Source organism: Callorhinchus milii, unplaced genomic scaffold, assembly GCF_018977255.1.
Source record: "Callorhinchus milii isolate IMCB2004 unplaced genomic scaffold, IMCB_Cmil_1.0 Scaffold26, whole genome shotgun sequence".
Classification (NCBI taxonomy): domain Eukaryota; kingdom Metazoa; phylum Chordata; class Chondrichthyes; order Chimaeriformes; family Callorhinchidae; genus Callorhinchus; species Callorhinchus milii.
This window is the reverse complement of record NW_024704767.1, coordinates 6,591,273-6,734,510: the sequence shown is the minus strand read 5'-3', so window position 1 is coordinate 6,734,510 and position 143,238 is coordinate 6,591,273. Positions and strand designations below refer to the sequence as shown.

The 143,238-nt window shown below is 39.3% G+C and overlaps 5 protein-coding genes across 19 annotated transcripts; 1 reads left to right on the top strand and 4 right to left on the bottom strand.

The window, feature by feature from the left end:
- Positions 1 to 1,222: 1,222 nt before the first annotated feature.
- On the top strand, positions 1,223 to 6,786 carry LOC103187967 (40S ribosomal protein S27-like). Its single transcript, XM_042344117.1, has 4 exons — positions 1,223 to 1,397; positions 3,707 to 3,815; positions 4,798 to 4,908; positions 6,114 to 6,786. The coding sequence occupies exons 1-4, from the start codon at positions 1,392 to 1,394 to the stop codon at positions 6,140 to 6,142; spliced, it is 255 nt and encodes an 84-aa protein (XP_042200051.1). The 5' UTR covers positions 1,223 to 1,391; the 3' UTR covers positions 6,143 to 6,786.
- A 182-nt stretch (positions 6,787 to 6,968) lies between these two features.
- Positions 6,969 to 25,802, bottom strand: lactb (lactamase, beta). The gene is made up of 6 exons (XM_042344028.1): positions 25,371 to 25,802; positions 19,948 to 20,014; positions 17,938 to 18,128; positions 16,992 to 17,343; positions 16,115 to 16,280; positions 6,969 to 9,649 (listed from the first exon to the last, which is right to left on the bottom strand). The coding sequence occupies exons 1-6, from the start codon at positions 25,800 to 25,802 to the stop codon at positions 9,103 to 9,105; spliced, it is 1,755 nt and encodes a 584-aa protein (XP_042199962.1). The 3' UTR covers positions 6,969 to 9,102.
- Positions 21,945 to 23,774, bottom strand: LOC121850871 (vimentin-like). Its single transcript, XM_042344096.1, has one exon. It carries the CDS (start codon positions 23,642 to 23,644, stop codon positions 22,622 to 22,624), a length of 1,023 nt encoding a protein of 340 aa, XP_042200030.1. The 5' UTR covers positions 23,645 to 23,774; the 3' UTR covers positions 21,945 to 22,621.
- Positions 25,803 to 28,651: 2,849 nt separating the features above from the next.
- On the bottom strand, positions 28,652 to 50,837 carry tpm1 (tropomyosin 1 (alpha)). Of its 15 annotated transcripts, none has more exons than XM_042344095.1 (10): positions 50,456 to 50,823; positions 49,714 to 49,839; positions 49,283 to 49,408; positions 41,115 to 41,248; positions 38,998 to 39,115; positions 38,547 to 38,617; positions 37,474 to 37,549; positions 36,777 to 36,839; positions 36,591 to 36,660; positions 28,652 to 30,000 (listed from the first exon to the last, which is right to left on the bottom strand). In XM_042344095.1, the coding sequence occupies exons 1-10, from the start codon at positions 50,567 to 50,569 to the stop codon at positions 29,918 to 29,920; spliced, it is 981 nt and encodes a 326-aa protein (XP_042200029.1). In that variant the 5' UTR covers positions 50,570 to 50,823; the 3' UTR covers positions 28,652 to 29,917. The 15 variants fall into 15 exon arrangements, with proteins under 15 accessions (XP_042200029.1, XP_007905882.1, XP_007905869.1 ...); XM_007907661.2 differs by lacking the exons at positions 28,652 to 30,000; positions 49,714 to 49,839 and adding exons at positions 33,157 to 33,372; positions 35,721 to 35,799 and having other exon boundaries at positions 50,456 to 50,654; XM_007907653.2 differs by lacking the exons at positions 28,652 to 30,000; positions 37,474 to 37,549; positions 49,714 to 49,839 and adding exons at positions 34,816 to 34,883; positions 35,721 to 35,799; positions 38,053 to 38,128 and having other exon boundaries at positions 50,456 to 50,654.
- Positions 50,838 to 74,612: 23,775 nt separating this feature from the next.
- tln2b (talin 2b) lies at positions 74,613 to 143,007 on the bottom strand. The gene is made up of 59 exons (XM_007907624.2): positions 142,493 to 143,007; positions 140,427 to 140,473; positions 121,778 to 121,949; positions 121,361 to 121,458; positions 120,308 to 120,437; positions 119,715 to 119,867; positions 118,701 to 118,843; positions 118,206 to 118,333; positions 118,055 to 118,118; positions 117,865 to 117,969; positions 116,987 to 117,142; positions 116,204 to 116,305; positions 114,877 to 114,953; positions 113,972 to 114,152; positions 113,519 to 113,632; positions 113,145 to 113,253; positions 111,570 to 111,778; positions 110,845 to 110,943; positions 110,175 to 110,342; positions 109,380 to 109,674; positions 108,610 to 108,776; positions 107,453 to 107,581; positions 105,889 to 106,002; positions 105,360 to 105,473; positions 105,082 to 105,216; positions 104,746 to 104,874; positions 104,102 to 104,204; positions 103,528 to 103,736; positions 101,732 to 101,851; positions 100,951 to 101,148; positions 99,758 to 99,897; positions 99,211 to 99,304; positions 98,311 to 98,400; positions 98,101 to 98,223; positions 96,839 to 96,982; positions 96,568 to 96,729; positions 96,056 to 96,196; positions 95,739 to 95,920; positions 95,347 to 95,479; positions 94,744 to 94,845; positions 94,447 to 94,617; positions 92,984 to 93,037; positions 88,613 to 88,759; positions 87,927 to 88,028; positions 86,580 to 86,699; positions 85,674 to 85,820; positions 85,276 to 85,442; positions 83,625 to 83,808; positions 82,953 to 83,078; positions 82,634 to 82,750; positions 82,239 to 82,424; positions 81,884 to 81,991; positions 81,474 to 81,579; positions 80,261 to 80,385; positions 79,212 to 79,337; positions 79,042 to 79,104; positions 78,200 to 78,382; positions 77,060 to 77,185; positions 74,613 to 76,342 (listed from the first exon to the last, which is right to left on the bottom strand). Exons 3-59 carry the CDS (start codon positions 121,911 to 121,913, stop codon positions 76,214 to 76,216), a joined length of 7,683 nt encoding a protein of 2,560 aa, XP_007905815.2. The 5' UTR covers positions 121,914 to 121,949; positions 140,427 to 140,473; positions 142,493 to 143,007; the 3' UTR covers positions 74,613 to 76,213.
- Positions 143,008 to 143,238: the final 231 nt, after the last annotated feature.

Genomic DNA, 143,238 nt, shown 5'->3' with positions numbered 1-143,238 from the left:
TATTATTAATTGACAGCGAATGAGTGCACGCATTCAATTCATTTGATGCTTGTATAAGTACGAGGGCAATGCAATAAAGACATGCATCTCGATTCCACAATTTTACATAACTAGATAAACCATCTATGTATAATTGAGTTAGGTTAACACTTGCATGTTTAACCATTGGACTTTTTGATATTAAAAACGTGTATTTTGGTTAACTATTGTCTAGATTTAAAGTAGAGTGGACTGTTTAATTGGACATCAATACAATATAAATATTATATAAACACATAAGTTCAAAGTATTAAATGTGTTGCAAAATGTGTTATTAAGTGTGTTGCAAAACAGTTACAAAGGATTAAGAAATTAGCAAAATGAGGCTTTGCCAAATATGAAAGGAAATCGTCACTGGCCCACAAAGATTGATGCAGGAATTCGCTCAAGTTGACAATAAAATTGAAAACGTACCTTATAGAAATTGTGAACTCATAGAAGCAAAAGGAGTCCGAATTCATAATGAAAAGAGCCTTATTTTAATCATGTAACAATCAACTATTTGAAGTCCTGATGTTCATCTACTGTGCCAAACAACCACCACGATCATATTATTATATTATTATTATAGATTGAATCTTAAATTGCTGATAGTATTTCAAAGCCTAACCGTTCGATGAATTGCTATTCATAAGGCACATTTTTCTCAACAATATTTTATCCGATTCTTGCTCCGCTTCCCCTTTTTTAAAGCAGATTACTGAATAATTGGGATATTCCGATTTTAAAACACTTCCTGCAACTGGGAGCACTGTGGTTTTAAGATCCTCCAAGTGGGGTGTGTGTGTGTGGGTGTGTGTGTGTGTGGAGAACCATCGTGTGTTTTCGTAGCGCTCTATCGACGAAAAAAAATACCCGAGCGGTGAAGATTTAGGTTTTGGAATCAACGTGTATTATTATTCAATTGAAATAAAAACGAAACAACCGAGTGGCAAATCACGCGAAGTGTCTCGGATCCGATTTGCCTGAACATTAATAACCACTGATACTCCAAACAAACAAACAAACAAAAAAATGCAATTTTTTTTCTGGGGATGGGGTGGAGGGAGGTGGTGGTGGGGGGGGGTGGGGGGGTTCATACCTTTCTACACCTAAAAGTAGAACCGAGCCCACAAAACAACACGAGCAAAAGAACATCCACGTCGCTTTCGTACCCCCTCCCTTCCCCCCCCACCCCCTAAATTTCCCCTGTAAACGTGGTGAGAGGAAGCGGAAATCCCACGTGTTTTTGCTTATCGAAAGAGGTGTAAAGTCCCTCGTGTCAAATAACCAGAAGAAGGAGAGAGGAGGAGGAGAAGAAGAAAAAGAAAAAAAAAGGGGCCACAAGTGAGCGATCAGAGGTGGAGCCGACGATGCCTGTAAGTCGCTGCCCGGGCGCTGAGTGCTCCCCCCGCGACACTGTAGCCAGTCATGTGGATACATTGTATCGCTGCACCGAAGTTAGTTTGCGGGGGGTACGGGGGGGTACAGAGGGGGGGGGGGTACAGGGGGGGGTACAGAGGGGGGGGAAAAGAAAAGAAAAAAAAACATGTGTCACGTTCGCACAGCGAAGCCCCCCCTTACCTCCCCCCCCCCACACTTTGAGGGCTGTACTGTATTTCGGGCCCCGGGATTTCGAGATATTAGTTTCCATTTGGCTTTGGGACGAGGAAACCAACAGCACTCAGTCAGTGAGAGAGAGAGAGAGCCCCCCAACCCTCCACCTCGCCCCCCCCTCCACCTCCCCCTCGCCCCCCCTCCACCCCTCCACCTCCCCCTGGCCCCCCCCCACCTCCCCCTGGCCCCCCCCCACCCACCCCTCCACCTCCCCCCCCACCCCTCCACCTCCCCCCCACCTCCCCCCCACCCCTCCCCCTCGTCCCCCCCCCCCAGCCCACCTCCCCCTCGTCGTCCCCCCACCCCACATCCCCCTCGCCCCCCCCCACACCCCACCTCCCCCCACACCCCCCACACCCCCAGCTATTAGCAAAACCCACCCCACCACACCCCATTCTGTAGATGCTGATACTTCCCGTTTTTAGTGTGTTGTTTTGCATAACCAGGAAAAAAGCCCCTGAAAATGACGTGCATAGTGTTTTTTTTAATTCATGCAGTAACAGAGCCAGATTGAGCTGCTGATCTCTCTCTCTCTCTCTCTCTTTCTGTTCGTTGCTTTATCAATGTGACCTGACTGATCAAATTGATTTCCTTGCCCCAGTTTTGACAAGGCGAAGGCAGGGGTCCAACCCAACATTGCGACACAAAACAAGGAAAATAACAGTAATACTCGCATTGGATTTAATTTCGCCCACACGTATACGGTCAATTCACGTCACAGTCAATAGACTACTGTGAAGCGCTTTGAGACGTCGAGCAGATGTGAATAAGCGCTCTACCAAGTGCAAGGATTATTATTATATTGCTGTTATCATCGCCTTTATCGCGTCTGCGAGACGTCCCAAAGCTCTTCAGGGAATATTACTGTAAAATGAATTGGATTATATTTCGCGGGCGAAACAAATATTTTGAAAGTGCACGTTTCTCCCCACAATAGTGGAGAGACTATGTAATGGGGAAGAGAACAGTACCTAATCCCACCGGTGCATGTTTTTTTCAAATTTTAAAGAATGGAAAATTAAGGGGAAAGTGGTGGATTTTGATGCCACACTTTTGAACCTCGGCATATGCTTTTGAGGGGGTTTTCGCATCAAAAGATTCACACCTTCAACCCCCTGGTTCTCTCCTTCTCCCTGCTTCTGAGTTCCTCAACTCAGTTGTGCCATTGTTGCATAGAAAAGTCGTCAAAAGTTGTTGTGGCAACTGACTGAGTGGCTGACGGACAGACCTAGGAACAAAATGATGGGACTGTTCTCCTAGTCGCATTGATGCATTGTACAAGGAGACACAGGAAGGAACACTTAAAACTGATGCTTAGCCTTCCTTCCTCCTATCCCAACCCTTATAAGGAAGCCACATTTAAAGGAAATGTGTACATGAAATCGGAATGATTCAAAATCAGTTCCATCAGTTAGGTAATTAGGTTTACATTAATTCATTGCTTTGTGATTAGGTGATGACTTTTTACATTTTTTTTAATCTATTGCATTTGATGGCTGATTACTTACTTACTCTTTGTTTGCCACATCAGGAGGCTTGTGAATAAGTACAGCTCAAAAGACAAAATATATCAGTTTTTAAATGGTTTCTGTTAGCAAAGATGGAAACTTTGCCAAACTAAGTTAGTTGTGCAATTCTCTCAATTCACAGATAATAATAATCCTTGCATTTGATATAGCGCTTTTCACGTCTTCTAGATGTCTCAAAGCACTTCACAGAGTATACTGTAGAGTGAATTGACTGTATATTTGTGGGAGATGTTCAAAAACTCCAGAAGTAGTTGATACCCTGGATTTATCCTCAAACCTTTTGATGGCAAAATAGAAACTCCTGTAGACCCAATACAACTATAACTTTATTTTAAATAATCTGGCAGTACTGACTTCACTCGAATAGAGTTGTCAGGTCTCTAAGAACAGTTTTGTAATGGAATGGAAATTTTTATTCTTTGTCTCATTGATCATTTCCTTCCATTCTCCCTTTCTGTTGAGTTAATAGCGCCTGCCTTGCTTTGTTACCTTGCGAGTAATCTTTGTAAAATATATATTTTTCACATTACTATATCTTATAGTTAGCGAAGGATTTGCTGCACCCAACCCTTGAAGAGGAGAGGAGGCAGCATAAGAAGAAGCGGTTGGTGCAGAGCCCTAATTCCTACTTTATGGATGTCAAATGTCCAGGTATTGTTCTGAGACAACAGTCGTTGGGATCCGAACAGTATTATGCAATACAATTTACATTTTGTACAGTGCTTTTCACTTTGGGAGGATGACTCACAGTTAACTGGCCAGGAAGTTTTCATACTCTCCTCTCCGCCCACCTCCCCTCCCTCAAATACCATGGTCTCTTTCCTGTCTTGTTTTCAAGAGGGTGAAAAGAACTCTAAAACATTGTTTGGGTTTTGCAAATAATTGCTCTATTCTCTCTAAGAAAATATCCACCCAAAATATATTATTGTAATTTTCATGTTTTAAAATCTTACTAATACCACATACCCAATAGGATCATCTACATGTACCTTTAGTATAGAATATTTACTTCAAAATAATACTCACAGTCCTGTACAATGTAGATTTGTATCATGATTGAATACTGTCATTACAGAGCAGGCTGAACAAATTTGTACTGTTTGATTTGCAGCGTAGATTAAGATAAATACACACAGTGGTCTCACATAGGTCAGATTATCTGAGCGAACTTTATTTAAACAGATATTGCAGTACACCAATTGAGCTTATTTGAAGTCACATGTTATGTATGGATTCCAGAACCTGTCTGATCACAGTACTTCCACAAATTCATTTCCCCCCGCCCCCCAACTAATTAGAGACAGGATATTTATTACTTCCAAGCAAAGCAACGGTTCTTCACTTCTGAGCTCAGACAATGAGTGTACCAATTCTCAGTCTGTCCTAACTTCCATGCAGCCTAATGTGGGTCCTTACTCATAGTAAAGGAGATACAAAAATTCTTTAAGCTTTTATATTTAAAAAAAATTGGGTCACAGAGTACACATACATTTTGTTTTTCAAACAATCGCAGGATACAAATGTGCAGACTATTTACATCTGACGACATCACTGCCTGATGTCGCTTGGGGAGGGTTTGTTACTGTGTTAAACTTTGTCATCTAACATATGTTAATTCTAAACTATCTTCCAGGCTGCTACAAAATCACAACCGTTTTCAGCCACGCTCAGACTGTGGTGCCATGCGTAGGCTGCGCGACTGTACTCTGTCAGCCCACAGGGGGTAAAGCCAGGCTTACAGAAGGTAGGTGGGGAAGTTTGTGACATCTGCTTTTTTAATATAAGTGAAACTGTTTTTTATCGCTTTTCGTCTGCAGTTTTAAGTTCATTTTTTAAAAATCAACCACTGTGCTCTGGACAGAAGCCAAAAATCTGTCATCAGTTTTGTAACTCATAATACCCAACCAACAACAACAGCTTTATTTATATATAGCGCCCCTCTTGCAGGATAGGGTCCCGGAGCACTTGACAGTGGCAGAGCACAACTCCAAGCCGGGGGGAGGGGGAGGTGACTGTAGGCACGGTCGAATAGGAAGGTCTTCAGGTGCGACCTGAAAATGGGGAAGTAAGGAGCAAGGCGTAGGGGCTGAAAGCACAGCCACCAATGGTGGAATGGAGGGGACATGCAGAAGCCCGGAGCTAGTCGAGCGGAAGCAACGGATTGTGGGTTGGGGAGGAAGCAGGTTAGAGGGGTAGGGAGATGCCAGGGCATGTAGGGATTTGAAAACGAATGTGAGGATCTTGAAATTGACACGTTCGGTGACGCAGAGCCAGTGGAGCTTGACTAGAACTGGTGTGATGGGTGTTCGGAATTTAATACGGGTGAGTATGCAGGCGGTGGAGTTTTGGATTATTTGGATGGTGGATTTGGGGAGACTGGCAAAGAGGCAGTTGAGAAGTCCAGTCAGGAGGTGACGAACGCATGGATGAGGGTTTCGGATGTGTACAGGGTAAGGGCCGAGGTAGGCAATGTGGCGAAGGTGTAGGAAGGCGGTTCTGGTCATGGACAGGATGTGGGGAAAGAAGGACAGCTGTGGGTTGAACCTGACGCATAGGTTGTGCACTGATTCTGTAACTCTGAGGGATAGGCCGAGGAAGTTGAGGAGGTCAGAGCCAGAGGATAGCAGATGTTGACGGGGGCCAATGAGGATGGCTTTTGTCTTATCAACATTGAGTATAGGAAGTTTTAACTCTTCCAAGCCCTGATGTTCGCTAGACAAGCTACAAGAACATCGGCAGACTTGGGATCGCAGCTGGAAGAGAAATAGATTTGTGTGTCATCCACATACATGTGGAAGTTTACCCCATGTCTGCAGATGACATCGCCAAGAGGAAGCATATAAATGAGGGAAGGAAGGGGCAAGGCGGAAGGTTAGAGGAAGAGTGTTCCAGAGTTTCGGGGGGTAGTGGCTGAACAACAAACAATGTGTATTTTTTTGTTTCTTTTAGGTTGCTCATTTCGGAGAAAACAACACTAAACGTCATCAGGAGGGTTGTTTGGGCTACATTCCTACATTAGTTGAAAATGTGTAGCACCACTGGGATGTAAATGTTATTTCATTGATTCCAATAAATGTTTAAACAGAAATCTACACTGAAGACAGAGGGCATCCAGCTCACAGAGCAAGGATATCACTTCAATCCCATTGCCCCTTCCAGCCTCTAACTTTCAAATAACTGTTGACTTTCCTCTTGAAAGCTACTATGGAGTCCAGCTCCACCATCCTACCCGGTAGGGCGTTCCACATTCCGATGGAAATTACTACTATTTATGCTAATAAAATCCCTCATGATTTTACACACCTCAACCAGGATCCCCAACCTTCTCTGCTCCGATGAAAACAAGCCCAGCTTCTCCAATCTCCTCTCATAACTATAGCCCTGCATCCCTAGCAACAATCTTGTAATCCTCCTCTCCACCCCTTCAAGGCCCTAACATATTTCCTGAAGTGGAGGTGCCCAGAAGTAAAGTGAGGTGTGCAATACTCCAGTGGCAGACAAACCAATGATTTATACAAGCAAATAAGTACATTCAGCTTTGTTGGATAAGTGTATTTCCAGTGTTTCAATGCTGTGCAGATACAACATCTAACCATCAATAAAAATCAGAATAGCATCCAAACAAATGTCTACTGTATTTTTATTTGTTTTAGTTATGTTGGTTAATTTCAAACAATGCCTACCTTCATTTGATGTAGTACCAATAATATCAAGACACTTAAAATAACTTCACATAAAACTGCTGTAAAGCTAAGTAGTGTATTTTAGATAGACAGAATGTACTACTGATAACCAATATTAGGATTTTTAATAATTTTATTTGAAATGTGATTGACCATATTTAAAGTATATACAGCATATATAAACGCAAATTTTGCAAGCAGTTGGATAGCAGTGAATCAAATACTTCAGTGTTAGCAACAGAATAAGCTACTAGTAATTGTTACAGAATAGAGTTAAATAATCACCAAATTTGGGACCTGGCAAGAACCTGCAATACAGTATTGGTGGTAGAATTCAGGTAGCGGTGGAACAGCATTTGTGACACAAATAAAACTAGATAAATGATTTGAAAAAAAATCGTGGAAAAGAGAAACATACATCATTAGAAGAAACATTCTGGCGAAAATTTAGTCCACGTCTGAACATCATCTGTTAACAACAACAAAATTACATTTGTATAGCGCCTTTCATGTCGGGAGGATGTCCCAAGGCACTGCACGGAGCTACCGACCCGAGCTGGGGGTCGGGGTGGGTGAGGGTGGAGGGCAGGGGTGGAATCAGGGAGATCGAAAGCACGGTCGAAGAGGAGGGTCTTGAGGTTGGTCTTGAAGTTGGGGAGGGAGGGGGCGAGATGGAGGGACTGCGAGATGCAGGGACTGCGGGATGGAGTTCCAGAGTTAAGATTATAGAGTTAAGCTTCAGAGGTTTGTATTACGACAAGAACAAACTTGTATTTCTGGGACATACGACGGTTTATTCACATTACACACTTATGGTGAGATAACAGAATATGGAAAAGGTTCAGCACACATCTTTCAATAACCCTTTCCAGTTTCTTTTAATATAATAGATATTTGCATGAAAGCTAATATCTCTGCAAGTAACTGAAAACAGGTGCAGCAAATGACTGAATACTGTACGTGTTGAACTGGAAGTGGTTAGTTATCTAACAATTTCCTCACCAGTCGAGTGCAGACTGCCATTCCATATTGATGGTCTAAATTCTACAGTGTATTCTACACATTTCACCTTGATTATCATTCATTTTGGACTGATACTGGACCACAGACAGGTTATAGATTACCTTGCCCAGATAGAGACAGTGAGAGCTAGACTAAATTCAATTATCGTCTCTTTCAAAACTTCAGTTGCAGGTCAGGTAATATTTTCTGCAGTACAGTTCATGTGAGATAGCACCAACCAGCTTCACCTGTTCCTTGTATGATTTGCAAGGCACACTAAAGGTGAACAACGGCAACTGCAGTACATCAACTTCTTATCAGTGGTGGTTCAAAGCACTATGCCATGAAACACAATATCAATGGTCAAAATTCCCCTGACCTTTCGCTGACTTTTATTAGCGAGTTTCCACTGTACAAAGGATTAAAATTTACAAAACTCACCCAATGGAATCTACAATGCAAAGCAAAAGCTAAATAACCTATGTACGCTAAGTTTGCGAGGGAAAACCTGGTGAAGGTCTCCATTCTGGATCACAATTCTGAATCCGCTGCAAGAATTGTGGACATCAGCCACATTGGACAGACTGGGCTGAGCTGTGACCAACCCACAGATCAATAATCTAAAAATTACTCTACAATCTGCATCACTGAAGTGAAATTACTTAAGAGTTCATTTCATATGGTTTCTCACATTTCATGTATGATATTCTGAGTCCTTTTGACCATTCATGTGTTGCATCTATTCTTAGAGTCTATTTCCTGCTCTTTATCGCAAACAACAAAGAAAAAAAACTATAATGAATTAGATCATCAGATGAATAAGAATCAAACATTCTCTCAGTATTACGTGAAAGGAACTATACAAAAGTAATTTGCTGTTTATTGTTATTATTTTGAACTTCTTGTAAACATTATTCTAGCTTTTAGTTTTTGTTAGCCCTTCATCACTCCATTGTCTATGCAAAATCTTGTAATATTCAAGACTAAGTTCTTGTTAATGTAAAACACTGAAGACCACATTTGCATATAACTTACGCAAAATCAGAAAAATATTCTGTTAAATCATGATTCAACTGGGTCTGGTTTAAGATGTATATAGAAAAAAGCAATTGCAACAAGTAGTGCAAATCACATTATAGATTCATGATATCCTGGAGATATTTAGTTGAAAATGATATTAGTTTCATCAGAAAGTTTTCCAATTCCTTTCATAGATCAATCTATAAAAGCCTTGGAATCACACAGAATTATGCTTAAATATTATGATTTTTGTTCGTCTTGACTTTATAAAATTCCAGTGCAATTTGCAAAGCTGTACTATTGAGTGAGGCAGACTGCATGTTGCAGAGAATGGTAACCACAATGCCTCGTGGTGGAACTTCCGCCTCCTCCGGCAAAGCTGCTGTGTAGATGTCTTCAGGAAGTACAAGTAAGACGCTGCTTGCACCAACTGCTCCACCTGTGTGTGTGAGATAATGGTGCTGCTGGCGACATTGACCGTACTTTTGCTTTTGTTCTATCACACCCCAACCCATGGCATATGTGCCATCTTTGTCCCAAGCCAATTCCGTTTTTTCCACTGGGGTCCACAACATCTTTATGGTCTCTGGCTTGAGGTAGCCTGGCAGATGGCGATGATCTCCTTTCTGAAAGTGCTTGGACTGGTAGCTGTAAAGCATGGCATTTCCAAATTTAAGCAGGTCCTGGACTGTTGAGAGAAAACCACCACCGGCCCATTTGTATGAATTATCCACATAAGGGCAGTTAATAAGATATCCTTTTTTGTTGTAAAAGTAATACCTGTTACAAAACAAAATTGAAAGGATTCAGATTTATAATTACATTAAAAACAGTTAGATAATTGAGCACTCCAGCTAGCTGACAGGAAGTGTGGGTTGGCAGACAAAAGAACTGTGTGTGTTTGTGTCCAGAGACTTGCTTATCTTCATCTTCCAGGCAACGTACAATCTTGAGGAGTCAATAATGTGGGGAAAACAAACATTTTTTTTATAAAGCAGACAACATACTCCTTCAGAGATCCCAAAACTATCTTGAAGAAAATGACAGCAAAAACTGAGCTCCAATTAACCATAGATAACAACAACTAATATGGTAAAAATTAAACATACCTGCTCTACTCTAAAGTAACTCAGAAATCAAAATGACCATCACCAAGCACAACTTTGCTCTGAAACTGCTCTTTGAAATGAATCCATTTAATTCTGCCCAGAACATGAAAAATATTATTTGTCTCTCATTCTGTTATTACCAACTTCAAAGTACCATTTTGTTTTAATAAAACTGATGTAAGGATTCTCTTCATTGGACACAGGATCTGCTTCAGATATGCTGAGAATGGTATGTGCGGCTATATCCATTGCTTTACCACTGCTTGGAATGATTTAATTAATATTAGAATTATTTAACATCATCAGAAATTCTAGCTCTTTTGGAAATAATTAATCGAAAATGACTACATGTTTGATATCCAAAACTCAGATTGGGACTTTGATCGAAAGTGCAATCAGTGGAAAACGTAATGAGGTTAATAGCTCATAAAACAGGTGAAGCATTAATAGTTGATTTGCAGAATACAGTACTTGCAATAGTCAAGGTGCACAGCAAAGAGGTTCTAAACCAATCAAGAGAGAACTATGAGCAGTTCACTCAGAGTTTATTGTGACAAATACTGTGTTAAATAATTTACGCAATTTTTTATACAATTTGTATGACCTATGCCACTTTCATCACCACATACAGTGGTTTAGAACCTTTACGTTTGCTGAGGTTGTAGCATTGACCATTAGGTCTTTTTCTAAAAGGAGAAGCAATGTTTAGGTCACATAACAGGAAGGGCCACACCACAGCAGACTATAGGTTAAGCGTTCTCTGCAATAACACACCACCTGAAAAGGAACATATTTTTTACCCAAAGTTGCTTTGCACTTTCTTCCCTTTGTGGGTCTCGGCAAGACCTCTAATCAATACTGCAGTAGCCAGCTGGGAGGAACTATCTAAATAACAATAATCCAAGCACCTTTCACGTCAGGAATCACTGTGTACTTTGTAAGCATAGGTCAGAAAAAACAAAGTGGAAATGTTACCAAAACATGACTAAAATCAGAAACCCACCATGAGAAAGTAGACAGGAAACATCAGCTTGCTACATGTATACATTTATGTATACTAATAGTGTACATTGGATTTATGTATAATTTACTGCAAACTTTTGTTTTAACCTGCAGTAATTACAAAGGAGAAGAATGACCTGTATAGCTAACTCCGCACTGCACCGATACCTGGTTTCCCAAGAGGAGCGAAAACATGCAATTGTAAATGATACATGATAACCAGTAGCAAGAAAGGGTAAAACATTGCAATCTGGCAATGCAGTGAAACAGAATGGTGGATGCTTCAATTCATGACAGGGTGATGTGGGGAGGGTTTGGTCAATAATCAGATGAGAGGTAATGCATGATCTTGTCTCAAGCACCTCCTAGTGACATGTTCAAAGGCCTGCAAGATGGGGGTCTAGGACGCAGAAAGCCTTCACACCTTTTGCCAATGCAGTTTGGATTTTTACAAAACAATGCGCGGCTTGTGTCTTCATAAAGGTTGAAGCTTCATCCCTCCCGGGGTGTGTAACAGCTGCCGAAAAAAGGAAGGCTGGAATTGAACAATTAGGATGGATAAATGTTTTGTAGCTTGTTCTATTACCTGTGGAGTTCAGAGAGTAAATACTTTCCCCAGTCCACGATAGTGTGGGCAAATAACATTTTATTATTCCATGCTTTCTCGTGAGATGTCAAAATGGCTTTTATCTGGATTTTCCAGAGATTCCACCAGATGGAGCCCTGACAACACAACTAGAACTCTGAATGCATATTTCAACAGGTTTCGAACAAATGTCTACTCACTCAATCCATTTCATTCAGTGTACAGTACATTTAGAAAACAATAAGAGGAACCCGTCAATTGGATTTAATTACTAAAGGGGACATTTACAATTTTGAATTTAAATCCCTTTGCGAGTTGAGCTGGTTTTGTTGGCAGTATTTTTTCACGATAACAGGAATCACATCTGTACATTTTACAAGTTTACAATCAGCAGCATCGTCACATCTACTGCCAAGAGATGGGATATTAAGATCAGAAGAATTTTCTGATGTAACAGAATTTTCTTTACGTAACAGTTCACAAGTTCATGAGATTTCTAAAGTCAGGGGATTCATATTGTTTGGACCACACAGTTAACCAGAGTCACGCAACAATGTTCCATCCCTGGAGAACCAAAAGGCTCACTGCTGCTGACTTTCGATAGGTATTGATGAGGATTGTACTAGCAAACCTTCAGAAGACGGACACAGATACTAAACATCTGGGAGCACTGCTCTGAATTCACTATCGAAATGACAATCCCCCAGTAATTAGAAATATCCTCTACATAAACTGGATTAAATAGTACCGCTTATTATGCTCTGTTCATATCATTGGCAAAATAGTTATGTTTGCGAATGAACATCTGAAATGCATCTTTTTTCAAAAGTTGGGCTCCCAGTTTAAAAATTTAGGTAGATTTAACACACATTGGTAAAAAACTGACAGTACTCATCAACCCCATTAATTCAATACCCTTTTAACCTCAAGTGTTCATAGTTAACTTCCTGTGCTGGTTGCTGTCAAATTAGTGTGACTGAGACTCTTTCACATAGACAATATTCACATGCACATCTTTTGTATAGACAGTTGCAGTTTTAGTTTCAGCCAAACAAAGATTTAACACAAAGTTACTTGCATGGCGAGTTCTTTTTTTCCTCTTTTGCTCAGCAGATTTACAACCAAACAGAGAATATGGAAGTAAAATGTACAAATGGAGAAATGTCTCTAAAATACACTTGCAATTTCGAGTACAAGTGACTTAGTTTTATGTAACCAATAATTTCAACAGATAAGTCTTGCTCCAACTATTTGTGTTGCTTTGAATAATTCAACATTATTAGAAACACAAAGAGAATTATCAATGTGAAACTTAAGTTTGTTAAATGTCTTGGGAAAAACATGGAAACTTTTTTTAAAAAATAAAGAAATACAACATATAATGTAATTAAAAAAACAAATAACTATCAAACTCAGGATCAGACCACCGTGCTAACTTGCCAGAACATGTTGCTTAATCCATATCAACTCTACAAGGAGCAGATGTAGGCCTATTCCATGTGTTTTAAATTTAAAATAAATATTTTCCAGACATCTGTCATTGGCTTTTTTCAATGATGATTTTCTTTCCCTAAGCAGAATGTTATAATTCCATTAAATATTCTAAGCAAAACAGAACACAATCCAAAGTACAATATCATTCTTAATGGTCAGATAAACTCAAAATTTGCATTGCAAGAATGCTTTAAGGAGTTAGATTATTACCTTATCTTTGTTTATATATTAACAATAGTGATGCAGATGTAGACAAATTCTCAAAACAAAGTTTAGGATTTGGTTCTTATCAATTGCTATATGCGTAGATATAAGTTATTGGCAATAGCTACTTCTTATCCTCAAAGACACACATCTATGAGCAGTTTTCAGAACCTGAAATAACTCAGGTAAATGCAACAGAATAAATAATCACAACAGTAAATTACCTTTCATTTCCCTCGCAGTGACAAAATATCCACAGACACAATTCCTGCAAACAAATTAACTTCTAATTTAGCTGATACTGCCAACATTACAAAAATGAGTCATCTTAAAAAAGTCTAAAGTGAATGAATGGATACAGATGGAATTTATTAACCTTAATCCAATTTATATCCAGGAATGTTGGTGCAAGAGGATTTGTCTTCTGCAGCTGTTTTTAACGAAAGAACTCTGAGATACCTCTGACATATCGGCGATATGTCAGAATGACTTTATTCTATCACACTGTTGTTCCACTCTTGACCTCATGTTATTTATTATGCTGGGAATTGTTATAAATTTCCTGTGTTTAGTTATGCATACGTATTGCTTCTGCTAAGGGCAAGATTGCTTGGCCCCAAAGACGCCAAGCTATCCATAAGACATTCCATTAAACATAAACATAAAACAGAGTGAATATTTCTAATTGGCGTATGAAAAGAAAATAGATTTTCATCTCACTCTAAGTTCTCTCTACTTGCTGTAAACATATTGCCTTGAACAGAGAAGCATAAAACTTTCCTTTTCAAGTTGGATGAAGTTCTGTGGCATATACTGATCCATAACTGGAATCTGGCCAGTGCGATAAACTGTGGGCTATGTTCCTACATTTTGGTTAACTCATAGCTCCACGGTGATTAAGAAATGTTTGTGATTTGATTTCCCATCTTTTTTTAATCCACATTCTTACTGGGTTTGTCAGCCTGGCTGAGTTAGTAGCACTCTCATTTTCAAGTCAAAAGATGATGGGTTCAAGCCTCACGTCGGGAGGTAATTCAGAAACAGATGCATTCCATTGATTCCAATTTTAGGAAACACGCTCTACAAGGGGAACCCTGTGACCCTCATTTCTGGACTATATCTGCGTCACTGACATTGACGAAGACTCCAAATCTGGGATTAATCCCTCCAAAACCAAAAACAATAATAAATTGGTCATTTTCAATCTACAACTGTTTGTGGGACATTGCTGTGTACAATTGGCTGCCGCGTTCGCCAACAAATATACGGTCAATTCACTTTACAGTGTGTTCTGTGAAGCACTTTGGGACATCCTCCCGACGTGAAAAGTGCTATATCAAATGCAAGGATTATTATTATTATTATTTAATTAAAAATATATGAAACCAAAAAATGAATGCATACAATTTACACAATGTTTAAAACATAGCTGCATTATCATTAAAGGTTCTCTTTAGTATAAACCCTTACTTGTCCAAGTGCATATTATGTACTAATGTTATATAAATGTTCCATAGATTTCAACTCAAATCCCAACACAATTACCAGTAATTCAGTGATAGTTTGCTCCTGCCAAGTATCTTTTGAAGTTAATACTGACCGACTTTCAGAATAAAGCACACGTCAGATCACTTTTACACTTACGACTTATCAAATCTCAAGTAAACTTGGGTCGATTAACTAACTAATACACCACTTAAAGAGGAATTTAGAAAGAAAGAGAAGCCCATTGTATTGAAAAGTTTGACTTGAGTGTTTCATTATCCCTAAACCAAAGTAAAATGAGGTCTCCTGAACTTCTTTAATCTTCTGCCTCAATCCAACTGAACGAATCCTCTCCCAAATCAAAGCTGACAGCTGAGGCCACGCACACCAGTCTCATTCTGGAAACTTCAGATGGAATCTTGTGGTTGAATAATAATAATTACTGTTGAGGACGACAGCAAAATCTGCAGATTCCTACAGACCACACCAGACAAGATGAATCAAAGGCCCCGATGACCCTCTCTTTTCACTTGTAAATTTTCTTTACACAGCTGAAAGTTCACATGCATTCTAAATCTGCAATTGATACTTGGACAGCTCACAAACAAGATCAGAATTATTCACTCCAATCCCAACCCTGCCTCTTGACTTTGGACTTCACCACAAAGCAACAGAATGGAATGAAACTAGTGTAAAGGCAAGTGAATCTGATCCAATTCCTACCGCATTTTCTAATGAAAAATTATCAAGTAATGAAACTCAGCACTCAAATCAAACTATTGCACAAATGATAAATGTTGGGAAATTGAATTAACAAGCGACACCAACACATCAAAAATGTCAAGATCAGAATAATGTTGAGAGTTCAAGCTTTTTGGTTGGCCAACAAAATAATCAAAGAGGTCGGCCACCACTTACGTAGACTTTTAAAAAGAAATTCCAAGGTTTTGTGGTGTATCTGCTTTCTTTAAGCATTCCTCCTTATATTAGCAAAACATGGTCAGGAATGAAAACGTTCCAACAGTGAAATTAAAGACGATATTGTGCAAGTTTGGTTCAGACAAAAGCAGTTGTTGAGACATGTCAATGGTACTACACCAGGTTCTCAACAAAAATAATCTTTTTGAGATAATACTGACAATTATCACATTTTGCATTAATAAAGCAGCAATCTAGGCACCGAAGACATGGACTGCAAAAAAAAAAGTTTGCAAAAAAGTTAGGTCGGAAAGGTTCTTTGAAGTTGAAATATTCCCCCCACTATAAACAAATATAAATTCCAATTAAACATTTGTCATGAAATTACATGTGTATTGCTTCAAATACTGAGGATGTCATGATTCTCACTCTTGCAGAGCGATTTACCTTGATCGGTTGTATATAATTGGTTCATGTTCTTCAGGCACAGTTCTGAGCATGCCGATATCTCGAAACAGTTTCTTCATGAATTCCAAGAAATTCTGTCCAGCGACTCTTTCCACCACCGCACTGAGAAGTGTCCAGCCATGCGTTGAGTACAGGAACTGAGTGCCTATAAAGCATAAATAAAAATCGCCCACAAAATATACAATCAATTCACGGTATATTCTCTGAAGCGCTTTGAGACGTCTCGAAGACGTGGTAAGGCGCTATATCAAATTCAAGGATTATATTATTATAAATAAAAATTTGTTTTTAGGCATTTCAGTAAAACGATTTGGATGGAAAAAATCATCACTAAGTTCCAGGGACACCACCCAAACTCACAATTCAAGCAGGTTCTGAGCTCAACAAGCATTAGGGTTTTGTTTTACCCGAATGAATGTATTTACATTATTTTCACACTTTCAGATCTATTCATTAGTCTAGTAAGAAAACGAAGGCACCTTTGTGTGTTTTACGACTACATTTTTCAATGACCCATTTTGAACAGATTCAATGACACCAGCGTCTGATATTAAATCAGAATATAGCTGGACAGCGATCAGCTAATGATGATTTCTTTATCAATTTGCACTGACATTATAATAGTTAAAGGTCAGAAGACAAGTGTAAATCAGAGCTTCAAAATTCATGCCATGATGCTACATGGGTTGGTATCCATCATTTCATCTAGAATACGATTCGGATCTCAGCCACATCTCCATAAGGTTGAGAAACATTTTCCCACAGGGTGAGAGTGAAAACAAACATCAGAGAAACAGTCATTCTGAGAAAATGTCTTGTCGTAAAACAAACTCACAAAATTGGATTTTATTTTTACCTGGGCTGAAAACCAAGGGATCATCTTGAAAGAGTTTCAGTGATTTTGTTACATTCTCAAATCTTTCCTTCATGTAGTACTCTTCGTGTTCAAACTCCTTTTTTTGAAGAGATTTTCCTTCATTTTCCTTAATTTCCGATTTTGTACCTCCTTCACTTTGACCTTTTTCTGTGCCCTCTGGTTTCTCCCTTGTACCTTCTACAGATTTCCTATCTTTACTATCTTGAATGGAAGATCCAACTTTAATGAGCTTGTTTCTTTTTTCCTTTTGTTCTTTGATTTTGTTAACATCCTTTTCGTAGTGACGTATACCACTTAGGTGAGATACTAACAGTCTTGTTGTTATCGTTACCTGTTGCAAGATGGGCATAAGGCATAGAAATAGGTTACATTTGGAACCTTTCCTTTTCATAGAAAATTAAATAGTAATTACAATAAACTGTGTGTGTGTCCTGGCAAATTATATGTGATAAATATCTCAGGTAGCTCCTATAAATCTACAGTAATGCTTCAGGCTTGCGTCAGGTCAATACCAAAATCAATGCAAAATCTGAAGTACAACTGGCTTACAGGATCTTCAAAGGCAAAATCCTTTAATTGGAAAAGATCTACAACATCTTACATGTAAATCTTAACTATAACCACATTTTCAAATTATTATTGCTTTTTTAAAAAAATGCGGACTAAAAACATGTAAGATTTCCTAACACTGTAAACAAAGCTTGGGGCTCCTACCTTATCTTGAAATTCCTTTCTCAATATTACTTTCTCATTTAATACAGCTGCTGTGAAATTATCATAAAGTCTGCATAACATTCAGTTAAACAGTCACAAACAATGACACAAGCTGTGTCAGTTTATGAATACTATAAATCTACATATTGTCAAACATAAAGCAATAAATGGCAGGTTTTAATAGCAATCTTGCATTGTAAAACGTTCTTACTTTCTCTCCTTCGTATTCCTTTTCTGGAAATTCTGGGACGTATTTTTGCACAGGAGCATCTAGATCCAGTTTTCCTTCTTCCCACAGCTTGGCAATGGCAGCCATAGAAAGAGACTTACTGATGCTGGCAATTCTCATGACTGTCTCTGGCTTACATAGGACACGGTTTTCCACATCTGCATATCCCAAACCTTAAAATAATAGTCAGAATAATAACTGTAGCTGTGAAAAGCTGGTTCTGAAACACTGCAAAACAAATACTTAAATCATACTAATCTTAAGCCAAACAAAGCACAATTATCTTGATTATCAAAGCAATACCACAATATTTCCATTGATTTAAACAGCAACATTCTTGGCTCAATAATGGAGTTCTTTGTCTCCGTTTTTTTTTAAAAATCAACTCTCGGGAAAAATCAAAGCAATTGCAGTCATTGTTAAAACTCCTACTCATTAGTTATGGTTTAGTATTATGTTTGATTACTAACTACTGTATTTACACGTTATATGAATTTATTCAGTCCAGAGAGAGGAAGAATTCCCCGCTAACTGCAAAAAATATAGCCTGGCATGCTACTTAAGTTTTTTTTCTATATCTGTGTTATTTGTATTCATATTTTCTTGTGAAGTTGGTTAAAGTTTCAGGTATTTCATATGCTTAAAAATAAAACCAAAGAGCCCATATAAATTTAGTACTTGAAATACATTCTAGTAAATACAGCACTTTTATCTTTTTTCATACATTTATCTTGTAGACATTTATCGACTATGCAAACACCCTGCTTCTCGGCCTTCCCAACTCCTCCCTCCACAGGTTGCAGATAATCCAGAACTCTGCAGCCTGTCCTCTCCCGCACTAAACTCCGTGACCCCATCTCCCCCACTCTCGCCGGACTCCACTGGCTCCCTGTCCTTCAGAGGATCCAGTTCAAGATCCTGGTCCTCACATACAAAGCCCTCCATGGCCTCACCCCACCCTACCTCTGCGACCTCCTAAACCCCTACCAACCCGCACGTTCCCTCCTCTCAGCCGGCTCTGGCCTGCTCCACGTCCCCCGACCCACCCGCCCTACCATTGGAGGGAGAGCCTTCAGCCACTCTGCCCCCAACCTCTGGAATTCCATCCCCCAGTCACTCCGCCTCGCCCCCTCCTTAGCCTCCTTCAAGTCCCACCTCAGGACCCTCCTCTTCGACCATGCCATCGGCCACCCCCCTTCCGCTCCCTTCACTTACCCCCCCAACCCCAGCTCGGGTCTGAAATGCTGTACTCTGTCCAGCGCCTTGGGACGTCCTCCCGACGTGAAAGGCGCTATGCAAATGTAATCTTGTTGTTGTAGTAAATAGATTTCTCTTGGCTTTTTTTAATATATTATCACTCTTGGTTTCCAAACTATTAATGTATTATCACACTCAATTTTCCACCAGTGTTTCTCCTTGCCTTTCTCCTCTCCTACAGCTACTTCAATGGTTTTTCCTTCTACTGTCAGCATGTTTTCAATAGGCGCTGCTCAGATTCCAGTACCTTGTACAAGTGGCCATTCTTCTTGTGTGAATTCTTTCCTTGACATTATTTGCATTTTGTTTTAAAAATATGTGGTGCAGTGAGCACTGAATAAAGCAAAGGCAGCATGGTGTAGGTAAAAGAGTGATATGTAATGATGAATAACTGATGGTAAATGACATCTACTCAATGATCTCAGCACCTAGACCATGATATAAATACAAATGTTGTCAGCTTTTTCAGAAGATTGTAAAGAAATGTCAAGGTAAATTCATGCAGATAAAATAGCATTGTACTTTATTTATAATAAGGTATCTATGTGCAGCTTTTGTTAGTTTGGACAGGAATGGCAACAAACTGAAACATCTACACTATCCTTGCAACTTAAACAAAAATATTTATTTCCTCTAATGGATCACTTTTAGAAGATCCACTCCTTTATTAAAAAATGTTGCTTTCTGTCACTGTTCATATAACTTTCAAACAGTAAGCCACCAGGCAATACAAACCTTCAGCCCAAACTTCCTTTCCATCGACTGAAACCCCAACAATTATCCCAGGGGCAGCCATTTCATCCTACACAAGGGGAAAAAATAACTATTATTGGGATAAAATGAATGTCTCTGTTCAAGTGATTTTAAATAACTATAAATCTATCCTGCATAGTAGTTAATTATACCATAAGCTATTAGAAAAGATAAATGTTAATTTCATAAATACAATTAAACTCATCTGAAAAGGTCACTTCACTCTCATCAGCAATAATTTAATGATTTGAATGCAGAACAGGATTAGATCACAAGTCCAAAATACTATAAAATAGAATCCATCCAGTTTCCTTTTCCCCTGGTCTTTCGCTGTACTATTTTGTATATATTTCAGCATTTATCCAAATCCCATTTAAATATTATCATTCAGTTTCAACAGCCATTTATAGTATGACATTCTACATAGTTATTAACTGTAAGAAAATTTCTTCTGACACTCGCAGCTTTTATCTTGCCAATATGTGCCTCTATGCCATCTTACTCATTCATAATTTAAAAACGTGTATTATATTCCCTCCTCCCTTCTTTTTCCAGCAAACCTTCCCAACTTTTCAAATCACTTCACCTAACTATAGTCTCTTTTTACTTGCATCCTGCTTGTCAAGTTTCCATTTTGCCTCTCCAAGCCTGTGATGTCCGTTCTGAGACGGCAAAAACTGGATCCAACACTTCAACTCCAACCTAATAAAGCCCTTTTGATGAATAAACTTTTTTTTAAATAAACAAAATTACTAAGTGCTCTTTCCAAAAAGCTGGACTCTAGATGGCTTGTAGAACATTGCAGTTTAATGCTGGATTCAGTTTATATCCCTTATTTTTATTTTTAAAACTGCCGATGGAATTTCTCAAAGCCATTTGCAGGATTCACTGTACAGTAATGGCTATGTACTTGCAGGCGAGTGTGGCAGGCAACTTGGCCATAGCAATGTCTCACAGACATTTACTAAAAAATACAGCCTGGCATACTACTTTCTTTTTCATTTCTGTTATTTGTATTCATAGCTAAGTTACTTTTATCTGAAGAACTGTGAACCAGGTGACCAGTAGTAAATTCTCTTTTCAAATAGTGTCATGGGATCTTTAACATCCGCGTGAACAGGTAGATGAGACCTTGATTCAAAGTCTCATCCAAGGGACAATGCAGCAGTGTGGGGCCTGAACCCACAACCTTGTTTCAGAGGCAAGAGTGCTATCAATTGAACCAGGCTGACAGCTTGAGTAATCAAAAATACTTTTTTAGCTTATAAATGGAAAGCAGTTCTCAGTTCAACTAGGAGCCAAACTAATGGACTCATAATAGCTTCATTTAGACTTGATTATATGTAAATTACTCATTCAATTCAAATGGTTATCTTCGGTGTGGTTATTTTGGTTGAGGGTTGAGACCAAAATAGCATTTTAAAGGAAACTAGATAAACAAAGAAGAATTACAAAAGGGTATGTATGAGACGGGGGCAACTAATTGAGATTAGAGTTGCTAGCTCCAGCATAGGTGTGTGTATAACCTCAAGTATGAAAGGTGAAAACACCTAATTTGATATTTTTGTTCCTGAAATGAGGTGCTGCCAGGCAATAAACCAGTTTTACCAATACACCCAAAAAGAATGAGGAGAAAAAAAATCATATACAGTGAACTGTAAAGTTTATTTTAAGTGACAGCAATGCTAAATTCAATTTATAATAATTCTTGGATGTGATATAGTGCTTTGTCATGTTGGAGATGTCTCAAAGCACTTCAAAGGATTTACTGTGAAATAGAGTGACTGTATTTGTGGTCAACGTTCCCTAAGATTAGAAAGAATTCCTATTACTGATTTCATAAAACTAACTTATTTGGGGCATAAGCTCCCATGGGCTCAGGGAATATGAGCAGAATTTTTTTAAAAAACAACTCCAGGTGATAACAGTTCTTGAACATATAGCAATTTTTTTTAATAAAAGATATAAAAGCCTGAAAATATTTTCAGATTTGTTTTAATCAGAAAAAATAGAAAGCATAGTTAATGTTTGTTACGTACATTTAATAATAGTTAAGTTATTAAAGTTAACACTAGTTTGAATGAAAAGGATACATGGAAACCTAAAATAGTAATATTGCTCATTTGTCTTAACTGCAAACCACATTATGGACCTCTGATTTTCAAAAAAAGTGTGATCAAGTTAAATATTCAAGGAAAATGAAAGAGTCACTGACACCAACCAATTTGATGCAGTTATAGTCACAAAAGCTACTTTTATCTCATTAATACCAGTACTGCACCAACCATATATGTGACCAAAGTATATGGCTTTTACAACACCCAAAACGATTAATTCTATTCATCTGTAGCATGACTACAGTTGGGCTGTTTTGAACAAACACATTTTGGGTTTTAGCCGATGCTCCACATTACAAAACGGCACACAAGGAATTGCTGGAAATGAGGAAAACACCTCTCTGAATGTATATCTAATGAGCACAAATAATTGAAACAAACATCGAAGACTAAAACCAATTTCCTGTAGCTGATAACAGATTCAGCAGTTATCAATATATTAATCAAACTCAAGTTTTGTTTGTTACGCTTTACAATGGTCAGAAAATAATATGAAAAAGCAAGTTCCATGTGTTCTAACAGTGAGTATGCTAAATGCGCTAAGCCCACATCTTGTTGATATCTTCTGCAGGTTTTGGAGCTGCGGTTATGCAAGGTGGCGAGGAATAGTCCCTCGACTTCTTTTCCACTTGATTCAAGAGACTCTTGTAACCAGAAAGCTCGTGCTCAAGCCCATTCTTAACGTTGAGCAGAGTCTGATACTCGGTGGCGTGAACCTCAACATTCTTCTCCAGCGTTTTATTGTATTCCTTGATCCTATTGATCTCTCGCTCCTTCTCTTGCAGTTGGCTCTTGTGCAATTCATCCCGGATTCTCAAATCGGTCAGGGCAATGCGGTACGCCTCGGTCTCCTTCTTGATCCTCTGCAGCGGGTTGCTACTCTCCTCAAACTTCTGCTTGTATCGCTCCAGTTCTTCCTTGTTCCTCTTGGCCAACTGCTCGTATTCGCTGCGCATGTTCCTCAGCGCCTGCTCCAGGTCCAGCGTGTTGGTGTCCACCTGATCCAGGTTCTGCAGGTTGTCGATCTTCTGCTGCCAGTAGATGCGCTCCTGATCCCGGACGATCTTCAGCTGCGCCAACTGGGCTTCCAGGAGCTTGCACTGGCACTGGAGCCTCTCCAGGAGAACCAGGGCGTCGTCGTACTTCTTCTTGAGGTCCTGGAAGTCCTTCTCGTACTCCCTCTTTTGCTGGATCTCTTTATCCAGCCGGGCTTTGATCTTGTCCAAGTCCAGCCTGAACAGCACCAGCTCGTTCTGGAGCTCGTCCATCCTGCACTGGAAGTCCTGGTTGTCCTTCTGGAAGACCTTCTCCACGGCGCCGAACTCCTCGCGCTCCACCCGCTTCAGCTCGCCCAGCAGCTCCTTGTTCTTGCGCTGGAGGCTCATCACCGTGTTGTTGATGTACTTGGCGAAGCGGTCGTTCAGGTCCTTGATCTGCTCCTTGCCCTCCTGGATGCCCTCGTGGAAGTCGCGCTCGACGTTTTCGCCCGTCATGTCGGCGCCGCCGCCGCACCGGTCCTGGCCGCTGGTCCCCGAGCCCGGCGACGAAGTCCTGGAAAACATCGCTGCGGACACGCCGGCTTCGTGAAGCGTGAGGGGGGGGGGGGGGGAGGTGGGGGGACTGCCTCGGTCAGAGAGGGTCCGCCGGTCCGGTTGGCTTGGGCTTTCTCTTGAGCGGAGTGTACGTGTGTGGTGTGTGTGTGTGTGGTGGGGGGAGGGGGGGGGGGGAGGGGGGGGGGGGGGGGGGGAGGGTTTGGGTGAAAGAGTTGGGAGGTAAATGGAACCGTTGGTCCCGGAGCCGTTATCGAACGCGGCCGCGAGGCGGATTCAAACCGACGTTTGAGTGTCAACAAGGGCGGGAGTCAGGCGCGTGACGTCACAGAGACCGCCGCTCCCGCTGTCACCGCTTTGGCTCCATCCGCCCAACTGCACACTGTGCGGCTTCAATAGGACAACGTGGGGGAGGGGGGTTGAGGGGTTGGGGTGGGGGGGTTGAGGGGGTTGAGGGTGGGGGGGGAAGTTGATGGGGGATATTCCGGGTGATAACAACAACAACAACAACAAGGATTGGTTTGCAATAAAGGTAAGTTGCCGCTGTTCGAAACCAACACATCTCCCAACTGGCGGAACCACCCAACCCGCCCACCCACCCACCGCAACGTGGGGCTGGCGGGCAGCCGGCCAGAGGCAGCGCCGCCGCCTCAACCCTTCGGCTTAACGACGACCACGGCGACTCGCGATGTGCACGGGCAGCGGACGGCCCCGCAGCGTCAAGGCGAAACGTCGGCATCCCTCCGGGGGAGAAGGCGCGCATACTCCGTCACCGGAATCCGGCACACGGAAATCTCTGTACACGAGGACGTTCCCTGCATTCCATATCGCGTCTTATCACATCGCTGAGGTGGCTCAAAGCACCAAATTAGTGCACTGTACATAGTGTAAATAGTGTACTTTACTGTACTGTAACGCGGAGTGACTGTATTTCACCTATGGACGGACAGACAGTTGTGAAAATTAACTACTTTGCTACAATAATACAATAAACCGGCTGCCACATACATTTCACCCACAAATACACAGTCAATTCACTTTACAATATATTCTGTGCAGTGCTTGAAGACGTGTTAAGGCACGGTATCTTGCAGGAGTCCTTAGCTCAGTGGTTAGACCACTCGCCTTGCAAGCGAGTGACCCCGGGTTCGATTCCCCCGTCAGGGTGAAACCTTTGCCCGATAATAATCCCTCAAAAAAAAACAATAATAATTTGGTCACTTCAACGCACGACTGTTTGTGGGACGCCGCTGTGCGCAATTGGCTTCCTCGTTTCGCCCCCCCCCCCCCCAAAAAAAATACGGTCAATTCACTTTACAGTATATTCTGTGAAGCGCTTTGAGACGTCTTTTGAGACGTTTCCGCGCCTCGGGACGTCCTCCCGACGTGAAAGGGCGCTACACAAATGTCATCTTGTGGCTGTTGTTGTCTGGAAGAAAGTGCTTTTATCAAATGCAAGGACTATTATTATTATTATTATTAATTATTATTATATCAGTGAAGCTCTTTCGAGGCATCTTGATGAGGCACTCCAGCGAGCATTATTATATCAGCAGTATCGTACATTATCACAGCATTGGTGCGGGGTGTTGCGGGGATATTGTCCTGTAGCGTAAAATGCAACTGTGCTGCATTTAATGCTGCGGGAAAAAGCAGGTCCTTTGGCATTAATGATGGGCCACCGGAGATCAGCAAACCCTCAGCAGTTTTCCTTTCAGGGGTTCGCTTACTCGCTCACCTTTATCCGCCGGAGCAAATCCCGACTGTTCTTTATGGCCGATGAAAATGCCACAGCTGCAGGTTGCGGCACTGGTATGTGTTGTTGTCGTTGTTGTTGTTGTTGTTGTCGTTCCTCCTCCTCCTCCTCGTCCCCGGTCTCCTCCCGGCACTCGGAGCGCAGGCACGAGGAGAAGTGCTGGCGAAGGCCGAGGGCTAAGCCTAAAGCCATTCCCACTCCGACCCCGAGCCCCCCCGGCCCCAGCTCCCCCCAGCTCCCGGGCCGCGCAGCCGGGGGGGGCCGGAGGGCGAAGGAGCGGCGGCTTCCCAACCCGAGGCCTCCGGAGGGCGGCCTCCCGACGCTCCGCCACACCCGGGGCAGACTCGCAGGCGGCGGCGGCGGCGGCGATCGGGCAATCAGGGGTTCCAGCAACCGGCACAGGGAGCCGGCCATGGCGATTGGGAGAGGGTGGGTGGGGGAGGAGGGGAGTAGGGGAGGGTGGGGGTGAGGTGAGGGGGGGCGTGAGGAGAGGAAGAGCGGGAGGGCCTTCCAACAGAGCAGCGATGAGCACCGCAGCCCCGGACAACCCAACAGCGATTGCTCTCTCAAGTGCAAGTTCAGTGTCAGGCCAACACTTGTCCCCACACCCCCCCCCCCACTCACCCCCCCCCTCCCCCCTCTCCCCCACTCACCCCCCCACCTCCCCCCCCCACTCACCCCCCACTGCCCCCCTCCCCCCCACTCACCCCCCACCTGCCCCTCCCCCACTCACCCCCCACCTGCCCTCTCCCCCACTCACCCCCCCCCCCCCCCCCCCCCCCCCCTGCCCCTCTCCCCACTCACCCCCCACCTGCCCCCTCCCCCACTCACCCCCCACCTGCCCCTCTCCCCCACTCACCCCCCCCTCTCCCCACTCACCCCCCCACCTGCCCCTCTCCCCCACTCACCCCCCCACCTGCCCCTCTCCCCCACTCACCCCCCACCTGCCCCTCTCCCCCACTCACCCCCCCACCTGCCCCTCTCCCCCACTCACCCCCCCCCTCTCCCCCACTCACCCCCCACCTGCCCCTCTCCCCCACTCACCCCCCCACCTGCCCCTCTCCCCCACTCACCCCCCCACCTGCCCCTCCCCCACTCACCCCCCCACCTGCCCCTCTCCCCCACTCACCCCCCCACCTGCCCCTCTCCCCCACTCACCCCCCCACCTGCCCCTCTCCCCCACTCACCCCCCACCTGCCCCTCTCCCCCACTCACCCCCCCACCTGCCCCTCTCCCCCACTCACCTGCCCCTCCCCCACTCACCCCCCACCTGCCCCTCTCCCCCACTCACCCCCCACCTGCCCCTCCCCCACTCACCCCCCACCTGCCCCTGTTCCCCCCCCACCTGCCCCTCTCCCCCCCCCACCTGCCCCTCTCCCCCCCACCCAGGATTACACCATTCTCCCAGCAGTTTTAAGATAATTGGGCAAATTGCTGTTTCGGTCTCCGCGTGCGTGTGTTGTTGTTGCTGTTTTTTTTCCTCTTGCAGATTTTTTTTAAAATTCTGCCTTCGTTTCTGAAGCTGCTCCGAATCGCAGTGCTTCCTCGCCCGCCGCACGACACCATCAATCCGCTTCACAGTCTGTTCCCCCCCACCCCCCACCCCCGAAGCGCTTTGATACGTCACGACCGCTGGATAAGGCGCTGTATCAAACCCAAGGATTATTGATGATGACTGCTTGTGGGACTGCCGCGTTTCGCCCACAAAGTGTACGGTCACTACGCTTCACGGTATATTCTGTGATGCGCTTTGAGACGTCTCAGCGACATGATAGGGCGCCATATGAAATGCAAGGATTATTATTATTCACTTGCATTCTAAATAGGCATGGGACTGATTTAACCAATTTCAGTTCAACATTGAAGGTGAAAGCTAATGGTTGATCAGTTAGTGATATTAGATAAAGAATGTTAATCATTTACATGATTTTTATTTTTTATTACATTACATTCATGTGCTTTATTCAATGAGCTAATGGTGCCAAATTGCCACTTTATTGTAGTACAGGAAGTTTAAATATATAATATGAGTAGTAAATTATCTACAAAATAAACTACAGCGTTTTAATGATCATGATAACATTTGGTGTAGCACCTTATCATGTTGAGATGCCTCAAAATGCTTCACAGTATTTACTATCAATATTGACTATATTTCTAGGCAAACGTGGCAGCTGATTTGCTCATGGTAATGTTCCACAAACGTCCAGGAAATGAAATGACCAATTTTATTCGGAGGATTGTCAGTCAGGTCTCCCTTTTCTTAATCATAATTCTAAACAACTCCTTCACTCTTCGATCACTTGGAACAAAGAGTATCAAGTCATGCTTGTTCCACCGTAAAAGTGGCCAGAAGCACATTATGTACATAGAGCACTGCACTAAGGCAATTTAAGTAGCTTCACAGGGTTCAGAGGTCTTCTGTGAGCATGTGATTGGCATATTAATTGGCAGACTAATCCTATTACCATCTCATGTCCATGCATGCACACTTTAAAGCAATATCAATGGACAGTGATCAGGAAAAATATCAGTATAAGCAATGAAGTTGACTGTAGTTTAAGTTCTTTATTGAGAAAATATAGCCAATAACATTGCTATTGCGTGATAAACCGTATTTATTTAGTGTTGACTACAGTGGTTTCTTAACTGACCGATGTACCCTTTGCATCTTTTTGTTCATAGGATAGTGGCCCTACCCTGCATGGGATTAGGATAAAGAAAACTGAGTACTGTAACCAAGTGTTGAAATACCACAGAGAATAATTAGCACATGTGTGGGTGTTTTTTTTCCTTCTCCATAGCCTCAATGAGGCTCCAATATATCAACATCAACATGAGAGCTTGATACGGATTCCCAAACTATGTTTACAATTATCAGTATTGTTTAGAATCACTGAAACTTACTAATCAAAATAAAATTCCTCTTAATACATGCTTTGGCTGTACCACTTGGGCTTTTTATCAGCTTCAAAATCAACAACCTGACATTCTAGCTGGTCTTTTTATCCATTCTGAGACTGCAATTCCTGTGTATATGTGGTGATTGATTGAACTGGAATCTCAATTTTTTTGCAGAAAATAAATGAATTGTGTCGGTATAGGACTATCAAAGTTTCAGAGGAGAGAAGTATAACTGGGACACATTCTTGAGCTATACTTTACCTGTTATGATTGTAGAATTAACCTACTATAAACATAAATACAGATCAGAGTTCCCAATCGCAGGGTTGCAGAATTCCACACAAAATTAGAAACATTTGTTTACAAAATCTCATAAATGTGTTTTTATTACCTTGGCACAAAGTTTACAGGCAGGCATACATTAAAACCTTTCACAATTGAAGCGTGCAAAAGTAGGCGAGGCATTACCAGAATGTTTCATTGTTACCATTTACAACAAAATATTGGTCTAAACAGTCTTCCAAAGTTTAGTCATCAACACATTTGTACGATCTCCAGCAAAGCATTTAATGGAATGGGAATTAATCTGAGTTGTGTCGTTTAGGCTTCACATCAACAAACTCACTGATAAGATTAATTCCCACTGGTGTATCCCATCGTAGTTAATGTCCACAAATTGGCAAAAAAANTCTAGAGAACCCCTCGATTAACAATGGAATCCAGAATCTGAAGTTTTATCAGACACATTCTATGTGGTGCCTTCATCATTCTATGCTGTGAATTTTTTTCGTGCAACATTATCATTGTATATCTGCATAATTTTTAAAATTTGATGCTTTATATACGTCAGTTTAACAGTGATGTACTTTGTCGAAAACAGCTGTGGATTATTGTATTTGATGGCAAGTTACAGTACTTTCAAATTACGTTAAAATACCCATTACATTTCAAACCATTGCAAGGGAATGTTGAATTAAAATGCAGCACTTTTTAAATTAGTCAAAATTTTAAACCAATTATTTAATCACAAAGGTACAACAAAAATGTGCATATTCATTACAAAAAAATGTACAAAATGGAGGCAACATAGTCAGCTGCAGTTTCTAAGTGTTTATATTAATAATTATGTTTTTACCCCTGTTTAGACACCAAATGTTTAAAAACAGTGTTTTACATGTGAGGGGCTGAAATAGTGCCCCACCCTCCTTTATCCAGTTGCCAGTGCTTTGCCCACAGAAAAATGGGCAAGTGACTTAAAATGCAGGAACATAGTGGGTCATTTCTGGCAAATATCAAAAAATTAAAATAGGGGAAAAAAACTTAACAGATAAAAAGTAAACGGTGCTAAATTATCAAAAAATGGTCTGTACCCACTGGCACTTTAGAAAATATTTGGAATTTTTAAAAAATGTAGCAATTGTGGAATTTGGAAGTAATGTATTCAACCTACATTTGGGATACCATCATATCATCATCATATGGCTTACCACTTATTACCAAATTGTCCCAACCACTGGCTGCCTGCTTCTTTGTTAGATGTCCGTGTAAAACCAAAGGTGCAATTGTTTTCTAACAAGGTGGGTTATAGCAAGCTGAGGCAACCAGTTTGCGACAATCAAGGCAGTTCACAAATTATTAAGTTCCTGTAGTGTTTGATCGAGCATCTGATGCATGCCTAGGTTCTCTTCTTTGGCTTGCGCCAATTTCTCTGTTAGGAAATTAAAATATACATTATAAATAATGTGGGTTGTTCACTCAGGATGCTATATTCTCTTCAGATTCAAGTCACACAAACTATATATCACACACAATATGCACAAAAGGTAGCAAGATTAACTCACTGCTAGTGTGCACCTTTTTAATACAATTTAAAAGTTCTCTTTTGAAAATGGACAAAAGTATGACCTAACACTCTTAACAATTGAATAGATTTTATTATTCTGTTAGGAATAAAGATGACTTAGAAAAGTAGATGAAAATAATGCTAAGATTTAAGAACATTATACTTTATCAGAAAGGCAGACTGAACACTAAATTCGTTGACTCATATATTTGCACACCCAAATGCAGACTTCATAACTTTCGATTGCAAGCATATTAATAAACTACACAGGTAATTTGTCTACGATACACAAGATACTTGCATTTGCATATTCATTACTAAGCAGGAGTTCTCCAAAATACTTTTGTTATTTGGGTTCTAAAGTTAGATTTTTGGATTAATGACAAGTTAGGTTTTCTAAATTCCATTCAATTAGTGGAAGAAAGAAAGTTTGTAAATGAAATCCATTCGACAGTTAAGTTTTTGTAATAGTGCAGGATGAAGACTAATCGCAAGAGAACTGGCAATACAGAAGAAATTATGAAATGTTAAAAGTTAGAAACCAGCCTAGGTACACTCTTCAGTCACTCAGATCATTCAAGGCCAGCTTAAGCTCATTAGCAAGGAGACGATTTTGCTCAAGTTGGCTGTAGTGACGTTCTGTAGCATCAGCAATCAGGTTAAAGGGAAACAAAAGCAGAATAGTACAGATTAGGCAAGAAAATAGAAAAATCTAATGCAAGTAGCTATATTAGTACACACTTCAATACCCAGGCACAGGGTTGAAATACTGTACCTTTTGCTGTTTTCCCCCTATTTGTCCTATCCATACAACATATTTGTGCTCATCCAGAAACTCAAGGCAGCTACTCTGAGCTTTGTAGCAAAGTGAATTCAACCAAGACTTCATTGCAAGACAATGATTTTTCAACAAGGAACAATTGAAATGCTTTACTGCCCACCCCCCCCCCCCCCCGCCACCTCCACCCCCCCCCCCCAACACACACACACACATTTTTAACTATTTAGCTCAGTGAATAAAGCACATAAATGCAGTGAGATAAAAAAATAGAAATAATGTAAATGATTAACATTATTTAAAATTGCTAATTGATCAACCATTAGCTTTCGCCTTCAATGTTGAACTGAAATTGGTTAAATCAGTCCCATACCTATTTAGAATGCAAATGAATAATAATAATAATCCTTGCATTTGATATATATTGCCTTATCACATCTTTGAGACGTCTCAAAGTGCTTCTCACAATATACTGTGAATTGATTGTATATTTTATGTACGAATAATCCCAAAAGGGAGGAATGAAGCACCAAATATCTGATGCAAACCTCAAATAATAATTCTAAATAATAATTTTATACAATGTCTGAAAGCGCTTCACAAGATACAGTATAATGTAAAGCGTAGCGACTGTATTTTATAAACAAACATGGCAACCAATTCTTACATAGCAAAGTCCCACAAACAATTATGAAATGAATGACTAGTTTTATTTGGGGGGGCGGGGGGGGGGGGGAGGGATCGTCGGCCATGACCCTGTGAGAAACTCCTCTTTTCAAATAGTGCTGTGGGATCTTCAACTTGCACCTGAACAGTCAGATGGCACCATGGTTTCACATTTCATCCAAAGGACATCACCTCCTATAATGCAACACATTCACACATTCCGAGCCCTACATTGGGATGTCAGCCTAAAGTAGGTTTTGTGGGTTCAAAGTCCTGACATCGGGCTTGAACCCGCAAATCTCTGACTGGGAGGCGAAAGTGCGACCAACAATAAAAGAGATTATAAACAGAATACAATTGCGGTAGCTGAGTCAATAGGTATGAAGGTGAAAATATGAAATGTGGATCTTCAAAAATAAAAAAGGAAAACAGTTGGACTATAATGTGGCTGTGGCATTAATCTTGCAATTCCCTTATACACTGTTTCACTTCAATGCAACAGAACAGAGATTCACAGGATCTGACAAATACTTAGGAACTGAGTGCAAGTCATTATTTCCTTCAAAGCTGTTTCAACCATCTTGAGAAATTAAGTTTTAATGTAATGCGTGAATGGTTTATGTTTTGGTGCTTAAATGACCAATTTTATTGGGAGGACTGTTGGCTTGCACAACAGGAGAAACTTACTTCTCTTTTTCAAATCCCAAGTTTAATATATTCTTAACAAGTGGGTACCCAATAGCTTGGCATATTGAATTTCAAATACAGAAGAAATTCTGTGACAGATGTTACAGTGGGCACATGAATACTAAGTAAAAAATACTTGAGAATGCATTCTCTGGGTTATTCCGGGGGGAGGGGTTACATTCATAAACGATTCAAGGGCTAAAACCATTTACGTCAACTGAATAAGAGCTTACTCTTCACTTGTGCCCAGTTTAAAAAAACCTTGCCAAACCAACAAGTATTTAATTTATTTCTCCTTCTCCATTCTGTTTTTTTATCTGTACACAATTTTTTGCGGTGTGGTTTGGCTCTTCCTACTCGAGTGACGAACTGCTGGTTTGTAACCAAAATGTAATTGTTTCATGGTATGTGGGGGATGGTGGTGGGGGGAGGTGGGGGGGGGGGAAGAGAGGGGAATCGTGAGAAGAAAAGAAACAAAGCAGTCAATGATACAGTACATTGTAGCCCCAACATTCTGCACCATGGAGTGGCAGGTGAGAGAACATTGCTCTCCACCTCAGATGTGCTGTGGGGATAGGGACGAGCTCCGATACTTCGCCCACAGTCAGGAAACAGCCTTTAAAGGATATAAAACACTTCTCAATTGCAGGCATTTTGAGTAATTCCATGTAAATGTTGTGAAGTGCACTTATTCAAGATGACAACAATGCTGCCTGCACGTGTTTTGCCTCGGTTTCCATAAAAGGTTACTGGTGATATTTGGATATGCAGAGGCAGTAGAAAAGCAGCAGCCAGAAAAACATTTGTTTCCAGTATAAAGCATATCCTCCCTTTTTATTTCTGAAGTTTGCCAATCAATAATAAATTAAATTAAAGAAATTGCAAAGAGATACAGTTTATAAAGATGAGGGTATTTATTTTACATTTAGGCCACGGATAAAGATAGATACTGTACAATACGAGAAATGAGTGAAGTTTTGGAAGCCATCTACTAGACAGGTAGAACAAGGGGTATTGCACATTAAAAACTTGAGCGATGGAGATTTCAGAAAGAACAAAAGCCAGCCGATTGAAGAAGTCTTTGCCATTGCAGTGAAGCAGTTTATCTACACAAGAAAAGGGTATAGGAAAGAAAATGAATGACAAAGCATAAATAAATGAAAGCAGAATAAGCAAAATGTAAATAAAATAAAATGAAAAAAAAATCTACTGCAATTCTGTTGGCTTTCTATACCTAGTGCGAGGTCACGCCAATTTGAAATCTTACAGGTATATGGAAAAGGAAACCCCCCCCCCCTCCCGGCTTATTACAAACATTTTTTGTACCTGTATTTGCAGTAATGATGCATTATTGTTATTTATTTTTATATTGCTTTACAAGAGTGTGAAATAACTCAAATAATAATAATATAATAATAATATATCAAGTGAGTTCATTTAGGAACCACTATCCTGTCATTTTGGGGTTATCTTATCTAACCAAACTTTTCCACACCCCAATTTTTCAACTTGGCATGATCTCTGAAAAATAAAATCTTGGTAAGTTTAAAGCTACTATATAATAATGGGTCATTCCACAATTAAATCAAGGGAACCTAAGTCTCCACATTTCTATTTCCCATTAGTTGCATCCTTTTACAGCCACAGACTTGCTAATGTCGGAAAATATAGGAAAAAAGAGAGGGTGAATCGCCTATAGGTTGATCGGATGAGTACTTCTTGAGGAACACAACAAATTCAACATCGATTTAAACGGTAGAGATTCTGAAAACTTAGAAAAGTGCTGAAAAAGCTCACTGGTACCTATTCAGAATGGGTAGGTAATACCAACTTATCAAATGCTGATCCTAGCCTTCCAAATCATGAAGCATTTGAGTTGCTACATCATTATTTAAGGATCATCACTGATCCATCTACAGAAATGAAACATGCATCTTTCCAATTGCAATTGTTAATTTATGTAGATCAATGTATGTTTATGTATGTTTACTTATGTAGACCAGAAGGAATAAAAACACTGAAACAGATATATTCAATATAGCATGGAGGTGAACTGTGGGAACTCATTTTCTAACCAACCAAAACATCCAATTAAAACTTTTAAACATTAGGCATAATGTGACACAACTACAGTTGCCGATGCAAGTTCCAATTCAAGTCCAAGTATTCTAAAGTGACCTGAATGATATGTATTTATCTCCTCTTCCTAGGTAATCAATTGCAAAAGAGAAATTTAAGGATCAATTCAAAAAATTACAGACTGCTCCTCAAAATCAGCCACAATAAATCTCCAAATCAGTCAGACAGCACTTACTGTATTACCACGATTTCATTTGGAATGACCAATATATATATATACTCACACACAGGCATGTTCTGTATATATTATATACAAATTATATAATATACACACTATATATATATATACACACACAATATATACTAATTAAATATTAAGTTGCCTTCTACAAAACACAAAGCCCAATTGTTTAGTAAGCAAGCAAGCAAGCAAACCAACACAAACTACATCTTGCCTGGACTTCATTTTTCCACTTCCATAGAAAAAACATGAAGTCTCAGTTCAATATTGTTATTGTGAGAAAGATGTGTTTACATCCTGCAAGGAAACATTAAATACAAGAAATTGTGAACATTTCTAAGTCGAGTGAAACTAACCAAGTGTATTATGGTTGATTAGAAAAAAACAGGAAATTTTTTTTGCGGGGATGTTGATGTTATGAGTTGTGATCAGACAGACACACACAGACGCACAAAAAGTGACCCTAACCAAGGTCTCAGGGTTACAAAAGATGTTCAGATTCAACATCTTTTTAATTATGTACAGTGTACTCATTTGCTTTTGATAAGGCCACATAACTTTAACAAAGCAAATGAACTTCAACTTTGAACACTTTGACTGAATTAATTAATGAATTAATTCTAATGTGTACACACAGGAGTGGACTGATCATGGAAGGCGTCCACATCCAACATTTGGTTAACTCTGCACACTACATTCATTTGCTCTGGACAACATGCAATTGTTGCAAAGCAAATGAACCTCAGAATCAAACATAGTGTTAGAAAAAGTTGAAGGTTTAATTATATTGCACTTATGTTTATTACATTAGAAATTAAAGTCTTCATTTAAACAAGCATTCTTATGTAATAGATCAAAGGTAGAAATTGTACTGCACTTAATCAAAAGTGCAAACAAGTGTACATTTTATAGCTATTACTATCCGAAAGAATGCCATGTAAAATGATAGTCCTTTAAGGAGTACATAAACATAGTGCACCGCAGGATAATAGGTACAACAATTAATAGCAACTGATAGAATAAAGTGATGTTAATTAAGAATCAGGTTAAGGATAGAAAAAGGAGTAACGAAAGTTTATTCGGAGATCGAATTGTTGAGTACAGATGCAAACAAGCACAGAGGAAGAGATTTACATTGATGTCATGTCGTTCAGAGCGTGGTCCAGCTCTTCGCTGATAGCCTTGTACTTCAGTTTCTGAGCATACAACTCATCTAGTGGAATGACAGGGAAGACAGAGGTGGGTAATGTGAGAAGAGGAAACAAGGTCAAGATATGCAAGATGGAGAAGATGATTGACCACATTATCCAGCAGTGACAGCAATGAGAGGAGACGAGTAAGCACCCAGCCATAAGTAAAGAGGAAAAGACAAAGTCAGAGATGGGAAAATTAAGTCTACCACATCATGCAATTTACTAACCCCAGAAAGCAAAACCCTGCTTTCTGCAAACTCTTACATTTGAAAAAAACATTGCATTTAATCCCAGCAAAGTCAAGGTTCCACTATTCAACTGACATGAATGATGGCACAGAGCACCTTGACTATCAAATTCTGGTAAGATGACAAGTCACAAATACCGCCCTCCACCCGAGTCTCATGAATACCATTTATTTAGGTTATGCAGACCTAACAGCATATCTACCATTTGTTTCAAACAAATTTAAACACTAACTGAACTTCACTAAATCAACCAGTAACAATCCCGTGCCACAAAGCTTCCTTTCTTTCCACCCATTGCTATCCAATGGTCTTTCTAAGGTGTTGTTTTGTACCAGAAATAATCTTAAAACACCCGCACAAGTAAAAGCACAAGTCCATAATAACAATAATCCTACATTTCAGCCATTTTGGATATACAACTCTGTCCCAAATAAGACGAGCAAGATTGTAAAGCACTAACTGTTGATTTGGCAGTTTCACTAAATGTAAAAGCATATATACATACATAAAAGTACATAGCCCGTGATCATTTGAAGGGTAAAAAAATAAATTCAAGATCATACCCTCTAAGTCATCAATGGATTTTTCCAACTTGGCTACTGTCCTCTCAGCAAACTCAGCGCGAGTTTCAGCCTGCAAACAAACATAGCACTCGATGCTTAGAAAAAGTCAGCAGTAAGAAGATCCTAAACTGAACGAAAATTATTCAATGACATTACAAGTCCAACTGAATTCATATTTTCAGTTACCTCCTTCAATTTGTCACTCAGCACTTTAATCTCTTCCTCATACTTGTCTTCCTTTTGCGAGTACTGTTGGGGGGAGGGAGAGAGGGAGGGAGGGAGGAAGGGGGAAGAAGAACAAAGTTAATCAAAAGGTTACAAGACAGAAGGAATTGTTTACCAAATTTTTTTTTTGCCCAGTCAAGCATTTTAATTTACAAAAATGTCAAATAGAAATATTAGATTTACCCTCAATTCAAAGTTCTCATTGTGTAAGCAATTTGCTGTCGTACAGTTAAAAAGAATAAAATAGGTCATAGCTTAATGTGATCAGCTATCTTAGCGATTTCTGCAATTGAAATGTACTTTGAAAAAACATTTACTGTACAGCTGCTAATAGGGTTGAGCTTCTTTAGTAACCACGTTTAAAAGTAAATAATGTTGCTCTTCCTATTTCTTAAATATTGCAGTTTACCTTTGAAATCACTTCAAAACAAAACACAGTAACAAAAACATGTAATCTGAAACAATCCAGAACATGGAAAATAACCTGGGATGATTTTTGAAATCCTTTAAAACCGAATTAGATTGTAAAATCTGTTTTTAATATGAATCAGGGAAAACCATTGTAAAATAGCTTAAAAAGACGTCTCTGAAAGCAAGAAGTCGAGTGATCCAACGATGGGTTGATAGCAACCCTGGTAGCATCTATACCCTCTCCTACCTTCTCAGCCTGAGCCTCCAATGACTTCAGGTTGTTGGTCACAGTTTTCAACTCTTCTTCAAGCTCAGCAGATTTACTGTTTTACGTCAGGAAAAGAGGAGGAAGAGGAGCAAGAGTGGAGAGAAAGAAAACGATAGCCAAGGAATAAAAACAAAGAGGGAAGAGAAACAGAAAATTAAAACAAAACTCAATATAGAGTTTTTTTTAAAAAAAAGGAGCATTAAAGCAGCTGACTCATTGAGAAATGTTTTATTTTTAAAATAAAGTGTCCAATCCTGCCATTAACTTCACATTTAGAAAGAGAGGACATGCATGTGAATTGTTACTCAAGGAAAAACTAAATTAGTTTGAAATGTTTTTTTTTTAAAAAAAAGGTCAACTGCTTTTAGGCCACTGCTAAAGGAAGTAATATGTCAAGACTGATAATCTGACACGAAAAGAACACAGAGCATGAGAGTAGGAAGCAGATAAGAAAGTCAACATTTTTCCTTCGTTATGCTGTGTCATTCCACACAAAATTAATCCAGCAGTGTTCAGGCAGTGAGCAGAATTGGCCGTGGAGCACATTAGTTTCAGTACCTTTCCTTCTGCTGCTGTTAATGATTTGAAGGTTTGGTCCATTATGCAAATCTCTTCATCCAATTGACGAACTCGGCTGTTAGTGATCACGAGAAATGCACAAGGCCATTCACAAAATCATAGTGTGCAATGAAAGCATGCAGTGAAGAAAAGAAACAGCACATTAAAACTCAAAACAGGACACAGCCAACATGTTTAACATCAGACAAGGAAGTCCATTAGTATTTTAAAGTTTCGAGCACTAGGCTGTCCATATGCATTGTCCAAAACAATGTTTGAAGTTACATAACTTATACACGGATGATATTCAATTCAGACACAATATGAAAAATGTATGTTCTAATCAAATATTTTATAAAATGGCAAACACTTGCAACAACAATTTGTTTTGGTGTGTAAGCATGTTGCACGCGGGTTTGTTAAGGGATTGGGGTGACTGAAAAGTTGCTTTAAGAGTGTTTTAGTAAATGCACTGGAATGAAAACAATACATACGACTCTGAAAGTTCAGCACGCTCTTCAGTGCGTTCCAAGTCACTCTCAATGATCACCAGTTTACGTGCAACCTTAAGGAATGAAATTAAGAACATTTTGAATGATTTTCAACAGACATCCTACATGTACCAGAAAGTCAAGTTACAATATTATTGCAAACATATGAAAGCTATATAAAAATAATAAAAACCTAAAACCTGGCATGAATAGCATTGGAAACAGCTTCCATCTATGCTTTGTTTAAAAAATTATTAGACATGAATGCTGATTCCTAATATTATATAATGAAATTAATATTCGTACTATTTTAAATTGTTGCCTCTAAAGATGGAAAATGTCTTAATTTGTTCTGAATCAGGATTACTTAAGTTTGTCTTTCAGTCATTGCTATTGTTTGGATTTAACTAGTTCTGTGTAAACCGTAAACAATTGTGTTCAATTAAGAACTGACCTCTTCATATTTGCGGTCAGCCTCCTCAGCAATGTGCTTAGCCTCTTTAAGCTGGATCTCCTGCAATTCCATCTTCTCTTCATCCTTCAGGGCTCTGTTCTCAATAACCTTCATACCTCTGTGGGAAAGGGAAACAAAGAACACAGGAATAAATCACAAAATCTGGAAAAAAATACAGCTGTTTCCACTTTTAGAACTATAACATAAATAGCATTAAGCTTCAATCTGCCTCCATAATGCCAAAACGTGACAATGTAATGCCAAATATTTAAGATGACTAAACTTCACATATAGGTGAAAAATAGCATTTTATAATGGTGTAAAGATACATTTTCAAAAGCATTTTAGTTTTCCAAGGTCTGCCATACGCCACATTAACTGGCAGCTTCACAGGAATGAATGATGCGTTTAAGTCTCAATTTTGCCACTGGAAACCCTGTGTTTGGTACCAGTTCTGCAATGTCATACAAAATTTGAGATGACTCAAGCAAAACAGTGAATTATGTGCCGCTATATATTTAAACTTGCATGGGGAAGTGCCTTTGGATTCCAAGTCAAATATCTAAACTATTTGACCACCACAGCAAGCAGTTCTACAAGATAAACTAAGTGTGTGTGTGTCTGTGAGGGGGTTTGGGGGGTTCTGAAGGCACTAATTGCTGCATTCAAAGTGGTGTTTATCATGCTTCCATTCCTTCCAATGCTTCTGCCAGCACTACCTGGCATGTTTTTCCTGGCTGTCAGAAACCAGAGAACTCAACCCATACAGGTCAACACGTGTTTCTTAAAGTGCTGGCACATACAGACCTGGAAAACATCCATGGCAAGAGAATGAACATTGCAGTTTGCAACTTGAAAATAATTGAGCATGTAAAGTCACTTCCTTATTGCTGCCAATTGTGTGGATTATGTCCCTTAAGTAAATTGGTTGGAATCCAGAATATCAGTAGGCTTATTGTACTTCAGACCAACATCTATTTAAATCAGCTCTGCAGTGTGCCTGAATATACATATGAATAACTGTTCTTTTATAGTTGATTGCCAATTCACATGGTAAAGTAGAATTACGGGGTTATGCAAGATAAAACTCGGAATAAGATGCATTTAAAACATGGTTAAAGAGAAATATGGATGTGAATAAGTTTCCTTTTTACAATTTCCTTGTTTTTTGGGTGGGACAAATGTAGAAGAAAATGTAAAACACAATGTAAAATTAGGGTCAAATGTAATTACTGATAATGCAGGATTTTCTGATTTGAGAAAGGGTTTAACAAGTTCATTGCAAGGATTTTTGTTGAATTATATTGTTTGGTTTCACTTTGTAAGTCAAATTTCATTTCTAAGCTGTTAACCTTCTGATGAACATCAACAGATACAGATCTTTTCTAATTTTCTCTATAAAAATATTGGCCAAAATAATGCGCTCACATTTCAGAGTGAACAGGCGCCAAGTGACTTCAGGTGCTATAGGATCACAGAGCCATACATCAATATATTTGTTTCCAGAAGTATTGAGACCATCTATAGCACTCAGGATATTGTTCCACCTGAGATCATTTATCTTTTATTAATTGGTGTCTAATAGACACAGAAGCCCATTGCTGTTCAAGAGAATTGAAACCAAGAAGGAGATCCACATATACAAGGGAATTTCCCTTGGTTTGGAATAGAGTGCACACTTTTCCCTTCAGGAATGATGGAGACTGATTGTATCAACAAATAGAAAAGGAAATTAGATAGTTGTTTTGTGAAGAGTTGAATTGAGGGATACGAGAGCTAGATTATTTAATTTTTTTTAAATCAAAAAACTTTGGTCTGATACACAGTCTTTTCTGGTTGAGTATTTTTCCTGTGTAGCCTATACCTGCTGACCAGTACTCTAGTAGTTAATAAAGAATCAGCAGAACATTTTAGGAAACTGTAACAAAAGAATATGGTTTGATACAAAACTTGTAGTCAATTCACTTTACACTATATTCTGTGAACCGCTTTGAGACTTGAAGACGTGATAAGGCGCTATATCAAATGCAAGGATTATTATTTTTATTACTATTGTAGAGAGAGTGTGTCTCTTCTAACTTCTGCACTGCTCGAAACCATGCCTTGTGCAAACTCACCTCTCACTCTCATCTGCAGCCTTCTCGGCCTCCTCCAGCTTCTGCAGAGCAGTAGCCAGGCGCTCCTGGGCACGATCCAACTCTTCCTCAACCAGCTGGATACGTCTGTTCAGGGAGGCGACATCAGCTTCAGCCTAGCCAATGATGCAAATAAGCCATAAACAACTGGACAAACACAAAATGGCACAAAACACTCCAGAACAGAAGCACCAAGTGTACAAGCTGTGCACTGGTGCGATACAGGGTCATAATGTCACTTTCTCTCCCCTTATCTTCGGTGCTCAAGCACATTTTATTTTGGTTTAGAAAGCATACGCACAGTGTTATCGTAACCAGCGTAAACTGTAATTTTAACCTACTGTGAGAAAGGTTGATATTTAGTATTTCACAGTATTAGAATGGGGTAACCATTCTTTAGACAATGATTGTTGTCCTACTAATTCTATGTCTTGTTTTGAACTGACAAGTGAGACTATCTAGGAAGTGTATTACATAGAAAGGTTTTCCTGAATGTTAAATGTTGTTGAGAAATGTTGGGAAAATGATTAAAATCATTTTTTGGGGAACATTCAATTCTTGCTACAGATGGAAAGATAGTCTAGACTAGTGGGTATATCACATGTTTGGACTCACAACGTTCCAGTAGCATTATTTCTGCAGTTAGATGAAAGAAGTTAAGCCATAAAAGGCAATAATAACAGTGCTTCTCTGGGGAGAAAAATGTCTAAATTTTACTTACTCACTCATTTGTGGGAACTGGCCAAACCATTATTAGCACATTACCCATTTTTTGCATCTCATGTGTTTGCCCACAGCAAACTTTAAGCTTTTGTTAAAAAAAATCAAGCACTAAAACGGTTTAAATCCAAGCGTATACCTTTTAAAAATAAGCAAGGTGTCATTTTACAAACGAAAATGTATTCAGATCAGTTTGGAGTAACAGTCTACAGTTAACGTGTCTATAATAACTGGTTTCAAACTAAGAACTACACCACATTTTCTATGAAGCAAGCTGCAGAATTCAACAGAAAAAAATCCAAGTTGATACCAACTGGAGTGTTATTTCAAAAAGGAAGTCTCTAAAAACTTCTCTATTCCTGTTGAGAACATGTTTGCATTGCAAATCACAATGCGAGCAAAACACTGCAGCTCTATATTGCTGATGCTGAATTTGAGAATTACAACAACTTACATGGGGCAGTGTAATTTAAATCAACTGAAATTTTTCATGAAACTAACGTTCTGGTGTGACTTCACAGAAACATTTGTGGCATTTTTTTCTCTTTTCTCTCCCTCTCCCCCACCCCCAAAATAAGGCACCAACTCTTTTAAGAATACAGTACTACTGGCACAATCAACCACTGAATCTAATCAGTGGAGGATTACCCAACATTCTCATTCCTTCTTCCTCCCCATGTACATCACCCAGTGACTATTTTTCCTGCATGAGCCCAAACAGTAAGTGTTAAAACTATTCACCTGTGAGGGGATCAGGGCCAAGTCTGATCTGGTCCTCAGTTGCCGTTCAGACATTTACACTTTACAGTAGTGGTTATTGGATATTGATCAGAAGCCACAAGATTGAAACTGGGTACACCTAAGCCCTTTTGCAAAACCCCAACTGCTGCCATGGAGTACGAATTAAACATAGACCTAACACAGGGTAGAAATTAAACTTCCAACCCTGTGATTTACATGACTAATGTTACATGTATGGCGTCTGTCGATTCACCAGAACTGGTTTGATAATGAGCCACACCTAAAAAGAAAATTTTGAGGGGAATTATTTTTGGGAATCCTACATTATTATTATTATTATTATTATAATAAAACTCGATCTGATATTGCTTTCTCGCATATCCTGATGACACTCTACTTTAACTTTGATTCAAGTCCACAACTCCCAAAGTTGTGAAAGGTCATCGGAGCTTCCTGCAACTTTTATGACTGAATCAAATCAGTGGAGGATTGCCCAACACCCTCATTCCTTCTTCCTCCCCATGTTACAAAGTTTCAGTGCAAGATTCATTGCCCTTATACAGCAATAAAGCAAAATCAAGATTGGTAACATCAGCAAAAGTGCTGGACTGGATTACTGCACTCAGAAAAGCCAGGGGAAGTGGGGTGTGAACAAAATCATTCAATGCCCAACTTTCTCTCCAAAGCTTCTCTTTAGGCTGAGATTATTCCGGGAAGGACACATGCCTAGAATTCAAAAAGAGAAGCAAAAGAGAAATCCAGTCAAACATGGTTCTGTTAAAATGGGACAAGATTGAAAAAAAGGGGGTGAGGGGTGGGGGCAGTGATGTATATTTAAAGGGAAGCCTTTTCCCCTAATTTTCCAGAGATAGCCTTTGTTCCACTGGGGTTGAAATCCTACAAAACATTCTGAGCTGAGCCCAGTTAAGTTATGCAGCTGCCATTCCTTTGTACTTCACACGAGCTGATCTGAGCAAACTCCTCCAGTGGATTTAAAGGATTAAACCAAACCCTTTGCCCTGATCACGGGCCAGTGCAAATTCACAGCAACGAGGAAAGGCACAGCATTTCTCTGCCCTTCAGGGCCAACTCAAACAACAACAAAAAGAATTGGGATTTACCTACAGAAAAGGTTTCTCAGGGCTTAAGGACATAAAGCGCTACCCATTTCGATTGCTGCTCTAATGCAAATATATTGCACTTGTTCCAATGTGTCTGTGTGGGTAAAAAAAAATCCCCCTGAAAACTCTATAGACTATGTCTCCCAAGTGATATCGAGAGCAATAATATTCATTTCACTGTGCACTTGTCAACAGCAGAAAATACGTTTCTCACTCTATAGTTTTTACTGCTCAAAACCAGGAAAAAAAGATATAAATATTCTACGGGGAATCCAGGCAACCAGTTAAAAGCCTCATTCGCAAGGGCAACGAATAGAGGATACAATTTGAATCGAGAGGGATTTGCCTGGTGATCTCTCAGGAAAAAAACAATTTGAAGTGTGAACTGCATTGTAACGTTTCAAGGCAGAGATGGTCGACTTCCAGTTGGAGATGCAGAGCATCTGTGGAAACCGACAACATCACTTGGCATCCCACCGCCCCTCATCACCCCCCCCCCCCCCACCCACCCTCAAACAAGGGGGTTCTCAAAACTAAAAGCAAAGCTGCAAATACGATTTGCAAACTGATAACTGACAGTCGGAAGGTTGGCCACATTGGCTGTGACCTGTTGTGAGAGCCACAACACTGGCCCTTGGTATCCCACCTTGTGAAAAGAACAGCACAGAACCCAGAGGCTGGGAGAGAGCTGCCTGGGTGCTGTGTGTGATGTGCTGCATGTGTTGCTTCTGCTGTGTGTGCTGTGCGTCTTGTGTGTGCTGTATGTGCTGTGCGTGTTGTATGTGCTGTGATGTGCATGCTGTGCATGTTGTATGTGCTGTGATGTGCATGCTGTGCGTGTTGTGTGTGCTGTATGTGTGTGTGTGCTGTGTGTATGTGCTGTGTGCTGTATGTGCAGTGTATGTGTGTGTGCTGTATGTGCTGTGTGTGTGCTGTATGTGCTGTGTGTGTGCTGTATGTGCTGTGTAAGTGCAGTGTGTGTGTGTGCTGTATGTGCTGTGTATGTGCAGTGTATGTGTGTGTGCTGTATGTGCTGTGTGTGCAGTGTGTGCTGTGTGTGCTGTATGTGCTGTGTATGTGCAGTGTGCTGTGTGTGTATGTGCTGTGTATGTGCAGTGTGTGTGCTGTGTGTGTGTATGTGCAGTGTGTGTGTGTGCTGTGTATGTGCAGTGTGTGTGTGTGTGCATGTGCAGTGTGCTGTGTGTGTATGTGCAGTGTGTGTGTGTGTGTGCTGTGTGTGTATGTGCAGTGTGTGTGCTGTGTGTGTGCATGTGCAGTGTGCTGTGTGTGTGCAGTGTGTGTGTGTATGTGCTGTGTGTGTGCAGTGTGTGTGTGTATGTGCTGTGTGTGTGCATGTGCAGTGTGTGTGCAGTGTGTGTGTGTATGTGCTGTGTGTGTGTGCATGTGCAGTGTGCAGTGTGTGTGTGTGTGTGCATGTGCAGTGTGCTGTGTGTGTGCAGTGTGTGTGTGTATGTGCTGTGTGTGTGCAGTGTGTGTGTGTATGTGCAGTGTGCTGTGTATGTGCAGTGTGTGTGTGTGCAGTGTGTGTGTGTGTGTGTATGTGCTGTGTGTGTGTGTGTGTGTGCAGTGTGTGCTGTGTGTGTGCAGTGTGTGTGTGTGCTGTGTGTGTGCAGTGTGTGTGTGTATGTGCTGTGTGTGTGTATGTGCTGTGTGTGTGCAGTGTGCTGTGTGTGTGCAGTGTGTGCTGTGTGTGTGCAGTGTGTGTGTGTGCAGTGTGTGTGTGTGTGTATGTGCAGTGTGTGTGTGTATGTGCTGTGTGTGTGTATGTGCAGTGTGTGCTGTGTGTGTGCAGTGTGTGTGTGTGTGTATGTGCAGTGTGTGTGTGTATGTGCTGTGTGTGTGCAGTGTGTGTGTGTGTGCAGTATGCTGTGTATGTGCAGTGTGTGCTGTGTGTGTGCAGTGTGTGTGTGTGCAGTGTGTGTGTGCTGATGGGTGCCGAGGCCCTGCTGGGAGCTGTGAAGGTGACTCGCTCTCACTTGCTCTCTGCTTTGCCGTTCCGTGTCTACGTCGTTCTGCAGCTTTTCTGCCTTTTCCTCAGCGATGTCTGCCTGATCCTGCAAGTTTCTAATCCTCCTCTTCACTGCTTCAATGGATGTGAGACCGGCCATAATTTCACTTCTTTTTCTCTCTCTCTCTCTCTCTCTATATATATCTAAATGCACTTTGTTTTTTTGCAAAAACCCCCCTTTAAATTTACACCCCAACTCCCAAAGCGGAAAGTACAGCCTAAAAAAATACACTCCCAGTTACGTCTGCACTCACAACCGGAAATACCTCTGATTTTAAACCCACCCCCATCCTTTGCCAAAGCAAAAAAAAAAATTTTTTTTTGAATTATAATAAAATATTACCAAATCAGACCAGCCTTGCACTTGGGACGATATTATACAATTTAAAACACTTAAAACCGAGTTTGCATTTTTTTTTCTCTTTCTCTCTCTTTCTCTTTCTCTTTCTCCCTTTGGGTGTCACGCCCAGATATTATAATTCTTGAAGGTTGCACATTCCAAGGTGTTTGAAATGGGTTTGTGTTCAATCGCCACCTACAGGTTAATTCCAAACCACACACACACACACACACACTGACTCACTCACTCACTCACTCACTGCCATGAGATCACCTTCAAAGACATAGAATGATAAACATCACTGATCAATTGCAAAATGCAAAATACTGCAGATGCTGGAAATCCGAAACAAAACAAAAAACTCGAGTTCGCTGGGAACGCTCAGCGGCATCTATGGAGAAAGGAAAGTGAGTCAACGTTTCGGGTCCACGACCCTTCGTCAGAACTCCCATCAGAACTGTTCCGACGAAGCGTCACGGATCCGAAATGTTGACTCATTTGCCTTTCTCCATAGATGCTGCCCGACCTGCTGAGTGTTCCCAGCGACTTGTGTTTTTGTTACTGATCAATTTCATCTTGTTATTCCAAAAATATAATTTCCCCCCCCCAATTTTGATGTTGTTAACTGAGAATGACTCTGGGGTATGGCAAACAAGCTCTGGTCCTGACATGAGGTTTTAGTTAGGTTTTGGGGTTCTTATAAGTCTTACTGCAGTAAAAAAATGTAATATGCATGTGGCATTTATTCCACAAATGTTTGAAGGGTTGACTCATGTGGTGACCTAGCAACCTCCTCTTTCAGCTCTGGGATTTGAGGATTTGAATTTTGTCTAAACTGGGGAAATGGTCATGTTCTTTTATGGGCTGCGGTTCTGGATCCAGGAGAACCTCCTGCACTGACCCAGACGGGTGGGGGAACGGGCGAGTTCTGAAGCTGAGATACCACTTTGTTGAAGGACAGAAAGGCTGCTTCTGTGGCTGGCAAAAATTAACTTGGGAATTCAAATTGGGGTCTCAATGGTGAGCAAGGAATGGGGTGGTGGGGAAGGGTCTATTCCCAACACTTGATCAGCAAAAGAAAACACAAAAATATAAATACAGGTTTGAATGCCGCGGTTGTGAGCATCCAAATAACTATCATAACTGTTGCTAAGCTAGGGATGGGAGATCAGTCATGGTTCCCACACCTGAACTCTGGATGGGAGGGGAACATAGGGAGGGGAGGACTGAGCTATGGCACCAAATTCCATAAGCCAAATGATCTGCTGACCCTCATTATTCAGGCTCGCACATTGAAGAATGGTTACTTGGGAGAGGTCAGGCAAGAATTAGGAGCATCCATGGAATTGTACCTCAGAGATGAGTCCCTACCCACAGAGGAGCAGGAAAGTAGAATGAAAAAAAGCAAGTTGTTTCTTTAGGGTAGCTGTTGCCTAACCTGAATACTCAGCCAATTTTCTACCTTGAAAACCCAAGAGTGCCGACTAATATTTTATATGAAATATGTTTCATTTTTATCCCTGTAAATTCTGATTCTCTCAAACGATCTTTAATATTTCACGATCCAAGTGAGAGAAGTCTGTTGAGTAGGCTGGCAGAAAAGATTTCAGAGAAGCCTGGATGCTTTGAAAAGCCCTGCAGCTTACAGACCAGGAGCTCACTGGTTCAAAGTTTGCTGGTCTCAGCTCGTGCTGCAATGGGGAGACTAAATTGTTTCAGGCCTTCCAGGGGTTGAGGGGGAAAAAACTAGCCAGGGTCACTGCTCCTGGTCCTTCGACTGGTTGTGTGGGTGTGTGGCAGGGGGGTAGGAAGAGGTCAGACTCTACCATGGTGCTCTTTACAATTGAGTGGCCTTCTCACACTCACTTCCAAGGCCCACATATGAACTTGGTTGGGTTCTTCTGGAGGTTAACCAGTGCCTGTGCAATTGCACTCTAGCAAGAGGATATTAGACAAGGAGCAGAGATCCATATGCCAACGGAGAGAAAATTTAGAAAAAAAGAACTTAACAAAATAAAAATAAAATTAAAAGAAAACTTACAGAAGAGATATGTTTGTTTCTGGTTCTATCCCAAAGTCAAATAGAAATACCCACAAAAATTAAACTTAGGAGTGTCACAGTCATTCCCTGGAATAAGTATATATATTCAAATTTGAAACTAAAATAAGAACCGAACGTTAAATGTTAAAATACAAGAATCATGTTAATTATCAGAAATATTGTTGTTTCCTTTCAGTTTAACCACTAGTCCATTGGGGTAAGTGATGATCTTTTGTTCTTAGATGCCAGACATGCAACTGCTACTTGGAATAGTCAGCATACTTTTCCTTTTAAGGAATATCTCACACTAACCTAACTTCAACTCATATTACAAATAGATGGCTTCCATGTGGTTAAATGGTTTATTGCAAGACGTCCGTTGTGCTTGTATTTTCTAACGTTAAGTCATTGGATCAGGAGTAAAGTACATTTTTAAAACCGTACATTTAAAAATAAATACTTATGGAACATTTAGTTCAATTATTTGCAATGTTGGGGTTCTTTTTCTTTTGTTTGTGTTTGGAGAAAAAAAAACTGTTGGAGCTTAAAATAATTTAAAGATATCTCAACGAGCAAATGAGTCAGTCTCCGCTTGTATGTCAAACGTGTTAGACACTCCTGTTCAACAAGCGAAGAAGAATTTAATACTGGTTAGGAGGCAAGTCCTGGGAGATCGCTTGTAGCTCAATACCATATAAAGCACTGAGCTAAATATAACCACCCCGTTAGCTCGCAGAACACCCTGCAAATATCCCTCTGAAATAAGCCAGCCTTAAACCTCGAAAAAAATAAGGTTTATTTTTGTACCTCAGATGAAATCTTGGTGTTAAGTGACAGGGCCGTTTACAATGGAATGGTAGACGAGGGAATTATTTATTATAGGGGAGAGATACCACGATCAGTCACAATACGCCCCGTGATTGAAGAAGGAGATTTAAGATGAAGATTTAAGATGAAGATTTAAGATGAAGATTTAAGATGAAGATTTAAGATGAAGATTTAAGATGAAGGTTTAAGATGAAGATTTAAGCATGCAAGGCAGGAACTGAAGAGTCTTGTAGAGACTGAAAGGGGGGTGGGGGGGGTGGGGGGAATAGTGCTGGTGGTGGGCTTGGTGTTTTTTTTTTAAGCTGTGATGGGAAAGCGTGGGCTACTCACATCAGTGGCTTTCTTCTCAGCCAGCTCCAACTTCTCCTGAGCATCTTTCAGGGCTTCAGAATATTTGTCCAGCTCATCTTCAGTGCCCTTCAGCTTCTTCTGCAAAGCTACTAACTCATCCTCCAGCTGAGCTCAGTCAAGTCATTTTCCCCCCAGCAGAGCGTGTGGACAGACAGGCAAGGGCATGGCAAGCCAAGCCCAGCCAAGCCAAGCCCAAGCCCAGCCCAGCCCAGCCCAGCCCGGCCCGGCCAGGCAGAGAGACAGAGACCCGACCGGGGGTGATCGCGTAGAGTGGTCCGCACGGGCAAGTGGTGGGGAGGGAGAAGAAAGACAGACAGAGACAGGGAGAGGGAGAGAGGAAAAAAGAGAGAGAGAAAAAAAAAGCAAGACGGATGAGTTAGCTTATGTTTTAACTGACTCAAAAGAAGTACCTTAGTTGCGTTCTCCTCCGCCACCAGTTGGCGCTCCTCAGCTTTGTGGAAATCTTCCAAAATTTTATCTCTCTCGTCCTCCACCGCACGCAACTTCTTTTCCAATTGCACATTGTCATCCTCAAGCTATATATGCGTATGTATATATATATATATGTATATATACACACACACACACACAGTACATATAAACACACACGCAATTAATACACAGACGGTTTGAGACAAATCTGCTCCAAAAACACAAAAAAGGCTACTTCGGCTTTTGAAATTCTCTGCGCTCTTTGCATCGGGGGACGTCTCATTATTTGGGCTCCGAAGCAAACGAGAATGTTTAAAAGTCCCAACTTTTGTCCTCTTCCCATCCCCTCCCATCCCATCCCTTCCCATCCCATCCCCCCATCCCCCCCCCCCATCCCATCCCCTCCCATCCCATCCCATTCCCCATCCCATCATCCCTCCCCATCCCTCCCATCCCATCCCCATCCCTCCATCCCTTCCCATCCCATCCCTCCCATCCCTTCCCATCCCCCCTTCCCGCAACCCATAACACGTCGGTTAACACGTTTCTTTTTTTTTAAAAAAAAGAAAAAGAAAACACGGGATCGAAAGCGTCTGAGCCTCAACAGCTGCGATTTTTGTTTTTGTTTAGGTTTAAAGTGTTAGTTTTTTTGTTGTTGTTGTTAGCTTTGCAAGTCCCAGCTCTGTTTCCACAGACACGACAAGACGGGACGGGACAGACCTGTTTGCTCCTGTCCTCGGCTGCCTTCTTGTCGGCTTCTGCTTGCTCGGCTCTGTCAAGGGCATTCTCCTTGTCCAGCTTCAGCATCTGCATCTTCTTCTTGATGGCGTCCATGGCTGCTTTCTGGGGTGGGCGGGTGGCTGAGCCTCCAAAAAAAAAATTAAAAAAAATAAATGCAAACTTCGGGGGGGAAAAAAAACCAACCAAAAAAAAAAGGAGGAGAGGAGGAGAGGAGAGGAGAGGAGAGGAGAGGAGGGGAGAGGTGGAGGTGGAGATGGAGATGGAGAGAGGAGAGAGAGAGGAGGCTGGTGTGGCTGATTCGGGCGCTGGGCTCAAATGCACCGCATACGGTTCTGGCCTCACAAATATGTCCTTCGTAGGAGAGGGCAGATTAAATTCCTTTGGACATTTAATACTTTTTTGGAAAGGGATTGGATGTGTCTCTGCCCTGTGGCCGGTGCACAGCCAATCGCCTTCGCTGGTGTACCAGACGATTCGCTGCTCTGAGATATTTGACCACCGTATATGGGATCCTGGTGTGTGTGTGTGTGAGTGTGTGTGTGTTTGGGCACATTTCTCGTCAGCACATTTTCCTATTTCTAAACACAGCCACTCACACACTCACACACCAAAAAAACTACATCCACAGACCAGAGGGCTGGGGTGGGGGTGGGTGGGTGTGTGTGTGTGTTCTCAAAAGGCTCGTAAGATTTCCTTCAATTTATCACACAGATCAGATCACTTTCCCCACTCCCCCCCACCCCCCCACCCCCCTTCCACCCCCTCCCACCCCATCGAAGATTTCATCTCCTCCCTTTACCTCTTCATCTCCAAATCTGATACTTCAAACATCAGACGCTATAGTTATTCCCTGGTCACAGCAAACCGAGCTGTTAACAGGAAGCTACAGATACTAATCCCTACATGAAAGTGATCAGCCCAGGACTTAATCCCATCCTCCCGGCTCCTGATAAAACATTGTTTAAACAGTTAGATCGGTTGTGAAGTCTCTTGAACAACCCCCCACCCCACACACCCACACACACCCACCCACACACACACACACCCCTCCTCTCTCTCTCACTCTCTCTGCATTCGTTCAGTCACCACATAGAAAAATGGATCCATCTAAAAAGTGGGAGCGGGGAATATAAAGTTAGACCACACAAGTGACGTTCTCCCCTCTACATTCCCAAACCTGTTTTTTGGGGGTGTTGTTGTTGTTGTTGTTGTTGGTGCTGGTGGTTAAGGTGGTTTTAACGGGTAAGTACTGCTCTCAGTGGGATACTCTGGAGAGGGAGGTGATTAACCTCTCTGTCGGTGCTGTGGTGGTTTATCAGCTGAAAAGGCACCTTCTCCCGAATGATAGATTTCTGGAGTTCTTTTACGAGGTGTTCAAACTTCCCAGTGAGGTCGTACTGACAGAAACCCGGATCCACATCGCCAGTGATATTAATTGCAAACCGTTCCCCGTGGGGTACACGCAGATTCCATGTTCAGGGCTCAGAGCGGATACTGGATACGACCGGGAGTGAGTGCACTTGGTATCTCAAGGGGTGCAATAATTTGAGCAAAGTTTCAACGCGGGGCCAGAGTCCATTCTGTGGACAGACTGTGCCAAGTTACGCGGAAACCTCCCTCCCTTCCCGTTACCTTTGCACCGAGGGATCAGCAGCTCTTTAACCAAAAAGCTACCGCAGAACCCGGCAATTCAGTGAAAGTCTTGAGCCCTTTGAAACCATCATTGTCAGCATTAATCCGCGAGATTCGAGTCTGTACCGAGTTAGTGGTGCACACTGTTTAATAATAATAATGATGATAATCAATAATAACCCTTGCATTGGATTATAGGGCTTTCATTGCGTTGTTGGGAAGTCTTAAAGCGCTTCGCAGGATGTATGTTTATTTCGTGGGAGAAACATGAATGTATTTCGTACGCATTGAACACCAGCAGCAACACATAATGAAATTTACAATCTTTCCAACAGTCCAGAGTTTTATTGCCAAAGGCCCAGGGGTAAGATAAGAGTGTTGAATGACAATATTTAATTAAAGCTGCCGCTCGAACCGGGCTCATTGCAAACAAACATTCCAGATAAACTGAGTCACTCTGTTAAACATCTTACCAAAATAAACCTGACCCCAAAAATATTTCTTCCCCAGCTTGCCCATGCCTGGTTATTATTTGCTGGTTATTGTGCTGGACCGGTGTGCTCAATGCTTCCCCTAACTTTGACTTTTAATTCGTTAGAAATCGAAACGTTCACTTGGAGAGATTCTGCGATTCAACCTTTTAACACGTCTCCAGTGTTAATTAATGATATATTTCAAACCGTCTCAATGATTCTGTGTCTGTTTCACAGCAGATAGTCCCCTACAAACTTTATTTAATTTGTTACTTGTCACTGTTTAATCCAGTTTCTTCCTGTAATACAGGAGAGGCTGCAGAATCCAGCACAAAACCAAAGGCTTGGTACAGCAAATTAGACACATTTATTTTAGGAAATAATATGGTGGGATACAGTATATGGTTCGGGACGTGACATGGGCATGCGTCTGCCGGGATGGCGGAAGGTGAACTGGATGGATATTGGTCGAGCAATTCTTATGTTCTTATGCTGTGTTCACCCACCCTGTCCATTTTCTGCAATGGGATTGATCTCAGCTTCCCAGCCCCAAGTGTGCGTCGGAAACGCACAAAATCTCCCCAAAAAACATTTATAATAAAAAAGTGAATAAGCCTCAATCTAGATCCAGTTCCCTATAAATCTGGTTGTCACTTCTTTCAAAAGCATGTTGTTGTTGTGGTTAATTCTCACTGCAAAACAACATTATCTTTCAAACGTTGAATATTCAATGGCAAGCTAAGCGGTTAGACTCCAGCGGCATGAAAACTCATGCTCTGGGGTTCCCCAAGCCTCGACTCTTGCCAACCTGCGCCTAATACTTTCCGGAATTAAGTAAGCAGGATGCGTCTCTCCAGGGAGTGAGTACGCATTCCATTCCACAAGAAATATATCGTGGAAAATACACATTGAAAAATGCAAATAGGTTAGCAAAGGTGGAGAATGAATACATCCATTGTTTTTTAAATCCATAATAGCACAAGGAGATTTAACCAGTGAGAGTGAACACATAAAATAATATAGCTATACTAATTCACAAAGGAGAGCTTTTGAATTTGCAACCTCCATTTATAGCAACTTTTATTATAAGCCCTCGAAAACTCCCCCCCACCCCCCACTCTTTCCCCCCAAAAATCTTCACCAACTTTCCTCTGAAAAAACCCTAGTCTGATTTTTTTTTCTGAATACAATTGCATTATTTTCATTATTTTATGGACAATGTGGGTTTCTGGGCAGTGATTCATTTCGCTTGAAGTTAAGACTGAAAAGTGTTTCACTTCTGATTTTTGCCCTGCCGATGCTAAATTCTGCACCATTGCCAGTTCTTCAGAAAAGGACACAGTGTACATTGCTCAGAGGTTTCTGATCCCCAATAATGTCATTTGTTTGGATTATTTATGAATATGAATAGTAATGAATAGTAACTAACACAAGGGCGCACAATGATGGTTTTCAGGTTTCTCAATAATATAGAGGATGTATCCAATATATACAATCCACAAAATACAGTCAATTCACTTTACAGTATATTCTTTGAGGTGCTTTGAGACATCTCGAAGACATGATAATGCGCTATATCAAATGCAAGGCTTGTATCATTCTACACTGACAATATTCAAGGGATTTTAACTGTTTCATTGAGCACTATCACGACTTTCGCAACTGTCTATATGTTTGATGGGGACACATTGTTTCACATGGAATCCAGAAAATAAATGGTAATGATTGGATAAGATGATATCATGCACACACTTATTTGAGTTATTATTGGTAATAATTTGCTGCAATCTAACATTAGCTATTCGCCTTCAAATGAGTCAACTGTTTACATTTAATAACATACATTATTGTATTGGAGCCAATTAAATTTCAATGCATTAAAATTCTTCTGAAAGCAAAGTGATTGGTATAATATCAGAAGATCACAAGATAAGTTCAGATGAAGAAGGTCATTTCATCCCTCTGATCTCCTCCCTCTAGACTAACTGCCCTCACATCACAGCATCAAGCTACACCCGTGATTCAGGACTTGTTGTTTAATACAAGAGCAAACAAAGGAAAGTTGGATTCCAAGTGTGATTATGTTAGGGTTTTGCAGTATGACAAGCACATTATGGGGAGGTCATTGAATTACAAATGTACTCGTAGGCCATGCGTTGAATAAATGCAGCAATTATGATTTATTTTAATCAGACTTGGAGGAGGTGGTGTTGCTTTGTTAGAAAAAGGAGCTATTGTCAAGAAGAGATGAGAAAAGTTGCAGCAGAATAAACAAGTGCAAATAGAACAGGAAACAAAGAGGAACAAAACGATATAATCAATAGCTGAAAGATTAAAGAAAAAAATCAAATTACAGGACCAGGAAACTAGACAGGGAGGTTAAGGGAGTAAAGACCATAATTACATTTATAAACATAAATGCCAGAAGCATTCAAAATAAAATGGTTGAACCAGAGGCACCAGTAACAGCCACTAACTATTACAGTTAGGAATCCTTGAGACATGAATGAATCAGGAAGATGGAAGTCAAAATATGTTACAAGACATTCCCAAAAACAGAGCCAGCATTGTGGAGAAAGTCATTGTACAGAGCTCTCTGGTTAGAGAAAGGGGCCAAAATAACATTTTAACAAAAGGGATTTGCTACCGACTGATGGGCCAAAGTAAAGAGAACGACTTGTCACTTTATTAGAACATTAGATAAAACATTAGTGAGGAAAAGAAGGTTGCTCTGATGGGGAACTTCAATCAGAAACTGGGAATCCCTAAACAGGAAGACCGCTATGCTTTTCCATGTTGTGCAAAATTACTTCCCCGCTCAATAATGTTGACCAAGATGTATTCTTCTATACGTCCAATTGAAAATATTTTTGTTACTGTACAATAAAGTTAAAGAAGTAAAACATTTTCTTATTTTTATTCAGAAAATAATGCTAAATAAGAAATATTCTGAGGCACTACCGATTTTCCCAGTTCTATCCAATTTTTGGGAATGTTGCATGGGAACCACACAGCATACTTTTAACTCAAGCAATTAAAAAAGAATGGACAAAATGAAGGGAAGTGGGTATTCACAACATATATAATCAAAGAATGAGTACGACAAGTCAAAATGGTTATATATCCCTATTTGTTTTGGAGAATTCTGGTCTTCTGATCGGGTTACCTTTGCTTCAGTCAGGCACAGCTGTAACTTCCTGTGTTTATGAACTGTCTGGAGAAACATGCCAGAGCCCTACATCGGGAAACCATTCACTCTTCATCACTGTTGTTACACGTACAAAGACTGCCTTGAAGAAAAACAAAATGTTAAAGTAGCCACATAAGAGACCAAGTAATAGAGCAGCAACATATATACTGCACTCGGTTTGGCTGAAGTGAGGATAGGTTGACATTCCTAACATTTTCTTTCTGCTAACAAGCCATTGTGATCTACTATTGCATGCCCACTGCTCCCTGATAATTACTATCAATGAGAAAAATGATTAGTGTCTATCAATCATAATTTCTGTACTCGGATCAAACTTCAGTAAGACAAGTGGGGCAACACATAGGAACACCAATGTTGCTGAACTTTGCCTGTGGAGGGGACAGTTCAGTCTCCAATAGTACTATGTTTTCAATCAGGGTATCCTGCTTCTGGGAGGTAAAATTGGAAATAAAGTCACCCCAGGGTATTGTGTACCTCTTAAGGATTGAGTCTGAGTCATGTTACTGAAGGTCTGAGAACAGATTTTTTTCCTCATAGGCAAAGGCCATGCCTTACCGAGGGGGAAAGTAAAGGGATATACTGTACAGTAATATCCTTGCAAAAAGAAATAAATATCAGTGGGAGAATCTCAAGGGGATCCATATATTTTTTCAAGATGAATGGCCTAGAAGTGGATTTTCTTTATTCAATTTATGGAATTCAGTATAAAAAGCCAATAACTGTGTTGAATCATTCTTTATATGACGAAGTGTGATTTTCCATCTGTTTCAAATTAATCTACAATAGGCGTGTTTAATATATGCAGATAATGAACAAAAGGATATATATGACAGTATTTTGACATCGCTGGGTGACAATGCAGTAGTTTTGGGCTGATGGGTTTGGTTAGGACAAGTGCACCCAGGGTGTGAAATTCCTCAATGTGACTAGCAGTTTTTGGCAAGTTCAGAGTTATGCACTTGTAGTGCAGCTGGGGGGAAGAATAATCATCAACAAGCATTTGAACAAGCCCAGTGAGGTGAACGTTGGGAGCTGTGTGCATCTAGAGAACAGGAACACTGATTTTAACAGAAAATAGCTCTGTGGTCATGGCTGAAGGAGGAACAAGAGGGAGTCTCAAAGAGAAAGATCAAATTCAGCCATGTCTCCCCAGGTGATGTTGGCAGAAGGCATTGTAAAATGCCACAAATCTCTTCAGGGGCACTGGCCACCATTGCAGGCTGAAACCTGCAAGAAGCCTGGCAGGTAATAAGAACAAAAGTAAATGAAGTTTGTGCCAACCAGAAGACTATGAAAAGCATTGCCGAAGTAAGGTACGGTTCATAACTATTGGAGTTAAAGATTTGTGAGAATTGAGGCCACTGGATTAGAGGGGGCTTGGTATTGGTATCTGTGGTATTGACCAAGTGGTATTACCACTTGGTATCTGTGGTATTGAAAGGAATCTCTGTGAGGGGCAATAGTGGTCAGGGTATAATGCTGCAGTAAGGAGCATGCTGGAGTAAGCAACACCACTCACTGCTTAATTACTTAATAGTTTTCCTTTAGTCAGAAGAATAATGAGAATGGTGTAAGGAGAAAGGAAATCGGTGGATTAAAAACTTTGTGAAATTATTTGTGTGATATCTTGCAAAAACTACTGTCAATGTAAAACCCGCTGAACCAGATCTCATGACTCATCTCTGGTTACCTCAGGTGGTAAATTTACATAATTTCAAATTAATTAATTGCCCGATGACTTAAATTGCCGCAGGCAGTAAATTGCAGTGTAGGAATGTGGAAGATATAATGAGTCTGTGATGCACTTGTGCTGCTCAAACATATTTAAAATCTCTATCTAAAACCGTGTCCTAAGTAATGTTTTATAGGATGGACTATAAGACAAGGCTGGGGATATTAGAAGTGAGGAAATATAGAGTATGTTCTTCAAGTAGAACATTTTAGAGCACTTTCTCCACAAACTTACTACAGGTTTCAGAAATGGATGCAAAAATGACCAACAATTCTGTGAATATAAAAATGCAGAGAAACCCAGTAGACGTGTTATTTTCTATTTCAAACCTCACCCTCAAGTGGGAGAAGAAGTTTGAGGGAATTGCGTGTTGCTCAACTTGTGTTTACGGATATCTAGCTAAGTGTGTGGAGACAAACTATGTAAACAGAAAGGAAATATGATGTAGGCTAATAGATCAGAAGGCTGATTGAGAAGTGGGGTAGAACATTTAAGATTGTGTTAACAACTATGTGGAAATAATCCTGAAATGGGTACTTAGCCCAAACTTTACATTCCTTAAATGTCAGTAGACCGTGAAACCAACATGGTGCAGAGTGTGCCAATAGGAGCTTAGTTGCACAATCTGGACTCGTGTTCATGTCTTGTCTCGTATTTAAGATAACATAGATTGCTTGTTAATCCCGGATAGCGGAGTTTCAAGGCAGGCATTCAAACATATTCTGACATTAGAAGAGGGTATATTTTGCTCAGCATCTCATCAGGCAATAACTGTTCTGAGAGTGTATGATCATTGCACTCAGCCACCAAGGTGAAAATCTGGTCCAATATTTGTTCCATTCACCTTTACAATTACAATAAGAATTAGGATCAGCTACGAGTGCTCCTTAGCTTTGAAAAGAGATGTCTTACGGGAAACCTTATAGCATTATACCAGATCTAAGTTGAGAAAGTAAGTAACATTTTCAGATCCACCAAGGCAGCAGAACAAGAGGGAACAGGTTGAGTTGCAAAAAGAAATTTATGATCAGACGGAGGTGTCTGACACATACAGAAATCCATCAGATATTTAAATGTATTCTAATTAGACCGAGAGATCTACCTACACAAGGCAAATGTCACTGTGTCTGGAATGGAATGTGTTCTGTCTCCCAGGAGGGACACACCCTACTGCAAATGCTCTTCTAATTTGGGGGAATGTTAGGCACAGGTTTTCCAGAGGCAAATCTGGGGGCCTCAGTGTCCTCAGATAAGGGGAGGGGGAATATGTGTGGAAAATAATCTCAATTCTCTGGACAGATTATATAACCATGTACATAAACACTAGGGTTATTTGAACTGCTATGATTAATGTGAAACCTCCCCTTGAAACTGATGTCAGCTCTGAATAGCTAATAACTATGCAGTGTTAGATGCTTTGATAACTATTACTCTCCAAAGGAGGAATTTCACAGATGTGTGTGAGTAGACTTCATGTTGGCTAATATCTAACACTCATTTCTACAACTCTGAACGGGCAAACGAGAGGTCATGCTAAAAATAACAGGTTTGGCTTCCTTCCTAAACCACTAATATTTATCTCAACACGACAATTTTGAACTCCTCTTTATGTCACGATTCCCCTTGTGATGACATCCTACACATATATTCCCATGTGTGGGCAAAAAGCTTTATATTTCTTTACCCGACCATCAAACTTGCCAGATAATGATAAGATGAATGAGGAATAAAGACCAGCGGCAAAGTAGCTTAATATTCGGGAACTGTTTCTGAATCATAACAGATCATAATCCCAGTATTCTGTACAGAGTCTCTGCTGGTGGTTTTATGGCTAGCAGTTACTTGGGTAAATACTGTCGTGCTTGTGCTAAAATATCACATGAACCTGTCACAAAATGCATGGAAACAAAACACTGACATTTTCCATTATAGGGACTGGAGTTGCTCTGTTTATGGGGAACATTGGATTGCAATGGTTTGTGCTGTGGAATTGGGGCCCGCAAGCAGTCAATATGTGGGCAAGGAAAGTCCCTGTTGTTAAAATCACAGCAAGAGGCAGTTTGAGTTAAAAGTTTTGTTATATTATTGTGGCGTGACAATATTTGCAGATGAGTCATAGGGTAGGACCCAATCATCGAATGCCATTGCTTCATAAATGAGCCATTGACAACAATGGAAGAAAATTGCAGGTTTATTTGCTTACAAGTCACCAGACTTATTGAGAACGTGTTGAGTAACTTAGAAACGGGAAAAACAAGACCAGGGGGAAAATTAATATAATGTCTGATATTTACAAGCATAGCAGCTAGGTTCAAGGTGGAATCGATTCTATATCAATAGTGAAACCAAGATATGAATGGTAAAGATATGTGTTTCTTAACTCTAAAAGTGAATCTAAGACAAAATAGTTTTCATTTGCTTTTACTTGAATCTTATGGTTCTGTGATACACAGTGACTACGTACAACCATTGCTAATGTATGAAAAAATACTGCAAATTTTAAGCGTCTCACTGAGGAATGTGCGAAGAATGCAGAAAGCAGGATCAGCTGATGGAAGTAGATAGATTACAGTACAAGGTTTTCCCCTGTGACAAAGAACAATTCATTTAGAACCATAAAAGCACTAAAATGCTCCTCATAGGTTAAAGTACTTTTCTCATGTTATATTTTTAAAGTTATTGATATCCATTATTGGGGTTGATATTTCTTCTGAAGAAATTTACCTTTAGATGAAGATGTCGCTAACTTGAAAATAATGTGCTCAGTTAGCTCATGTCAGCAACGCTGGAAGTTGGGGAACCATAATTGCCAAAGGTGAACCTATGATTCAGAATAACATCTCGAGCAACTATGATGCTCACAGTCAAAAAGCCACGTGGAGTAGATACTCTATTGAATTTGGGACTACGGCAGTTTGTCAGAGAGTTAAAGGGTATTCACTTGGGAGTGCTTGATGTTGATACAGAGTTGTATTAAATGGACACTTCCATTTCCTCACATTAAGACATGTTGTCCTCAGACGCAAACATATGTATTTTAAAAACTAATGAGAATGAGATGTCAAGGGTCTTGAAAACTCCATGCTGATTGTCTGTGACAGTCCTTGATGTGGGTTGAGGACACTTGCAGTGCTCAGCTCTTCAGCGAGCTAACTTACTTAAATGAAGTCCCCAGCACATGTCATCTGCCTTTTTCAGCAGGCACTAACTAGTCAGTTATATATAACCACAGGTTTAATGCTGGCTATTTGAGGATGAGACAGGACCATGCATGGTAATATTAATTTACAGTAGTGAAGGGAGACACATACTGACACCTTAGCCCTGTGAAATATGATACTTATCCTTTGGCTACGTCAGTAGAAAGGGTGTAAGGACTGCTGAGTGTCAGACGGTCAGGAAAATATATTGTGCATGGAAAATTAAAAAATAAACAAACGTTTAAAAATTTACGGACTGTTTTATATAAGTTACACACACATGCATTTTATCTCCCTAAAAAAATCATAATAATCATAAACTTTAAGTACATTATAGCTCTACCTTAAGTTCTGATGCAATGGATGATTTAAATAGAAATCTTGGGTTTAAAAGTATCAGACCATGCCACTCAAACGATGAGTGATTTGTAATTTTCTAAAAGTCTTTAGAAAAAGCTAAATTATGAGTATTTGACATTGCTGAAGTATCTCAATAATCTAATTCTGGATTGAACAATTTCAAAGAAAAAAAAGTATGTGTATCCAGCTGTGCGGGGCATTATTTCCAGGGAATTTTTTTTCAAATGCCAACAATGCAGGAGAGAATTGTCAGATGAGGCCCCACAAATATTCCAGAGACCCCCATGGAGAACATCTGCCCAGGTTTAGTGGGGGGAGGGCAGGCAACTCCTCAGCACAAGTTGGAAAGGGCATCGATACTGCAGCACTGTGTCAACAAGGACCTGGCAGGAGAGTTGGAGGTCGCAGCACCATTTGAGGAATGAACCCATGTAATGGAATGAATCCTGTTGTACTGTTGGATCACAGGACACATTTACACATGAGAGAAAGACATTCTAATCTGAATGTTAAAAAAAATGTACATTTTTTAAAAAAAAAGTACCTAGAATTTTGCACTCCAATAAATCTCGCCATCCCGGTCACCCTCAGTGGTACAAAAGGGACAAAATAGAACCAAGACAAAGGGATGGAATTTGTTACAGTGAGAAGGTGACTGAAATGTACTGGACCACACTCTTGAGCAGTGTTACAATCAATCCCTGGGGATCAATCCTTCTGGCTTTAAATTTATACAATGCTGGTCCGTCAGCTGATCAGAATTCTCACAGTGACTGATTGAACCACCTGCACTTTCAGAGAAAGATGAGGACTCCACAGAAATAACACACCAACCGTTTGACGTCAGCCCGAAGGCATCTCCAATTGTCCTTCTTGCTGCACCATCATTTACATAAGAGTGTTTGACTGACTGCAGCTAGGTGCTGGTTCAGGCTTAAACTTTCCTGTTTTCCTGCATGTGTAATTGATCAGATCAGAAATAATTCAGAAAAAGCATCAAAATGATCATATTCCATTTGTTCAAGATGACAGCATAATAATTGCAGGTCATTTAGTTAGTTTGGGTTAGTGATGGAGGGAGACCGCTCATGTTTGAAAATATTTGGCCAGCAAATGTAAAGACGTTTTTTACATTTTGTACCCAAGTGATCACGGTTAATTCACACCATTTGCATGAACACCGAGTGCTTTCAGTAAACTTAGCTATGAACGGAAGATTAAATGTGAGCAAGCAAGTCAAGCAGCTTTGACATCCAAAGATGAAGTGGTTAACCTTTGTTATTTACTAGGATACATGTAACTCTGGAAATAACTGACCCCAAACGGCATGCGGAATCTCACTGTGGGGGGTGGGTGGTGGGGAGGACAATGAGCTCCACTGGTTTAGTGGAAGAATGTATTGAAAAGAAATTAGCACAAAAAGACATGTTTGAATTGGAAAATTCTTTAATTCAATCTTGATTTGGAAACTGAGCTTGTTTTACAATCTGTGGGGGTGGGGGGTGGGGGTGGCTAAATGCAGCGATGCTGTGATAGGCACCCAGATATCCATTCGTCTCTCACCAAACCTCACGTTTAGTTGGGCTTGAAAGGAATTGAGGAAAAGTCTTGGACCTGCACTTTGACTATGGAGATAATAATAATAATAATCCTTGCATTTGATATAGCGCTTTTCACGTCAGGAGGACGTCCCAAAGCGCTTCACAGAACACACTGTAAAGTGAATTGACTGTATATTTGTGGGCAAAGGCGGCAGCCAATTGCGCACAGCAATGTCCCACAAACAGTCGTAGATTGAAAATGACCAATTTTTATTATTGTTTTTGGTTTTGGAGAGATTATTATTAGGCGTGTGGAGTAAGGAAACTTGCCCAAGGTTTCGCCTTGACCTGCCTGGAATTGAACTCAGGTCTCTCGCTTGCAAAGCGAGTGCTCTAACCACTGAGCTATAGGACTCCACATCATGAGCTCATGACCCGTCATTAGCTCATTTGCCATTGTAGCTGTGACCTCCATTTTGTCAGTGACAATCTGTAGCACCACATTCCCTCTGCCAAGGGATACAGCAAGTGGCAAGGGTTAGTAAACCTAGCGACTAAATTATGAGGTTGGGAAAACCTCCACCCAAGGGTACTTTGAAATCTGTACAACCCACTTTGGAATCAATCCGCAGAGGGGATCCTCAAACTTCCTACTTCTCTAACCTGCTTACACAACAACAACAACAACAAGATTCCATTTATAGAGCGCCTTTCACGTCGGGAGGACGTCCCAAGGCGTCCCAACACCCCACTCCCACCACCGCACTTAACTCAACTGACTTTGGCCTTCTGCACATTCCTCGACCCCTTTGGTCCACCATCGGAGGCTGTGCTTCCAGCCACTACCCACCAAACCTCTGAAACTTACTGCCCCAATTCCTACATTGGTGGAGTCCTGTAGCTCAGTGGTTAGAGCATTCGCTTTGCAAGTGAGAGACCTGAGTTCAATTCCAGGCAGAGGGCGAAACCTTGGGCAAGTTTCCTTACTCCACACGCCTAATAATAATCCCTCCAAAAAACCAAAAACAATAGTAAATTGGTCATTTTCAATCTACAACTGTTTGTGGGACATTGCTGTGCACAATTGGCTGCCGCGTTCGCCCACAAATATACAGTCAATTCACTTTACAGTGTGTTCTGTGAAGCGCTTTGGGACGTCCTCCTGACGTGAAAAGCGCTATATCACATGCAAGGATTATTATTATTATTTTTATTACATTCTTCCCCCTCTTTGCCTGTCTTCAGATCACACCTGAAAACTTCCCTCTTTGACAGTAGCTTGCTGTCAAACTACACCACCATTAATATAATAATAATAATCCTTGCATTTGATATAGAGCTTTTCACATCTTCTAGACGACTCCCAGCGCTTCACAGAATAGACTGTAAAGTGAACCGACTATATTTATGGGCGAAAATCCGGCAGCTAATTGCCCACAGCAGTGTCCCACAAACAGTCGTGGATCGAAGTCACCAATTTTATTATTGTTTTTTTTTCTTGAAGGATTATTATAGAGTAAGGAAACTTGCCTAAGGTTTTGCCCTGCCGGGAATTGAACCCAGGTCTCTTGCTTGCGAGGCGAGTGCTCTAACCACTGAGCTACAGGACTCCTAAGTGTTCCACCCTGCGTGAAGGGCTTTGTATAAATGTAACTTGTTCTTATACTTTTATACATACAACAGATTTCAGTCGTCTGAACCACCTTAAACTTGATGAACCATTGGGGGATAATGGAAAAGTGACTTCAACTTGAACACATTTCACAAAGCACATAAATATATGTCCACATTTACAGCAGCGAATGGATGTGACACAATTATTTTGTACAGAATTAATAGGCTAAAGGAGGCTGATATTGATCTACTCGGGTAAATGAGGTGCAGTTATCCTGTAACACGACATACTAGTGTACTCCACACATTGCCTTTTATGTCCTTAGCAAGCATATGTTTCCCATTGTTATTTCAAAGCCCTATCAAGATAATTGTCACCCATAAAAACATCATTTTTAACCATGGCTGATGTAGATAAGCACAAATTATAAATCTTTTCCATATTTTGGACTGTTTCAAAAGCACTGTAAGTAAATGATTAAGTTGAGAGCTAATGCTATGCGAGGAAATCTGTCGAGCAGTGATTAGAAAGCTGAGCTCTGTTGCTCTTTAGTATGGCACTTCCTTTACTGTGAAGGTGTCCCACCCATGGTTTAGACTGGATTTTGAATGCATGCACTGGTGAAAAAGGTAGATCCATAGAGACAGAGAGCAGAAGAAAGATCAGAAACTCATTCAATTCACTATCAGGATAATTAATCTTTTCCACTCTCTCCCACCTCAAACCATTTCACTGAAGAGGAGGCATCGGGTTAAGCATTTTGAGAATCTTATGAAGCGATAAGGCACTGTATTAAACGTGAGTACTTTACTCATTAATTCCTCTTTCCTGCACAATGAGTGGAGGGCAAGTCATTCAAGATGTTCTCACACTTCTCTCAGGCCTATAAGTTGCTCTCTTTTACACAGATCAAGAGTAAACCTCATGTGATTGAACAGGAAGTAATAAAAGGCTCATTTGAAATGGCTTAGAAAGGCAAATCCATGTGATCTTCATATCTGATTCAACCCAAACAATTCCAATCGAATGCGGCAAACTCAACAATAAGAATGCCTTTCCAGATCCGAGGATGCTAACATTTTAAATTAGAATGGAATTCATTTTTTTTATATATGGGCAGTAATGTGACTCAATTGAAAAAAAGCATGCGAAGCAATTAAAACATCACTTTCAAACACAAACAAAAGTTTTAAAATCAGTTTTAAAATATGGTCCTGTATGCTTTTTTTAAACTGCATTTCAGCCACCTTACCCCACCCTCTCTCTCTCCCTACCTCCCAGCTGGGTTTCCGTTCAGTCTCTGAAAGTGCTTTGAGATGTTCTCAAAGGTGTGCTCAAGGGTAAATTATTTCTCTTTTCTTTCTGGAAACACTGATTCTCTCTTCAAACTTCAGTATTGAAAACCTACCTTCACACAGGAAACATGGACTGGTCAGTCAATCTGATACTCCCTAAACTGCTTCACACCACTTTCCACTCCATTATGATGCAGATTGTGTTATAGTATAATGACCGAGAAACATTTCTACAAAGAACAAATTCAAGATCAGACCACTAAAAGGTAATTGACAACTTATCCACCATTTTCCCCACTGATGCCATGTATCTAGATGGTATCTTTGGTCCTTATATAAATATCAACGCTTATTGTTTGATAGTCTCTTCACTTCGAAAACAGTATCATTACTTAAAAAGATGTTTGGATAGACATAAAATGAGGGATTCGATAATATGATTTTCAACCAGACCAAAAAAAAGCTTTTACAGAGCCATGGTTCAAATCAAAGCCTTATGGTGACCTCATAAAGTAGAGACGTGTTTATGAAACGAACGAGCTCTGTTTATATGATATCATCACAATCATTCCTGCAGCTTTCTAGGCTATGTAAGGAAATGTAAAGCAGTACTTATTGGGACTAGAGCTTCAGAGTAAACATTTTGATAAACTTTTCTAGAATCACGCCAATAATGAAGATGGAAATGCTGCAAGAACATATGGCGTTTGCAATACTTATAACTTGAGACACAGTGGAATTAAACTCCAGTGATATAAATTCCAGAGCTATATCAGTGGCACATGATACAACACAGACCATTCCCTGAAGAGGAACGTATGACGTTGATGCATCTTTCTTGTAACAACCAGCTACTCTTGAGAAAACGTACAACTCAGATTTTCTTCGAGGAAGGTTTCATTCTAAATTTCTAAATTGGGAAAGGAATTAAATTCTATTTACAATTCAACACCTGGTCAATTCTTCTTGTGTCCGATTAAGTAAAATGCCTAATGTTGAAATAACCTTAGTTTGAGATTTTGGGAAGTGACAGTGTTTTTCCAGAACTGGGGCCAAGAATTTTGTTTGATTTATTCGAGAGGGTGTTTTGAAGATGATAAACTGTAATGTGGACTAAAGCATAACATTAGGAATTACTGTACCACTTACTAAACTATTAAATTACCATGATATCTGTAACTCATCTCTACATTGTGTACTCACAAGATTCACTAAGTACAGAGGATGCCTTGTTGTTTTAATTCATAGTATTTGTTAAAAACAGTTTAATTTAGACCCCGTCGAGTTGTCGAACCACATCCCTTTCACCCCTCCGTATATGGTATGGGTCTGGAATATGTGAATATATGGAGCAGTTTTTCCCCAGAAGGGCACACTCCACTTAATTAATCCTCGAGGGTTTAGGCCCAGGTTAAACCATGCAGTTCACCATTATGGTTACTGGTCAGATTCCTGCTGATTGTCCAGATAGGACCACCTTACCCAATAAAAGTGTGTTTTGCAGAGATATCAGGAGATGAGCGTGAAAAATACCACCCCATTATTAGTCTGCTCTTCCAAGTTCTGCAAATGACTGGCTGGTCCATCTTTATTAGTGCCTTTTTTTGACCAGTTCCAAGTCTATGCTCTTCTTGCGAACTCAGCAGCAAAGAGATTCTGCTCACCTCCCCATCCAAGGAGATCAGTTACTAGTCAGTCATTAGACATCTAAAAAGTACAGGTTTGAGTTGTCACTATAATAATAATAACCCTTGCATTTGATATAGCGCTTTACACATCGGGAGGACGTCCCAAACCGCTTCACAGAACACACTGTAAAGTGAATTGTGGGCGAACGCGGCAGCCAATTGCGCACAGCAATGTCCCACTAACAGTCGTAGATTGAAAATGACCAATTTATTATTGTCTTGTTTTGGAGGGATTATTATTAGGCCCTGTGTGGAGTAAGGAAACTTGCCCAATGTTTCGCCCTGACCTGCCTGGAATTGAACTCAGGTCTCTCGCTTGCAAAGCGAGTGCTCTAATCACTGAGCTACAGGATTCCACTAGGTGGAAAGTAAGTGCTGGAACGCTTTGCAAACAGCATGCTGAACAGCAGAAATCAGCACGAAATGAGTGAGAGCATTCCCACTATCCTCCTGTCCACCGCCCAGCTATAAGCGAAGCACGGCATGTGCAATGAATGTTAGCGCATTTCATTCCTACCTCAGAGTCCCACCTAACTCTGAAAGATAGGAATGGTGAGGCAACACCCAAAAGGGAACCTGATAAATTTTGACAGAAAATAGTCCTGGACACAGAATGGTTCTCAAATTCCATCTGTTTTACCGCTATAAGCAGAAATATGCAACAGTACTCGCTTTATAAGTACAGATGCTTGTGAATTATTTATTGTTTTCAAACGATTTGGACACAGTCATTTATTTAATGAGTTTCTTAAATTCTAACACCACTGAAGGAAATACAGAAGCTAAATTGGAAAGAAATCCAAATCTTTATCACAAGCTACATATACTCTGTATCATAAGCTAAAGACACTTCAGACTCTAAACCTGGAAGTGGTCAAAGCAGCATCACATTACAGCGAATGAACGAAACTGGGATCAATCTGTTGACCTCAGCACATGTCACACAAGTGAGCAGCACACTTGAAGTGTGGAGTGAACGAGCTTTAAACAGGGACCTTCTATTGTTGTGAGATCCAATCATTTTCGTATCGTTTGGAGCCGAGCAGAAATTAAGGGATTTGATCTTTGAAGGATACCCGCACATGTCCAGATATCGGTCTGCAATTGTGCCCCCCGTTTTCAGTGTTGCAGTTGTATAGATTTCCTCCTTCGTTATAAATCATGATGTTCCCTAAATTAGCTGGAGTGGCAAGTGGAAGACGAATATAGAATAGTGGCCTCTGCTGACTCAGAAGCCTCTAGAGTTCTAAGTGACTGCTTTCGTCAGACTCCTTCATTGCAAACCATTTGCTTCCAATAGTGTCCGTGCTGAAGGCCATCTTCGAGTAATCCAACATGCGTAATTTCAAAACACATTGCTGAGTCAATTAGGTCTTTGCATTGTTGAACGACACACGTACAGTAAGGTGAAGGCTCATCACTGGTTTAATTTTCCTGTAACTTTCCTGCTCTTTATAGTTGACAATTAGGTGACCTGGTTCCCTGCCCTCTCTTGGGCTATTAGGGTGAGACACCTCATGTTTCTCCACAGGAAAGGATAAGGTCAGAAACACCTGTTGGGAATCATCCTAATAGAAATGCACCTTACCTGATAGTAAGAGAGTTACAACAACAAATTAAATTTTTATAGAACCTTTCACATCAAGAGGACGTCCCAGGGCCCTGGACAGTCAGGAGTCCACACTCCTCAAGGTCCTTCTTGATACTTGTACACATTTGGACATATTGGGGGTGAAAAAGTGGCCTTCACAAAGCTGAGACCGCTGCACAAATTGGGACTTTGGGCTTGTGACTGAAATTGTGTGATTCACTGTCAAATTAATTTTTAAAATAAATTGTCAGAGCGCATTTTTCGGCTGTCGTCTTCTGTTCTGACATTTCGGGTCTTTTCTTAGACAAATTAAAATGTAAAAATATTTTTAAAAATAACCATGAAAACTTAAAAAGTGGAAACCTCATCCTTTGTGAAAAAAGTGTGCTTGTTTCAATCCTGCACAGTGGCAAAACTTTATTCCTGCAACTATCAGAATGGTGAATGCTAAAAGATATTCAGCAGTGAGTCTTTCTCCATTGCCATATTGGGCTGTTCTTGCTCACATTCCATGCTGCTTCAGTCCTGCTGAGTAGGAATCATTCATAAATGGTTCCTGATTGTCTGAACCCTTTTTCAACCCTGAAATTTCAGGAATTCTATCGTTTTCAAATGGGAACTAACCCTTAGCTGGGACAGGGTTAGGTTGCATTCAGGCCAAGCTGTCAGGCAGGCACATTTGCACAAAGCACGAAGAAAGCTCATTACTCAATTTCACATCTTCTTATGACATCAACTTTTAACTTCACCTCACTGACTCAAAAGAGATCTGAGTTTTAACATGACACTTCAGATACTCGAACTAGTTCGCGTGAAAAGCTGTAGCTTCCTGCTAGAGGACACATCCGAACCAATTGTACACAGAAAAAAACCTAGATATGGTATTAATTAAACAAACAGAATTTGAGACTCTGTGCCATAAGGTCACTTTCAAGCAGAGAGCAATGTGGAACAGCTCTTTGTGAGGGTTGAAGTGCTCAGTCTTAAACAGCTGCTGGTTTGGGGGGGAAGGGGAGTGGGAAAGGAAGGAGGCAGCTGGTGGTCACAGTTAAGCCTCAGGGTTCCCCAGTAGCTTCACACAAGAATTTACTCTGTTCTGAGCCAGGTTGAGAGGTGAATTCTTTAGTAAAGGAAAGAAATTTGGACTGGCCCAATGAACCATAATGATCTCACCTTGTCTCGTATGATCCTGTTCCTACAGACAAAAGAAAAGCATTAAGTTAGGAATGAAAGCTAGAAGAGGCGATGAGACTGCCTGGCAAAGCAGTAGAAGCAATTGTCAACAAAATACTCACAGCATTACCCACACTACACTCTCAATTGAAGATGCATTAATATGTGAAACCTTCAGGTAAAACACATGGGTTTCTCAGGAAAGTCATTTGTTATTTCTTCCATCTAAGCCCTGCTATGATAGTTGCTGATTCCAGTCAATATCAGTTTTGAAATTGTACCTGCAAAATATATTAATCTTGTCCTTTGCTTTTATTAACTTTATTCTTTGATTCGGCATCTGGTCTGCAACATACACAGTCACTACACTTTATAGTAAATGACGTGAAGAGCTTTACATGTCCTCTTGATGGGGAAGAAACGATATCAAACACAAGGATTATTATTAAATTGTTAAATGGAGAATCTCAATTCAGACCTATCACCACACAGATCAGTACATGAGTAAGTAAAGCATTATTACAGCTGGTGGTTGTTGTATAGTCATGTCTAGCTTTTTTTTTGTAGTTCTTTAAAACCCGGTCAAGCTTGGAAACAACTTGTGGACTTCTGTGGAATTCTTAATTTCAGTGTTTCAAGTAATAGCCAAGAAATCACACAGGGCTGCTCTCCCAAACACCAACTATTGATTGAGATCCTGCAGTTGAACAGACCTCGAACCCCCATCTTGTGGATAAGAATTGAACTGCAACACGATTGAACACATGAATTGAAAATGCCCTGTATTGACCTTCTATGGGTCTGGTCTCTGCAGCAATAGTTACCTGATTTCCCAACTGTTTGAACGTACAGAATACTGCAAGCTTCTGTCGCTTTCTTTTCTTTTTTTAAAAAAAAACTGTTGCAGAGATCCGTCTAACGCAATAAGTAATAATCCTTGAATTTGATTCAACTCCTAAGATCCGTCTAACGCAATAAGTAATAATCCTTGAATTTGATTCAACTCCTAATCGCATTGTCTGAAAATCCCCAAACGCTTCACAGGATTTTTTGTAAAGTGTAGTAGCTGTTGTATTTACTTTGACAGTGCATGATTATAACGGATAAATCCCATTTCAGGCAATATTACTAATAATAATATTACTTATAATAATATTCCTTGCATTTGGTTTACTCTTTCACAGTGGAAAGACGTCCCAAAGGATTTAACATGATAAACTGTGCACTTTGTGGGCGAAAGCGGCAGACAGTTTTGCACACAGCAATGTCCCATAGACAGCCATGGAATGCATGACCAATTTTATTTTGGGATTGTTTTCCAGGAGCATTCTGTGTAGACTGGAAATTTCAGCATTCAGATGCCTACACGTGTACATTCCAGCAGGGGTCATTGGAGAGAAGTAGGATCCCTGGTGGATTTTCCTGGCTTTGCTCAGGGGTGCTAAGAATTGCATTGGGGAGTATTGTACTGCATTGGTTTGAGCACTCAACTCACAAGCGAGAGGACCCGGGTTCAATTCCCGGACAGGACGAAACCTTGGGCAAGTTTCTTTATTTACTGTTTATCTAGCAGTAAGGAGGAACTGGGTTGTTAGTCAATTGGTAGATCGCTTTCCGAAGGTAATATCCCTTTCAAAAAATAATCATTTGGTTACTCAATCCATAACTGTCTGTGGGACACTGCAGTGCGCAATTGGCTGCTGCATTTTGCCCACAAAATATACAATCAATTCACTTTAGTCTATTCCGTGAAGCACTTTGAGTTGTCCCAACGATGTGATAAGGCGCTATATCAAATGCAAATATTATTATTACTATTGGCATCCATCAGAGGAATATGTCCAGCATTTGTTTATTTTAAAAACATTTTAAAATTTCTATGCATATACATAGTACAGTAGCAGCAGAAAAAAAATCTTTGGTCAATGCAATGAATCATTAGTTGCGTCAATAATAATCCTTGCATTTAATATAGCGCCTTATCACATCTTTGAGAAATCTCAAAGCTCTTTACAAAATATACTGTAAAGTGAATTGACTATATTTTGTGGGCAATATAGAGTTAATCTGCATTGGTGGTTTGAAAAAAAAAGCACTCATTTTTGGATTATTGCAAGACAATGGCAAAAAAGCATGACTGATGTCTCACACTGGAGAAAGTAAAGAGCTAATTGTTCGTGCAACAGATGAAAAGTTATCAAAATGAGCAAGTGATGAAATGAGCAACACAGACAGATCGATTGCAAGTGAGTCAGACTAACCGCCTTCCAGGCTGGAGCTTGTTTACATCTCTCCAGAACTGTCTGTAACAGAAAGAAAATCTCCACACACATACTTTATATAGATTTTAGGACCTATTGAAAGAGGTGACTAACACTAATTAACTATTGCTTCGCATCTTGCATAGTAGAGATTATGCTAAAATATACAAACATTTTGGCTTGCGTGGTTACACTTCAACAAGCAATGCTAGAATTTAAATGGTTAAACGGTTTTCAGAAGAGCTGGCTTCACCAAATCACTTACCGTGGCTATCAGTGGAGTGGGCAAATTACGCAAGCATTATGCTGACCTTCTGACAGAAATGCTCAAGGTCATGGGAGAAAAAGCAGTTTTTAGCCCGACAAAATTTGTAAGACATCTTTCAAGATTGCGTTGCTATGGACACAATCCAGCCTGGAGAATACTTAGCATTCCTGAGCTGCTTCTACCATCACAGAATTGGGAGTGCCGTCTGCCGTGACAAAAGCAACTGCAATCATGGAAGAAATTCAGTTCTGCCAACATGCTCGGGATTGTTCGTATTTCTGTCATTGGTGTTCAGAGTTAGTGAATGAATGTCTGTTCTTTGCTTTGATATCAGAAACGTTGTACAAATTATTCACTGCTACTAACATCTCACAAACCAGCGGATTTAACAGAGTCCTCACAAGTTTGCCCAAATTAGTCAGTTCTCACCTGAAGATCAACTTTGCTGAGATTCTCTTTAACACAATTTAAGTGAAGCAAATACAGGTAGCTCAAATGACCTGTGAGTTTTACATTACAAAGTATTTTCAGAGTTTCAAAGTCTCTACATTCTACTCTAGCATTGGGAGATTTAACTCTAATCTCTGTACTTGGGTAATGGAGCCAGCCAGAGGCAGCAGCATTATCTTGTCAAGCCCCACCTATAACATAACCTGCTACTGGATTCTCCCCGAATAAAATAAAAAGTCACGTACAAATTCTATTTTGATGATGCGTTTTGAACTTAAGAGGAATGGAAGATGAATTCGATAGGAATAATGCAATCCTCAGTAGGAAGCATAGCATCAAATTCAATCTCAAGTTCAAGATTTTTAAAATCTGAAGGGATTAAGGGATATGGGGATAGGGTGGGTAAATGGAATTACGTTAGAAGATCAGCCATGATTTTACTAAATGGCGGGTCAGGCTCGAGGGGCCGAATGGCCTACTCCTGCTCCTATTTCTTACGTTCTTCTCAATAGTTCTCATGGCTTGGCTCTCACAGGTGAAATGCTTACTCCTTACTGGTGGGAGTAAATTCACTCGTTTCTCCCATGACTTCAGATATTGCTCCCCACTTTCAGGACAAGATAAGGAGCATCACATTTCTTAAAGCAGGTTTTGTATCTAGCTGCTCATCAGTAATAAAGACTTAAACCATCCACTTCTCATAACCTGTTTTCAGATGGAACATTGAATCACGGAGATTATACACTGGAGCAACAAGACAGTGAACTGAGAGAGAAAAATATAATCATTACAAAATAAATCTGTTGGGGTTTGTGGTACAGCAGAATGGAGTTGCTGAGTTGGAAGATTTTTTAAATCGATACGTCTGTGCAGTCAAAATAAGAATGTACAGTAAGTAGCAAGCTTCTCACAATACAACTAAAACCTGTAAAAAGAAAGAGAGTCACAGAAAGGAAAACTATTGTATCAGCTGTTCTGAGGTTTGAAGACCCAGTTACACAGGTACAGAGGCATGTGCATATCAAAACAGCAGAGACAGACTCACAGAGAGACCATATTTGGCAGAATACAAGTTGTACTCTAGCTTTGTGGAGTCCTGTAGCTTAGTGATTAAAGCACTCTCCTCACAAGTGAGAGAACCTGGGTTCGATTGCCGGGCGGGGCGAAACATTGGGCAAATTTCCTTACTCCACATGCTTCTGTTTACCTAGCAGTAAGTAGAAACCCGGTTGTTAGTAAATTGGCGGATCACTTTTCTCGGGGTAATAATCCCTTCAAATAATAATAATTTGGGAACTGAATCCACAACTATTTGTGGGACACTGTTGTGCACAATTGGCTCCTGCGTTTGGCTCACAAAATCTAGTCAACTCGCTTCACAGTATATTCTTGTGAAGCTCATGTGACACCTCGAAGACGTGATAAGGCGCTACATCAAATGAATGGATTACTATTCAATGCACTAAGCTTAAAAATACATTAATTAAAATCGGGATACATTCGATAGTCAATTTTAAAACAAGACAAATGTATTAAAATGAAATGTCTCATTCAAGTACTGACCCGCTGCAGTGTCTGGAAGTACAATAGGAAGTTAGAGAACATGACCAGTGAACATGCAAGTCATGGGAAAATACAGCATCAGCTTTCCTTTGAAACCTTTTATTTCTGTGAATACAAAAAATAGCTTTTGTGGGCAGATAAATTAGCACTTTATGTTACATACAGTATTACATTCGGTTATCGCAGAGTTGTACATGTCGCTTGAGTTTTGGGACACACTAAAACAACAAGCAAGCCCAATGAAGCTTGCGAAGGGAGTATAAAATGTTACAGGGCATGCATTGATTTGAACACACCATCTTAAAAATTATTCAAAAAAAGGACAATAGTAGATCATTTTACTCTAATAATTTGAATACATTAGATTGTTTTATTTTTTTTAAAAATCAAATCTTTCAGTGGTTTAACTTAACAGATGGATGTTTATACATAAGATTCTTGATCTATCTGCTACAGACTAACAATTTACTGAGATGACAGATACTGGCTGAGCCAAAGAAAATCTGTCTTCCTAAGAGTTGAAATTGCATCTTGGCACAGGGTTGTGGAATGCAATACAAAAAGAGGAGTCGTATGTTTACAGCAGCACATACTAGTTAAAATGAGAGAGAGAGAGAGAGAGAGAGAGAAAACACACCATACAAGGTAATTTAGGGAAAAGGCTTGCAGTTTAAATTAGGAATTCCCTGTGGTACTGACTTCGAGTAGGATTTTAAATATATTTTCAGCAGGCATTCAGGGTATTCCAGCTGATGGCTTTTAGTGGTTAAGTGCTGTAAACTAAGGCACTATGCTGCAGCCAACAAAAAGACAAATTAAAATATTTCTAACTGAAAGTAAAGCATTCTGCAGTTAAACTGAAAGCAGAATCAGCTAGCAGCTCATGCGAAAGGTAATGTCCCCAAACCTTAAGAAAAAACACTTGAAGTTCAAATCAACAGTACGGAAAATAGGAAACAAAACACAAGTCTGTAGTTTGGAATTTACTCGAGTTAACTCAAGAGATCGGAATCTTTGTTGCGCTTTTCTGACTGCAAAAAAAAAGCAGCGATTTTTGACAGTTTCCAAATTTGAACTGTGGAAAAAAATGCACCAATGGTGAGCGATGATTGTAAAAGCACAAAACCACTTGAACATTAAAAAACACAAGTAATATTACATTGCTTTGTACGGGTTTTGCCCTTACCTACAGGAAACTGATTTTCCAGCAACACAGCCGTACTGAACTCTGGATTAGTACAGGCCATGTTGAAATAATTTTTTTGTTTTTTTTACAATGAAAACATTTATAAATCCTATCTTATTTCCACTGACATTCTCCCCTTTTTATTTATTCTGGGGTGTCCATAATTTTTGTTTCATTATCCTACATTACTCCAGCACAATAGACTTGAAATCTCTTCAAACCAATTTCCGTACATTAACTTCTTTTGCTGTACAGAAGGCATGTTGTCTTGCCCTACACATGCTCTATAAACTTCCCTGATATTTATTTAGTGCATGCAAGGTTCGGGAGCATGGGAAGCTATGGTAATCTACCCTACAATCTACAAAATCAAGTCTACGCAAATGTGTATACTTCCATTACATACAATTCGGTAAGGTTTCTAAATAGAAGTGGCTCAAATTATTAAAGTATTTAGATATGTTGATACAGAACTAAGCTTGGTACAAAAAGTTGTTTTTAGGTTTCATCCTCTCGTAGTTCTGATGGTAGAAATTTATATTGCTGCTGGCGAATCTGCGCTAACTTCTTACGGGCTTCCTCCAGTTCCTTCTCTTTTCTCAGCATTTCCTCTTGTGCTGCAATGATCTGCACAAAGATAAACGTTAATCTGTTAATTTACCTCTACAAATAAAATGTTGCAAGCAAAATCAACATGTAACCTGACCACTTGCCTTGAAGTTCAGTCTTCAACCTTCTACATGTATTACAAAAGGACACACACACACTTGCAAGTCAACTAGGAGTATGTCATTTTATATAGGTGAAACAGAACAGTTGGATTGAATGGTCATAATACTGAGTACTGTGGTGACAAATGTATTGAGGATAATTTCCTTCGACTTATGCTGGACAGGATTGTAACTGGTGGCCACAATAGATGGAAAAAAGGACTCAGAATAAAACTTGTATTCCATTCTACCAGCTATCCGCAAATATTCCACCTGGTTATTTGTTGGCACCACAATTCACTGTGCTCCATAACTATGTAATCACTGCAACCACAACTATGTAATCAACAAAAATGAGAGCGGTGTGGATTTGGTGTATAGCGCATGCACTTAAGGTCCAATTCACTGCATCAATCTTGGAAGAATATTTAAGTAAGGCAATAATTTTACAAGTGGGATTAAATGCGCATCATATGTCTATGCAGATTTCAACATTGAAACAGGAAACCAATTGATTGATAGATTTCAAATTGAAATTTGCACAAACAGCTCGGTTAAAACAAAGCAACTCACGATATCATTCCCTTATGAGATGGTGCCAAACTCTTTCACTAATTGTACCCACAGTACAAACCTGAGCAATTCCTCCCACAAAACGTGTTTTGACCACAACATTTTCTTCGTCGTGTTTGTCAAACGCTGCCTTTTGAGCCGCTCTGACCAGATTGTCTGATGCTCTTTTGACAGCGTTTCCTGCAGTCTGGAAAAAAACACATGAATTTGAACTTGCAATATTTCTACCGTGAATAAAAACATCCAGTGTTTGTTCGGTCTGCATTAGGGAGAGTAAAAAGGAAGCTAATGCCAGATAACACTACACTGAGTCATAGATCCTGGAATTCTGTTCCGATTCTGAGGCAAATTTTTAAATACTGAAATAACAGGTATTGTTAAAATTTTGTTTCACTGCCTCTTGTGACCTAGAACTAATTATGAAGTCTGAATGTAGGTGACCCAAGCGATGAACATGTCAGAAATGTGTTAATTAAGGACTTAAATGAATTGCAGAACACTAAATTTCAAAATAAAAACTCAAAATAAAAATTTGTAAAATCCTTCACAATCTGATTTATGGCTTAAGGTGTGAGGAATTGTTGATGCTCATGTAGGTATTTTGTTTCTCCCAGTCTAGGTAGGGAATGAGGATAAAGATTAATGTAGATTTCATAGGATTTAGAGTTTGAATTGATTGGGCCTATCTTAGATTGATAAAGAGGTGAAAGAAAACAGAATCAAAATGGATCTTGGCAGGGCTTGAAGGAAAGAAGAGGGTTAAACAAAGCCACAAGATTGCACACAGACTCTTTGAGCAACCGGGGAGGTTCAGCGTCACTTCAAATGCCGTTGAAGCTCCTCCTAGTGATAGAAAAGAAATGGACATCGGCAACAGCATTGGGGAAGGTTGGTCTCTGTGTTCCGGTAACTGGTAGTGCTAGACTTGGGCAGGGAATACCACATAGGGAATTGTACCACACAAATAAAAAGCCTTTGGGACATTTCGAAGATAAAAAAATGTTGCGTCAATGCAAGGATTTCATTATTACAAATAAGGTTTAAGTGTGACCTATACACGTCTAAACTGTATGTAGTACTTGGGCCGAAGCATGGTGGTGACTGGCCATCACAAGGTTAGCCAATCTATCTACTCAAGGCCCCGGCTAAATAGGCACAACAGTAACTGCATGACTGGCGACTGATCGAATAATATACATACCTGCAGCCTCCTCATAGCTTCCGAATCTTGGTCTGCTTTCACTTTACAAGCTACTAGGAGCTGTGCTGTGGATGCTGCTACCTGTTTAGCTGATGATATGAGCTTCTCTTCACTGGCATGGCCCTGAACAGAAGCATTTGCTGCCTCACATAGATTGCTTGTGGCAGCTGCCACCATTCGAGCCTGAAACAATAAGACAACAGCGAATGGTCTCATTCTAGATATCGAGATACCAAATTCATCACAACAGACTGGCACCCAAGTACAGTATTTTAATTCTGCAAAAAAGATTTATTATCCCTGTCCGCCAGTCGCAAAAGCAGTCCCCAATAATTGAAAAGTGCACAAATGTCTTTCAGTGACCACAGTTAATTGAAACATTTATGGTTTTGCTTCTAACACTGTTTGGATTAAAAAGCGTTCTGCCTGTGTTTTTTATGATTTGTAGATAAAGGTGGATTAAGCAGCATAATCAGTAAGTTAATTCCCCTTGAAAAGATTGATATTGATAACTTGTTGATTCACATATCGGTACAAAAGTCACATTTTATCATTTGCATCTTACTGTAAAATTTGGATTTTTAAAAAAAATTGGGAGTAATTGGTGATCACTGAACCAAAAGTCTTTTGATTGAAATTGTACTCTAGCAATTTCAACACTGCACCAATGGATAGATAGTTCTCTTTAAGAGACCAGGAATGGGCCAGGAATTCGAAAAGAAACCCAACATGAAGTTGGGACAAACTTTTCATCATGGATTATATTAAATATCAATTTAACGACACCCACTGCAAATAATGGAATATCAATTCATACAGTGATGTTGTAGAAAGATACCTACTGCAGATATAAGTCCTTGAGACCACTGTCCATCATCTACTGCATTAGCCAGGATAGCACCAACCTGTATTCAGAAGATGTGGTGAAAAGAAAGACAGTGAGACTAAAATACAAAACAATACTGAATCAATAAATGTGCAAGAAATCACTCCTAGCCAACAGTGTGCTCACCTTTCCTTGTGCAACAAGCTCTCGCTGAGCTGCTGAAGCAGACTTAACCAGTGCACTGGTAGCAGCCGCAATGGACTTGGCGGCCTCCAAAATCTGCTCCTCAAAGTCGAGGGTTTCATCTGCTTGCTAAAGGGAAAGCACAATATAGTGTTACAGCAAAATACCGCAAAATCTGTGGGAATTACATAAAACCAATGCAATGTGAACAGCCTGGGTTATATTATTTTTGTCGGGCACATATGTAAACCCATCACCATGCTTAAGAGGACCAAGCAGAGTTTCATGCATCCCACCTATACATATAAATTCCTAAGATATTTATTGGAATGTGCATTCTTTTCCCGCCTCCAAAAAAAATCCTAAAGCACAATTTCTAAAGTATTCCGATTACAGGAAAAAAAAGTAATTAGTCCTGCTTAATAGTGTGTTGTCTTTCAAAAACAAACTATACAAATAAATTCTGGTGTTGATTCTTTTTAAAAGAGACTTGCTCCACACACACACTAAAAAAAGTCACCAATTACTTTTTTTCTTTAAGAAGCAAGACCACTATGGATGTGTTTTTATTCAACATATTTCCCCCCTCCCGCCCCAACCCCCCAAAAAATCACAATGAATGTCCATTTTGCCCATGAAAAATTTTGAACCCCGGAGACAGGGCAGGACACTATAGGAATATGTTTGATATATAGTTGGCTTTAATAACAACCTAATATATCAAACATATCACACAGAGTCTTGCAAGACAGGCATCCAGGTTTGATTCAGCTTCAAAGAACACAGTGGTACATGCAACTAAGCACTAACAAGACAGCAATGTTTGCGAGCAACTGTGGTAGCTGAATAGAGAAACTCTTTGATACTTATACTAAACTTAAGTTAAATCACGTTTATTTAGAAACTACAACTACTACAACTTGCATTTACAGCGCCCCTCACACAGCATAGTGTCCCAGAGCGCGTGTGTAGAAACATCTAGACAAAATGTGCACAATCTTTGGTAGTACAAATTGTCGGCTAGTAGTCTATACACGAGAATTAGCTCTTACCCTTGGCTTAGCCCTTGGCTTAAGTTGCTCCAATTTCTTGGCTGCAGCCTCTATAGAAGCCGCAGCTCCCAGAAGCTCTGCTTCAGCAATGACTGTCGGGTCTTCAGGGTCCACCCATTCTGTACCTGAGCAAGTGAGAACATTCACTGTAACATCTCTGCCAATGCGTGGATTTTTACCAAATGTTTTTTTTAAAATAACATTATGGCTAATAGTTTTTGTAACTGGAAGCAAATAATATCTTAAAATTACACATTCTTTTCAAAAAAGTGGTGAAATTCATGAACCTTGCGATGAGTCTAGGATCTGACAAGACTATAGTTATTATAATAGGTGCATTTGATATTACCTTTTATGTCAGATGGGTGTTTTATAAGAGTTTCACATGATTTACTGTAAAAAGTGCAGTGACTGTATTTTGTTGATGAATAGTCGATTTGTGCATAGCAATATACCACAAACTGAATGGCCAATTTTATCTGGGGTATTGTTAGCCATGAGGCTACGAGTAACTTGAATAGTGCCATGAGATCTTTAATGTCTACCTGAACAGGTGGATGGGACCTTGGTTTAATCTAGTATCAGCAGTGTATTACAATATCAGCCGAGACTATGTGTCTTACTTTCTGATTCAGAGGCGAGAGTACTAACTGCGCCAGCCTGACACCTAAGTTATCTGTTAATTGAATTTTCACATTAAGACTGCTAATCTCAGACTTGCAATCTCAAGCTTCACCCAAGAGGCAGGTATAAGCAACACTTCAGTTTGCTTTAATGACAGAGAATCTCAGAAGCAATTTCAATTTGTTTTAAATGAACATAAATTGGACAAAAGTCAAAACATTTAATGTGAATTCTTTTCTTGCTTCCAAGTGCAAGGACTAAAATTGTACTAAAAATAATCCATGGAGCCAAAATGCAATAATTTGAACAGTTTTTTTTGTCCGATATTTAGACTACGGGGCTTTGTTTAATTATTCCGCTTCAGAACACAAATGAGCATTGAAGTGGATTGCTGAGCAACGACACTGCAAGGAACTGCTCTTGAGGTTGTATTGTATGAGTGAATATATAAAAAGGTCGTAAAAAGAAAATATATTTTCTACCAGAGGACCAGGGCTGTTCTTTGCAAAGCTAAATGCTTTAGCAAGCTTAATTCACAATGGGTAATGGTTAAGAGTTATTATTTTATTCTCTATCTAATTACCCTGACCTTTCATGGCTTCTGCTGACTGAATCAGTTCCGTAACTGCTGAAGCTACTCGCTTAGAGTATCCAGACAACTGCTGTTTCTGATCAGCTGTGGGCTTCTGAACAATCTGTAAAAATGGGGGGGGGAAGAGGAAAAAAAGTGATGATGACAGAATACAAACAAAACTGGAAGACAAATGAAATACTGTGCTCATTCTTCAAATCATTTCAACTCTATGCATACAAGAACAGTCATAACACAAACTTAACCTGAAATCCGATACTTTCTGCGAGCAGACGGAAATATTTTGTGAAACAGCACTGATTGTGAACATTTCAAATGATAAACTACCTAATTGTTCCGTTTCATTTAACGTAATTTAGCCAAGAAGATTAATGTTAAACAGTGAATTATTTTAGTTGATAACTCACCACGAGAACATGCTCCAGCATCTCCATGTAGCCAACAGTGCATTCCGTTGCAAAATGCAGTGCTCGATTTCGTACATCTTCACATACCTCTGAATGATAAGCTGCTTGCTACTCAGACCAAAAAGGCACGTTAATCGTTTACATAGACTGTTACAGGGCAGAAAATAAAGCATTCAGCACAGCACAACCAGTTCTTGTCCTTGCCAATATTTATATTCCACTCGAGCTTCCATCCCTCCTAAGGCCCCTTTGTATGCCCTCTACAAAGCACTTGAAAGCACTCCTTCAGTCACAGCTAATAACGTTGTACAAACTCGCACTGTTAAAATCCGCTGTACCAAAAGCAGTCAATTACCTTGCAAGCGGTTAACATGTCAGCCATTGCTTTGCGACTGAGATTGGCTGTTGAAATCACATCATCTTGCCTGCACGAGTTGCCTGCTGCCACAGCTTTCGCAGTTGCAGTCGTAATGCCCTTCGTCATTCGGATGAATTCTTCAGGTGAATAAGTCTTTTCTGGCAGTTCCTTTGACTGGAATACCTGTAAATGATAACAAAAACAACATTTGACAAATTCTACAGACACCACAATCCATGTTCATACAATTCAATCTGCATTATTTATCCAGGATACAACTGAGTCTGACAATTTGCCATTTTCTTTTGGCTATATTTGTTCAGATGTGCACTTAACCCTGTGTTTAGTTTTATATTGACTAAATCAATACCAGTTTCACTCCAATCACGTACCGTCAGCTCCTGCTTGATACTTTCGATAGTGGCTTCGAGAGCCCTTGTGCCACGAGTTGCTTCATCCTCCACAGCTTTTACAGTTTTCAAAAGAGAGGTGACATTTGTAACCATTACCTAAGAAAAAAAACTATGTTTATTTCACAGAATAAAAAAACCCCTCTACAAACTATAAAATTAACCAAAGAAAATCACTGTAGACAGCTGATACCACATTTTCACCCAATGTTTCATTTAAAATATATCTGCACAAAAAATCGATGCTGTTCTGTCTACCCCTCACACACACACACACACACACACACACACACACACTTACTTTGGCAGCACTCTTTAGTTGATACATGGATGGATCATCAGCCGGTTTGCCAGCAGCACATTTTGTTGCACTAATGAGGTCGGTTAGAGCTTTGGCCACATCTTTTACTGCATTAATTAGGACCACCTAAAACAATATAGAAAATTCCCCTCAAGCTTGTCAAGCATTAACCTTATTCTACTAATATATTTTATCTAAATTTTTTCCATCTGTAATGAAATGTTGCAGTGCAAGATTACGTCTGATCGAACAAAATTTTTTTAAAAAAAGATTACTTTCAATAAGCTCAGGTCAAAAATATTTCTTATAACCCCTTGTGTGTAAAAAAAATGCCTTGTCCTTTAAGCTTTAACCTTTAAGATTCTAGTAATAAACTTGAGTGGACATACTCCCTTGTTGATCATTTGACAACCATCATGGATATCTTTCAATATTTACCCTCTCAAGCTCTTTCACAATTGTGAGCATCAATGGGGCCAAAAAAAAGAAAAACACTATTTAAAACAAATCTGGGTCCCAGATTGGAAAAAAAAAACCACGATTGGTCTGTTTGAGAATATCCCAAATTAAATAGCTTTTGTTTATAGTGCATCAAATCTGGTTTGCAAAGGTCACAGATTAACTCCTGATATTAGGCTGCTTCTGAATTGACCACATTACCAAAGTTTTTACCTGTGTTTCTGGGTCATCTGAACCAAGGCTGGCTGCTCCCTGCTTCACCACCTCAGCCAACTGTGTGATGGTGTTAACAGAAGAATGAGCAGCTTGAGCCAACTTTTCCTGGCTCGAAGCTGCACCAGATACAAGGAACTTTGTGTCCTCAACTAGAGCCTTAGCAGTTTTCAGGATGTTCTCCCTGGGAAACATAGTTGTAAGAATAAAGTCGTCAAAAACAAAATTGTTAATAGCTCATCCTTAACAAAACAACTCAAAATACCTCTCCCACCCTTGAAGAAACTGCACAATAAGTAGCTTACCAGCTAGATTTTATGAAATGAATCGTGGGGGAGTGGGCCTATTAGCTGGACAATTCATAACAGAAGCCCTTGTTCAGTCTTCAGTTACCAAGCAACTTAAATCCTTTTTGTTACTGATGCTCTCGGATGTCAATAAGTGTTGATATGACCAAGTTAAATAATTTGAAGAGCAATCTGATAGAATACCTCACTCTCAATCACTGTCATCTTACAAATCCTCCTCCAGTCATATGAAAATTCCCATTATTCATATGGAGTCCTTTTGTCACTGCTCTTTTGAGGCTGCAGTGTGGGCTTCTTAAGGGTGAAATTCCAGCTATTGTAAAATATCTGCAGTGAATCAACTCCAAACTCACATAGCCCCACCTATGTTACACGTCTGTATTACACTGTTACATCCAAGTATCTGAAGTCCCGTCAAATTGGAAAGGATTCTGATAAGTGTGTGAAATATTGTTGAGGGACAAGCCTTTCATCTTGTAGTCATTTACTTTGTACCCTGAGAATTGTGTAAGCTTCTTAATGTTTTGAAAGGCAGAGGAGAGGGAGGCAGAGAAGGACTAATTAAATGCAGCAGCACACCATTGGCATATAGCAATAATTAGCGTGTGTGAAAGAACATAATTTAATTTAAGAACAGAATACACTTCACCTAAACAATTTTCTTGACAATACTGGAGGCAAATACAACCATATTTACCCATTTGCCTTAAACCTGCCCCCACCACATCATATATATTTTGGCTTTACTTCTCCAGATATCTGTGGGTAAAATTTCTGGCTAGATGCATCGACACCTGGTCTATAATTTTATTAACTTCCACATACAAACTATAACTAGTTTGACTCCTCTCATCCCATCACGTTCTCCTTTGCAGAATTCTGAATGTGTACATTCTGTTTTTATAATGGAGTCTGTCCTGGTTATCAACATTCCTCAAATTTGCCAATTTGCCTCTTTCTTAAAACACATTTCAAGTATAAATACAGCTCAGCTTTATTTTAATCACGTTTGTGTTTTGATTAAAGTTTTTTAAGCAGCTACTGACCTCTGGGTGACTCTGCAGTAACCTCATCTTTTATGATATAATCACTTCAGCCAGGAATAATGGTAGGACTGTTTTTTTTGCCAACTCCCTTGCTTCCAATGCTCATACATATATTTTAAAATACTAAAACCGTTTGACACAAAGTTATTTTCTTGAATGTATTATATTGCCAAACCAGGGCTGTCAAGCACCTTGGAACATCCTCCCAACGTGAAGGTACTATATCAATGTAAATTGTATTGAATTGTACGAAGCTTTAATTTTAATTTACTCACCAGCTTCCTAAGAGACACTGACCTGTGATCTGCAAATGACTCGTCATTCTCTGCATTCAGAGTACCAGCTGTAGCAAACATAATCGTGGTGTCCAGATCTCCAATGATGCCAGAAACTGCACTGGCTGCAGTTATACAAGCCTGTGTACCTCGGTTTCCTGCTTGCAGAGCAGACAGAACCAGGGAAACCTAGGCAGAAAGAAGATTTATGCAAAATAATAATGATGAACCTGTAAATCGTTTACTTTGTCAAGCTTATTTCAAAAGCCTATTAAAACAATGTGCAATGTGGCCCTTATTTTCGTAGGAGACCATTTAGCCAAAAGACAAAAAACACAGTAACGGACAAGTCCATATAAGTGTCTATGAATCCACTGCACTGATGTACCGTTGAAACAGCAAAATCTGTAGCTCCCTCACCTTTTCTGTCACAGCACGGGCACATTCAATCAGCTCTCTCTTCGTAAAGCTGTCTGTGGGGCAAATTTGAAGAGCGCCAGCTTTTTGCACCAGAAATATACAGCCATGGCCAAGGTCCTGCACACGGGTTTTGATTTGGAATCCAATCTGCAGAGAGATTAAGTTTTACAATCCAACATTTGTCATCATGAGTGGTACATACTGTTTTCTGGGGATTGTCCATTTTTTTTTAGATCTATACACATTGATAGAAGGCACGAGTGTACATAATTTATTTCACTAATTTGCTGAGCTGGTGGCTGTGTGAGTTTTGAAACCCATGAGTTACAAGGGACATCTTTGAAGGTGGTTAATTTTTGGAAAGGCATCGATAGGACTTTAAGGTATCTAATTTTCAGTTTCTTTGCCTCTCCCATTTTGTTTTTTTTTCTTGGCATGAGGAGCTAGTGAAAATATTGGCATGCATAGCACAGCTATTTAAGTCTCAGTGGCGAGAAGGCCGAAAGCTGTTAGGATACAAACAAAACACATCTACATTAAATGGATCATTGACTTAGTTGTCCAAACGGAGGATTCATAGAACAATTTTCAGGTCGTCATTTCATTGATCAGTCAACACACTGCTCAGGGTTTTCAATGGTTACCTGATCTTCTGGTTTCTGTGTAAACGGCATGGGATGCCAACATTTCTAACATTCATGTTGTATTCCCCCTTTCAAAAATTAACTTAAAATTAGAAAATTATTGCCCATCAAGACAAATGGATGAACTTCCTTAATTTCACTCAAATACAAATCGCCCTTTTAGGCTGAAAATAGCTTTGCAGAGGCAAAGATTTTTTTAAATATAGTTTCAGCCTTTGCTCAAAGTAGAAAGTATTACATTAATAATAATAATATATCCGACCTCCTCTGTGTCAGCTGTTGCAGTTGCTAGTCGCCCTTGGTGAGCAAGATGGCTATAATCAGTCGTCACTTGGGAAGCCAAACCACCCAGCTCTTCAGGGCTGGTGACAGATTTGGACATCTGCAAAATGAAACCACAGAATCGTTTACAGAGAGATGTTTATTTATACCATTTCATTCATCATGAACATGTCATTTGGCTGGCTCCATCGCCGTACATTATAACAACTGTACAGCCACAAAGGTGAACTGCAACGACTTACATTTTTCAGTGAACCAGCTACAACATTCTTATTTATAAAATATCAAATTAAATATGCAGCTTGATCGCAACCTGAATTTACTCCAGATATCATAAAATACAATAACTTGCCTTCAAGATTTAATCCTAACATTTAGACACAGGTTAGCAAGAACAAAGGCTTGGGACCCCTGAGCATTTGGGTTCGACAGCAGTTCAACCAGATAAGATTGCACAGATTGCCATTGTGAACAAATTGTACAGCTACTTATCGCTTAGTTACTAACTTAAATTGAAGATCTGATGTTAATTGAAGGACTGATTGTTTCTGCAAGGATTAATTTCCAAAGTTTCTCTCAAAATGGCACAATAATTTTTATTTTTAAAATTTCAAACTATAAAAAGGAAAGTCAAACACCCTGAGGTGTGGCACAAGTCGCTTTTTGGACAGTTTAAGGGGGGCAAAAAAAACTTGATGTCTAATAACATTATATTCCTCACCTTTAAGAGATAATCATCATCATCAACAACCACAACAATTTGCATTCATAAAGTGCCTTTCACGCGGGTATCGGCTCGGAATGCTTAACAGTAGCAGAGCTTGACACTGAGCCAGGGAGAAAGGGGAGGTAACTGTAGGCACGGTAAAAGAGGAAGATCTTCAGATGCGATCAAGGGGATAAGGCGGAGGCATGGAGGTAGAGTTCCAGAAGTCAGACATCATAAATATCTTGGTATACCATTGCATTTTATATTCTCATATATATGCACACACACACACACACACAGAAAATGAAATGATCCTATAACTTCTGGAGCTGGGTATTCAAAAATATTCATATGGCTGGGATGGATGTATTGACTCAATACTAGTAGGGGGCTGAAATGAACAGAATGTTTGTGTAATAATAATCCTTGCATTTGATACAGAGCCTTATCATGTCTTCGGCATGTCTCAAAGCGCTTCAGAGGATATATCATAAAATGAATTAACTATATATTTTGTGGGAAAAATAATTTAGTCGTCTCAATCCCGGATCCAGAAAATCTCAATTACTCTTATATTTGTTATAAAAAGGTCAAAAGAAATCTGTATTGTTCCCTTACCATTTCCTGAGCAGTGACTGCAATCGCTTTAGAATATTTTACCATTGTCGTTTGATAGTCAACATAAGTTCCTTCTGGCACTGGAGGTGTGCCTTCATCAAGCTGGGAAAGAAAGAAATGCAAAGTATTAAAGATCAAGCAATGGAAATGGATGAGCATAAAATGCAACTAGCATTAAAGTTATATGTAGAAAAGTACTCATTATTCTACTTCAGTACATTGCACTTCAAAGCTGATCTATTTCTGGAACTGAAGGATATTTTCTTTAAAGGTGATCTGTTGCCCTTTTTTTTGTGGAATTTACAAGCACAGCGAAGGAGAAATCGAAAATCAACACATATCTTGCGGTCAGCACATGTTCTAATTAATAAATAGAAACAGGACACCACCAGCTGCACGAACTATACTTGGCACATTCAGATGATTGGTATTAGCTGTGAGGCCCATCAGGACTGTAGTTTGAGATTGTGAAATTTCCACTGGGGTGATAAGAATGGGCTCATCAACTTTGAAATCAAAGGCAACAATATTTATTTACAATACAGTAGTTACACTTTCAGTAATACCACTGCATTGATTCTCGAGCAGGGACACTTGCTTGGCTTGAATAAATCAGCAGAACACGACAGGCAATTTAGAAACGCACCCTATAGTATTTCAGACAGAATCCCCAGAGAACCACTTACTCTGTTCATTGCTTCAGCAATTGCATCCACCATTCCGCTGACCATACCCACTTCACTCGCAGCCTCATTCAGAGTTAGCATAATATCATCCACTGCCTCCTTCATTAGCTGAGCTGCTTCTGCAATGGCATCGTGCGTGTGTGAAGCCTGTTGAATTAATTCCATTATACACAAAAGTCATTTACTAGCGAATGTCAGCTGCTTTATATAAAACTTGCCTAGAATCAGTTGCTTTTTTCTTTTTATAAAGTGTCGGAATGGAAACAAAAATAACTATGGTCCCAGAAATTAAAAACTATACGTTCTGTATATTGCGGAGCACGTTTTGTGCTAATCAGGGGAATTAAACAGGTTCTGGAGAATGCGCACATACCCAATAAAAGACAACTTTCAGTTCTGGCCTACGCACCCATTCCTAGCAAAGTACATGGACTCAAGTGTCAGCTTTGTTCCCTCAGCTTTGCCCCCTCCTCTCCTGAAGGCTGTAACTTATATTTGATTCTGATAGTACAAGTACTTACAGACTACTGGCCTGCACAATGAACGATTTGACCCGAGGGAATCGCTGCTGAGTGATCTATTCCTCACCCAATATCATATGCTTACGTTTTCTTTTAGGGTCACATTATAGTGATCAATGCGAGAACTGGCAATCGTTCCCCTCACTGGGTAAAGGGTGGTAGCGAGCTCTGGTGCTCTCACCAATGCCACAATTGTGATGAGATAACTCAGCAAGGAATTAAACTTGTGATCTTCCTGGACCATATTGGTCAGTGCCACACCAGGTGGCACATGCACCTACTGAGACATCAAGGAGCTCAGTGTTACATTACCATTCTCCATCCCTTTGATTACAGGTTTATAATCTGCTGCAGCCAGAATAGTTTTACCCTCTTCTTCATGAATGGATGAGGACATGGGATTGAACAAATGCCTGATGGTATCTCACCATCTAACTCAAATACTTAAAAATTTCACATTACACGAATCAAACAATTCAAGCTTAATTGATCACCACAAAAATCTGACAAGTGAAACCAGGATCAAGACTAACAGTGTTTAGGGGCTATAGTGTGCCGTTTCCAAAATCAGCAAGCCATTGCTGAAGTTTCCAAGCCACTAATAGATCTTACAGTGATTAATCAACAAGCAACATCAGCACAAATTCAAAATCATATATTTGCTGGAGAATGTTTAATAATGAACAAAGACTTCAAAAAAGGTTGCATTGTAGGGCTGTCTACTTTATACGTTGCGTTAGTCTTGATCCTTGGTGACATGCTACATACATAATTCAAGACATTATGAAAAAATAAATTCCCATGCATTAATGAAGTAAAAGGCACGGCAAATCAGTAAAGAGCAGCAATGTGTTCAGCTGTGTGGAAGAGAAGCTATAATTAGATCCACATCTGAGATGGCAGCAGCTGATTCAGTTATCGCTTTGCATGGCACTTTTAAATGGTATGTCACACGCACACACACACACACACACCTCTTCCGTAAATCACTCACACCACACAAAAAAACAATGAATTGGATTCAGGATTTCTGAATTTCATCTCCTTTTTTTCAAAAACATTTCAGTACATACTCATTTGTCAGACCAAGAAACAATAAGGATTATGTGCTCAAATGTCCCTGAGTCATTTGATTTGAGAATATCTTTTGTGAGTTCAGGTCAAATTATAAAAATGTCCAATAATGTAAAGGACAAAAATCATCCAAATATACACGGCAATATGTGTCACAACCGTGTCTGAAATGTCATCACAATTCTATAAAAATTTACATTTTCCGAATAAACCACCATGAAATTCAGAAAGAAGCATCAGCAGTTACTCAGTAAAGTGTTTTGGCACCAGCTGAGAGACAACTTCAAATGCACTCAAGTATCTATAAGACACCTTCTTCCTTCCTGATTTAAGTGCAGAGACCCTGGTAAGCGTGGGAGTCTGAGTGGGAGCTTCACTTATCTGGACTAGGGCATTAAGTGCAATTTTCTCCACCATTGATGCTCTTTTGTTTGATAAGTAGAGCGGTTTCGAGGAATGCACGGAGTCCAAGTTAAACAACTATTATTGTCAGCCTAGCTCAGCTGGTAGCACTCTCGCCTCAAAGTCAGAAAGTTATTGGTTCAAGCTCCACATCAGGACTTGGAACTCCCACGTCAGGAGTGTTACTCTGAGCTGATACTCCGAGGTAGCGCTTCACAGGATATACTGAGATGCACTGCATTGTTGGAGGTGCTGTCCTTCAGGTGAGACATAAAACCAAGGTCCTGTCTGCTTGCCTGTTCATGTAGCGTTAAAGCTTCCATGGTACTATTCGAAAAGAGAAGCGAGGCCCTGGCGAATATTCCTCTAAAATAATGGTCATTCAATTGATGGCTGTTTGTGAGACATTGCTGTGCGCAAATTGGGTGCCATATTTGCCATAAAACATACAGAGTCCCTGCACTAACGGTTATATAGAGCCTTCGGACATGCTCCTGGTGTAACAGGCGCCACACAAATGTAATTTGTTGTTGTATCCTGGAAGCGCTTTGAGATATCCTCCATATGGGAAAGGGACGATACCAGATGTAAGGATTATTATTATTTATTATTCCATAGTAAGAGCTAACCACGGGAACCACGTACAAAGTGATATTGGACTCTTAATTATAACAGCAACTAGTCTGTGAGAGTGGATTCACTTCTCCACGTCGTCAATGAATGGAACCTCAACACATCACTCTAGGACAGTGTCTTCTGACTGAAACCTAAATATTGAATGAGCAGCTTGCACAGCTTCTCTCTCAAAGAGAAACAATAGGAGAAAAGATGACAACTAAACTTCAGATCACAGCAGCAAAAGAAAATCAGCTGGTGATGGTGCTAAAACACCTCATTAACATCCCGCCACTGTTAATTTAAAAGAAAAGTTACACAAGTAATTCTGAGCACAGAATTCATTTTGGATTACTGCAGAACTCCAACCTTTTGTTAATGCCCAAACATCCATTTCATAACACTCAAGTGTTCACCTGAGCAGTCTGCATGATCAGCTGTTGTGATTTTTTTTCTGTCTATGCACATGCATGATTAAGGTTCTGATCAATCACAACTGGAAGCAATCAAATACAGTAATAAAGATTGAATTTAGTAAACTATTCAAAAGAACTTACATGACAACCCTGAAATGCCCTCATCAAGCTGGCTCATCCCTGTCTGTAGTTAGTATGAATCACATGCCATTTTTACACTATACGTTTTATCACACACAGAGAATTTGAGCGCATCACTTAATACTGTAACCTAGGAAAAACAATGAACAGCATGCAATTGGCACAGTGAATCTAAATCAAGTCTTTTTTGGCATACGTTATGCCTCACAATTAGGGTCACATATGGGCACGTGCATTTTGCTGCCCAGCACATAAATGCTTTAAGCAGAAATTCTTAAACAGCCAAACAGCTTTCTTGATAGACAAGCGTGCTGATTAGCTTATGTGTAAACATACATCAGTGCATTCCTGACAATTATCAGACACTCATACTAGCCTTGCCCAAACCATTCTGACGTCATTGGCCAAGCTTTGCTTACCTCAAGCATGCAAAGGTGACACTGATTGGTAAACAAAGTCACCGAGGTGTTAAAATAATTATTCTGATAATCAGATTTAGTTTATGAAGCATAAAGCACATTCACGCCACAAATGGTGCACATTGGGAAGTGCCAAGCAGATACAGGCAAAGATGCAGTGATTGAACAGATAACAGCAGCATACACAATGCATTAGCTCTTAGAACAGATCAACAAGTTTACACCTTATGCAACAATTTCAAAACTTCTTGGGTAATTGCCATAATGAATGGTTACTGCAACAATGAATAATAATACAAACAAATTACTTTTTTTTAAGGGATCTCTGCACAGAATCACTTTTAACCAGATGCTTTTACGTACATCTGCCAAAAAATCTTTACTAGGTTTTCCTCAGGTTCACTGCCGGCCCATGTGATGGGTACTAAACAGTTAATTTCAAAATTTAATTGCTTTTTTTTAATGAATTGTTAAGCAGTCTGTTAAGTATACATTCTGACAGTTTTATTTTCAAATAAATGCTAAATATAGGGTTTATATTTAACTAAAAGGGGAGAAGAATGCAAGGGGAGTAGAAATATGGGAATATTAATTTAAAAGCACAAGACACACTGGATTTACACGCCAGAATATGCGCAATGCAATTGCACATAAAGTTTTTCGGAGTGGGTTGAATCAAACTTTCACAATGTTTGATTCAAGTTAAACAGGCAATTGCTCAAGAAGCCAAACAGAAATCTGGACAGAAACATGAGCTGAAAAGAAAGAACAGTGGGTACACACCGTCTGACAACATTCATGACCAGTGTCCTGTCCATGAATGTGAAGTGAATAATCCTGCATATGTGCGGCAACAGGAACACAGCGTGAATAAGCACATATCACACGTGAGACACGGGCCAACTCAATACATCAAAAACAATAAAAAAAACAATATTAAAAACTGTAACATACACATCTGGGGAACACAGATCAAAAGAAAACATCTAAACAAAACAAAAACAATTAGTCACATGTGTAATTTGAAACATTGAACAATTCACAGTTAGACATTCATTACTCTGGTTTGGAAACACATTTTACACAACTGTTAGTAACTTGAATCATATTAGTGGTACATTGAAGCAGCCATTTTACATGCAGGGGGGAAAAAATTATCTATCAACTCTTTGTGGGGTTTTTTCTTTGAACATTGCACTTCATTAATTCAAAGATGACGCCAAATTGATATCTTAACACCAAATTCATATAATGAGTTAAATGTATTAGAAATTAACAAAGGTAAATCCTGGATTTATGGTCATGATTTCCCCACAGAGGTTCCGATATCAGCTGGGTTATTAGGAGGCTCTGGGCTAAACTGAAGCACTTACCCATAGTTAACAGGAGAGGGACAGTTCGCCCCATCTGCTCTTGTGCCATTCCAACATCCAGACAGAAGGCACTGGCAGACTAATGGAAGCAGGGTGCCCAAATATATATCCAGTCAACACACAGCAACTGCAAAGTACAGAAGCATGCGCAACGTGGGACCCTGATCAGTCACACAGCATTGCTTTAGTTATATCAGTCTGATTTAATATACATCCATGGCTGATTATACCCACAGCTTAGGGAGCACCTGTGGTGCTCCCTTTAATATCTCTACATCTGTGGAAAAGCGCGTGTGAGAACAGTGACAGAAAAAGCTTTCTTGGTCCACTTTTAGCTTCTCTACCATTCAATCCTTTCAGCAACCCCTGCTTCAACACTGCATTGAAATACTATAATGAACAAAAAGATATGAATCAAAAGTGACAGAATTTGTTTCTGGATCAGAAAAAGCCAACCAAATATGGCTCTTTATCTACCCTCCCATCCCATCATCTCTCCAAGGTAATCTGCTGCCAGGCAATGTTATTTGTTTAGATGGCCTCTGGGGTTGGGGGGGCAGTTGACAGATCCTAGTGACAATTTTCCTTCCAATGACATCTCCTCCACATTCATTGACAAGACCCAATCACTCCTATCAGTGCAGTCAAAATTTCAATCTGCAGAGTGATGAGAAAATCATCTCCTGCCCTAAGAAGCTGCACCTTAAGCAACGTGTAACCACATCAAATTAACTAACTATTGTAACGTTGAGCTGCACCCAATTATTTGTATAATCAAGCCAAGCTGAAGCAGTAAATCAGTTTGAATCAAGACTTGCACGTCTTAAACAATTATTTTGCAATCCTTTTGCTCAATATCGTGTTCCACGTTACCTTGGGGTTGCCACCACCTTCCTTGGCTGCGTAGAGCATTTGTAATGCAGATTCAGCCAAGGTCTTAGTCTGGTCCAATACAGTCATTTGCTGCTGATGGTCAAGAAGCTTTGAGGCAACACCAATGGAGGCCAGAGTTAAAGGCTCAAAGTAACTGGCCAGTTGGGTAACCTACATTCAACAGAGGAGAATTGTTTTATGTTATTTATGTTTTCTTTACAAAAAAAAGTTCCAAAAGGAAAATCATTGCCTGGTGAAGTATTTGCAGGTAAACATTCAGGATGGCGATCATTGCACCTTGTGACCCAGCTGAGCAGCCTCTCCGCGAGCTGCTGTAGTTATTGGATCAATCAGATGTCCTATCTCTTGTACTGTTGAGGTCATCTGTTCCTGCAAAGCCTGATAGACAGAGAGAAAAAAAAGCGCTGAAAAAGTGTTCACATTAATAATAATCCTTGCATTTGATACAGCGCCTTACTACGTCTTCGAGAAGTCTCAAAGCACATCACAGAATATACTCTGAAGTTAACTGACTATATATTTTGTGGGTGAAACGGAGCACATTTTTAAAAAAAAGTACCATGAATTTAAGGTGAGCAAGTAACTGTTCAATTTCATCTGTACTGAAGGCTGTATCCTCACAATGGAAGGAGGGTGTTCAGATTTAGATAATTGCTTAATGAGCTAAAATATAGGTCACCATTGCCACGACTGGGCATTCAACACGTCCTCAAGTGAATGAAGGATCATCTATCAGACCAAGTGGGAAAATGTCACTACATCTGCATTTTACAGATTTTCTTTAATTGAGGGGAAACTACAATAGGAGCTTGATGTATTTATTCAGATTTTAAGATGGTTATGTAACCATGGCTTCAGTATTGTGTATAAATACTTTACCTCCAGCGAAATGTCATCTCTTGTTGCAAGGTTCTGACTGACAGCTGCTAAAGAAGCTTGCTCAATCTCACGAATGCACCTATTAATGTTGTCAATTGAGTAGTCGCATTCCCGTTGTCCTGGAGCCTTATCCCTTGAAAAGGAAAGAAACTTAAATAAAAGCAACAAATCACATACACACGTCTTTTTTTAAAAAAAAATAATCCTAGGATAAAACATCAACTTGATTGGTCAGATGGTCTGGGTCCTGGGTGCACACTCAGTCAGCAAAGGTGCAAGCATATGTTTAATCTCACTACTAAGAAAAATCAAGTACACAGAATGCCATTCAGCCCACCAATATCTGTGGTAAGATTATTGCCAAATGGAGAGATATTACTGCATTAACATACCTGATAGAGGTTATAAGACTCTTAATAGAATCTGATACAGTGCGTGAATGCCCAGCTAGAATAGACCAGGTTGGTGGGTCCTTTGGATTAATGGCTAATGAACGGGCAGTCCTGATCAGAGAGGATGAACTGTCCAGCATAGCTCGAGCAGCTGAGAGAATTGGCTCCTGAGCCTGAGCTCCCTTCAAAATAAACCAAATGGTTTGATGCTCAACACAACATGGATTCTTAAGACGCTTTAGAACTCTATCGTAACTACAATCCGAATCCTCAGTTCACTGAAACCATACAATTAAAAAGCTTCATTGAATTATTACCTCAGCTCCAATCTGCGCTGGAATGCTGACAAACTCTGGGTTTGAGGAGAAAGCTGTCAAATTTTCTACAGCCTCTATTAAAGGAGAAGTGGCAGCTCTGCACTTTTCACGGTTTTCTTCAGAGAAGTCACCGTCCAGAGCCTAATAGTAATTAATGTGAAGTAAATACATCGGTGGTTATTAATACCTGCAATTAATTACTAGTGTAAGTTGCGGTTCAGAAGGTACACTATTTATTTTTTTAAAAATAGTTAAATGCCCAAATAGCTAAGTGAAATTATTCAGAAAGTAACTGAGCCATAAAGACAGGCTTAGGCTTGATTCAGAATTACTCTGTCAGCATTAGTTGATGCCAATCAGGTTTCTGGGAGTTTTCCACCGTATTCTCTAATGTTCAGACAATGGCAACAAAACGCAAGACATTTAAACTACACAAGGCAGACATCAAAATAGTTCATTTGCAAACCGAATAAACAAAATCACTTTAGTAGCACAAAAAGGTATACAGTTACCTTGATTGTCTTCACTAGGTTGGCAGTGCTGTTGGCAACCTCTTTCGCTGACTGAACAAAATGCCTCTTAGCAACTGGGTTGGCAGTCTTGGAAGAAGCTATACGACAAGCATTGCACAAAGCAGAGGTGTGTTTGGCTACTATTGTGGCAGCAGACAATACCTGGGGAGAGCAAATTATTGCACAATATAAAGTGATTCTTGCTTAAACTTGAATGGTTGCGTCAAAATAAACTCCATTGAATGATAGAGAGAAATACTTGTATCTATACCTGTGATGGACTACTTGCTGGATCCACAAGATTCTGACAAGCCATCTGGATTGCCTGGTTGGATCTGGCAAATTGGATGGGATCCACTAGACCTTGATGCCCAGCCTGGCTATTGGGATCAGATATACCAACCAGATAACTAGACTGTACGAGGAAAAGACAATGAGCTTAGAGACCTCAAAGACATGATCATTTCATATTGTTTCCCGTCTTGCAGTTTTTCTCCTGGCCTTTCTGTTGGCTATAGCTGTACAGCATCTGTCAGTACTTTACCCAACAGTTGAAGGGAACATTGGATTGGTAGTTTTATTTGACTCCAGGGAGCATGGCAGTGGAGCCTTACCCTGACCTTGCCTGACAGCTTGAAATACATTAATATTTCAGCAACATCACTGGATAGTGATTTGGAGTGATTATCCCAACTGCCCCTTGGGGGTGGGGGTGGGGAGAGGGGGTCAATTGGAGCACCCTTTAAATCAGCTAACTCAGCACAGACAGGGATTCAACCGCGCAACTTTACATCCTTTATGACCTAATGCTGCAGCAAGAGGTGTCCTCACAGGGTAGGCCACTGGGGGAGCTCGTGTTCCATTTATATAAAAATTAGCAAATTTTTAATGCGGCAGTAGAAATGTAAGCAGGTACGGAAAGATGTTAAGAGCCAGGTCATTCTACACACTGCATCGACTGCATTTCAGACAATGCTAGTAAAATCTCTCAGTCTTCGTTTTGTTTTAAAAAAATGTGTTCAATTTTAATAAACATTTCACTTATTTTTTCCCATTTCCAAAGAACTTTTTTCGGCACCACCGTAAAATGTAGCTTAATGCTCATCGGTCGACACATAACATAATTATCAATAACTTCCAATTTTAAAACATCATAAAATGTTATGTGTCAGATGCGACAAAGCTGAAAGGCAGAACGAGTGAAACATTACCAAAGACTGAGGAATAGTTAATGAAGAATTCAAAATACAATTTTTTTTCTTACACCCATGCCTGTGCACGAATAGCAAGCATAGGATTATTGTAATATACTGAACGACCATTGTGATTAATGCCGATACCAACTGTGCAATTCTTAGGAAGTTTCTGAAATCACATTTGAAATGAACTTTTTGTAGCAGAGGACCTCTGTAGATTTCAAATGCTCATGAAAACTGAAATCCATTCTTTACTAAATTCATCCCAGTAAAATATTCTTCTGATTGAAGTAACGCAAGAGTTTTCCAAACATGTTTTTACATTCTAGAAAATCACCTGAGCTGCAGCTTCCGTCAAACCACAGAGCGACTTGGAAGCGATGCCAACAGAGTCTCCAAAGGCTGGAAGATCACCAGTCTTAGCTTTATGAGAAATTCCTGCCATTGCCTCTCCAAGGATCTGCAAAAGTGGAGAACCAGCGTTCACAAAATATTGTTCAGAGGTAGCAATTGGTGCACAAATTGGTATAAAATTAAACTTGTTTACCTTCGAATTCTCCATGACACTTTCAATGCAGTCAAAGTAGGAGAGATCACTAACTGGCTCATTCGGGTTATCCAGCATACCTTTTACTGTCTGGAAATCATTTAAAACAAGGGAAATTAGCAAATTTACACCCAACCTTCTTGCTGAATATAGCGTAGCAAGGAATGGAAATTTAATCTTTGCCTGTCCACCATAAGTATGTGCCACCCAATTTTCCATTCCTAGGAATGAAATAAGCATTCGGCACTGCATTAAGCATTCAGCTTCTTGTCTGATTACACATACTACAAGATAGCAATTGACCAGATGTCAGACCTTGGATTGAGGCAGTAATCTTAATCCAACATAAATTATGTTGAAATCCTGCAGATATGCAGTAACTCAAGCAACAGATCTGAATTTTGTTACAATTGTACAATGTTAAAAAAACATTTCTGGACTTTATTGCAATCAATGATAAACTATTCGGATTCTAAGATTTTATTTTGTGTGATCCAAAAGTAAAATCATTACCTGAGCAATTTTAAAACAAATTGCTCAATAGTAATCATCCTTACCTCTGATGTAGCATCCTTCATAATCAGGAGCATATCACAAAACACTTGACTGGATTTTTACTGAAAAGTGTCGTGACTGTGCATACACTATTAAATATAATCCAGTCAGGCAAATCAGTGCAGCCGAGTACGACTTGAACCCAAAGCTTTCTGAGGTGAGAATGCTACCAACATGAGCCAGGCTGACATCCAATATAAATTTGGCCCTTTATGCTCAAAGCAATAGCAGGTGCTAAGAGTTCTTTGATTTGGCAGTTTTGAACTGACGTAACACGCAGAATGAAAACGAGCAGGGATGTGCATTACAAGCATAGATTTTCCAGAGTTCATTTAAATTCTGTACCTCAAGCTCTCGCAGAGCATTGTCACATTCCTTCTGGCCAGGTGCCTGCTGGGTGCACAGTGTAATCAACTGATTGATACTGTCTGTGACAGCTCTGCAAGACATTAGGAATGGTCAAAAAAAAATGCTTCTTCCACCACCAAAGGATTTTGAACCGATTTAAGTAAAGCTGTTACTTAGTGACCCCAAAACGTAAGTACACAAATGAATAAAATTGTACAATTTCATTTATATAAATGACTGCAGAATCTCTTCCATTTACCCACAGTCAACTGCTAGTTCCTTATAATGATTACCATTCGTGAATCAAGGCACAGGAATTTTTTCCCCATTGAAGTGTAGCTCCAAAATCAAGAGGCATCTTAGATTGGGGGGTGGGATTCACGCAAATATAGCACAACATAGAACAAATCCTTTAAGATGAATCAAAAAACCGTGAAAACATTAACCACATATATGCATGATTCAACAAATATGCATAAATGTTTTTTGAACATGAGCCAACATTAATACTGCAGTGTAGAAAAATAAATAAAATAATCCTCACCGAGCAGCAGCTGCCAGGAGATGTTTGGCATTAGGAGCTCCTGGATCTACAGACAGTGACTTGGCAGCCAGAAGCAGTTTGCTGGAAGCCATGGAAATATTCTTCAGATTACCAACGACCTGAACTTGATCCTCTTTTGTCTAGATTCAAACAAGTAAAACGTGCAGTCGTCTCATTGTTCTTTTTAACACTCTACATCTTTCACAATACTTTTATTGTTAGCGTGGTTTTACTGTAATTTAATGTATGTCAGCAAGTAGCAACTTCGATCATTTATATCACGAGTTAAGAAATGAACTATTCGACAATAACTGTCCAATCGTCGAAGCTAATTGTGCCATTGCCAAACCAAATTTCTTGTTACACCAAACATGACCAACTTAACATGACCTGTGCTACATTGATTGAACTACCAACTTGCACAAAAACAATGTTTTATGTACAAAAATGTGTATAAGAAAGTGGCAGCACAAGATGCAAGTCATTTTACAAGGTGTTTCACTGCTGAGCCAGGTTCTATCCTCATCCAAGTTTTGCATACATGTACAGTTCTAGCAAAGACCACATGGTGAGTTGAAGGACATCCAGATCACAGCATTTCACTCAAGTGAAGCCATAGGACATGTGGTATGTAGGGGTGGACTAAACAGTAATTTTGCTCTGCATCTGACTGTGCTTTTCCTTACAAATGCTTCATACTGATATGATTTAACCCTTGCCCCATCTGACCTTGCCGTCAAAATTTGCTTAAAAAACTGTCCTTTTGACTGTGTTTTCAGCCACCTCCCCCACCACCAAGCTCCCTCCCCAGCTCATGCTCCCAGTCAGCTGTGCAAAGTGCTCTAAGATATCCTCCCACATGAAAGGCGCTATATAAATACATAATTTGTGTTGTTGATGCTGGGTTCCCTTTAACCTGAATGGAAGACTATTACACTCCTCCATCGCTAACTTTGCTTATCTTAATAAGCATAAAAATTCACCAATTATGTATATGGATTGCCAGACACAATGTACTAAAATCTCAGTGCAAGCCCATTACTGTAAAAGAAGTAACAATACTGCTTTTATCTCTTCGTAAAAGAAGCGAATGAATGAATACTACGACTGCTAATCAAGTGTGATTTTGAACATGCTTTTTTGGGGCAGATGCGCCAACAGGAAATAAAAGATTTTTGAACAAACATCCTTACCTGAGTCTGTCCAGCCATTTCAATGCCTGCATCCAGAAACTCATCAAAATCTTCACTAAATTTTCCCGAAGCAGCTGCCAATTGGCCACTTGTTCCCCGTGAGGCGTACACCACTTCACCTGCCGACTGATTCAGATCGGCAGCAGCTTGATTCAGCTCACTCTGAGCTTCCTGGAAACTTTTGGTGCTCGACGGTAACTGAAGGAAAGGTTATTTTGGAGGGAGAGGGTGGACATGAGGGCCAAAACAATAATTAAGAGGGAAGAAGAGAGGGAGATGTATGAGTACAATGCAAAATTACATTTGTATAGTGCCTTCCACGTCAGGAGGATGTCCCAAGGCACTGGACAGTCAGGGATTTGGACCCGAGCAGGGGGATGGGGGGAGGATTGGGATCAGGGAGGGTGGAGGGCAGGGAGGTGGTCGAACAGCAGGATCTTGAGACACGCCTTGAAGGAGGCAAGGGTAATGCATTCAGGAATCCAGAGCCAGACACGTTGTTTTAAAATAAATCTCATTCTCAAAGCCTGCATAGAGCACACGCACTTCAAACATAAATGCTCCAGAACAAAACAAACTTCTGTTCATTTCAACATTAGTTTTATATATTACTTCCTAAGAGAGAGAAAAAAAAACACATGAGCATTTTCTGCAACATTAAAAAAATCTGAAAATGTTTTGATTTTTTTGTTATCCATTTCTTGTATAAAGTGTTTTTATTCCAAGTAGATTCTGGAGGCGCTCTACCAAATGCAAGGATTATTATTTCAAAAGACCTTACCGAGTCAACCAAGAGTTTCTTGCTAGATTCGCCGATGCTCTTAAGGGCCATGTCCACATCCTTCTGCCCAGGCAAGCAGTTGACACAATTATTCAATGAGTGTGACACTGCCTTCGCCACCTTTAGAAGCCCAAAAGAAAGTCTGAACTTAAAATATCAAGTGAAACCACCATTGCAAATCTGAAAAACAGTTCTTGCCGAGTAAAACGCTGATGGATTTTATGGATTTTGCTGGCACTGATTAACTGCAGTGTATACCAGCAAGGTGTCCTACAACCACAGAGCAAGGCTGCTGTACTTGAAATGACTGATCACAACAATCAATGACTTGGGGCAGAAGAGGAAACCAATAGGATAAATGTGCACTATATTGTTCATGGAGGAGCAAACTGCTCTCTCTCCTAAGGAGGAAGAGGATTGTGAAACACAAGAAAACACTGTATTCAAAATAAAATTGAGAAAACACTTGCCATGCAATTCTCCCTCCCCCAAAAGGTGTATGTGTGCATGCACCTGTATGTTGGATGCTCATTGTGCACCTAGTAGTCCAACACCCAAACAATGAAGAAACTACTCAAGTACCAGAGGGTCTGTAACTAAGTTCAAAATAGAGAGCAATGCAATTTCATCAGCAAACTGGAAGGCTAACTCAATTGAGGAATTCAGATGTTCCCGAAATTGCATTACTTTCTACAATTCACTGACAGATAAAGGATTATGTATGATATCTGCCCGATAGGAGCAATTAGTCATTGTTTTCGACAGGAGAGATAGTCAGAGCAGAGAAAAGCATTTCCATTTCCCATGCTTAAATCACTGTTGAGGGACTGAAGAAAGCTTTGCCGGGGTTCAATATTATTTAAGAGCTAGTTGTACAACTGATTAAAATGAAAAGCTTCTTTTGAATGTTTCATGGCTGTTTGTGGTATATTATGAGTACAACAGCCACAGCAAGAACAGGAAATAGTATATCTTTTTAAAATAAGAAACACAAATATTCAATGCTTGATGTGGAACATCTAGGTTTCCCCCCACATTTTAGAATGCTTAGCGCAATGCTTTCACTCTGTATTCAAACACTTCAGCAAACAGTTTACATTAGAATATAAACCGAAGACTGCAAACACACACTGTTGCAAGTTTTACAGTGCATCAAGTTTTTGAGTGCACTAATAAAACGTACAAATGGATCGTACTGCAAATTCAACACTCAAAAAGCTGCTCTGAGATATCCACTTCTACTGTTAAATATTTTCAATGAAAAATGGAGACAAAACGTCCTTCAGAATTTAACTGAATAAATTAAGTCAGATTGTTAGAAATTATAATTTTCCAAAGGGGAGGTACTTTTCACTTCAACCATGCATAATTAAAAATCGCCAACTGCAGCATTTAGCAACTTCAACTCTACCTTTTTTTAAAAAAATAGATAAAATGTTATTTGTAACATGAATTGAATTACTAATGTCCCATGCTTCATTATATTAAAATAATTCTACTACTTTTAGATGAGTATAATAAAGGTAGCAAGCACTGGGATCTCCCCAATGCCAATCCTCATTACTACTGCAATTTTGTACCAGTTCCAATTGCAACAATGAAGTCAGATTGACAGATAATTCAATAGATCCCACCCATTTGCACCTTTGATCTATTGGGTGACAGTGGACCAGAAAGATCTGTGTCAATGCACATAGGGGAGCTGTGTGTGAAATAGTTTGGTGTGAGAGGGGTATAACAAATGAAGCCAAACACATTATGTTTGTTAATCTTTTTTAAAAAAAATAATGCCTGACCTGGGCCAGTCTTTGCTGGCTTTCTGCATCTCCAGAGGAGGCCAGGGCCTGCTTGGCTTCCTGAATAAGCACAGCTGATCCTTCCATGACATCTCGTGCTGTGTCAAGCATTGAATTCTGAGCCTGAGGGTTATCAGTAGATGCTGCTACTCCGCGAGCGGCTGAAGCCAGCGTCTTGAGAGCCTGTGCTGTTTCTCTGGCAGCGATTCCTAAGCAAGAGAGCACAACTGAAACATTTCATGCAATTGTTTTCATCGTCTTTGTAAAATCGAGTTGAACAATCTGTGTACAGAGTTTCAAAAGAAATTTGTATTCCTTCAATTTATTCAAGATTGTTTATCTTTCTACACACTCTATAACATGCAACATATTCCAAGTCGGGGGCTAAGCTTTTTCCTAATTAGACTCGTGAAATGGCAAAGTGAGAGTTCAGAAGAATAGTGCAGGTGTATTAATAAGAACATTTTATGAAAAAGAATTAGAAAATGATCGAAGCTCTCATCTTTAAACATAATTCAACTTAACAGTAAATTGAGCATAAGTCTTCAGAAGAGCTACAAAGAATGTAATCTACCTGTGTAATGTTCATTTCCTTGAGCTGCACAGGTAAGAAGCTGTGCCATTGAAGAGCCAACAGCCTTGGATGTGCTTCCTAGGTCCTGAGCACACTTCTCAAGCTGCAGAGAGATAAAACCAAGAGTGTAGTATTCATACATATCCAACGTCTTAACGGAAGTTCAGTGAAAACAGTGCAAGGATACCACGATATTCTGTGACCCACTGGAGAGGAATTTTACAAATAACATTCTCCTCCTAGACTCTCAGGAATACTGCACCTTATGGAAAACACGAGAGAGCTAAAAACAACCCAAACTTGGGTTTATCCAGTATACACATGCGTACACTCTGCAACAGTGGTTATTATACACTGATCAGGAGTGACAACCCCATTTCATATTCTTCTATTTCCTAACTCAGTAAGTGTTAAATAATGGATTTGAAAAAAAAAGGAAAACAACACCAACTTGTACTTAGATAGCACCCTCCACGCAGGGTAGTCTCAGAGCTCTTAACAGTAGCGGAGCCCAGACTGAACATGTGACGAATAGGAAAGGTAATCATAATTCTTTGGAACCGGTTAGCTTCTGAGAGGGACTCAGGTGTTAATAGGCATACTCCTTCCTGAATAAGATTGTTTGACACAACAGTCCAATTTACCGTCTCTCCTGGCAGTGGTTTCAACTGTCCATCAGCTGCAGCCACCTTGGCATCCTGCAATTCATTTTTCAGTGTTTGGACTGAATGTAGAGCAGAGTCGATTTCCATTGGCCCACAAGCTTCATGAGCCTGTATTGAGGAAAAGTAAGATTTTTATTTATTTATTTTTGAAATGATCTTTGCAATTTTCTATTCTAAAATGTGCTTTTTTTAAAAACACAAACAAATATTTTACATGTATGTGGCACGACACCAAATAGTTTAGACAATCAGATTTATTTTACTTTGTAAAGCTGTAATCACTTCAAAAATAACAAAATTTAACTTATTACCAACCTTTTGCACAGAAGTTCGCAACTCAGCCAAACTGGTCGCAAGATTCTTGGCACATTGACCAAGCTGCATGGCTGCAGCCTGGTCAGCAACAGTTGGCACAACTGCTTTGGCTGACGATACCATTTTGCTTCCAGGCTTGGAAATAAAATAAGATGACATTTAAAATGATTGCACCAAGTACCAATAATCTAAGACTTTCTTCATAATTCAACTTAAAAAACTGTTACATTCACTTGAACGGAGAAATGAGGTACTAAATGAACATGCACTGCACACACCTGAAGGAAATTCTGACTGGCAATAATCAAGGCAAGCTGGGCACTTAGATTCTCTGGTTCAGCCTGACTCCCTCGAACACCTTGCACCAATTGAGGTATATAGTCAGCAACAGCCTGAAAAACAGGATGAAACACAGCTTATCCAAGGAAACCATTTTGTATTTATAGACCCCATTTAAGCTAATTGCTCACAGATTCATATTCTAGAAACTTTTTTTTAATATGAAACTATATTCTACAAAAATATTTTATATTATATAAATGTGCGATTTGCTTCTCTTGCACATGAAAACACCCAACACATCACCTAGAAGCTTGGCTTACTTGTAAACTGCAGAATTACTCACCGTGTTTTTTACGGTTCTTTACTGAACTAAATTTGTGCTTTTAAACTTTACCGGAAAACTAACATCATACGTATTGTTGAAATGAAACACTCAGAAATGCCTGAGAAGCGATGCAACTGGAACACATATAAATCCCTTAGGTTTATGATGAATAAATCTAGTGTTTCGTATCAGGCCATTACCTTACAGCTCTGGACCAGCTGTTGATGGGCAGCTGTGTTCTTGTTGGATGAAGATGCATTCTGTGAAGCTGCAATGGTCTGTGTTGCTGCAGCTGCGGCTTGTTTAGCTGCATTCTAATATGGAACAGAGCAAACATGAGTTGCTTTGAACTCAAGTAAATCGATGGTTGCATATATTTAACCCTGCACACTTGTGAACATTACTGGTGAAAATGGGGACCGTGTCCTGTTGTTCGAAACAATCTACCACTAGCTACAAGTGGGGAAATTTATATTTAAAAAAAATTATATTCACAGTGAGAAATTCTTGCATATCTATCAGTCCTTGGAACTGTCTTCTCAGCTATTAGGCCACCTTAGGAACATGCTTGGGGATGTCTTGGAATGAGTTTAATGAGAGTAAATCCTTTGAATTGGGACAAGAAGGAACCCTGAACTACATAAGAAATTACAGACAAGAAACAGTCCCCAACTTCTTTATGGATACAATAAAGGATCAAAATACCCCCTTTATACGGCATGGTAAAATAAAAGGATTAAAAGAACTGAATCATGTTAGTACAGTCCACTTTCAGCCAGTCCTGTGTGTCACAGACTCAGTCATAGGCATATCTGATTATTTCTAATTTGGCTGCAAATACCTGGGCATATAAATTGCACAGCACCAAATTGTACACATTAACAATGAACTGCAGGACCTTGTGATTACACAGTAGTGGACTATAGGACCTCAGATTTGCTTAAACACAGTTATCGGCATCAAAGGGATTCCGCATTTCATTTACGTAAAATTACACCAATGGCATTCATTCATTGTGTACTTATTTTATAACTTCAGATGGCCTTTCATCCAGATCAAAAGATCCGAAGATCGTTTTGCTCAGTGAATAAAAAGGTTAATGACCTCCCATTTTTAACTCATTAGTATTTGATTCCCACCCTTGGTTAAAATGACAATTCAAAGAAAATATTTTGTGACGTGGAATTCCCTGAATTTCACAGAGAACAAACTGCAAGGTTGTAAATTCGGAGTTTGAACCCACAGTTCCCCAGTAATCCTGGAAGCCTCAGAATGTTACACTAAAAAGTTTCTATCGGATTAAGTAACAAACATAATATTTAACAATTTCAACTAAATACAGTATAAAAGTTTATTCCATTGTTTTCAAATGCAATGTGTATACAATCCACCTCCCCCCCAAAAAAATTGAAGAATTAATCCTCACCCCAAATGAAATCTCAAGAGAAAATAGTTTTAAAATCCGATTGACTTTCATCAAACAAAATGGAATTTATGGTGCATAATAGTTAGGATAATTTTCTATACTTGAACTTTACTTACTTAAGACAGTTTAAAAAAATCTGTGGAAAGCGATGCTTTTGTCAGGTATAGTCGAGGAATTTACTGGCATACTGATGAAGAAACTTTGTAAGCACTCAAGACACTTAATGGTTAAAATTCCACCAAGGAGCAGTCTCAAACGAACATGGTGACTGTTTGTAAAAATACAATTACTTTGCCTTTCATGTCTGTGAAATTTCAATATGAAATCACAGATATTACCTCCAGTCGGTTAATTAACTTTTTCTTTATGGCATTCTGTGCAGCTGAATTGGTAACAACTCGAAGTCCCTCTGCTGCTTCTCTCAGCTTCTGTTGCTGATCCTCATTTTCTGGATTAGCAGCTGCACCCTATATGAGGAGACACAAGGTTACTAAGAGAATGTGAGGATCATACCATTTGAAATTAAATAAGTGGTGTAATGGGAGAATGGGTTATATGATGCAACTCTCAATTAGAGCCACCAAATCTTGGTTAAGCAGCATTCGGGTGTACAATCGGTCTCAGCTTTCGAGGGCTGGGAGGTGAGGAAATGATGGTGAGAGCTTCTTTTCCTAATTGCAATCTTGTCGCCCAATGCGAGGAATGTCCTTGCAGGAACAAGTGAGGGCAAGCTTGATAGAGGCAAGTCCTATGATCAAATACAAGACACTCACTGCCTGTGGCCTCATACATGAATAATGTCTTGCACGAGATACCAGCTGTCTGTGCAGTGATACACCAGTAGGAGTCGCTGCCTTCAGGAGATAAAATAAAAAGCCAGGGAAGAAAAGTTTAGCGTTGGAGAGGGGGAGAAATGGAATAGGGCCATATCAACACTTGCAAGCCTTGCCACAGCAAGTACTCATTTTCATCCTTTGATGCTCGACACACAAACGATGAGCAAAACGACCAGATGCCGGAGAGAACAATTCCATTCTTTTGACCGCAGCCCTGGACTGGAATGTAAAGGACCTGCCATCATGTAATTACAATGGCAGGACAGGATCGATGGGTCAAATGGTCAACTCCTGTTCTCAGGCTCCTATAAAGTCTGGGCAATTTGTTTTACAACAGTTGTTAATTTAGATTCCACCTTAGAACTACTGCACCAATTTCTTATGATGGAATGGGAGAGGAAGAGGTATTTTTGAGCATGTTCAAGTACATTATACTGCAGCATTTAAAAAAAATAAAATGTAACACTCTCACCATGTTTAAAATAAATCTCGACGTAAGTCAATTATGTAGCAATCAGTGTATCAACACAATGCTTTGCCAAGATAAACAGAACTTTAATACTGGCCTTTTTGCTAACTCACAACGTTTACAACTTATCTATAAAATAAACTATTCTGACCACATAAACCCTTAGGCCGTCTTAACAAGCGGAAACTACCTTTGCAGCTTCAACCATTCTAGCAGTGGAATCAGCGAGGAGCTTGGCAGCTGCCAGAAGCTTTTTGGAATTTTCCACATCGCTCTCGGCCTCTGCATCAGATCTCATAGCGTTGACCAGATCAGACGTTGCTTGGGCCAAGACTCGAGCCTGGCGAACCATCTCACCTGTGCAACCCAAATTGCAATTCATTATTACCACACACTGTAACTGATTATGATTAAGCTTACTCATAGAAACAGGAGGAGGCTCTTCAGCCCCTCGAGCCTGTTCAACCATTTTATAAGATCATGGTCGATCTGTACCTCAAGTCCAGTTACCAGCCCTTGCCCCATATCCCTTAAAACCCTGACCTAACAAATATCTATGTACTCCTGTTAAATCCAATAATCAAACATGCTAAGGGAGCGATGAAATTGCCTCATATATCAGTGTGTTGACAAAATAAAAAAAGCTGACTATCTAAACATCAAGTAATGCAAATATTCAGTTTGGTCTTTTGGTGGCAATTGTATTACAGCACATTTTATACTGCATGTTAGCAGCATAAGAAACAAAACAGTTTGTTTTCAATATACCTCAAGCAGAATGTTGAATCAAACTTGGCAATAAATTCCACCTCCTTCCTGGGAAAGCAGAAGTTCGGAGGGAGGAAGTCTCCCCCCCCATACACACACACACACACATACTCCCAAAACAATACAAACTTACACTCATGTGGCACTTTTCACATAACCCAAGACACGCTATTGAGCAGTGATTCAACTTACCAGCATCACCCATTGAACTAAATATGCTCTCCGTAACTGTCATGATCGTGTCCGTTGCCTGGTCATAACGGCCAATGGGTTCTCCTCTGCTGGCATACTGGCGGACATGCTGTAGGAGATCATTCAGAGCCTGGCTGACCACACTGGCTGCTGCGCTAACCTGTTTCAGCAGCTCACCATCGTCAGTTGCAGCTTGGCAAGCTTTGACACAGCCCTCGACTGAACGGTCTACCAGCTTCCCAGCCTCAACAAGTTGCTCCTGGCAAACAGGTGAGCTGATGGTTGGACTGACCACCTATACCATGCCAAACAAGAGCAAAAAAAGTAGAATTAATCTGAAACTGGAGGAGAGCGCAATATATCCAATACAAATAGACAGGCGCATTCCATCAGGCTTTAAGTAATTAAATCACATTTAGAAATTAATGGTGGCCTGTGCTCATAATACAATTGAATCAATTTAATTTTGCAGAACTAATAGTCAATGTTACTCATTAAAAAAAACATGGACATCAACCTAACAGTAATTGATCTCGTTAATGTTTGAGCTTCAGCCAGGATCATAGAAAACATCAGGAGAGGATGATCAAAGCCTCCGATTAAGCACCACACAAGAGAATCCTTTACAAACAAACATCAGTGAGTATCAAGGATAAGACATGAATGTAGATTAGTTACGATTAGAAAACATCTCGTAGAAAAGTTTTGTATTTAGTAGACTTATATTTTGTTTTCCATCAGCATTCTAAGGAGATTGCTTTCTGGAGCTTTTGAAGCGTTGCTGTGAACAGTTACCTTTGCACACGCGACCAGCTGAGATGTGGAAAGTGCACACTGGGTAGCAGCTGCAATGACATGGTTTTGAAGAACGGTGTCTTCAGCCACTTGAGCAACATTTTTAGCTTTCAGGACAAGCATAGCAGCAGCATTGGCAACAGCTTTGGCCAAGCTCATCAGGACGTCCTGAAACAAGCGAAATCAAGTTAGCAACAAGATGATTCATTCCACCATTCCAAACATGAAATGTGATTCTACACTTTCAAAAGATTGTTTGTTAACATGGCCTGACCTGATATTCCATAGAATTCAATAAATAAAATTAGGAGTTTGTACTTGTGTTTATAGCCTCTATAAAAGTGACCATTAGATCAAGCCTTAAACTAATAAAAAGTTATATCATAAACACTACTTAAAATGCACTTTTATTTAAGGAAAAAAATTACTTAGGCTTACTCTAACATCTCTTTTTTCCTCCTATTCTTGCTTCTTCCCTATTTGTCCCTTTTCTCTCCCCGTTAATTCCAAATTTATTTTTAATCTTTTTAAAATCACGTTAATGGTCTTGCTTCTATCTCCCAGCACCCTCTATCCATTTTGGAGGTTGGAACAATAAGTAAAAGGATTTAATTGGTTCAAAACAGGCCTTGTGTGAGCAGGCGTGTGTTTACAGACTAGTTTCTCATACCTGAAAACGTTCATCAGTTTCGCTCTCTCCGATGTGTCGGAGAAGGTCACCACTAGCTTGTCCAATGCTTCCTGCTGCTGTCAAGACAGTTTGACGAGGCTGCAAATCAAACACACAATGTGTGTTTATGACAAAATACACTTTTTTTTTGGTTTAAAAAAAAGCCACACATTGGCTCAATCAGTAAATATCCTATCCAGTATGTGGCATAATATAATACTCCTCCTCCCACCCTGATTGGACTGGATAATTTATCTCAGATACAGAAACAGTGGTGGGACGACTACAATGCAATGCCCTGAAAATCAAAGCCAGTCTTTTCACTGAGACTGCTGTTTGGTAACTCCCATTGGAAATTGTATGTGTGTAGACACACTTGGGCTCAATATTGATGTCCATTAATGAAACGTGTTATAATGCTGTTGTAATACCACTTACACTCATTGAGTAGGTATACATTTAAGAACAGCCACTTGGGCAGGACAGGAAGCAATGCTTTTGTGGTCAAAACAAATCAGATTTACGATTTTGCAGTTATTTCGGAGAGAGTGCAAAGCGAATAAAAGCTCTTATCGTTAAACATTTACCCGATTTTACTTCATAACATTCAGCACTAAAAACTGACAGGATCAAATTGCCGATATTAATGTGACAGAAAACACAAGGGTCGATTTTGCAAATGGGTGAAAATGATATCTACCCCTGGAATTTTGCTCTCAGCTCACCTCTCCTGATGAAGGCTCCACAGCTTTCAGCAGATCAGACACAGCGCCAGCTAATGTTCTCGCAGCACGCATAAGGTCCTGACCACTTCCAATATCATCGTCCATTAATGCAGCCAGCATTTTCACTCCCTTCGACATTTCAGTTAAGTTGGAGGAAATGGTTGTAATGGCGCATCCAACTGCGGTATAGTCTGTGTCCGCTGGGTCACCTGGAGTCGCAACAAAATGCCACATTTCAGTTTTGACATTGTACTTGGCACGCAACTTTACTAAAACTCATGCAATTGGATATTTCTTGTCCCTTCCCCTTAAGGGACAGTAATATTACATTTGGTGAAAATTCAAATACTGTACAATTCATTTCTTCAGGTTCAAGGCTATAATAAAATTTATCTGCGTAGCCATTTCCAAAACATTTTGACAATATATTATATATATTTTGAGCAACTATTCCTAGATCATTCACTCCTCTCTACATGGGAAATAACAATGCAGTGCCCTACATGTAACATGTGTGAAAATCTGTGCAAAAAATAAAGGCCTTAGATGTTTTATTACTGTAGGGAAATTAATTTGAGAAGAGATTCAAAAAGAGAAAGACGTTTCTCCTGGTCCCCTGTGCAACAATCCCCCCTAATAAAATTTGTCATAAACTTCATGGCTGCTTGTGGGACATTACTGTGTGCCAATTAGCTGCAGCATTTACTTACAATATACACATTCACTACATTTTACTGTAATTATGGGAAGCACTTTGAGGCATGCTCTTGACGTGTAAAGCAATATATCTAATGCATTAGTGCAAGGATTATTACTTGCAGTGTATTCACTTGGATTGGACCTCAGAGATTTACAGTTATAAATGTAATAATAGATTGAAACTATCTTGGACAGTGATGTTGGATCTCCAGACCTATCGATTGAATATGCATGGGATGGAGACAGAGTAGAGACACACCAATTGAAGTCTGCGGTTATGTCTCCATTTCATTTACTACTCAAATAAGGTCACATTTACTCAACTTCTCCTGGCACACAGTAATTTGAAATGAAGCCAAAATGGAATAATTTAAGTAACAATTCTGTATTTAAAATGACAAAGTGCAAGTGCTATTTGTAAAGTAAATATTTAAAGATTGCTGCTTGGAAACATGTTCAATGTTTCTGCTAAATCAGCAGAAAAGGTAGCGAATAAGTAAATCTAGATCATGCTGACTTTTGATTTCAAACAATTATTTTGAAAATAGTTCAGGAAAAATTCATGCTCAAATTACAACAGCATTCTAACATGTTTCTTTATAACTCAATTTGCCGATAGTATGATTTGGGTGTGGATCCTGACATGCAAGCAGAAAAGCTTCAAAAATTGCGTTGTCTCACTTCAAACCTCCAGCTGACTTTCTGTCCGTATGCACAGTGAATTCAGAAGCTCTGACCAGAGATTGGGCTCAGTTATAAGTGGGGTTATGATTGTACGTATGCCAACTACCATTTGAAAATGGGATTCTACTGTATTCTGTAAACATTTGACCCATCAAAATCTCGTTAAAAATAATGTGTTTTCTTCTAACTCACCAGCTGTGAGATTGACAACAGATGCAGTGCCTGCAGTGATTGCATCGACCTGTGAGTGAATCTCATGTTTTGACTCATCAACTTTGTTCTGAACCCACACCTTGGATGCCTAAGAAAAATACAAACAATGTAGTTACAAATCGGTAGAACAACACACAATGATCTGTCTATGAGAGAGAGGTGTGTTGGTGTAAAGTTCAAATTACAGACCTATAACATTTTCCTGTCATTCTGAGAAGTTTACATCAAATTTTCAATGAAAAAGTTTACCATAGATCACGTTCTTATTCGTGACCTTGATTCAATAATACTTGTGCAATATGTAGGATGCAAAATTAACCTTAAAAACGGGTACCAAATCTAAGTGGACTCACCAGGTCACGTCCCAGGGGAGGTAAATCATCTACTTTGGTTAGATCAGACTGGGCTTGTTGTACTGCCTGCATACTGGAATTAATGGTTCCCATTAAAGCTTGCTGTGCAGAGGTCTGTTACACAGGGCAGAATGACAGAACAGGTTAAAATGAAAGCAATATCATCTTTTCATATGAAAGTAAAATGCATTTTCATCACTTTAAAACAGCGATTAAATAAATGATTACAGGCATATGGTTAAAACTTTTTTTTAAAAAAATATGAAAAAATCCAAATCCAGCACACAAAAAAAAACCCCATAGGATTTCTACAATATCTCGCCGTATGCATAATCAGCATTTAGACCCATTTCCCAAACATTAATTAATAACTGATTAACAACTGAATTATTCATTTCAAAATCAATGACATTAACCACTGCAAATATCCTCCCGTTAATTAGAATTCCTCACCAGTGGAGGCATGTGACCTCTGTGCATTTGTCCACTGAGAACCTGTTGCTGAGGAGCGGGCATTGTTCCCATGTTAAAACTCTCTGGTCCACCTGCTCCAGGACGCATTACTGCTGGCAATGCAACAGATGCATGCTCCACCTTTCCAGTCTTATTAAACTGTTGCTGCAAAATTGTAGATCTGAGACAGGAAGGAGAGTCTTATTAGTGTACATATTTAAAAATAGCTTAAAAATGTGATAATTATCACCAGTGAATCACATTCTTCACCCCAATATATGGCTTTATGAGTCAAGGCATTGGGACACCTTCTGTATATTGAAAGTAAGCAAGTGGGATAATTCAGCAGAGATGTGGTAAAAGTTGAATGCTGATAAATGAAGTATTGTTTCATAGAGCTTTTATATTAAATAACCTCAGTGTGCTTTTCAGACTCGTCTATTTGGGAAGTTAACATTTAGCAATACCAACTACCCACGGATTGACCAATTTTATTTGGGGGATTTCTGGCCAGGACCCTGGGAGAATCTCCCTTCTCTTTTCGAATAGTGCCATGGGAATAGTGCCATTTCAGAATCAATGAGGTTTTTGGCATGGAACAGTTAGTTCTAGGTACATTACTGGACACTAGATCAATAACACTGATTTTTAAGTCACTTACATTCATACTATGAAACAAAGATTGCTTTATACTCATGAGCATCGATACGATAACAAACATCCAAATGTACCCATATACTGTTTGCAATTCTCCAGACCTGCCAAGTTTTTGAATTGTAAGAAATGATTGCAAGATATCGAGAGAATTAAATTAAGTTAATGTGCAACCAGCTACTCTGTACTGTTATTCATTCATTGGTATCGCTGTTTTGAGCAACTTAATGCAGTATTTTAAATTGTGTTACTTTTTTGGAGAAACTGATTCTTCCAACATTGTTGATTCTTCATCTCCTTCAAGGCCAAATCGGTCTTTACTTTGTTTCTGCAAAAAAGGTGAAAGCATGTGAGAACATTACAAAAATTAAGAAAGTGTGAAAAGGATGAGCACCATATTCTGCTAGAGAATTACAATACTCACAGTTACTCTTGATCAACAGGAGAGCTATTCTTAAACCTCAGATAAAGTTTGAAGTGAAATCTAATAATAATAATCCTCACATTGATATAGAGCCTTATCACGTCTTCTAGACTTCTCAAAGCGCTTCACAGAAAATACTGTAAAGTGAATTGACTGTATATTTTGTGGGCAGCCGCATGCACACAGCAGTGTCCCACAAACAGTCGTGGATTGAGTGACCAAATTATTTTGAAGGAATTACTACCCCCGATAAAGCGATCTGCCAAATCGACGAACAACCAGGTTCTTTTTTACTGCTAAGTAAACAGAGTGTGGAGTGTGTGGAATAAAGAAACTTGTCCAATGTTTCACTATGCCCGGGAATCCCATGTTTCTCGCTTGCCAGGCGAGTGCTCTTAACCACTGAGCTACAGGACTCCACACCAATAAAGCACTCTGAGATGCCGTCCGGCGTGGAGGGGGCTACATAAATCCAAGTTGTTGTTGTTGTTGTTGTAAACGAGAGAGGGGGAATTACAAGCGACTTTCAGAACAATTCAGAGTAAAAAGATCTGCTTGTTGAAATGTACAGTTTATTAAAACAACTGTGCGACAGGGTTTGAAGAAATTTCGAATTACTTCCAAAATACCAGCTGACACTCATAAAAGGGGAACCTTCAGATAAAATACCTTTTTTTACTGAAACTTTCTGTAACTTTATTCAGCAAGAATAATGTTGAAGGCATTTTCAGAAATACTTTACGTAAAAATGAAGTTTAAATTCACTTTCTTCCCTGAATGTAACAAAAATTGATTGCGTAGAGTGAGTTCACGATTTCTTTTAATCGTATTCTTAAAGCTTTCAACCCTTTTTTAAAAAAAATCAATACTTCAGTTGATTAACATACACAATCCCGTTTAGATCACTCATTACCTGTTTGTTGACATTTAGATCAAGGGAAACAGTCCAGAGTACAGGATATCACCAAGGACAGTCACCAAGATTAGTCAACAAAACGGGGGAGGTGAATCCATCACATATGTAATTAATAGGGAACAAATTCCCAGCAACTAACTTCTGCCGGTCAAATTCTACTTTCTGTCTTGACGGACAGCGTGGATTTTGATTTTATTGTTCATGCACGTCAACGTTGCTCATTAAACCTAACACTTACCTTTTTCAGGATAATATCAATGTAGCCAGCAATTAGCTGTGAGATTTGTTCACCCTCAGTAGTCTGAACTGAATAGTAGCTTTCCTGATATTCTCCAAAATCCTACGCAAATAAAGGAAGGCACATCGTTTAGACCTCACAGATCAGAAAGCATTTCTTCACATTGTGGGTTGTGAGAATGCAGAATGCGTTGCCTCAGATGGCTGTAGACCCAGAATCAATTTTAACATTTAAAGAGACAGATAACATACCAAGAGTAAAAAGAAAAGTACTTGCTCCCAGCAAATATTGCAAAGGCTTCCAATGAATCCCACTTGTGAGGAGATTGCTTCCCTTCAAGCAACACCACCCATTGGAGACCAGATTTGGGGAGAGAAAATATTGTCAACTCCATCATTGAAGAGAACACTCAAAGAGACCCACAGAACCACACAGTTCAATTGTAAACTACAAAATGATTCCAGGAAACAGGTAATAATAATAAACCATGTATTTGATAGAGCATCTTATCACATCTTCAAGATCTCTTAAAGCGCTTCACAGAATATACTATAAAGTGTAGTAACTGTATATTTTGTGGGTGAAATGTGGCAGCCGATTACGCACAGCAGTGGCCCACAACAGTCGGGGATTGAAGTGACCAATTTATTATTATTTTTTAAGGAATTATTACCCATGGAAAAGCGATCCGCCAATCGACTAACAACCAGGTTCCAACTTATCGATAGGGAAACAAGCATGTGGAGTTAAGAAACTTGCCCAACATTTCACCCGGCATCTTACCAGAGTGAAGCTTTTTGGAGAAGCTGCCCAACGTTTCACTGTTGTCAGGGGCCATTCCTGTATCACGTCTTTTGTCTTTTCATCCACACGCAATACTGAATCTTTAGTTATACCCAAAAGTCGAGGAACCAATTTGTTCTTGCCCTTCATTTTTTCCTAAGAGTAAATATACAACGAAAATTGCAGAATACCACTTTAACATAACATGCTCTTGTTAGTCTGCTCCTAAAGTACTGTGTACAAATCTGACTGCCTTAAAACAAGAACAAGGGGGTATTTCAGAGGCAAATAATTATTAAATAATGAGGCTGTTGCAGGATGAACTGTGAGGAACAACATCAAGTTAAGTTTCTGCAGTCTCAAAAGAGGTATGCAAGAGGGGACCTTTCACATAAGGTATAAGATGCTGGACAGAAAACAAAATAATAATCCTTGCATTTGATGTAGCGCTTTTCATGTTGGGGATCCACTGTAAAGTGGAGTGACTGTGCATTTGTAGGCGATTTTCACACAGCAAAGTCCCATCATAGAAAACAATGCTTTCAGATACGACACGGCAGCAGGACAAGAGGTCACGGGATCAGGGGTGTGAAGAGCAAATTTGTGGGTAAATACCAGAAAGCATTTCTTTGCACAGATGGTATTCAAAAACTGGAATGATTATTGCAAAGGGTGGTTGAGATCAGGACATTGGACTTATTCAAGACACAGTTTGATGCTATTTTAGATGTTAAAGTTTGTATTCTGTAAAGTTGAGATCAAATAGGTTAAAGGGTCTTCTTCATTGGAACACACCTCTCAATTTTGTGAAAAGTTCTAAGGAAGCAAGTGAGAGAAGTGGAAGATAATATTACTGATGCAATGGAAGATTTTCTTACCTTTACCAAAAAGAATGATACACCGTAGGTTCGGAGAGATCGGGCCAATTTTACGTATTTGACTTTTGCTTCGATCTCTGTCATTTCGCCACAGTTCTTGTGCTCCTAATGCAAGATTTCCATCACATTATAAACAGCTGAGGTCTTGTATTCACAAGCATTAGAATTTGTTTTATGTGAAGGTACGTACCTGAAATACCCTCTTTTCAGCTCCTCTCTGCTTAATGTACTCCTTGGGCAGGAACTCTTTCAGACTAGAAAATTGTATCAAAGCAAATGCTTAACGTTAGTGTCACATCTGTAATTACCTGAAAAATTATTAGATTAAAAGTGGAACTTACTCCAAAAATCCAGGTTTGTGCTTGTGTTCAACATGCGGTCCAAACTGGATTTGTGCCTGAATTCCACCAAACTCGCAGGCTTTTTCAAAGGAAACTGGATGGGATCCATTGAGAATATCATCCCTGGCCTAAGAAAAAAGGAATTACAAAAGGAAACTGTTCCCAGTGGCTGAATTTTTAATTGACTTCATTCATAACTTGCTTAGTAAACATATGCACATGTTTGGCCTTTGGGACATCATTATCGGCCCTGATCAGATACCTGGTTAGAGATAAACATGTAGATGTCAAGTGAGGTCAGGATGCAGCTTGATGGCAATGAATTGCCTGCTGAACATTTGTTGTTAGACTGGCACATGAACAACAGCCCCTTAGGATTGACGTTGGAGGCTGCCTGGAGCTCCGACATTTACAGTGAAAAAATATTATATCAGGTTGGAAACAGAATATTGTTGGCACTATTAAAGAGCAAAAAGAGAAAGGTATTGTTCATACCTGTACGTAGAGCAGATTCAGCTGAACTGGATCTCTGGAGTCCACATTTTGATCAGAGTAGAAAAACTTCCGTCTTAAAAGCAGAGTTTCGTTTTCATCAACTCCCTGTTCTCTGAAAGTTCGACTATGATCTAACCAGTTCACTGTCAGAGACACAAAGAACATAACAGTCAACATTACACACATTGCTTTATAAACACTTCTATCTTTATTTTCTTGCAAAAGCAATTTGCTGCGAGATTACCTCAGACATTTGAGTCAGGGTTGTGAACTGCTGTTAATAAGAGAAATTTTTAACAAGTCAACAAAAGAACGTTTGATATAAGATGATCACGATTGCTATTTTTAACATATACATAAGAAAAATACACAAATAATGGTAAAAAAAATCCAAAAAAAGAATTTATAAAATAATTCAATTTTAGTCTTGTAAGTTTAGTCCCGTACAAATCTATAACCTCTTTGCAGATGAAGAAAGCCTTCAATTAAGCATGGAAGGATTCTGTGCACTGAAGGCACAGCTGCATACTCCCTACATTATAGTGATCGAGAATGGAAGTGGACAAGAAAACAACTCCACTTCCTGAACAGCATAGCTATTAACACATAAAAGGTTGCCTGGAATTTGTTCCTAAAAAAACCCAACAGGGATTATTACTGGCTTTTTCAACATAATTATAAAATGCAGCCATGGTTTTCTCTTCGCATATAGAGCCACACATGTGTAACTAGACGTGCTGAAAAGGATACTTCGAAAACTCTGATCAATCTACAAAGTTACTTGACTTACAATTTAAATCTGCAGGAATTTAAGGCATTAGGCTTCTACTTCTAGATTCTAAATTTGAGATTCATCTCTTTACTTCCTAAATTCTCTAGTTTATTACTATTATTATTTGCCTAGGTGAAATTCAGTGTAATTTATTCCAAACTATTTTTTTTCTGACTTCACCAATATGTATTTAGCAGTGTAGAATCAGTTTCTGAATAGGTTTTGGTCAACAAGCATCTTACAGTCATCATCTGTGTGAAGCTTTGCTTTCAATTTTTCCATTTTTTTTTCATCTCGCAAAAGCGTTCTGTCCTTTTTCAATGTAGTGGTTCCATCTTCTTTTTTCTCGTCTGTGGTTTCTTGAATTAAAGAATATTCTTCATAATTTGTAATACCTGAAATGAAAAATGTTAGCTATTATTAATTGACATTGACTTATTAGGTTTAAAAATCAAAAACAAAGTCACATTTCCTCCTGCTTGTCAATTATCACCAGTTTCAGATCAACCTTGGGTAGATTATACACAGTACTGATATACACAAAAAAAAACTAGTGCAATGAGAAATATGTTAGAAAACAAAATCACATTTCAACCAAGCACCATTGGAAAGTAAATTGTTTGCATTCAACAATAAAATCCTGTAGAATCAGTACATTGAATCTAGATTTGATAAATGCTCCATCTGATAGCGGTTTTATCTTCATTAAAAAAGTGTTCCAGCTAATGAATAAAAGAGTCATTGAATGTTGCAATTTTTAAAAATAAGTCACAATTGCACACGTTAAAAAAAATCAGCATTTTTTTTTAAACCAGAGATTAAAGTCAATACATACCTATTCTACTACATATAGTAACTAGCAGTTCCCCAACAGTTTTGGAGTCATCCACCATTATAGTTTTTACTGCACCATCCAGCATTCGTACTTTCTGTGGTCTTTGTTTCTTCTTGTACTCCAATACATCCTAAACAGAAAAAATAGGCATGGAATGAGTAAGGCCCTTTGACCCAACAATATTTAAAGCCTCTGCAATTATCCAATCTATATTCTGTAACATTATTACTTGCCTAAAACAGCCCTTTTTTTTTTAAACTCGCCTAAAGCCGATGGTTAAAACAAATTACATTGCTGCTTTTGTCAGGAATAAGTTCTACCGTACATTACTCATTGTCTCTCGCTTTTGCATTTGGAGAAGACTTTGGTAATGATAGTTGCGTTATCTTGTACCAAAAATGCATGTCTACAAGACATTTACACACCACCAGTTTACTTACTTATTTTCTACTTACCATTTTTTTTGTGCTGCCAAAAATTCTTTACAAGCTGCAAGTGTGTTAAATTTTAGCAATGTATTCCAAATAATGGATTTAAGCTGATCCCTCAACAACTTCCCAATCCTATTTGAGATTCCTATTTTGAATTTCCCCTTTAGCTTGAACATTATTTCCTCCTGCCCCTTAGACATTGATAACTACTATATGTACAGATTGTTCTTTCAGCGCTCCGAGACTCTACCCGTGCGTGAACGCGCTAGGCAAATGCAAGTTGTTGATGTTAATTAAATAAGTAACTCACGCTATTTGTGTTTCATCACTGCTTATCTCCTCATGTTATGCATTACCTGCACAAGAACCTCAATTTCCTATTGTACACATTATAGCCACTCATTAACGTTAATTATACAATCACTCTTTTCATGCCTCAAATAACACTGTATACAAGTACTTTAAATTTCCAATTGCCTTGTGTAAGTATGGCCTTTATAACTACTTACATCTTCACAAATAAAACTCGGAGTCTCAGATGCAAAGTATTTTATCATGTGGAACTCAGTGATTTTAATTATCCATTGCAGTCTGTAAATGTTGAACAAAAAATTGAATGTACCCCATTTCGAAGCATATAATAATCCATTGTGCGCCCAGACTCCAGCCAAATTCCTTTTCTTGGATCTTCATCCGACAGAAACAAACCATAGTCAGATGCTAGAAAAATAAAAAAAACAAATTCAGCACATACGTAATGTCTCTAACATTGGTGACATAGAAAATCCGAACTAAACAAACACTGTTACAGACTGCAGCATCATTGTACAGTTGAACATTATCATGCATCCAGGTTAATGTTATCACCATATTCAATAAAATGTGTCTCAGTTTGTATTTGAGCTGCTATAAACTGTCTGCCCTTTATCCAGCAATATCAATGTCAATCTGCCTTAGCTAAAATTAAAATTAATAGCATCAGCAATTTATTTCCAGTCACCTTCTTCTCGGGAAAAAAAAAAGGGCAAACCACATTCACCTTGTCCTGTCTGAGCCTCAGGTACACGCTCACGTATTATACGACAGGCATCATACACTATTGTGGAAGGTTCAAATTGCATCGTCTTCACGACATTGCATTGACGGACACAGATCTTCAGAGAAAGGGCCACCATTGTGTCAGCTGATTGGGAGGCGTCCACTCAACAAACCTACATCAAAAAAAATAAGATTTCTAAATGTATGCCGAAACTCACATATTCACAGCATCATGATCTTTCTATCAATTCAAAAAAAGCAAATGATCAACAATGACAACAATTTGCATTTATATAATTCTTCACGTAGGAATAATGTGGGGGGATAAGGAGTCAATAAATTGTGCATCTAGAGAAATCATCATCCTTGCATTTGACATTTGTCTTTTACATCGGGCGGATAACTCACAACGCTTCACAGAATTCACTGTAAAAAGTGTAATAATAATCCTTGCATTTGATATAGCGCCTTATCACATGTTTGAGATGTCTCAGCGTTTCACAGAATTCATTGTAAAGTGAATTCACTGGATATTTTGTGGGCGAAAAGGAATCAGATGGAATCAACATGATTCTCCCAAAGAATGGGAGTGAGGTTCTGCTGCATGACAAGTATATTAGGCTTCTTAGAGAGAGAGAAAATAATTTGACCCAGTTGACAAGGAGAATATAAATTGAGGTTATATAGTTAGGCTGTAGCAAAGCGCGACACAGAGGTACAAAGGAGATTTAGTCTACAAGGTCAGAAGGCACGGAATAGGAGAGGAGGTTCTGAAGCGGAACGGAAGTAGGCTGAATCAGAGGAAACTAAACCAAAAAAATGATTAAAAAAGGGGTCAGAAGACCAACGTAGCTTTCAAGTCACTTGAAATTACTTTTGTTGTTTCCTTAAGTTACTTTGTTTCCTCAATGAGACAAATGATTTACAAAGGAAAACCCATGGAAGAGCTCTGAATCAGCGGATTTGAAACATTTCACCTCGCTTATAAAAATTCAATGGGGAAAGCAATTTCCCCCCTGTGAAATTCAGCAATTTCCTATCTGCAGGTAGCAGTATAATATTGAAGCAGCCATTATTTTCAGGTGGAACAAACTAAAACCAATTTTGCAAAACAAAAAAAATGCTTTCAAACTGAGTTAGGAAAACTGCAAGCCGTTATAAATAGCGGATTGAGGTGCTCTACAAATATCAGCAAAGACCTAGATTCAAGATTGTGGTGCTAGTAGCTCCGATATCATATGTGATAACGTATCAAAAAATCTCAATTCGCTCAGTAGCGACAGTATACAGAGTATGGATAAATCGAAAGTGTTGTCCCTGTTCTCAGCCCTGCCACTAGGAGACCCGCTGAAAGGAGGCAACGTTGCTTGGAGGCACACTGGGTGCAGGTCATCCATAGGCCAAGAGTGGTGCACAGTGTGGGAAAATTACAGTTCAGTTCTCACTCGCATACTGGTGAGCAGCCAAACAGCCCATTCATATTTTGGGGCTACTCTGTAAACATGATTTTTTTTGTGTATGCAACATTGCAGTCAAACGTACCTTTTCTCATTTCTCAAATAAAACACAACACTGAAATGAATTTTGTGCAATGCATAAGCAATTCCCAAAGTGTGCATACCCAGAATTTCCTAGAAAGCCATTGCAACCTTTTTTTTTACAATATTATAATAATCCTTGCGTTTGATATAGCACCTTATTACGTCATTGAGACGTCTCAAAACACTTCACAGAACGTATTGCAAAGTGGAAAGACAAAGACTGTGTATTTTGTGGGCGAAAATATATTCAGATATTAAATCAACTTTTCAAAGACAACTTCATGATAAATGCATTGAATAGTAAATCATGAACCACCATCTCATCTTAACCCATCAGAAAATAAGCCAGATCCAGAAATTCTTTCCATTCCATTGATTAAATAAAGTAGGTTTATCGCAGGTGGCAAATATTGAGACATTTTACAAATTGGCTTAATTTTATCAGACTCAATGCCCCAGTGTATAAAGGAGTTGCATCTTGACCCGAAACTGATTAGAAAAACCTACCACCTGTTATGGAACACCCTAACATCTGTTCTAACAAGTTAGCAATTTCAAACTTGCACTGGTCTGAAACTTATCTTGAAAATGATCAGTGCAGACCAGTTTTAATGCTGCCCTTTCAATCCCATAACCAGGCAGCTGCTTAGCCTGACAGCAAATTTAAAAAAAATCACCAGGTGGTCACAAACTTGCATAAAACACATCTGCAGTAATTTGGAATACAATTTTTTCACAAAAAAGGCAATTAAAGGATTGTACAGGCCTTTGAATCATTTGGATTGGCTTTCTAGTTAAGGATCTTTACAGCCCAGATACATACCGGACAGAGTTCAAATACAATATTTGTAAGTAATTTCACACCAGCAAATATAATATATACTATAGAGTTAAAAAATAAGCAATTGTTTGAATGCTTCATGCAAAATTAATAAGTCATCACTCTGGCAAAATGAGAGGCTGGAGCCTTCAAGCATGGAAACCAATGCGGTTGCCCTCCAGGTGAAAGCCTCTCAGGGTACCCACACCAGATATTTCTGAGGAACGTCAGGAAATAACTCCACAAGCGACATTGCAGGCAGGGCACAGCAGAGGTCACTGATTATACACCAGGCTCTATAGATTCCGCAGAGGCTAAGCCCTTCAATTTCAGCTTCTGCCACCAGTGTACTAAATTAGGCTTCCAACCCTGAGGCAAGTACTTAACATAAAACAAAAAAATATGTGGTGCAAACACAGCCACAGAAAAGGCGTAGACAAGCACGTGGGAAACCAAAGCACAACCGCAGAAGCTCAAAACGTTTGTTCAACATTGTAAATAAATCCACAATCACAAAGGAATATCTATTCATTTTTACGATACATTGTTGAAATCCTATTCCAGAGTGAAAGGCTGAGTTGCAACAGTCAATAGATACCGTGAAGCTCCAGAAATTCTGACAACATGAATTTATCCAGTTTAGAAAAAGAATTAAATTAATGACACAATGTTTAATGACTTTAGCACTTGTACCAATCACCATTAGAGTCATCAAAAATGTCAGCATTCACCCCCCCACCAGAAGAGATGCCACCATTAGAAGATGATGATGATACATCTTGAATGGAAGAAGTTGACTGAAATAATCTTTCTACATTCTACTTCAATACATTCTACTTCAAAGTTAAAATTCTAAAGGTCTCTTGTAGTAATTGGATTAGCTGTATCAAGTATTATAGTACAGTAAAACTTACGTACGTCATATCAGTTGGGACCATTTAATGACCATTTAATGAAGTTTCAGGCAAACTTGCATAAGCCAGATTTTAATCAACACATAAAGCAAACAAGTACCTTACTTTCTGTGCTTGTTTCAATGGAGTACACTGTACCGCACTGTGCATGTGGTATTTTTTTTGAGTGGTCAGCTGGGTGTCTGGCACATGTGGAAACCCATCACCATGATTAAGAGTATCCAAACCAAACTGGGATTTCCATGCATCCCACCTACGCATGGAAATCCCAGAGATAGATTGTTCGAATGGAATGTGCACTCTCGTCATGGAGGGATGCGTCCTGCTTACCTAATTCCTTGACAAGACCCAAGGCCTGAGAATCCCAGAGTGTGCGTTGGGGTGATTGTTGGTGTCTAACCAGCTAAAACAGAATAGCTTGCCATTGATATTGCAGTCTGGCAAGCTTTCTCGCTGCTTGTCCAGCTAGGACAATGCTGGACAAGCAGCGGGTGAATGTACGATCAGATTTATATGAATTTTACTGTATATTCCAACCATGTTTGCTCCAGTTTTTTTTGGGGGGAGGGAAGAATGCATGGATCACTCAGATGTGTCCAAATACTGCGAATGCTGCTTTAAAATGGCAACATTTCTTGGCACTCACTCTTTAACAAACGTACAAAGATGGTGGTATTTTATGTATGATTGAATACACTGATTTATTTCAGTTGAATGTATGTCAATCCATTCATCCAGTTCCCGTCTGGAATTCCCTGCCCCACCCTGGTCTGCCAAACTGCAAGCTATCCCCCGGCAAGGAGAAAATGACAGAGAAGGACATTGCCATTAATGCTATTAAACTGTTTCTAACAGTCACTAGAAACCATGCACAAAAAACATAAGCTAGTTTGTATAATTCAAAGGACTACTGCAAAGCAAAAAAAAGGTTGGTGTTTGACAGTAACCTTGAAGAGTGTTTAGAAAGCCATGTTGAAACGTCAATCATTGCTTGCTTACAACACTGTAAAAAAAGATAAAAGTGTTTTTTTTGCTGGAGATTGCACCCTTCAAAACCGTGCAGTTAAGAAACGGATCTGAAACGCATCCTAAATGTTCAGTGTTTTGTCTCTGGGCTTTCTTTTCCCTAATTCAATTTACTGGTTTAGTTTCCATGGCACCACTTGCACCACTCTAGCTATGTGATTAACTGTATCACATACATTTTGCTTCGGTTAGATTTCATCACTCCATATTTAGTCTTTATTGCCTGCATTATTTTTTCTACATTTTAAATGAATTAGTCAATTTGAATATTAGCACCATCAATCCAGCTAATTTTACAAAATACTAATCACATGCTTGGTTTACTTTCCAACCTAATATTAGCTATTGTCAAATCATCAGATACATTCTGTTGCATAGCATGCAATTTTCTGCTGCTTGTGATTGCTATTTCTAAACTAACCATATATGGTGTAAATAGCATTAAAATAAAGCCTTGCATAGCCTGAACAAAGCACCCCATACTATGAAGCATAAAAAAAAGGACTTCTGAAAAGGATTCAACTAAACAAACTTCAATATGTTCCAATTTAGGGTAAAAAGTCCAGAGATCAAGGTAAAGAAAGCAGCAACAACACAGAGGGGCTAGGGGACAAAGATATCAAAAGTACAGTAATCCAAAGTATAATAAGTATTTGCCAAAGGCAATTTTTTTTACATAAAGAGACTGATACAACGAACTGTGTCTTTCTGGTATTTCATGATTTTTAAGCTTACATGCACTTGTGATTTTGTTGCAAGGCTGAGTTTATTATCTGTAGACAGGAAAGTGGGTCTCCAATCAGTTTAGTGTAGGAATCTGCATTCCATGAGTAAAGTTTCCGTCTTTCAGTTTTGGGTCAGTTGGAAAAGAAAGTTAAATCTTTTTTTTCCATAGTCAATGTTCCAATGTTTAAGGGAACTAAAAGCCATTTGTACTGAACTAGAAATCTGTTTGATGAAGGAGAAAAGTGCACAAATCTTTGCCAGGAGTTTAAAAAAACACCAGTAATCCCTTCTTATTGAAAAAGTATTCATTTTGTCAACCAAATGAAAAGGAACCAGAGGCTATTATAGTTTACAGAACAGAATTGAGGCCTTTCTTGAATTAGGCAATCTTCGGACCCTCAGGCCAGCGATGTTCAAAAATTACATTCCTAAAGAATACAATGGACAAAAAACAAAGTCACAGAATGCAAGGACATGAGTTAGTGCCTGCAAATTCCAGTAAGAGTATAAATATCTCCTTGTAGAACGCTTCTTTCATTCAACCATGTTCTAGATAAACTAGAATTGTTTGCAGCAGTAGCTAAACTAGTTTGTGAAGATATCGTAATTTACTTGTGATTTTCAGATATTTAACCCTGTCCTGAGGGTCCAAAGATTTCCTGATTCAAGAAAGGCCTGATTCTCTTGCGTAAAGCTTGCAAAATTTATTTTATTATCAGCTAATTGGAGTAAATATTGGTTTAGCAAAAAGCCAGTGACAGGGAGAATAATCTCACCTGGGGAATGACGAGGAAACTTTAATAAGGGTCTGTTCTCACCCTCTTGCGGTTCAAACAATTCATGAATGGGGACTATAGCGTGCAACATTAAAGTGATGGATATTGGGAAGATAAAGAGTATTTAAAAATATCTGGAAGTTAATGGAATTAGGGTAGCTGGATTTTTATATAGGTAAATATAATTTAATGAATATTAGAACTAGAACCTTGCACTATTTATATGGTTAAGTCAATTAGCAAGGGGATCCATCAATTGGGTCGAGAAGGTAAAAGGAGTCAAGTGCAAGTATTGATTATGGAGGTTTTCAATCAATATGAAGTAATTATCAAAAAAGCTAACACGAGTTGCACATGGGATTTGAAGCGAATTGCCAAAGTTATTTTAACCTTGTGAGGCCACATTGTGAAATGAGTCTGAAAGCAGGGATTCCTCTCACTCAGCTCTCATTAACCCAGACAGCCAAAGCCCTAATGGGTTGGGTGGCCAGCCAGAGTGGGACCAGAAATGGGAAGCTTGCCAGACATGTATTTTTAACTGGTTAAAATCCACCAGTACAGCAACGTACAATCTGGGGTCTCCATGTCAGGGTTCTTGCCAACCCGTACCCAATTCTTTCCAGATTCCAGACACAGAGGAATATCCAAGTGTTGGTGTCATATCTGGAGAACTCTGTCAGAAACTCAAACACTCTCACGTATGGTGATGGCTTCCCACATGTCAGACATCCGACCTAAAGGAAATGTGAAATGAGTGCTTAATAATATTATTATTATTAATTAGCTCATTTAACATGGGAAGTCAGCCAAGCATTGGGGCTGATGAATTTGGCCACAGAATTCCTAGGTTACGGAGGAAAACAAATTCTAACAAGTGGTGCTTCAACTTGAAGTGCATGTCTAGTGAGTAAAAAGTATAGCTGTTTTTCAATAGCCCATACACAAAGACCTAAACTACTGTTACACATATTCTCCAGACTCGCCCATTTTTTCCAATTTAATCACAGAGACACTTTTGTTCCATGATGACTCAATGAGTGACCAAATTCAGGAGTCAACAAAGTGAAGCAGAGGAAACTCTTCTGATATGTGGAAACTACATCAATCATTAAGAAATAATCTCTCAAACACTAACCGTTATTTGTGCTGGTATTCCCCGACTGCACCAAAATCTATTTCTAAACATTGTTTTAATGACCAGAAACAGGATTTGGGGTACATGACATAACTGAAAGTAACAGCCGGCGTCTTTGGAATTTGAGACATTTGGGATTGATGTTCACCCATGTACGAAAGCCATTTGTGGAGCTTCAGTCACACGTGTGAAAGCTAACTCTCCACATTGTATGCATGGTTTCCAACTGAACCATTCACAGCTGCACCATGAGATATATAGTTACACTGTACATGAACGTCAAAACCAGGTCCCTGCACAACCATGAATTTAAAACCTTTTTTTTAAAAAACATACAATTAACCACTTGCTTTCTGAACTCAGTAGTCATTAATACTGTTCCCACATTTCAAGATTTTGCAAAGAAGCCAACAGGAGGCAAGCCAGATGGAGCGTTAACTTAAAATTCAATGAGAATTGCAAACGTCAACAGTTTTAAATATGGTTACAACTGTAAATCTCCATTGGCTGAACTGTGCTAAAGAGGTCAGTTCAACTCTGTATGTGGTGCAGTGCATTCAATGTTGCATGACATTGCAAACTGCACACCTGCCAAGCATCACTCTTTAAGAGTGACATGAAAATTATTTTGATAAGTTTTAAAGTAAATAAAACTCCATGCCTTCTTACTGACGAGCCTACATTAAATATCACAATATTAAATATTGACAGGTCTACAACAGATACATACATCAATACTATCACATATTATCACAAGTCATTTTCGAAAAACCAGTTCACTGCACAAAACAACACCCCTTCCAATATTGTGTAAATGCCAGAATTAAATGTACTATAAGAATGCATTTCCAATTATTCAGTTGCAACCTGTTTCAATTTGCCACTTCCTCAAAAGTGAATGCCCCCATGCCTCGGTCTTCAGGTGAGACCAGGGTCAGGTTTGGTTGTAATAAATAATAATAATCCTTGCGTTTGATATAGTGCTTTTCACGTCTCCGAGACGTCTCAAAGAGTTTCACAGAGCATACTGTAAAGTGAATTGACTGCACATTTCTGGGCAAAACGTGGCAGCAAATTGCGCACAGCAGTGTTCCACCAACAATCGTAGATTCAGTGACCAAATTTTTTATTTTAAGGATCATTATCCCCAGAAAAGCGATCCACCAATTGACCCAACAACTGGGTTCCTACTTACTGCTAGGTAAGTTACATAAGTTGCAATGGTCTTACTACTGAATATAGCTGTAAAGATCCCATGTGAATAATGGTGACTTAGGCACCTGTGAACCTGTACCTCTACAAAAGCTTTGGGACCTGATTACACATTTGAAAACCAACACAAATCCAAATCATGTTCCTTTTCACAAGTTCTGATTTTCAGAGGTAGTTTGTGAAAGGCAAACAGCTGTCAAGACAATTAAAAAGTACAAAAGGACAGTATTTTCTGTAGACCACAGGCATTGCATAGCCCATTATATTCATAAAGTTGGTTTGCAGTCATTACATTTTGAATGCCCTTTCACCATACATTTTCCACTCCATTTCAAAGTGCTTGATCTTCACAAAGCCAAAAATAACCAGTGAATATGGAGAAAAGTTGGGCCACAGTGCATTAAATGTTTTTACATCACCAGTGTCCTGAACTTCCCCTCTTTTTGTTTCAGAAATACTCAGACTTTGTCCGTCTAATCACATTGTTTCAGTTGCATTTTGCGAATGAGTAAGCCTCAAACTGCCTAATGAACCAAGATGCTTAGGCTGTCAGAATGGCATGAAGAATACTGACTGCATAATGGATTAGCTGCTGCAAAAGGTCAGACAAGTCACAACTTTCGCGCTTGAACCATTCTCCCCCACCCTTTTTGCTAGCCCTAAAACATTTTTTGTAGTTATTTAATTCAAAAAACATGCGCAAATAAAGATTAACTCAAGTGCTCCATCACATGAGGAGCGTTAGTGGTGGTCTTCAAGCTTATCCATTCCTGCCTTTGTGGAGCTGCTTCAAATCTGGACAATGCAGATCAGATTAAAGAACATTTCAATCGGACTGAGGTTTAAAGGACATTTCAGGAACTTGTGCAGAAATCGTCTTGCATTCATGCCTCAAATAGAGACTTTTTTTTAATACACCATAAGATAACATATTTCAACAGAAAAAAAATCCAAGCTAAAAATAACGTTTTTGCAGTTACAGATCTCGTATTTTAAATGTTCCAAAGCACACAGAGTTTTAAAGCTTTCTAATGTTATAAGGCAGAATGGCAGTAAAGGGGACTCACAATGATTCTCAATCCCTTTTAAATCAGTTTTGATTCAGTTTTTTTTTGGATATATCAGGCCTCCGAGTTCATTTCTAAAATGCAAACATATCCCTTACCCACTATTTCTTGTTCTTCCAACTCCAGTGGTCAATCACTGGAACGAGCAACACAAAATTCTCAACCTTTCAAAAGTTCCGCAGTACAACCTTCTGTACCATGTAGCGGATGATCAAAATATGCTGAATAATTTTCAGTCTGCACAACATATTCATTGTAAAGCTGACCCACATGAAATAAAAGGTTCTATGTTTTTTGCTGGAATTCATTGCCAAGTGATGACAGAAAGAACTATAATAACAATTAAACAGTGATTACATTTGAAGGGGAAGTTAAGTCTGGAGGGAATGAATACTTCTGTTCAATGTACTCCTCCCAGCTTTATCAAGAAATAATATGGACATTTAGGGATATTTAGTAGAATTATCAAAATGTACAAGATTCAAAGATCACAAAGAGGCATTACTTCTTGCTCCTCTCCTGCGAGCTACTTCTGATAAGAATGACTGAAAGGACTCACATAAGTACCTGATTGACTTCATTGGGGATAATCACCTGAGAAGTAATGCAAAACTGGATTGGATAAATATAAAACATTACAAACTTGGGGGAAAAGCAGGGAAATTAGGTTAGATAGTTGTACTCTGAGAGATAATAATAAAAAATAATCCTTGCATTTGATATAGCGCCTTATCACATCTTCAAAGCGTCTCAAATCACCTCACTGAATATGCTGTAAAGTGAATTGATTGTATATTTTGTGGGTGAAATAGGAGCAGCACAGATATGATGAATCAAACCAAGCCTCTTTATATGTTGTAAATGTTCTAGGTTTTGACGCACCTTTAGCCTCTACTTGCTCAACTGTCTAGGAATACAGAAGTGCATTTTGTTAGTAAGATGGGCCTTGCATTAAATTACTCTGACACAAAGAATACTATCCAACTGTGCATTTGGAAACCAGGCTAAAAATAAGGCATAGAGTCATCCAAATAAGCAGCCAAGACTGTTAATACTGCAATTCAAACCCAGGCCCTTTACTGGGAACACTTCTGATTGACAAAAATGTACAAGAGATGAAAATCCAAGGCTGGGGATCCCTGAAATAGAACACTAAAATGATCAACAGAATTCCTGATGGCAAGTATTTAGACTTCACCAAATGTATGCACTAGTGCAAAGGTCTACATCTGCAGTGCTCTAGTATAAAAATGCTGTCTCTGAGCTCGAGTGACCCAAGATACTGAGCTGGCAGATGTTCTGATGCAACTTTAGATTTACCAATACTTCATGTCACAACCCAGAAACTATTTCAATTCCATTTACACATTCAGTCTCAGCCAGAACACAATTCATGCTTTCTTGTGAATTGAGCACAATAATAGAAGCCTTCCATTAGCAACAATCAAAAATGCAAATGTTCATCTTAAGTTGACTGGTTGTAGATAAATAATAATTCTTGGACTTGATATAGTGAATCTTCCGCAAATTGCAGTGACTGTATCTGTTGCCAAATGCATCAGCCAATTTGTGTAGAGCAATATCCCACAAACAGCCATGTAATGAATGATCAATTGTGTTTGCTGGGGTATGGTTGACCAGAAAGGGAGAAAATCCTTTTTTTCCCCCAAATAGTGCTATTAGTTATTTAAGCTCCACCTGAACAGTTAGATAGGAATGAGGTGCCACCCGACCTCTAACAATGCAGCAATGCAGCTCTCTCCGCAGCACTACATTTGAGGGTCAGCCTTGATGTGAGGCTTCAATATATAACTTTCTGACTCTGAGGCAAGAGCACTACCAACTGAATGGTCAGAGTTTAATTTTATTTAAAAGTACATTCCAAAACTCATAGATTATTTCTAAATGTCTATAACATGAACCATCAGCCCAAAGACTGAGATAATATGAATGAACAATATTCATTGTGACTAGTCAAAAATTTAGTTTGGTATATAAAAAAATCAGTTGTCAATCATTAATGGGTCAGTTTTTTTTTGTAAATGGACAGGATAAAAAATTCTTGCTGTAACAAAATGCTTACTTTCTTTCTGGTTAAATGTGCCTTTTGGTTCTTGCACAGTTGCGGGTTGACATTATGCTAAATAAAACACAGCTTAATCGGTTTGCCTTTCCTCAAGGCAATACACACATCAGTTGACAAGTTAATAAATTTGAAACTAAAAATACATTTCAGCATTTGTTTTGTTATTGCTACATTGTCAGCAATCCTCTAGAGCAGGGTTTAAATTATCTATGGGGCTCTATAATGTCCACAACACCAGGCCTGATGACAAGATTAGAAGTGAACTATATTTATTGTACTATACAGTAATGGTCTTCAAGGTTATAAATTGAGATGTCTGCACCTCAACCAGTGTTTTTATGATGCACTTTTTTGTATTAAACACAAGTTTGAGACAGAATGGAGTCCCATTCTTTAGGGCTGCCAAAGCTTGCACATATAACAATTTTAAAAATAGTCAATTACAATTATGAAACTTCATCTACTATAAAAACAGTATATTAATATCTGAAGGCCACAAATTATGACATGACCCTCCAGCCTCAGCATTACAAGCTACACTGCTAAACCATCTGGATCGGCTTTATAAACAGCAGTGAAATAAATAAATGGTTCAGAAAATCTGTTATTTTGGAGAACTGTGCAGACCAGCTAACAAAATAATCTTATTCAGTTGCATACCAACAAGGAAAATGATGGAAAAACGATTGCACAGTTGAAACCAATTTTACATATGCTAAATAATGGCAAGTTGGCACCTGTGAAACAATTGAATCAGCGCAATGAAATTATATTTCATTAACAGAAATAGACCATGGAATTGGGAGATGGAACTGAAGTGTCCAAAAGGGCACAAACAATAGAGAAGTAGTAGTAGAGCACGAACGTTAGAAATCTCAGCTCTTTGCTAATGCTGGGACTTTGAGCTCACCGTCCAGATTGACACTCCAATGTAGTGCTGGGGGTGCCTTACATTGTTGGAGGTGCCATTCTTTGGATGAGACGCTAAACCGTTAAACCCATCTGCCTGCTCAGTTGGACGTTAACGATCTCATGGCCCTGTTTGAAAAGCAAAGGGAGTTTCTCTGGTTGTCTTGGCCAACAATCCCCATAGTAACATCATGTGAAGTGCTTTGACAATATGATAAGCCACTATATCAAAGACAAGAATTATTATTGCTATCACTGCCTCTTTATCACTCCCATAAAAGTCAAACAATGAAAATCTCTTGTTATAACATTTTTAAATGAATCATTCAAACAGATCAGATCACTGTGTGTGTATGCCTCACTTGGTAACTAGGGATGTCAACTTATAACAATTGAACTATTTTCATCCAAACTTATCTGGAATGGAAAAATCAATTGCAATTAGTAGCTGAAAAACAAAATAGGTTACCCATGCATAGCCACTGAAACACTGACGATTTAAAAAAATTAAAGCAATGTAAAATATACAACAGTACAAATGTCCCTTTCTATTGAAGGTCATTAAAAGGCACACTGAACAACAACAATTTGCATTTCAAAGGATCATCAGAACTAAATCATTTTCCTCTCTATATTGGTTAACGGACATGATTTCATTTTGTACGTTCATGGTATCTTGTTTCAATGTACATTCCTTCTATCTACATTAAAATCCATCTGCCATTCCTTTACCTATTTTGACTTGTATCACAATATTTTCAAAACTATATTTCACACTAAAATACAAAGAATTCAATGACGTACTAATTGGAAAACCACTAGGTTCTTATACTTCAAACGCTGATCCTCGTTCAGAAAACTACTGAAGTTGTGGGAACATTAATTGAAAGACAGTACAATATTTACCAAGCTACTTTCTGAATTTAGATACAAATGTCAAGTTTGATTAAAAACTATCTCAAAACTTAAACCAAATTCATAAATTGACATTGGCTACAAACTGCAAAGAGTTTGCCAGATCCTTCCCTAATATATTTTTAAGATTGCTTTGTAGTTCTAAAGTAATGGCAAAAGGAACGCCAACACCTTTCCTGAATAAAAATTTCCAACGTGAGCAACTTTCCTGTCATAGCTTTCCCAAGCAAACTGCAGTGAATAATTCTACCCATTACATTTAAGGAGTGTCTAGATTTTAGTAATTTTATTTTAAAAAGAGAAAGATCTTATGAGTATACTTAAAATGAATAAAATGTTTTTGCTTAAATGGACCAGTGAGGGAACGAAAGGAAAGGAACATTCACAAGTTTTATCAATGTAATCAGTTAGAAAAAAAAGTTGCTTCTTACAGAAATGAGTCATCAAAACACAAAGACTTTGATTGCCACACCTCTGTCAGGGGAACAATTATAAAGTGTCAGTTCCCTTTAACTACCCTTTTTTTCATTTCTATAGCAAAATTAGCAGACACTTCCAATTAGTCCATGACAATGTAATGATTAAAAAAGTACCAAAATGTCCTGCTTCATAATGCACTACTGGAATAGTCACATCTTAAATTTAGGATGTCATGATGCAAAGATCTTCATGCAACTCAGCACACTATATAATCTATATTGCAACTCTGCAGGGCTATTGCATTGAACTGTAGTTTGCAAGATGCAAACAGCCGGAGTCTGTGCCAGTCATGTAAACATTTTGAGAGAGTCAAAGCAAATGCAACTTCTATAAAAAGAACTTTATTATTCTGAACTACCATATAATGTTAAATGTTTAAAGAGAGATCTAGCAGTAGAGTAAAACATGCTTTGTACAATTGGACACAGATTCACTTAGTGATCAACTGCATGCTTGGTTTCTTTGCTAGAGGTTATTAACACTTGGGTGGCAATCAGCCCTGGAATGAGTTACAGTAATTATACATATATACTTTCCATTCAGTAGTTTCCAAAACCACCTCTTTTGGTGGCACCACCTGGTTTCTTTACTGTATGGACAGCAACATTGGGGCTGCCATTAGCAGCAGCACCACAAAGCAATTATAACCCTGTAGGAACTGCATTTCTATTCTTCAATCTGACTGCCCCCACCCTCTGGAACTCCATCCCACAGTCCCTTCGTCTCACTTCCTCCCTTGCATCCTTCAAGGTCTCAAGACCCTTCTCTTAGACCGTGCCTTTGGTTTCCCTCCCACCTCTCTGCCTTCCCTCACCCCTACACCACCCCTCCCCCATGCTCGGGCCCCGACACCTGACTGTTCAGTGCTTTGGGATGTCCTCCCGACATGAAAGGCGCTCTATAAATGTAATTTTGTTGTTGTTGTTCAGTCAATATTTTAATTCATCATAACAGCATGCCATTATTTCAGTTTGGTTCAAAATACTGTAGAATGAAAAGCTTATTAAAAGGATCAGCATAGATTACCCTAGAGAATTAATCAAGCAATTCTAAATGTAACTACTCCAACTGTTTTTGGAGATTCAAACCATATTACCTATCTTGGTTTTGCTGCAACCAACATTTTTGCAATATACACTATTCTAGATAATAATAATATTATTTCCATTCATTATAGTGTACTTCATGACTTCCCAAAGTGCTTCACAGAATTTTACTGTGAAGGTCAGTGACTGTCAGTCTGATTTGTGGGCAAACATAGCAGCCAAGTTGCAATAGTACATTGATAAGATACAATTTTATATTCATTCTAACTGTCCCCATCTACACAAACTGATCCCCATCTACGTAAACGACAAATTTCCCAATACACTTAAGGATCACGGGCATTGTTCTTTGTTTATCAAAGAATATTAATTGACCAATCCCTAATGTTTATAAATATGGCATTATAGAAGGATATTCCAAGATTACAAGAGTGCTTTTGGCAAGTCTGAACACTTGCTAAAAAAAAACTTTAAGACATTCAAATCCTACAATTTAACTTCTGCTGAAATATTAATATGAACCTGTTTTAAAGGTCGATTTATTTCTGGCTTATCAGTCCTTTGCAATTTTAATATTTAATACACAGAGGACATCGACCAGAGATACATAAATCAAATATAAACCATACACTTTCCTGGTCTCATATTTTAAACAGATAGTTAAGTAGAAGCAATAATGTTTTGCTCAACTTGCATGATTCATGATGGAAAAAAATATCAAATTGAATGCTTCCACTCTTGAAATTTATGACAAACTGAATGACAATTACTAACCTATTCTGAACAACTCTTCACACCAACTTAAAAATTCAAATGTGAAACTAATACTTTGTGCTGTCCATATCAAATGTACTACAGATCACTTCAAACAGGCAGCAGAGAGTATTTTTGGTTCATCAATACATGTGCTCTATAAATATATTGCAGTGCAACAGTATTGAATTATAAACATATTAATCAGCCAGAATTTCCTCACCAATATATGACAAGCAGCTTCAATACCCATTAACTCACTTTGCCCTGGAACTAATCCAGTTGAGATCAGCAAGGTGCAATTCATTTCTGACAAGTCTCTGGAGAAGATGCCACCGCCAATCATGTCAATCACAAGAGCACAATTACATTCAATTGCCAGTGGAAAATCAATTGAAAAGACAAACTAGTAGTTCAGTTTACAAAATCTTAGCACAAAACTAAGAAAATGCTTAGTAGCAAAATTAAAGTCTCCGCAATTCAGGAAAAATAAACAGGTCCGGCATTTGGGAATCTCTAGTTATTGAGCTGCGAGTGCAGTACCATGAATATGTCTGTAGCCAACAACTCTAAGACAGGCACAAAGAGATGAGTTGGAAATGCTTTCTGACTGGAGTTCAAAGTATTTCAAGCTGCAGTCCTGAAATATTTATTGGGAGAGAATATGCATACTATCTGAAACCAGATCTATATAAAATTACATTCTGTAACAACTGGAATTCCCATAGTTTTTAAAGGATAGTATCTCTAAAAGCTAAATATCAATTTGTCAGCTGTCCATTTAGGGTCTTGGGTCAGAAAATTGGATATTTCAACCATGGGAATAGACATACAGACATACAGCTTATGCCGTCTAAAAATACTATCACCAGCCAGACTCCTGTGATCTTAATTTGATTGTGTGGCATCATGAGTGGCAAAGTGCTCCAGTACCTATAATCAAAACCTTCATGGACGCTCACATTACCATGGAAGGAAGGCATCAGTACCCAACAGTCATATTGGGATGTGAGGGTTACAGCTGCATCCATCTTAACACCTTTACCCTGAACTCATCCCTACATATTGCCTGAAGCTCAACATTGCATTTGAATCATCTGGTCCGCTGGTTGTGTGAAGGTTACAGAGGCTAGATATCATCTCCACAACATGGAATGCAGCTCAATTGGTGCAGTCTTGGCGAACAATTCCTGTCCATGCTTGTCTAATGACCTGTGAATGTTAAGTACTTCAATGCTGAACTCAACCAAGATGTGTTGGCACCAAAAGATCCAACAATCTGCAGGCCAGAACAGTTTTAGTTGCATTTTTTTTTGTGCTGAGTTTGGATCAGACTTTACTTCAAAAATGAAAATCACAAGGTCAAAAACTAATTTTGTGTGATTTAATTACCCACTCCATGACCATAGAGAGAATTTGAGCCATTTTTCAATCAACAGAAAGCATAAAAATAGTGAAGTCCAACTGTTTCAGATGTGGGATAGAGGTATTATTCAGTGTTAGAAAGAAAAATAATCAAGGACTCAGTCCAGAACAATGTTTTGTTTTTGCTGAGGTTCCTTAATGAAAATTAATTTTGACACAAAAGCTCACTACCTTATGCACTGAAACAAGCAAGACAATCAATTCACTTTACAGTATATTATTTGAAGCGTTTTCAGACGTCTCGAAGGCATGATAAGACTCTATATCAAATGCAAGGATTATTATTTTTATAGGACACTTAAAAGTAAACAACGTTAAACTGAATAACACTGGGAATAATTCTTACTAATGCAATTGATCAATAAAGAGTAGTGGCTAAAAAGAGGAAGCAGCAAGTCAAAATACTTTCACTACTGGTAACTGGGGTCGAATCCAGCTCATACAAATGGTTGTCAATGACCTACAAATAAGGATTTGAGCACCAGAGTTTGTGCAGGCAAAGAGCAGAAAACCACAATAAAGTTATCTCAGATAATTCAAAAGGAAACTCTGGTGCAGTAATAACTAACTGATATAAGAAAGGAACACCTGTGTTAAAATGAAATAAGAGTAACCTGGGAATATAGAGGCAGCAAAAAAAANGTGCAAGAATTATCAAGTACCCAGTGCTACGAGTAGAAATTTGAGGAGGCATGCACAAAGAAAATCTTGCAGCCTGCTGGCTATAATCCAGTTAAATATGGATGAATACACATTTCTAATCTCTTATTTAGAGTTTGGCTTTCCACAATCTGTCCTTAATCTCCACCTCAAGATTTTTTCTATTAACTTACCCCACCCTCAAAGTTGTTCGTGTCATTGGGAGAAAATATAATATGCATAAATTCCTCTCCACCACCAAAATAGAAATTTCACTATACACCCAGAAGTGTCAACATTTTAAAAAATGTCACCAGCGGATTTTACATGACAATTTTTGAGGGTGTACGGTAATATTCCAGTCCTTTAGTTTTTCCTTCTTCAACTATCGATTAGTTCAATAGGTTTAAAGATTTCACACAATGTATCCATCATATAATTGGATCCTCTATGTAAAATGTATTTCATCGAGTGGAAATCTGGCTTTTTTCAGTCAGGAGTTATATGTGTTCTGAAAACAAACTGGTTGGTCATGTTGACAGAGTGCAGCAACACTCCGTTAAATAAACCAATGGAATTTTAAGGACAACATTATTGTAGCCTTCATAGAAGAAAAAAATTCAGGACTGCCTTTAGCTGGTAGTACTGTAAAGTGAACGTAGGAAGGAGCACAGAAGAACATACTTCCCAGAAACAAATGTTTATGAATGGAAGAGTTAACCAGTTTAAAAAAATAATTTAAGCAGATACAATACAAGGAAATACTGGTTTATGATTTAGTGTTGCTCCAAATATATAGGCAAACTCTACAGGAATATCTACAGTAGGCCTGCAAAATACAGTCGCTACATTTTGCAATAAAATCTTGTAAAGTGCTTTGAAATGTCCTCCCGAGATGAAAGAAGTTATGTTCAAATGCAAGGATTGCTTTTTCTCATCATCTGCAGTACAAAATATCGTAGATTTCACACACTATCTTTGAAGTTCAACAGAAATCTACAAGGTAAAGATTGTCAATATTATGACATGAATGTCATAATATTTTACGTATTTAACTGGAATGTTGTTAAGGTGCTCTCAACCAATCATTCTCCTTCTTGGGAAGCAGAGGCATCATACGGTTTGTTTAGAAATGATTCATTCACGTTATTCTAGAGATTACAATTTCATGAACACGCACCTTTTTGAACACCACTGTATTCCAGATTCAATTTGCAGGAAGCAAGGCTGAAAGAAAGAGATCAAGAGTACAAAATCACAGAATCTACAAATTAATGAAGTTTACCTCTGCTGCTGTTGTCGCTAAAAACTCTCCCCTCCCAACACAACCCATTCGTTAACATCTTCACAAAGACAGGAAAACAAAAGAGACTATTTGAAACTTGGTATTTTTCTTGATCCACTAACATAAATTCAGGAATATATATATTAAATATATATAGAGAGAGAGAGAGATCCACAATTTGGCTTGAGCAATAAGCCAAAACCTACACTAAGTGGGCATTAATTTTGCTTTAGCAATTATTTCATCTACAATACTGGTCTGCTCAAACCATTGTATAATTAAAACAACATTAGTTCTTCTTCCACCCTGTGTGGGTTTCATTTTATAGGCATCAAGTCTAAAAACTGAGTATTCGGCAAACCCACCACCTACAGTTTGACCCTCATTTCATGGATAGTTTATCAACAGAACAAAAAAAAAGCTTTTTCACCACCTTTTTGCACAGTATTGTTTTTCAGGTGTTTCTTTTTCTATTTCTATTCTTATCTGTGAACTTCAGTTCTTGTTTTGAATCCCATCTGAGATGCCAAAACAGTGTATCCTAACGTGAAAGATACTATGTAAATGCAATCTGTTATTGTTGTTAAATACAAATGATAACCTGGATTGAATGTGTTTTTAAACAAAATGAACAGAATTTTTTTTAAAAAAAGATTATATCTAAGTAGCAAAATATAAATTTATAATTCTTTCAGCACAAATTGTTCAGTATGAAAGAGTTGGGTATCATGAGAATTATTTCCATTTATTATTATAAATAATAATAACAATCCTTATTTGATGTAGCACCTTTCATATCAGGAGGATGTCCCAAAGTGCTTCACATGATAAACTGTAAAGTGCAGCAGCTGTGTGTTTTGGTGGCCAACACAGCAACCTATTTGTCCACAGACAGCTATGAAGTAAATGACCAATTTTATTTGTGGGGTTGCTTGCCAGGACACCAAGAGAAACTCTCTCCTCTTTTTTGAATTGTGCCATGCGATCTTTAACGTCCACTTCAACAGGCAGATGGGACCTCAGTTTAATGTCTCATCCAAATGACTGCACCTCCAACAAAGGAGCACACCTCCCTGCACTACATTGCAGTGCCAATTTAGACTATATGACTTCCAAGTCCCAAAGTGTGGCTTGAACCCACAACAATCTGACCGAGAGGCAAGTGTGCTACTAACTGAGCCAGAACCTTTAGTAAAATAGCCATATTTATAAGCAGTAAACACAAAATGCAGAGTCTGTAATACATTAATAATCTAATGGAGGCGGCCTTAACTACAAATAGAGTATACGCCTTTCCAATAAAAACAACTCATTGGAGACCTATTAACTATTTTAAAACTAAACTGTTGGAAATGCCAAATTATTAAAATCAGAGATGTTTGAGCAACACAAGCATATTTTCTCTTCTGTTTGCTACATTTCCCCAAACATAACTCATTACAGATGTTTGGCTTGTTCAGTTACTATACTATGAGGCAAAGTCTCATATGACTTACACTGCAAAAGGTTTTCTTTATCATAAGACTGTAGTTGGGATTAGCTGCTGATTCACACCATGGAAATTAGGACGATGTTCACAGTAGATGAGCAGGGTGGGGATTTTGTTATTCAAAGCATTCTGTGAGCCCAGTTTCCAAAGCCCCACTGTAAATGCATATTTGTTTGGCTCAAAATCCACAGCTGGTTCAGATTATAAACTCCTCACATTAATGATGGGAACTTACTTCCCCAATGTCAATTTAACAAGAGAGCAATCATGTCAAAAATCATACTTTCAATATTTTTCTCCCTCCCCTGCATCATTTGTCTACCATATTTGATCATACTTTTCAGTTCTAAAAATGTTTTTTTTCCCCATATATGCTGTCTTAACAACCTTGAGCGACCTAAATGTGCTATATTGGGAATATCATAATAAACCAGATTCAAAGTGGGTGGGAAAAGATTGAGGAACTACTGACCACATATTTTCCCCCAGAGCATGCACCATTGTCAATTCGCCACCAGCTGAGAGTGAGGAATCAGGATTTTCCATCCAGGATTTGTGCAGAGCGTATGGTAGCTCCACAAGTTCCAAATGCAGAGCAGAAAATCAAAAGTTCAAAATTCTACCTAGCTCTAGCCCGCGTCCAGCATCTTAAACGGTAAGATTACGCAGAACAGTGAAAAATTCTAAATTCAACCTTACGTATTTAAGAAATGCAGAAAATTAGTTTCCCGCTTCAGACCAGATGGAAGAACTTTCCATAATCTTCCATTTAAGATAAAAATGGTCTTATGTGCTAAGACTAGATGGAATTTCTGGCCTCAACCATTTCCAAATGGAGCTAGGAAAGGCGTGGTGGCAGATTTGTCGACCTGCCACGATTTGTAGGGCTTCTTACCCATATGTGAATGCCTGGACTCCCAACCCAAACATCTCAATCTCCCCTTCCCTAAATGCATCTTCCTCCACACAGAGCCCTAATAATAATCCCTCCAAAACCAAAAACAATAATAAATTGGTCATTTTCAATCCACAACTGTTTGTGGGACACTGCTGTGCGCAATTGGCTGCCGCGTTCGCCCACAAATATACAGTCAATTCACTTTACAGTATATTCTGTGAAGCGCTTTGGGACGTCGAGAAGACGTGAAAAGGGCTATATCAAATGCAAGAATTATTATTATTATTATTATCCATATGCCTCCACCTCCCCTTCCCTCA

Bases quoted from the DNA above. Each gene is read 5' to 3' on its own strand.
- LOC103187967 (XM_042344117.1), top strand. The intron at 3,816-4,797 runs GTATTGTTCTGA...ACTATCTTCCAG, and splicing joins TATGGATGTCAAATGTCCAG to GCTGCTACAAAATCACAACC. The intron at 4,909-6,113 runs GTAGGTGGGGAA...TGTTTCTTTTAG, and splicing joins TAAAGCCAGGCTTACAGAAG to GTTGCTCATTTCGGAGAAAA.
- LOC121850871 (XM_042344096.1), bottom strand. From the start codon at position 23,644: ATGTTTTCCAGGACTTCGTCGCCGGGCTCGGGGACCAGCGGCCAGGAC.
- lactb (XM_042344028.1), bottom strand. From the start codon at position 25,802: ATGGCCGGCTCCCTGTGCCGGTTGCTGGAACCCCTGATTGCCCGATCG. The intron at 20,015-25,370 runs GTGAGCGAGTAA...CCCCTTGTGTAG, and splicing joins ATTTGCTCCGGCGGATAAAG to GATGAAATGGCTGCCCCTGG. The intron at 17,344-17,937 runs GTAAGAACGTTT...ATCTTGCAACAG, and splicing joins AGGAATACGAAGGAGAGAAA to GTAACGATAACAACAAGACT.
- tpm1 (XM_042344095.1), bottom strand. From the start codon at position 50,569: ATGGACGCCATCAAGAAGAAGATGCAGATGCTGAAGCTGGACAAGGAG. The intron at 49,409-49,713 runs GTACTTCTTTTG...GACTGAGCTCAG, and splicing joins CGGAGGAGAACGCAACTAAG to CTGGAGGATGAGTTAGTAGC. The intron at 36,661-36,776 runs GTAACTGAAAAT...GTTTGTTTGCAG, and splicing joins TGAGTGACAAATTGAAGGAG to GCTGAAACTCGCGCTGAGTT.
- tln2b (XM_007907624.2), bottom strand. From the start codon at position 121,913: ATGGTGGCCCTTTCTCTGAAGATCTGTGTCCGTCAATGCAATGTCGTG. The intron at 88,029-88,612 runs GTAAGTGGTTCT...TTTCTTTCCCAG, and splicing joins TTGCTGAAGCAATGAACAGA to CTTGATGAAGGCACACCTCC. The intron at 79,338-80,260 runs GTAAGAGCTAAT...CTTTCCCTTTAG, and splicing joins AGCCAAGGGCTAAGCCAAGG to CAAGCAGATGAAACCCTCGA.